The following is a 144179-nucleotide window of genomic DNA, read 5'->3' as shown; positions in this document are numbered from 1 at the left end:
CCGACGGTTCACCCCTCTGTCTCCTGGACTACAAGGTGCAATTCAAAAATTAATTTGACTGTTGATGTTCTGAATGATCCGAATATCTGTAATTAATTTATTATACAATTGCTCCAAAAGTGACATTTTAAATATATAAAAACGAAAAGATCTTTTTTTCCTCCGTTTCGTTTTATTATTCTTACCTGCGTAGCAAAATGTATAGGGTAGCTTTCAATTCGGGCCTTGGACATCCCATTTGTAGCTCAATAAACGAAGTTTCTGGTAAATGGTTGATTGGTTTTGCCAAAAATCGCTTTTTTTAAACAATTCATAGTATTGGGTCTCTTACGATACTTTATTTTCAGCGGGACATCTGTTTCGATATTGTTTACACCTTGATTTATCACGTTAGCTCGAAGAAAAAGTATTATTTTCGCGTTTACGAGACCTCTTGAGCTTTCGTAAAAATACTAAACTTTTTGTCTCGTTAAAATACCTCTGGAACGCGTTTTTGAAAAATTCTCGTTATTCTACTAGAAACGCCCCCTTTCTCGTTATTTAACGATATATTTTCGTCTCTGGAACGGGCCCTAAGTGTTTATTGTTTTTTAATTTTTAATTTTACGCTTCTAGTATTTTAAGGGTTAAATTATTTTGTTTTTTTTTTAAATTATTCTTTGTGGTCTATGGAACTTAATCCTATAGGCAAGGATTTAGTGAGATTAGATGCCATAGATGGCACTGCACAGAGTATTAGTTCTGTTTATTCCGCAGATTTTTAATTTTAGTACTGCTTTTTCTAAGTTGTGTTAATTTAAATTTCAAAGGGCCATTTGATATGGCTTTAACTATGACTAAGGTTATGCGAATGAGAGTAGAATTGTAATATAAACAGAAGCAAAGTTGGATAATCCCTAACCCCAATTTTTGGTTCCCAGTGGAAACCGAAGATGACCCGCAGTTTACTTAAGGTGACTTTAACGTTTTCAAGTGGCTGATGATTTAAAAGATGATGAGGTTTTTAGTAATTTAGGTTTTTTTTTTCGATTGCTGTCCAGGCTGAGTGGTGGTTTAACATTAATGAAAATGAATTGAATTATTTAAATGTTTTCGACAAATATTTTTATTTTTGGTTTACTCTCCGTTAATAGATAAGTGTAAAAGAGTTCAGTCAGAGGGGTAATGTTGGATTAAGCCCCATAGAATAACGGTGAGGGCAGGCAGTTGAGGTGTTTTAATTGTAGCGAGCTTGGTCATAAAATTAGTGGGTGTCAAATGCCAAGGGGACAGAGGCCAACGATGTATACCCATACAGAAACGAAGCCAAAGGAAGTTTTTTGGTCACCGATTCCTAGAGTCACCGGCATACAGTAACAGCTTGTCTCTGAGGAAAGTAAAATTTTCCCGTTAATTCAGGTAATGCTATTTATAACTTTCCCCGGCGTATGGCAAAGATTGCTGTGGTATTGCCAAATAAATATAGAATAGAGTGTTTGTTCGATACTGGCGCAGCCTTTCCATTTGTTTCGGAGGATAAACGGTTCTTTCTTTTTCCAAATTGGGTACCATGGGATGTTTGCGATACAGTTATTTTGGTTAACAGTCAGATGAGTGAAGTTTTGGATGAGAAAACATTCACTTTTTTAATTAAAAATAGACTTTTTATATTGTTTTGGCTAAAGACGTCACCTATCAAAAAAATACGGGAACAGCAGCCCCTATAGCTCAAGGACCCCATAGAGCCTCAAGGAGAAAACATATATTGATTGAGAGACTTTTAGAGGACACGCTTAGTAATAAGATCAATCAACTTTCCAAGACTCCATGGATGTCCAGTAGTCGATGCCCCTTATGAATGCGAGGGAGTTGAACTAGGAGATGCTTCTATTAGACTATGTGTGGATTTTCGACAAATGAATGCAGTAACAAGTAAAGATCCACTTCCGGTCGCTCGTATGGATGAGCTAATTGATGTGCTAGGTCAACCGAAATTTGTGTCTCATTTGGATTTACGGTCTGATTATTGGCAGGTTGCTATGCATCCGGTGAGCATTGAGAAAACTGGGTTCACTACCCACTCAGCAAAAGCGGAAAAAATATTATAATAAGAATAAGTTGCATTGATCAATAGCTTGAATTAGACTTCCCAACTTTAGTCGCACTGAAAACCAGTAAAGGTGCAAAATACTAATACTGGAATTGAAACCTACGAGGTTTGTGGCGGGAATGACGAACTAACGTGTCGACGAAAGTAGGATACCAGGATTTAAAATATATTATAACTGTATTTAATTCCCCTGAAAACAAGCGATAAATTGTCCTGTGACTATAACCATTTCATGAGGCCTTTGACATTATTTGAAAAAAAAACGTGAATAGGCATTTTAGAGAATTATTATTATCTTAAATGGTTTTCTGTTTATCTGATGGCAAAATGTCTGAGCAGCTCATTTCATTGTTAATTAAAGTACATCTCATTCAAGTTCGTGTAGTAAAAAACTATTAGTTACATAAATTTATTTTATCCCTAAATTGAAATAAATATTTCTTTGTAACTAACGTATTTGAATAATTCCAAATAAAAAAATACTCTGACGCCAACATTTTTCAAATCGAATGAACTAATTTGTATCGATATCGCGTAAGTTGTTTTATATAACAATGCTATAATTGTGTATCTTTATAAAGCTCTCAGTTACAATATAGCTAAATAGTTGTAATTTTGGTGGAAAAGAGATCAAGTTGCGAAAGTTTTTTCAGATTATACGTTTTTAATAAACAAGTTGACTTCATTTACCACAAATACAATACAACTCTACCTCAATCACTTTGTCCTTTAGGAACCTGTCCATCCATTAAGAGCTTTTTCATATCAACAAACATCGCTTAAAATAATATTGGAATAGCGAGATAATTTTGTTTCCGTTCGATTGATGTATCATTTTCTCTTTTTACGCTAAAAGTTAAAAGTGATACGGTGAGTCGGGGAACTCTCATTCCAAATACGCGACAAAACAAAGCCTTTAAGGTTAAACGAAATGGATTTACAAATAAAGGTAAACAATTTTAAGGGCCGTGTATGAAGTAGGTGCTAGTTTAAGCGCTTTTAAATGACTCAGGAGGAAAGGGCCCCTGAAAGATCTCTCGTCACGTGTCATAAGTCTAAACAGGAACCTAAATTATTAATGATTTTAAAGTACAGTAGCAACTTAAAATTACTTTTTCTCGTTTATATATAGTATAGTTTTTAAAGATAAAGCAATTAAAAAGTCATCGTTTTGAATCACAATTTTAAGTCTTATGGTGCTACTATAATTAAGGAAAATTAAAAGTAATTTCCTTTTGTTACTAGAGGGAAGATAAAAATTATTATTTATCTTTGTCTCTAAAGATAGTTTCAAAAATGGGCTTAAACCAAAATTTATCTGTCACATTGAAAATAAAACGGATTTGGTTTCCAAGTGGTCTGTATATATTACAAAAGAAATTAATGTAGTTTGTATATGTTATTCTTTATTTCTTCAAATGTGGTGTCACAAGCTAGTTAATTTTTCCAAATAGGAACATTTCTCGACAGACAAGCCATTTGCAACAGTGCTCTTGACATCAAGAATGAAGTTCTCCTTCTTCTCCGCAGTGTAAATTGGCCATTGGTAATTTGCTTCAGTACTATTCGCATCATTTCCATTCGGAGTTCTGAAAAACAAGCAATATGATATGAAATGTTCAGCTTTAATTCATTATTAATTTCTGGGTATTAACTTAGAAATCTTTGGGAAAAAAAAAATATTTTACTAGGGAAAGATAGATTTCGAATGTCAATTGGTTAAAACATTTCCCCCCAAATCCTGTCCGTCATCTTGTCCCCAAGGTGAAGATAGGAGAAAGGTCATTTTCACTTACTGGTTTTCGGATTTCATCAATTTACATATAGGTACACTATTTATTAATGTTCAACTATATATAGACGAATCTGATTTCCCTAAAAATGTTCGTGTATGATGATGGCCAAACATTAGCAAAACATAAGTTCATAAACAATTCACATTCCAGGTCATGATCAGAAGTAGGTATCGATGGTATTTTATTTATTCCGAATGATCTGAATTATGTTCTGGCAAATCACTTAAGATTTAAAATACCCAATATTATTTTTCTTTCTTTTAAATTTCGACATCTCTTTTGCTCTACTTCTCCCATTAAATCTCGAATTTACATTTTATTTTTATAATTCCCACCTTAACTAGTTCTTAATGACGCATAACTATATGCCAGTGCTCCGCAAATGCGGAATACGCCATCAACACAAATTTTTTCAGAAACTTAGAAAAACTTCATTAATATAAATTTAAAATTTACAAATTTGTTTTAAATTTTATTGAACTCGAAACAGTTTTGGAGGTTTACTTTAACGTGTGTTTCTAAGTCATGCTAAACATTATCCACATTGGTGACTAACCATAGGTCTGCAGTAACAATTACTAATAAATAATCTCGCAACTGTATAATTTCAAATTGACTGTCACCAAAAATTATCTTCCGCGTAAGATTCATTATAATAACTTTTCAATTCTCTTTAATCATTCGGGTTAGGTGATCGTAACTTTTTCATCCTCTTTGTCTTAAGGATAAATTCTCAGATTGGAATATTTCCTGAAAATGATGGAAACCCAGACATTTGAAAAACTATTTTTCGGTAACCGAAAACATAAATTTCCAAATTGAAAATAGAAAAATCTATTTATGTACTTAATAAATTGTCAAATCGGGTTTCAAACAACGACTTTTGATAGAAATAATCATCATTGAAAAATGAAACTTACCCACATTTAGCGAAGGAAGCCCAAAAACTCAGAATTTTCTTCGAAAAAAACACATCAGTGCTATTGTAGCCTTTCGCTGGATTTAACGGTAGGCCAAATACAAAATAGAGTTCGTAACTATGACCCACTTCTTGCCAAGGGTAAAGTTTACTGGTGCTGGAAGCGTGGCTGTACTCGTACTTATAAACCGCATTTCCGTTTGACGTTGCCAAGTCAGAATATTCATTGAGGACGCAAGTATAACGCACGTCCGTGATGAAATCCAAGAGCGCTGTTCGGAAATTGTGACCATCCGGTACAGAACCATTCGTGTACATATTTTATAACTTGTCCACGTCTTCTGGGGTTCCGTCAGTAATATTTGAAATATACTTATCAAAATATTCTTGGGACACGTGGAAATTGGGTTCGTTTTTAAATAGACCAGATGAAATGGTGTTGGGTTGGTACGCGTCGGCGGAGTTGTGCCCCAGCAGGAAGGCGATGGACTTGTTTAAATTGCCTTCTTTGAACAGGTCTTTGGGGGGTTTCGGGAAATATTTACCGTCTACCGTTAACGAATATTTGATTTTATTGGAATTGGACGCGTTTAAAAGTTCTTCTACGCTCTTATTTCGTAAACACAGAACTATCTCACGGTTCTGGCCAGAGGAGCTTTTACATCCTATTGCATTCGATAAACTTTTGAAATTTTTTAGCGACTTTTTTTACTATAAAATGAGCGTTTTGCGAGGATGGAAAGACTCTGGCTTATTACACCATTGAACAGACCCCTCGAAGACGGAAGCAGAGGATGAAGTGTGACGGCAGATGCCCCGGAACTTTGCCCCAAGATCGTCACTCTGTTCGGATCTCCACCGAAAGCTGCTATGTTATTCTGCACCCATTTGAAAGCCAGTGCTTGATCCATCGAAGCCATGTTACCTGAAAGCAATTGAATCAACGATAAAGGAAGCTACGCCATATTTGAATCAAAACTGAGGGGTCAACTTTAAAGACTCCTCGTAAATCACAAAAAAACGCTTTTAATCTTATCAATAAAGACGCACGGTTTTAAATTAACCAAAATTGTCATTCAACTCTGAAAATTGAAACACATTTTCCATTAATTATACTGATTGCTTAACCAAGTAAAATTAGTTCAGCACAGAGTCGAGAAAACACGGTGCGTATGGTTGTAGGTCGGTGGAAAATGGTGGAAAAGGTGGTAAAGTTATGAAATGTTTTGGAATGACAAGTTTATTAACACGTAAAACTAAATACGATCCAACTTAGGCTTTTGTGCTTCCCAATTTACCTGGTACGATATACCTCTTCAACAGTTAGTTTTTTACAGACTCTCGAATAATATAAGTTGTATTTGAAGTCATTGTTGGCATCAATCTCCGGAAATGCACATCAACTTGTTTTCAGCGAAGGTCAAAATACGAATTATTTCTTCACTTTTCTTTACTTCGTTTCAAAAAATGCCCGTCATTTCTGCTTATTAATCTCACCATTTACACTCGCTAGTAGTTATTGTAGGTGGTGCTACCTTCCCATGTTCCTTTAGGGTTCCACTCGATTTATTTCAACTTTTTTAGTATATAGGGGCAGAGGTTTGGCCAGTTTTTAAATTTGAGTGTCAAACTGTGATAGTTTATAAATCTTTAACAATTTTTGTGTACCGTTAAAAACCAATATCTCAATAGCCGCATTCACACATACCCACGTTGCGAGTGCTCCCGCAAAGTTTGTATCCCGTCGTGTGAACAGTTACCGTTGCGCGTCCCAGCGTTTCAGATCGCTTCGGCTGAACCTCTTCGTTGACCATTTTGGCAGCGATTCCTGACGTCATCGAGTCGGCTTTTGTGAATCATGAGCCTTTTTTTTTAGAAAAATCGTCAATCGTGATTTTTTTGCGCCTAATAAAAGTTTTAGGCCTTTTTTAGAAGAAAATGGATTGCAACATTTTGTCTATTTGTTTAAAAAATACAACAAATTTCTTCTGGGCACATTCATTTACAATTATAATGTTTTGAAACGTCACTCAAATGCGTGAGCAGACGAACTTCTAATTATATTTGTATACTACGCATGCCCAATTTTCTTCAAAACTCACTGGAAATCAAACGTGTGAACAAAACTATTCCAAACGACGCAAAACGTTTCCGAGGGTACGTGTGAACGTGTCTAATGTTGCGTTATTTTTCCATTTATAATATTTTGAGAAAATATTTTATTCACGTAGGTCACCTTAGCTATACACAAACCTTCTTTGTACTTTCCTCAATGTAACTAGTTGCAATGAAAATATACGGAGCGAAAATAGCAATAGAGGTTTTTATAATTAATATTATGCGTAACCGAAACTTATCGCACAAGCCGGGTTCGCATTTACCCCCAGAAAGGTCGCGAGCGCTCACGCAACGTTTGAATCGTCTCGAGTGAGCAGTTACTGTTGGTCGTTCCAACATTCCCGCTGAACCGCTTCGTCAAAGAGTTTGGTGGCGATTCGTGACGTCATCACGTCGGTTTTTAAGAGCCATAACCTTTTTTTAAAGAAAAACGAGCGATATAAATGTCATGGATTTCTTAAAAGCAATAGTCTTTAAAATTTTAGTCTATTTGTTTAAAAAATTAAAAAGATGTCTTCTGGTTGCGTGCCATTTTAAATAAACTGTTTTAAATCGTCACTCAAACGCATGGGCAATCGAACTACTAATTGTTTGATTATGATACGTATGCCCAATTTTAACGGCATTCGGACGTGTGAACAGAGAGTTATCAAACGTGAACCGAGTTTTCAAACGCTACGAACCGGCCGCTGCGAGATCGAAACTAGGCACATCGTTTCAGTGGGTACGTTTGAACTCGGCTACAGACCCGATATAGGCTGCTTTCATTTAAATTCTTCATTTCCATCGTATTCGATTTTGCTGTGCTAATCAGTAGCTTATGTGTAACCTGACTTGTGCTAAATAAATATCGACCAATAGGAAGTCGACTAGTTTATTAAAGATGTATCATCCTAAAATGAAATGATTTACAACTTTATCCCTTTTTCCACCAAAATTATAACCATTTAACTATTTCCTTAACCGAGTTTGTCGAGAATATAGTATTTTCATTTAAAAATACTACATTAAGAACTATTTAGGCGATCTTGATACTAATAAGATTGATTGTAAAAAAATGGTGGCCTCAGATTATTGTTAAGAGTAGATTTGAAGGAACGTGCATCAGGTTTCGGAGCTGTATAACAATATCGAAGTATTTTCTGTGAGTATTTCTAATATTTAAAAATGCGTTCTATATTTTTCAATATGTTAGTTACATTTTATTATTTATTTTAAATTCCGAATTAAATAATCTTACGTAACTACTAATGGTGTTTTCCTTCACGACCTTGAGTACGAAAAATGATAAATCTTCCTTAATTAACTATAAAATTATCTACTTGGTCATTTCGCCACAATGAGTACAGAAAACGATTTAGGATCATAGCAATTCTGTAAAATGTTTGTTCACCTGCTTTCCAAATAATATAAAAGGCCTCATGTATAGCTTAGTCACAGGTAACAATAATTGCTTTCCTTCAGATGAAAGTATTTTGTATGAGCCAATCGCCAAGCTTATTTTAGTTTAACACCAATTAATTAACTTCTCAAAAATACCTAAGACCATACTTGGACTGCAATGAAGGTAGGCGTTGTTGTTAGGCTAGTGTCGCCGCTACCACAACGCCACCATCGTTATTTAGAGGCAACTATCGTCCACAAGGGAATTCGGGCTGTAAAAACGCGTTCAATTCGCGCTCCTTTCGTTCATAGCGTCGCCCTCCTCTCCCGACATTTTACTCGGTCGCCCCGCGAGTCGTGACCAATTTTCGCCCGTCATTTACGGCGTCAAGGCGTGGAAACCACCTGGCAAAGTTTATTGAAATTCCACCTAAAACGTTTTGGGAACTTGTAAAAGGTATGTTTAATTATGAATTTTCTAATTTTTTAAGGAAATGTTTATAATCATTTTTATCTTGGTGTTAGATACTCGTCTACCCGCTAGAAATGAAGAGGAGCCCCGAGTCCGAGAAAAACCGCGAACCGTTCGCCTCCTAAAGAAGGGGGATAAAAAAGGGGGGGTTGCTGCATGTTTGTGGATTACTTTCGCGGATTTTCTCCACTTGGTGGTGTTTTGTAGCGGACACTCTGAAATCGGAGTTATAACGTTGGAATTGTAGTCCAGGTGTAAATGGTCTTAGAAAATACTCACTTGTAAATACAATTAATGTATGAATGTACATGTAATTACTAGGCTAACTCAACCTCACAATACCACGAATGCATTTTAAAACTAGTATTATTAATCTTTTTCCCCTTTCTTATTGAGTTTTATCTTTTGGTTGTATCTACATGCTTGTGTAAATATTGATCTTGCACGTGGTTAAATGAAACTGGAAAACCACGGTTTTCGTATTCTTGGAATTTTATTGTTCAGCGAATCGATTTTTTTTAATATGCGCCGAAGCTGCAGGACAATTTCAAGAAGAAGGTTCTAAAATAACTTTAATGACATTTTTATTTTGGACGCAAACTAGGAACTGTTTTAGTAATAGCTTTAAGGACTAAAAGATTCGTCAGATGTGGAAAAATAATGAACTCATCTCCTGGAATGGGATAATTAAGCTATATCATTACCAACTACGCAGAAAGGGAGAATTTAAACATGTAAAAAAGTTGACCTACGCCCATGTACACAGGGCCGGATTAACGCTATGGGGGGCCCTGTGCAAAGTAGAATTTGGGGCCCCTAAAAAATTCAGAAGTTACTTTTGGACTTGAAATAATAATATTAAAAAAAAAATTGAAAACACATTTATTTCAAAGATGGGGGCCTTTGAAAACGGTTTTGGAAAGGAATCGTATCAAGAAACTGTCAAGTTTATTCACATTTTCAACAATTATTTTTTTTAATAATAATAATAATAATAATAATAATAATAATAATAATAATCAGCTAGACTAATACCCAAGGCACCACCTTAGGCCTAAGTCATCAAGCGACTTTTAAAGCCTTTAATTCATGTGGCCGGGTTACAATGCGTAGGAGGGTGGTGACAAGCCCTTCAAGCCACGCGAGCCAACAGCTCCCTACACTAACTATTACCGTTAACCTCAACAAATTTTTATGACATTTGCAATGTTACAAACTGCAAAGAAGGATTTCAGATGAGGAAAACTGACAAGTTGCCTTTCAAATCAATTAATGATGAAAGATTAAAAGTATACTTATATCGCATTTTCAGTTACGTGCCCCTTCTTAAATATACAATAATGGAGCTTTTTTTAATTTTAGTGGCTAGAAAATGACTTCATTAACTATCTTGATGACTGGAAAACTTAAGTATATTACCACTCTGGAAAATTCACCGCTTCAGAAAAGGGCATAAATGCCTCTTAGTAACAAGACCATTGATGGCTTAAAAATTACCAGTAATATTATTTTTCATCATGTGCATACGTATTTTAAAAAGCAATTCTTCTTAGCTCATTCAACAGTTTGGAATCCTAAAATTCTTGCTGAATAAAGGAGTACCATATGTTCTAACACAACATCTAAATCAAGACCCTTTTATTGTGGCTTGAGTAGCTAAATTAGATAAATTTAAGGACTTAACCACATCATTAGTTACTTTTTATGTATACACTACATTAGGACAAGTCTCGATTGTGGGCTGCTTAAGTTGTTGCATCTAGCAACTTCTGGACTTTCCTCATTAGGTAATTGCGCATATGAAATACTTGGTAGTTTTGAGAGGGACATGAGAAAGGGGGTATCACAATCATGTTGGATATTTTGTGTCTAATTTTACAATATGTTTCTGGGTTGATGAACCTGCTTTGGATCTTTTGGGCGGGTTTTCTTTACTTTTAGGAGTGTTCTTAATATTTGAGAGTATCCCCTTGACTTCTTTCTTGTCAGTTTTTCTAATTTTATTTTCTTTAATTTTTGAAGCAGCAGCCTCATTTTTCTCTTGAATTGACTTTCTTAATGCCTTCTACGCCTTAATAGATTTTTTATTATCGCAGTGGCTCTGTTGTAACACATCACCCACAAGTACTTTCCCACGAGTATTTAAAAATTTGTCAATGATGTGTTTCAAAAATTTGCATATCTTTTTTTACCATTTTTTGGCTTTATCCTAAAATAAATTGATCCTTTAAAATATCATCCTATGTATTTTCCTTCCAATTTGGGTTTCTTATTCTTTAAAACGTGTTGAATAGTGCCTGTCAGCTAGGAGCAACAAACACAACGAGAACGCAGCTAGTCTTTAAACCGAGGGGCCAATATCTGGTAATCTATACACCGATTACATAAATATGAAAATGAGTACAGCCTTTGGTAGTGCTAAATCTGTACTGACTTACCTTATCATTTTAGTGCAGTCAAAGCTACAGGCTTGTACACCGATTACGGGGAGTGATCAGCCCCTCGCTTTAAAAAGACTAACACAGGCTTGTATATAAATTTCATTGGACCAACCATTACGCTGAACGTTTTACGGAAAGCCGGGAAAGGGGGAAGACAATTTCCCAATTTTCCCCTTCCGACGGCAGCAGGCGCTAAAGCGTCTAACCAATGAAAACTGTACGAGAGAAAATGTACAACTTTTGGCGGGTTGCGTTCTCCTTGTGTGGGGTGCTATTTTTGTTGCTCCGGCGCTGTCAGAAATGAACTTCATTCAATCACTAGATTAAACAACCATTCTTGAACGCGAATTAGTCCTCCTCTTTTAAGTATGGCAACTAATCGCTCCGATCTATTCTCAGGTTCCTCTACTAACTATCAATTATTTTCAATATTATACATAATTTCTCTTGGGAAATTAACCATTAAGTGGTTACAATTTTGAACTCAATTCAAATTAGTGATTGAAGACAAAACGAATTTAATGAAGGTCAATAAATTTAATTATCTCCAAAGTTATAATGGTGGACGATAGCTCTGAAGGAGATGGCCCCAACTGAAGCTAACTAGGACTCAGCTATTAGAATCTTGCACGAAAATGTTGGTAGACACGATGTTTAGAGTCACGCAAGATTTAGTTGGATGGGGGCAGTTATATACTTCGTGCGGACTTAGGAGCTTGGAAAATATGGCAGTAAACTCAAACACCTTTTCCAATTATTTGGTGCCGAATGATTCTTAAATTACTAACAAAAGAGATCTGACTGGAGTATACGAAGTTAAAAAAATGAACCAAACATTGGACCGTTAAAGCTATTTTGGAATTTATTAAAGGGGCTCTGCAGAGTAGAGAAATGTGTACCGCATTATATTGAAATTGCAGTTTGATGATTCAGCGAAGAGAGCGAGAGCCGCAAACTTGGAAAACATTTCAAGGACGTTCGAGGTAAATCACGTGGCAATGTGTCAGAATTTATAGCCCAGTGGATCTAGTAACAAAGACCATACCACCGTAGGTCGATCATCATAGTGCCCTACGCCAGCGTCCCCTTAGCCCGGACAGGCGAGAAATCCAGCATGGGTAGCAGAACCCTAGTACTGATGGTCGCACCTTTGACGCAAGCCACCCAACCCAGCAGAAGGTGCAGCAATGGGGGGACCATTTCCCACTTCGCACACAGTGGCGGCTTAAGAAGGCTGGGTCCCCGGGGCGGCGGCAGTGTTTTGTGACACCCCCCAGGACCGTGCAGAAGTTTTCACGGGTCCGTCTTCTTCAAGTTTAATCGTTCTGATTTGCACCCCCCCCCCCTCGAGCTTCTCTGATGGCACCCCCTGCTGCCCTGGTACCCGGGGCGGACCGCCCCTCTTAGGCCGCCACTGTTCGCACATAGCAGTGGGAGTAAGAGTGGATGCTGTAGCAACTCCAGCCGACACCCTACCCAGTGCCGTAACTAGCCTTTCATGGGCCCTGTGCAAGGTCTTAATTTTTGGCCCCCATTATATAGAAATCACAGGAAGTCAGTTTATGGGCCCCCATATGGGTCGTGGGCCCTGTGCGGCCGCACCTGTCGCACCTGCCTTGTTACGGCACTGACCCTACCTACGTAGGTAAGGAGTCAAACCATTTGGAGAGAGCTCCTAAAGGGGAACGACGGGCACACAGCAGGCTACCCAATCCATGGCAGACGAAAATATTTTCTTAACTTAAAGGCCGAGAAGAAAGATTCTATTTTCTCATGCACGAATTTTGACCTTGAAAAAACGGAGCGCCAAACCCAGGTTCACGAGACCCCTGTGGAGAGCCAAATGGTCCAACCTAAAGTAGCTTCTGGCATAAAGGGAAAAGTGGAGGCTTCCTTCTTCAAACGGCGAGTGGCTCTAGTAAAAGATATAGAGGTTGCAGGCCCGCTGAAATATTGTTTGACGAGGGGAGCGTAGTTAATAATCGAAAAAAAAATTGAAAAGCGAGGAAATTATTACCTGTTGATTAATTTACCTTTTTTCTTAGTGTTTGCTTAAATAGAGAGGTTAAGTCAGTGCCTTAAAACGTGAACGGGGTACTTATAAAAGTGTAGAGCGTGTACAGCCTACAAGTTCCCTCTTCTGGTGCTGGATTTAATTATCTCGAAGACCTTTTACACTTCAATAAAGTTTGAATACATCGCAATTGAGTTTCTCTCAGTAAAATTGGTTTTTGAAACTTATTTTAAATACGTAAATACTCACGAGATATTTATAACTGGTAGTAAATCATCGTCGCCGAAGAGGTATCCGAAGAGACCTAAACGATAATTGAACGTTATGACGATCACCCGCTCTTCCGAAGACAGAATGCTTCCGTCGTACAAAGGAATGGATCCCGCTCCATTACGGTTCGAGCCACCGTGAACGAAGACCATGACTGCCACGTCCAGAGGAGGTTCGTCTCCTGGCACCCAAATGTTGAGGTACAAACAATCTTTGCTCGATTCTGTTCCATCTGGGACGGAGAACGTCAAACTGAGGATAAACTCCTCCTCGATTACGACTGTTTTGTACGCATGACTTGGATTGTTGTTTGGCCGGCAGCGTTCCTTTCCACGGCTTGGCTTCTTTGGGAGTTTGAAATCGGAGCTCACCAACGGGAGGCTCGGCATACGGTACACCGAAATAAACAGTGACGTTTTTCTGATTGGGAGCTTTCTGGACGGAGCCCTCCAAATACCCACTGGCAGTAGCGGCGCTAAGGTTTTTTCACAGGTGGGCTAATTATTTTGTGGCCCCTAAGAATTTTGTGGCCCTTAGCGGGAACTATGGATTGAAATCGAAAAAACCCAAAATTTTCCAGGAAGCGAGAAGAGCAAGGTCGTTTTATTGTTGCGGCTCTCGTCGCGTTTTTTGGACCCCCTACTGACCTTGTATCTGACCTGGAGGGGACACGTGCATGCCTGGGATATTCCCGTAAATTCCCATAAGCCCTTTTCTTTTCAATTTTATCTCAATTTCCGCTACCTTCCTCCCGAATCTATATGTTTATGGTCTACTACCTTTTTGAGTAAACAAATTGATTTTGAAAGATTTTTTCCAGAAAAACGTTTCTTCGCAATAAAACAAATTTCTAGAGATAATGAAAATTCATAAATTAAAATATGTGGCCTCTTAATTATGAATATATGGCCCTTTCAATATAAATATGTGGCCCCTCTCAGAAATGCACGGGGGCTAAAGCCCACTTCAGCCCACCCTTAGCGCCGCTACTGCCCACTGGGTGTCCTAACTGTTTGGCACTCGTGTCCAAATGGAAGGTATAGAAACGAGAATAGCCACACACAACCGATCATTTTGACGGCAATACACGTTGCGTTAATAAAAGCGACAAAAACAGAGGATGATATTATAGCGATGACGCCAACAAAAGCAACCGTACCTTATAAAAATAACACGATGTACGTGTTTTTTCAGCTGCAGGATATAACGACATAGAACTGGTTCGACTCGGGGGAGTATACTTTGAGATTTGGCGGAGTTTCAGGATGCGTAGTATCGTTAAACAATTGTTATCCGGTTGTTACAACAAGTGAGAGAAAACTGCGTTCAATATCGTTCCCTAACAGTATATGTTAATTTTGAAGTATAGATTTGAATTGGGTGACTGGGTTTGTTTATCGTTATTAAGTTGATTCTTTCTCTACTGACAGTACAGCCGTTGTGAACTAGAGTTCTAAAATTATCGTTATTTTGGAAATCAGTAAAATTGTGAAATACAACAAAATTTAATTTAATAGAAAAGTTTTATGAGGAGTTTAAGTGCCTATAACTGGCGAAAATCAGTCCGTTTGGAGGGGAACAGTCGAATATCGGAAGTAAAACTAATAGAAGAAATCTCCGAGTTACGATCTCAGAGGAATCAGACGAAAATCAATAACAAGAAAGTAGAATATTTTACCCTAACGAAAACTTTTCTCGGGTACGGTGGAGTCGGGCCGAAATTTCCTGCCCGACCCGATTTCAATTGAACCCAACCCGACCCGGTCCCGATATCTTTCAAAGAAAAAAAAGCGTGGCCGAACCGGGATCATTAATATCGTATTATTTTCACGAACAATGTCAACAATGTTATGGCCTCAAATTTTATGGTTTTTGACGTGAACTTCGGATTTTATAAATGCAAAAAACCTTCACCGTCATTGCAGATGGCGCCAGTTTTATCGACAACTACAAAATATTACCTTATCATAAGTTGACGGAAGGTCGCTCGTACCATGATCCCTAATACTCCAACTAGCTCGACGGCGAGGCTTTGGGGGAGCTGCTACTCTAGGATATTTAAAACAATGTTATTGTTTTAAGGGATCGTTTGTGATTTTACTTCTAGTTTGATAAGAATATATTTATGTAACACCTTGACTTTCTGCCAACGAGATGAAAAACTAAATAACAGTCTTAGTTGGCTCGTAGGTCACGGGGGATTGTCACTTTATTTTTTTTAAATTAATTTAAATCGCGCTTAATCATTTTACAGTTTCGATTCCTGCCCGAGGTGTAATGGTTTTTAGAGACATGTGCAGTGCGGTCCTTGATTATAAAAATCATTTCAAACTCGATCTAATCATTCAGATCTCGATTTCATAATTTCAACTACGATTTAATCATTCCAATCTAGATGTAATCATTCAAAATTCAGTTTAATCATTCAAATTTCAGTTTTATCATTCAAAATTTAGTTTAATCATTAAAAATTCGGTTTAATCATTCAAAATTTGGTTTATCATTCAAAATTTAGTTTCATCTTTCAAAATTTAGTTTCATCTTTCAAAATTTAGTTTCATCTTTCAAAATTTAGTTTAATCATTCAAAATTTAGTTTAATCATTCAAAATTTAGTTTCATCATTCAAAATTTAGTTTCATCTTTCAAAATTTAGTCTCATCTTTCAAAATTCAGTTTCATCATTTAAAATTCAGATTTATCATTCCAATTTCGGTTGAATCATTCAAATACCGATGGAATCTTTAGATCATGATTAAATCGTAATCACTTAATCCAATTAGTTCTGAATCATTACGATAACGATTATATTATTTTCATCATGATTGAATCCAATTATTTCTGATTTTACCAATACGATAACGGTTTAGTCATTTCAATAACGATTTAATCCAATTAATTCTGATTTAATACAATTAGTTCTGGCTTAATACAATTAGTTCTGGCTTAATCCAATTAATTCTGATTTAATTCAATGAATTCTGATTTAATAAAATCAATTCTGATTTAATCAAAATAATTCTGATTTAATCCAATTAATTCTGATTTAATCCAATTATTTCTGATTTAATCCAATTAGTTTTGATTTAATCGAATTAATTCTGATTTAATCTAATAAATTCTGATCTAATCCAATTCATTCTGATTTAATCCAATTATTTCTGATTTAATCCAATTAGTTCTGATTTAATCTAATAAATTCTGATCTAATCCAATTAATTCTGACTTAATCTAATTAATTCTGATTTAATCCAATTAATTCTGATTTAATCCAATTAATTCTGATTTAATCCAATTAATTCTGATTACATCCGATTAATTCTGATTACATCCGATTAATTCTGATTTAATCTAATTAATTCTGATTTAATTCAATTAAATCTGATTTAATCCAATTAATTCTGATTTAATCCAATTAATTCTGATTACATCCGATTAATTCTGATTTCATCTAATTAATTCTGATTTAATCCAATTAATTCTGATCTAATCCAATTGCGTTTAATTTGTGCTTTGTTAACCGTCGCTTAAATCAGACCTGATGATGCCTCTGTAAGAGAGCGAAACTAGTAGTGTATACGTTCTAATTTTTATTAATTAAACAATTTTTACTGTGTAATTTTAAATTTGCCTTTATTTGTCCCTATATTAGTTGTTATCTTAACATAGTTTTTATACCCCCTGACTACATCGGAGAAAGAGCTGATAGGCATGATGACCTTACGGGAATGTTCAAAGGAGGTGGAGCAATAACGATTTTTAAAAAACATGTGAAAGCTGTCCGTCGCACAGACCTCTGAATTACCAGATAAACTGTATGAATAGGCAGTTGAAATGACTAACCTTGTAACCAAACTAACAATGTAGTCTTATGCAAATTCCCAAAAACGCGTACGGGATTTCGTGATTTCGTCAGAAATTTGTCGATTTCGTCAGAGATTTCGCGACCTCGCTAAAGATTTCGCGACCTTGCCAGAGATTTCGCTATTTCGTCAGAGATTTCGTGATTTCATCAGATATTTCGCGACAGCGCCAGAGATTTCGTGACTTCGTCAGAGATTTCGCGACTTCATCAGATATTTCGCGATTTCGTCAAAGATTTCGCGATATCATCAAAAGGTAAAAGTAAACATGCGAGACTTATGTTTTGTATAACTATCCAAAACAATAGTTTGTTCATTTTTTAACTATTTATGAGTCAAAACATAATTGCGGAAAAGCGTTCTGAATCTAAACTCTAAATTGACACCTCAAAACGTCGAGATACGAGACTATTGGGACACTTAATAGCTTCAACAGTAACTAGCTTGATTTATACATTAAAAAATTATTATAAAGAAAAATTCATTAATATTTATTACTATAAAAAATTAAATTGCGTATTCGTATATCTAAGAGTTTTGTATTTTATATTAAAAAAAATGGTAAATTGCAATAGCCCTGCCACTCCCTTTGTCCCCCTTTACCAACCCCCTTAAAGTACTTTTTAAGGAGATTCCAATGGTGCAAAAAATTTTCCCCGCAAAGCATTATTTAAAAAGTTAATTTAAAATTGGTAAAAGACCATACCTTGGCGCCTGGTCCGGCACCCCCAGCCCCGTTCTTATAATCATCATGGTTGCATATATAAACCCCATTAACTTTATCTCCTTAAGTATTAATTCCCGAAAAATAATGTTTCGCATTAAAAACAAAAGAAAAACAGCGAAATGTGCTGACTAGTAAGTAAAACCTCCTGCACAGCTATTTCTCGGCAATAATTATTAAACTGAGACACAGATTTTTCTGAAACACCGTGTGTTGCGGCAATTTGGCGCTGCAGACGAAAGTTGCGTACGTAAAAGTACACCATGAAAAGAATTTCCCGCCAATCAAAAATGAATTTTTCGGAATTGAAACTTCGGTTTGACAGTTAACGGACTCCTTTTGTTTCGGCACTTTTCGCCTTTTATCGCAACGCCAAACGTACTTGTCGGTGGTTCTCGTCCGTTTGTTAAGAACCATTGAGTCGTCGCACTTGGGACACGTTACATCTTTCGCAATTAAGTTGAGGCTTTGCAGCCACTCGATTAAATTTAACGGATCCTTGGCTAGATCATGGATTTCGTACTGATTAATTATTATACGTATATTGCGTTAAATAACGCTTACAATCAATCTCCAGAATTAACAGAATTATAATCTTCCGAACTTGCGGAACGTTTATTTCAAATAATTTTTATTTAATTTCAGCTTATTTAAAATTATTTTTATTTAATTTCAGCTTATTTAAAATTATTTTTATTTAATTTCAGCTTATTTCAAATTATTTTTATTTCATTTCAGCTTATTTCAAATTATTTTTATTTCATTTCAGTTTATTTAAAATTATTTTTATTTAATTTCACTTTATTTAGAATTATTTTTATTTAATTTCACTTTATTTAGAATTATTTTTATTTAATTTCAGATTATTTAAAAAAATAATTTCAGTTTATTTAGAATTATTTTTATTTAATTTCAGCTTATTTAAAAATAATTATTTCAGTTTATTTAAAATTATTTTTATTTCAGTTTATTTAAAATTATTTTTATTTAAGTTTATTTAAAATTATTTTTATTTAATTTCAGCTTATTTAAAATAATTTTTATTTAATTTCAGCTTATTTAAAATTATTTTTATTTAATTTCAGCTTATTTTAAATTATGTTTATTTAATTTCAGCTTATTTTAAATTATTTTTATTTAATTTCAGCTTATTTTAAATTATTTTTATTTCATTTCAGCTTATTTTAAATTATTTTTATTTCATTTCAGCTTATTTCTAATTATTTTTAATTAATTTAAGCTTATTTTAAATTATTTTTATTTAATTTCAGCTTATTTCAAATTATTTTTATTTAATTTCAGTTTATTTAAAATTATTTTTATTTAATTTCAGTTTATTTAAAATTATTTTTATTTAATTTCACTTTATTTAGAATTATTTTTATTTAATTTCAGCTTATTTAAAATAATTTTTAATTTTAGTTTATTTAAAATTATTTTTATTTCAGTTTATTTAAAATTTTTATTTAATTTCAGCTTATTTAAAATTATTTTTATTTAATTTCAGTTTATTTAAAATTATTTTTATTTAATTTCAGTTTATTTAAAATTATTTTTATTTAATTTCACTTTATTTAGAATTATTTTTATTTAATTTCAGCTTATTTAAAATAATTTTTAATTTTAGTTTATTTAAAATTATTTTTATTTCAGTTTATTTAAAATTTTTATTTAATTTCAGCTTATTTAAAATTATTTTTATTTAATTTCAGCTTATTTCAAATAAGTTTTATTTAATTTCAGCTTATTTAAAATTATTTTTATTTAATTTCAGCTTATTTTAAATTATTTTTATTTAATTTCTGCTTATTTTAATTAAATTGGGGCTCTATGCTAAACCTTTACTTATGATAGGCTTATGATACTACCGATGTAGTATTTTCCAGTCTAAGTTCAAAAATTTTTATTTATTAAACCATTATAAACTGTATGTATATTATACTTTGGAGTCATTGTACGATAATTTTTCCAAATAAGAACAGCTCTCGACTGATAAGCCATTGGCAACGGCGCTATTGACGTCGAGAATGAAGTTCTCCTTTTTTTGAATGGTGTAAATAGGCCACTTTTTTTTTAGTTCAGTGTTATTCTGGCCATTTCCATTCGGAGATCTAAAAATAAATTATGAATAAAAATTAAATCGATAATTTAATGGTTTTCTATTCCTAAAAATTAAATATATCTCGAAATAAAGAATATAAAAAGTCAAAATTTCAACCAGGTGTTTTCGTAAATCCGGCGCTTCACTTTTTACTGTTGGGAGTACTGACCAGCCTTGGAAATAACGGTGGTCAGGTGGTCAAAGACCAGTTAATTAATTGCTCAGACCAGTTTATATATTCAAAATTTTGGGGGTCACTGGTCACCGTGTCCAGTTTATTAATTCGAAATAATAACCAAAAAACAGAAGGTGACCAGTTTAATAATTCCAAATAATAGGAGATGACCTATTAATTTAAGGTTTATATCAATTTTCATTTCCCTATTCACTGCATTTCTATGTACAGCGACTCCGCTTACTACCGCCGCGGCCGCAAGTTGAGGTTTTATGTAGAGTACCTTCGCTCGCATCCCTCGAACGAGTCGAACTGTCTAACCCCCCTCTGGCCTCAAACCCTCAATCCTCTAGTCTCGCTTTCCCCCGAGTACGGTAGGCCACCTGGCTACGCGGTAACCGACCAGGGACTCTGGAGTTACGGGGCCTAAAGAAAGAGAGATAATACGGTAAATTACCAGGGTCTTCTAGGAAATGGTAGTAGTCTTAGGTGAGATAGTACTATATTGTACTATTCTTGTGGTACTCATAAAATAAAGTTCACTATTTTGAATATGTGTAAAGTTAATGTTACAAACATAATCTAACTTCTAAACATGTAGTATAGGTTTTTTAGGCTTATAAATGACATTAGGACATTTTATATAAGACCAGTTTAATCATTCATAAGCTAGGGGTCACTGGTCATAAGGACCAGTTTAATAATTCATATGCTAGGGGGTCACTGGTCATAAGGACCAGTTTAATAAAAAACCTTATTTCCAAGGCTGGTACTGACAACCGAGGCATTGTTTAGTTGGCCGTAATAAAAGTTTTTTTTCGGTTTCGTCTAAAGTGACGCCTGCTAAAGTTTATGTTTTTTTACTTAGACCGTTTCGATCGTTTCACCATCTTTTTAGGTTAAATTTTGATTTAATAAACTAGAAAATTATTAGTTAAACATTTGAAACTTTATTTTGAAAGTTTCAAGATAAGATAAATTGCTTTTCTTGTATATCTAAAGGTATGTATGCAAACTTTTGATAGTGCCATTATTTCCTATAGGCCTTGTCCACCGTAAAGAAAACCTCAAAACTACACGACAAAAAATATAAAATATATTAAAACATACCTAGGAATATTTATGGAGTCCATAACCCACCCAACATATAGAATAAACACTAAAATACTAAATAGGACCAAATTGTTATTTTCTCAAAGGCCGCTGCTGTTTCACTATCACCCAGTGTACCTGAAGCAGACGCCAATTCGAACAAAAAACGCATAACTCGTTTCTATGACGTTTTTGTGACGTCGACCCCAACAGTAAACAAGTTGGTCGGTGGGGAAAACAATTTGCTTATTCAGCTAATACATAGTTTGCATCCCTACGTCATCAATGACGCAGTTCCAAGTATAGATATAAGAACCAAGAATAAATATTTAATTTGAGCAAGAATGAACGGTTCTATGCCGCCATTTTGCCGGTGTAGATTTCTTAGTAAAACAGTTTCAATCGTCTGTTTACGGATTTTAATTATTTTCAAATGATTAAGAAATTATTTTCACGTTAAAAATGCTTATCTGCCTGGTTAAAAATTGTTCGAGTAGTTCAATTACCAAGGAAGAGCGAAAATTGTTTATTTTATTCGATAGCGAAGGTAATTGTAAAAAGGATGACCGCAAAGGCCTAACTCTGAAAAGCTTTGTTAACTTCTTTTCGTAGATATTTATGTCGTAATTTGATATTTTATTTAAATAACCCGGCCTTAGAATCTTATCTGGCTTTGTTTAGGGCCCATTTAAAATTTTAAAGCATAAATCTAATACGTTTTGTAGCTTTGACGATATTACCAACAAAATGGCTACCTATTTAGTAGCGAAATGGTTTGAATTTTTGATCGCCCTCCCAGTTTCCTTGGAGACCATAGGCCCCTCCCTTCGGTGCAAACTATGTATAGCTGAATAAGCTAGAGTGGTTTCACCCTTTTGGGACACATCATATCTGCGTCGACCCGTCTACTTTTGGAATCTCTGGCTGAAATTTTGACTTTTGATATAATTGTTGAGTTTATAAAATGACTTTACGCTTGCCCTACTTGTTGAAATGTTGCCCTGGAATAGTTAAGCCAATGCCTAAGAATGAGTTCATAAACTCTTTAGTGGGCGAGTAAACGGATCCACAGCTGAAGCGGGGAGGCAACATTTCAAGATGGCCAAGGTTATTTTATAAAAAGAACTATTAGCTGAAAGTTGGATTTCAACGGAAGCCCGAATTGTAAAACGACCTCCATGCACTAGTTTTGAAGAGTTTCACTATAAATTTCAATGGACCCGGACCGTTCACACAAAGGGCACCCTGATTGGATGTTGAAAAAACGAACGCATAAACCTAAGCTTGATATCATTACAATACAAACTTATCATAATTATTACTTTCATATCGTTTTCAATAACGTTGAAGAGTTTAAAAGTGGGGTGGCAGAGTGGTTAGCACTTTCGCCTCACAGCAAGATGAGCCGGGTTCGATCCCAGCTTGTTTCACTGTGTGAAAAGGCGGAACAACTCCTTCTGCGTTGAGTTTGCAAATTCTCTCCGCACTGGTTTTAGGGGTTTTCCCCCCATCTCTTCGGTTTTCCCTTTCCATAAAAACTTAGTGACGTTAACGGTAATAGTGAGTCTAGGGAGCTGTTGGCTCGCGTGGCATGAAGGGCTAGCTACCACCCTCCTACGCATTGTAACCCAGCCACCTGAATTAATGACTTAAATTAGGCCTAAGGTGGTGATTTGGGTATTAGCCTAGCTGATTATTATTATTATTAAAGTTTGAGCTTACACCCCTAAAATAGGTAAAGGTTTAATAGAAATTCTTTAGGATTATGAACTACTGACGTTGATCGTTACGTAGCTCGATTTAAATTGTAAAGGCTAATTCAATTGTAGAAAAGAAGTTTAGATTTTAATGCTAACGTGAAATCGTTATTATAAGGCCTGTGCATGCCTCCTAGCAAGGAGAGTACATTTTATCGATGCGTCGACTTTTGTTTTGCTTCTGATCCACTACAGGTGGCTCTCTAATTTGGACTCAGCGCCGGCCCTAGGGTAGAGCAAGCGGTGGGGGGTCTAGGCTCGGGTCTTTGGTCCCAGGATATGGAGAGCCCAATTTTTATCTTTATATTTAAAAAAAAGGTTAAGATGCTAGAGATTCAATGGTGCGAATTTTTTTGTCGGAAACAATTATTCGTGGAGTTAGGGAACAAAGGCTTAACTTTGAATTTCCATATGTTTTTGAGCATTGCACCGAGTATTCAAGTGTTCCCCGTATTGGCGCCGCGCACTCACTTCGCTCTAGAACTGGGGGCGCGCGGCGCCACCCCAACCCCATTCTTGCTATCACGATGAGCCTTCTATAACGCAGAGATCTTTGGTTTCCCCTTCCATAAAAATTTGTTAAGGTTAACGGTAATAGTTAGTGTAGGGAGCTGTTGGCTCGCGTGGTTTGCAGGGCTTGCCACCACCCTCCTACGCATTGTAACCCGGCCACCTGAAATAAAGGCTTTAAAAGTCGCTCGATGACTTAGGCCTAAGGTGGTGCCTTGGGTATTAGCCTAGCTGATTATTATTATTATTATTATTATTAACCTAGAGGACAGTACCAAGCCTTACGCACCAAGAATTGTCCAACCAAAACACTAACAATTTAGCTCTAAACCTCCTAAAATAAAACCCGCGTTAACAAAACATTTATAAGAAATGTTTTCGTGATTGCAGCATTAATTTCGCCTAAATCAAGGCAAATTTCCAAGCAATTGGGTAATATAAGGGGGAAAAATTGATTAGTTAAATATAAATAATTTTTAACTCGCAATCCAGCGCTCTTCCAACTGAGCTGCCAGTGGAAGGCGCTAGCGAATAAATGTTTATCTCTGCCGATCAAGGCCGACGGGTGCATGCGCACGCGACCAATTGTATATAATTTTGAATTCACTATATCTCCTTAAGTATTCATTTCCGAAAAATAATTTTAACGGCAATAGATTCCTTGCGAAAAATAGTATATCATAGCACAATCAAAACAAATATATAGGAGAGGGACCTATTCTTCAAAATATCCTTTATCACTCCCAGAAATGCCTTCGACATATCCAGCACAAAATTGATCCTTCTCATTATTTAAATTCATTTTACCATTAATAGCACCACGATTAGCGATTAGGAGATATCACAGATAATATGGCCGCCCGACGTTTTTTGAAACCGTTCCGATCCGAGATGGCGGTTTGGTCTTTACGCGGGAAATTCGAAATTGGGACTAAGCCCCGCCTCGTGAATATACACTATACGCTGCCCCAAAAACCTACTTAGAATTAAAATTAACCAACATAATTTCATTTCTAGGTTATATGGAAACCACAGCTATTCAAAAATATAACTTTCATGAAAATCGGACTTAAATTAAGGAACGTTATGCCGACTTTCAGGCGGAAATATATAGAGGTCGGTAACGGTTAATCATTATCCATGTTTAAATTGATTTTTTTCGGGAAAAAAATGTAAACAAAGAAATTTACTGGTTAATATTTCGGAAAATTATTAAAAAAACATGTATTATTCGTAAAATTTGAGCTTTTTATCGAAAAAAACGTCGTTTTTCCGAATAATTTTATAAATTTATCAAAAAATTAATCGGATAATACAGAAATATAAATTACTTGATCAAAACGTTTTACGAATAATATTGAGAGCTTTATCTATTGAATAAAAGTTAACCATCCCCGACCCCTAGAAATATAAGTGTCACACCCATTTGTTACTTCAGGTCATACGTTGCAAGCATCGCGTATTATTCCGATAATTGTCACACTTATTTGCTACTTCAGGTCATACGTTGTAATAATCGCGTATTACTCCGTACTCCGAGAAGTGTCACACTTATTTGTTACTTTGGATCATATTAGAACGGCCTTGGAACACATATTTGTTAGTTTTGGTCATATTAGAACGGCCTCCGATAAGTGTCACACTTATTTGTTACTTTAGGTCATACGTTGCAAGCATCGCGTATTATTCCGATAATTGTCACGCTTATTTGTTACTTCAGGTCATACGTTGTTATCATCGCGTATTTCTCCGTACTCCAATAAGTGTCACACTTATTTGTTACTTTGGATCACATTAAAACGGCCTTGGAAAATGCCAGAGAGAAATTCGCGTATAGCCTCTATAACCACGCGTATTTCCAATGTTGGAAGTTGAGGGGGGTACGTATACGCTGTCCAAAAAACCTTACTTAGAATTAAAATTAAGCAACGTAATTGCAATTCTAGGTTACACGGAAACCACAGCTATTCAAAAATATAACTTTCATGAAAATCGGACTTAAATTTAGGAACGTTATTATGTCGACTTTCAGGTGGAAATATAAAACCACGAAAATTGGGGTCCCAGAAATTACCCTGAAAACTATACTTAAATTTAATATTTACTGATATAACCGAAGTTGTAGGTCCGCTGAATCGGATAAATAATTTTGTCTCGTTTGGCGTGCCATACTTTATAATAATGTAGGCTATTTTATAAAGCTATATTCTTGATATTAAAAATTCCAGATGAAAATGTACATTGCTTACCCAAATTTGGCGAATGAAGCCCAAAAACGCATTATCTTCTTCGAAAACGACGCATCAGCGCGACTGTAGCCTTTTGCTGGATTTAACGGATGTCCAAATACAAAGTGAAGTTCGTAGGTGTGAGCCACTTCTTGCCAATGATAAAGTTTGCTTACGCTGGGAACGTAACTGTACTTGTACTTATAAACTGGGTTTCCGTTTAAAGTGGCCAAATCGCAGTACTCATTGGTGTTACAAGTGAAACGCACGTCGGTTAAAAAATCTCGGTAGGCATTTCTGTAATTTTCTCCTTTCGGTACAAGGTAATTCGTGTACGTATATTCGATTTTGTTGATTCCGGATTTATTTCCCGAAGTAACATTTCGAATGTGGCCTTCGAATTCTTTCTTAGAAACGTGGAAATTCGACGTGTTTTTAAACGCACCAGCTTGGAGGGTAGTCGGGATGTAGGAGTCGGCGGAGGTGTGTCCTAACAGGAAAGCGATGGATTTATTTAGATTGCCCTCCTCAATAAGAGCTCTCGGTCTTTTCGGGAAATACTTCCCGTCCACCGTTAACAAATATTTGAGACCATTGGAATTCGTAGCGTGCAATAATTCTTGCACGCTCTTATTTTGTAAACATTTGACTGTGGAACCATTAAAGTTATCGCATCCGACCACGTTGGACAAAATTTTAAATTGTTGTAATGATTTATTTTTATTAGAATATACTCGGTTTGCTAATATGGTATCGCTTTCGCTTATCACTCCATTGAACAGACCCCTCGAAGACGGAAGCAGAGGATGAAGAGTGACGTCTGCTCCTCCGGCACTTTGACCAAAGATCGTCACTCTGTTCGGATCTCCACCAAAGGCTGCGATGTTATTCTGCACCCATTTGAAAGCCAGTGCTTGATCCATAGACGCCATGTTACCTGAAATGAATTAATCCATCTAAATGTAGTTGCGTTGTTCTTTAAACTTCCCCTCAGTGTGCGTATGTATTGAGGGTTGGTTGATTTGAAGCAAAAAAAAGGTGATAGGTGATTGAAAGTAACATTTTACGGCCGTGATGAAGCTCGTAGAAACGGCGTGTTTTAAAGTGGTAAAACTCACGAGAAAAACTCTCGCGGCTCGCTACCCTATTTCAACGAAAACTCGTCATTAAACTTAGTCATGGTTATTATATTATTAGCTTACCTGATTATCTATTTTATAACCATGCAAATACCTGAAATTAGGTATCACTACACTTCTTTCGCGAAGAACATTATAATTACTTCAAAATATTAAGTACGATAACAAATTGAGGTTTTTAAATCCATTGTTTTATAAGCCTTTTTTGGGCGGGAAGATCGCGTATTTGTTACCATGACGACGCACTGTTTTCGCGTCAAACCTCGAGCCAATGAATTTGAAGTGTCGTGTTACGTCTTACACTCGACTTACGAGTTAGTTAAGCCCCGCCTTTTTCTCGACGCGCTTTCGTATCACCGTCCAAATGGAACCTTAGACATTCCAAGTGTATACATCTATAGTTTCCTGTTATCACTTATTACGTATAACCCGAAAGAGATGGTGGCGATAGTGGATCGCGGAGCAGTGGCGTGGCTGAAAACTCAGAGCCCCTCCCCCCGCAAAAATCTCTAAGAGGCCCCCCTTTTTAATTTTTTTATGGTTAGCGACCCCCCCCCCCGAAGCTCAAGGCCCACCCGAAGCTCGAGGCCCCCCCGCACCGCGGGCCCTGCGGACCATCAGCTACGCCACTGTCGCGGAGCGAACATATACTTAAACATACTTTGAATAACACCATAGAGTGGAAGGATATCAGCGAAACTTAATAATTTTCTTACGCAACGTCTTGTTTTCGAGGAGTGAAATAAACAAGTTGGCCTAAAGGTAACGTACAATACCTGGATAAAAAAGTAAGTGTATGCTCTGAAAAATGTAAAAACAACACCATCGCTCTTCGGACTATATTTATTCACGGCTCGAAAACCAGCTGGCCCGTTAGAATTAATGTTTCATGCACTTCGATAAGGCCTTCCACTATATGCGAGTGGGTTACTCTATGACTAACACCCTCCACTAAAACCTGGAACCTTGGTATTGAATCTAGCTTTAATCGCAATAAACAGTTTAACTCTTTTAAAATAGTTTAATAATCGATTTGTGGAGGTCTTGAATACGACGCTATTAAAAGGTTTTGTGGCATTTTCGTCTTCTAAGGCAGCACCCTGTTCACCTCGGGAATCTCAGAATAAAAACCACGCTACTCCGGTTTTCCTCGTGTTATCTTTCCCTCTTTCACCCAATTAAAGACACTGAGGCAAGATCGAAGGCTCTTTCTCCGTATGCGCTGATAATCTCGTCCTTGTAGACGTATCTTTCTCTTCTTCCCCCGTTCCTCTTCCCTGGTAAATTGAACGCGTCTTGTCTTACGTGGCTAAGGCAATAGGCACCTTTACCTACGATGGGTTTTACACTAGCGCTAGGTGTAACATTAAAAAGTCAAAAGCTTCCTCCATCATTGGGAGGCATTTGGATTTCATCCTTAAATATTTTCTTAAAGTAATTCTAATACACATGACTCTGAAAATTACCATTTATACTAACTTACTTATACTATTACTGGTTTTTTATAATAACTAGCACCCAGCAGGGGTCCCGTTCCAAGACTAAGTCACGTTTTTAAACAAGATAACGATAGTAAAAAGCAATTAGCATCAACACTAAAGAATACTGTGGCTGGTCCACGCGTTATTAAGTCTAGTACTGCCTTGTCAACAACTTCCTTAAAATCTGTACACCGATTACAGCGAGTACAGCCTTTGCTAGTGCTAAATCTGTAATCGATTACGTAACCACTTTAGTACAGTCAAAGCTACGGGCTTGTACACCGATTACGGATAGTAGTCAGCCCCTCGGTTAGTAATCGGAATAAAAATTTAAATCGAGAGACGCTCATGGATAATCATGACGACATTATTACCTGTTGATAAATTTTCCTATTTTCTAATGTTTGTTATAATAGAGAGGTTAAGCCGGTGCGTGAAAACCTGAACGGGGGAACTTATAAAAGTGTAAGAGTACCGTTGCGTGTACAGCCTGCACCACCTAAGTTCCCCCTACACGTTATCAGAAGCTGGCTTTAATTATTGTGTTTATCACAGTAAAACTGGTTTTTGAAAATGATTTAAAATCCGTAATTAATTATACCTGGTAAAAATTCATCGTCGCCGAAGAGATATCCGAATACACCCAATCTGAAATTGAACGTAATGACGATCACCCGCTCTTCCGAAGACAGAATGCTTCCGTCGTACAAAGGTAATGAACCCGCTCCGTAAAGGAAAGAGCCACCGTGAACGAAGACCATGACTGCCGCGTCCAGAGGAGGCTCGTCACCTGGCACCCAAATGTTGAGGTACAAACAATCCTCGCTCGTTTCAGTGCCGTCTGGGACGAAATAATCAAACTGAGGGTACAGTCCCGCCTGGTTGTCCTTTCCTTGTACACACGGCTTAGACTGCTGGTGGGCCGGCAGCGTTCCTTTCCACGGCTTGGCTTCTTTGGGGGCTTGAAATCTGAGCTCGCCGACGGGAGGCTCGGCGTACGGTACACCGAAATAAACAGTGACGTTTTTCTGATTGGGAGCCTTCAAAACGGAGCCCTCCAAATATCCATTCGTCGTATTTACTATTACCGTTAGACATTGGTGTCCAAAACAACTGTACAAAAATGACAATATCAGAGCGCGAGGTATCATTTCGATCTAGTCGAATTCACCTTTTAACTCTTTATACGAATTTCGGGATAGGAACTATCAGTTTTCACAGATTTTTACCTGACCTAGTTATTAACAATGGGACAAGGTAAAATATCAGAAACGAAAATCATCAACAGCTTATAGCACCTAGCAGCGGCAGAAAATAAAGCGAGCTGTAAACGTTTCTATGTAGAGGTTATTAACGTTAAAAGACAGATGGTAAGGGTTGCGCTAGAATGAAAAACCTGTATCCGAAATGGTGGAATACGTATTCGGTTAATTCATATTATTCTCCTGGTGAAATAGTTTTAGAAACTCACGCTATTAGAACCTTCTTTTACCGCCCTATTTCTTGCTCCTAATAAGCCTTTTAATAAATGCCGCTATCTTTTTCCACCCCAACCGCTTACGCGCACTGAGCACAATAGTCACGTGTTTATGTTAGTTTTATTCGTAAGGCTAAAGCTGTTATAGCGCGAGCATTTTTTAACGAGCCCTTCTATATTGAAATATTAGGCAGCGCGCGCTGTAAAATATAACGCTTTTACAGGTATGTCCTAGCTCTCTGTATTACTATTTCTAGGCAAATCGCTGAACAGGTTTTAATTAAGCCAATAAATTTGAAAAAAAAAACATTCCAGTAATTTTTCAAGGAAATTGGTAATGTAAGAAGAGATATTACTTTTCTCGTAAGATATATATTACTTCAAGTAATCACTTGAGTAGTGATAAGGAACAATTTTATTTTTGTTACTCGGTTTAATGTATAATATTTACAAAAATTATTTATTTTCAAAATTCTCATACTCGTACAAAAACCACATTGTGTAATGCTCGTAATGACCTCTCAACAAGTCGTCCAAGTACTTAAAATTCCATGGATGGTTATTTAAAAAAAACTTTTATAAGACCATATTTGTCGTAAGCCAATTTAATTTTCATTCTCCATTTCACATGTCCAAGAAGTGACAAAGATCAAGTCTGGACCTCGTATGATCATAACGTACATAGTTTGAAAAATCCGAAACGAATTCCATCTCGCTTCTTCCCTTCTATAGCAGATACGACCAATCAGGGGCTAAATTGGGCATGGTCTTTATGGGATGCAGCCCAGGGCCCCGTTCGCGGTCCAACATCAATAGAAATGAAAATAAAACGAAATAAAATTGTGCGACACATTTTATATATAATTAATAAGTAGTTTAAAATTACTGAACGATTTTTTCTAGGGTAAGGAAAGGTTCTACCTATATGTTTAATACCTTCCTATAATAACATTATTTTCCTACTTTCCTATATATTTGAATTGTTAAAAGGATAATTTTAGATATTTTTGGCTTGGTTATTTTCAGCAAACAATATTTTATTATAGGCCTAGATATAATCCAATTTGGTTTATTTCAATTCAAAGTAACTCTACATTGGGTCATTTCACGTAAATTGACTAGCACGTCAAAAATCGTAACAAGCTCAATCTAAGTTGGCCGTATTAAATAACCAACGCTGCGCGCCAACCGATAATTCATCCAAGAGAAAGTTCAAGTAGATAGTTGGTCAAAACTTACAAATAAAGGGAACTATTAGCAATAAATAGTTTTAATTACCTCGTAGGCTTTTTCCGGGCATGATATTGATTTTTATATCTTTTTACAAAATTAGCAATTACATTTTTAACTTACCAAAGGTCTATATCTACTCCATTGTTTGGATGGAGAGTTTCGTGGGTCGAAAAGTGACTCTGTAGTCGTTGCGTAATCAGTGTAGAAATTGGGGAGAAAATCTGCAAATATGAGGAGTGCAGAACAAGCAAACACCAATTTATATGGGCTGTCTATTTTGTATAATTCATTCATTGAATTCCATTCAACCCAAATTATGGATATTTTTTAACTCAAATAATGGATATTTTTTTTCCAAATAATGGATATTTTTTAACTCAAATAATATATATTTTTTAACATAAATAATGTATATTTTGTTTCCAAATAATGGGTTTTTTTAACTTAAATAATGGATATTTTTTAACACAAATAATGGATATTTTGTTTCCAAATAATGTATATTTTTAACTCAAATAATGGCTATTTTTTAACATAAATAATGGATATTTTGTTTCCAAATAATGGATATTTTTTAACACAAATAATGGATATTTTGTTTCCAAATAATGGATATTTTTTAACTCAAATAATGGATATTTTGTAACACAAATAGTGGATATTTTGTTTCCAAATAATGGATATTTGTTTCTTCCAAATAATGGATATTTTTAACCCAAATAATGGATATTTTTAACCTAAATAATGGATATTTTTAAACCCAAATAATGGATATTTTAAACCCAAATAATGAATGTTTGTTTTTAATCCAAATAATGGATATTTTTAACCAAAATAATGTATATTTTTTAACCTAAATAATGGATATTTTTAACCCAAATAATGGATATTTTTTAACCTAAATAATGTATATTTTTTAACCTAAATAATGGATATTTTTTCCAAATAATGGATATTTTTGTCCAAATAATGGATATTTTTGTCCAAATAATGGATATTTTTTTCCAAATAATGGATATTTTTCACCTAAATAATGGATATTTTTAACCCAAATAATGGATATTTTAAACCCAAATAATGGATATTTTTAAACCCAAATAATGGATATTTTTAAACCCAAATAATGGATATTTTAAACCCAAATAATGAATGTTTTTTAACCCAAATAATGGATATTTTAAACCCAAATAATGGATATTTTTAAACCCAAATAATGGATATTTTTGAACCCAAATAATGGATATTTTTTAACCTAAATAATGGATATTTTTTAACTTAAAAAATGGATATTTTTAACCCAAATAAAGGATATTTTTTAACCTAAATAATGGATATTTTTTTCCAAATAATGGATATTTTTAACCCAAATAATGGATATTTTTCACTTAAATAATGGATATTTTTAACTCAAATAATGTATATTTTAAACCCAAATAATGCATGTTTTTTAACCCAAATAATGCATGTTTTTTAACCCAAATAATGGATATTTTTTAACCAATGCTCGGTTATAATTTAAGTTCACCCAAATTTAGGTTCCGAAACAAATCTTTACCGGGTCATCAAAAATTGTCCTAAATTTTGGGTTTGTTAAATACTTAAAAACCACCCAGTTTGGGTCAAAAACTACCCAACATTTTTATGTGTCATATTCCCCTAAATTACCTACGCAGAACCATCTGACGCTGAAAAATCGTCCCAAACCAACGTTGATTATGCAATCGTTCATGAAAAGCATTGGGATAAAGGTCGTCCATATACGTCACGTTCAGCCGGCTTTATCAAATTTTAATGTATTCAGCTTAACAGATAATATATAGCCTCGGTTTTAATGAATTGACTGAAAAAATCTCCGCCTATAAATAACCGATTGACCAACGAAAAATAACCGATTGACACACAAAAAAAAAGAAATTAATGTACGCGAAATAGTTCCTAAATTCACGGAAACTAACCGCTAAATACACAAAAAAAATAACTCCTGAATACACGCAAAATCGCTGATTAATACGGTATAATTGATATAAAAAACACGGTTATTGTTTTCAAACTTAATGCTATTTGAACTTAAGAGGCGCTTTTTTAATCTAAATGTACGCGTAATTTAACACTAAAAAGCTACGTGGTGAATAACGTGCTAACTGGTGACATGATCATCGTTTACCAAACGTGTTTCATATACGTTTTAGAAACCTCGATAAAACACGTAATGTGTAAGTGATTGTGCTACCTGGTCATTAATAAGTCCATTATTAATTAGTTACCATTTGACTGCTCTCCAGCGCTCGAGATCACTCTAATCAACATTTTATGTTCCATTTGCGTGCTCGGATCTGCTCCGATCAAGTTTCACGTGTTCCATTTCCCACTCTCGGGTGCTCCAAGATCGCCCAAAACCGATCTACCGATTTCAACGGATCGCGATCGAGATCGTAGCAAATTTTTGCACACACGTTCTTTTTAGATTTTTTTGGAAAAATGGCAGACCAAGACGCGAAAGTTCAAATTACTGGCAGCTAGGAGCAACAAACACAACACCCCACACAAGGAGAACGCAACCCGTCAAAAGTCGTTGATTTTCTTGTGTACGTTTTTCATTGGCTAGACGCTTTAGCGCCTGCTGACGTCGGAAGGGGAAAATTCTGAAATTATCTTCCCCCTCGCCCGTAAAACGTTCAGCGTAAAGGCTCTTGACGCTCGTCCAATGAAATTCGTACACAACCCTTCGTTAGCGTGTTTAAACGCTAGCTGCGTTCTCGTTGTGTTTGTTGCTCCTAGCTGGCAGTAAAAAAACAACAAAGCGCGAGAATATGATAATGGCGTGTTCCATTTGAGGTTTATTCTAGTCGTTTGGGGCGAGATCTATGACGTCAGGGACAGATTCGGAGCGAATCTCGAGCAATCAAATGGAAAACGCTATTATTATCGCCATCTATAAAATGCAGACGACCTTTCTCTACAAGAGCTGGGATTATGGTTTCAGAATAAAAAAAATTCGAAAAAGCATTTTGAAAATGTTTTTGTTCACATATCAAACATACAAAAGGCAAAATAGTTTCCTAGAAAATGATATTTTGCATTTTGCATTTTCAAAATTTGATCAAACTAGTTCCCAACTAGTGGTGAATTAGTTTGACTGGAAGAGATTGGTTTCTTCTCGTAAAATGCTTCTCCTTTCTTGAGGTTTTCAAATAGCAAAAGATGACCAACTCCCAAAATAACGAGACCGAGGACAATGCGACTCCAATTGCCAGGATATAAAATACTTCGCGGGCAGAAAGGTAGCTGATACTTTTATCCAGGGCTGGTTCTTCGTTGTAAAACAAAGTGTGAATATTCATGTCGTCGCTGTAATACAGTCTCTGAATCTGCTTGCTTTCGAGAAATCTGATCATCCTAAAAATGATAAATTTCTTATACTCGATTCAAATTAATTTTACTTAAAATATCATACAAATGGTACCATAAAAATCCTTATAACAATAATTAAGTATGACAATTATCCAAAATTGTCATCGAACTGATTTTCAGAATTATACTGCAATCAAGGTGTAGCTCAGTCCAGAGTCCCCTAGTGTCTAAATATGCCCAAGCCGAAATAAACTACTACACAAGGACGATAATATACTACTCGGTTCGGTTGGGCGTGAGGGTCCGTGTCGAAAAAGAAAAATTAGCATGAAAGTAATATGAACTGTTATATTTATTATTCTTACGTTACTAATGATGACACCACTAACCTTAAGTTGATAGATTCGGAAGCAATTTGCGAAATATTATTTCCAATCCGACACGCTACAAACTGCTGTCCTAGTTCTTCTTTTCCAATATACAGTTTCAAAAACTGACTCCGGAGTTTCAAATTTTTAAGTCGCCTCGAATGTTGAAGCCCGTTCCAAAGGGTGAAATAGTTAGTAATGTATACATATTTCTCTTCGAAAATCTTTTCTAAGAACTGAATCGAATGAAATTTATTTACAATTCCATTGTTCCTGACAATTCTTTCCCACAACACGCGATAGCGTTCGTTGTACGTCATTTGTTGCTGAAAAATAGATTTGAATCATTGGATGTTTAACCACATAGAGTGAAGTAGCTAGGAGTAGGATATTTGCCACCCAATGCTAGACACCCCAATTTTCAGCACCCCCGTGTACGTTTGAAGTTGCAACAATAATGAATTTAATATATAATCCAACAAATCAATTTTAATACTTTGGGCACCCCCGCCCCACTCACTAGGCCACTGACCATATATCCTCAAAAAAAATAACCAATTTATTGTATTATAAATAACGACCATGCAAGGCTGGTGCAAGTTGGCGTTAAATACCAAATTTTAGTTTTTGTTGTCACTAAATTATGGCTTAATCCTTAATTTGTTTTAATTTATCGCTTAATTCCCAATTTTAGTTTATTGTTGTCCTTAAAATCTCGCTAAATCGACAATTTTAGTTCTTTATTATCATTTAATTCCCGATTTTAGTTTTAAATTATTACTTAATTCCCAATTTTAGTTTTTTGTTGTAGCTAATTCGCCAATTTTAATTCTTAATTGTCGCTAAATCCCCAGTTTTAGTTTTTCTGTGGTCGCTTAATACAAAATACGAATATGTTTCAGTTTTTAGTGAACACAAATGTTAAAGATGTGTCTTCCCGAATTTACAACAAAATATACCATTTTAAAGGCAGTGTTTATCTACCTCCATCTTTCGGTGTTAAATAGTGAATCCTCAGTGGCCCACCTTTTACCACAGCTCGATCAAATTTTAGTGGTAAATGCCACCGAAAATCTGTGGTAAATTACAACATTCCTTTTAAAACCCTGTATTTTAATCAGCTTTCACGTAATTTCCAAATTAATGACCGCTTAAATCACGGTATCAAGGATGCCATTTGTATAAAGTTGTACACTCTTAAAAAAAGGGTGTATTTTCAAACCTTTAAGGGATTTTTCCTGTCCCATATTTAACACCTTAACAGGTTTATAAAGGATGATATTCTACACCTTAAAAAGCCGTTTTCCTGCTAGGGTGTTTTTCTACACTGTTTGGGGTGCTTATGTCCTCCGTTTTGGTTCCTTTGTTATACAGTTTGTGGTATAAAACTATTGCATTCAGGGTTATTATCTACTCCCTCTAGGGTACAAGACTACTCCTTTTAGGGTACCAAACGACTCCCTTCAGGGTGTTACACTACCCCCTTAAGGGTTCTACAATAGTGCCTTAAGGGTTCTATAATACTCCCTTTACAGTTTTAAACTATTCCATTTAAGGTTCTAAACTACTGCCTTAAGGGTGCTACAATACTCCCTTTAAAGTGTTAAAATACTCCTTTTAGGGTACTAAACTACTGCCTTAAGGAAGCTACACCCTTACCAGGTGTTAAATCACTCAATTTACGGGGTAATATAACACCCTTTATACACCTTTTCAAGTTTTTAATTTGGGACAATAAAAATCCCTTTAGGGCGTTTAAATTAACATTAAAGAGTGGTTTTTTTTACCGATATTACACCCTTCCTATACCATTAAAACACCCTTTTTTAAGAGTGTACTTGGAAATAATGTAATAAAATTTTTAAATGATGTGAGTTGTTTTCGTTTACCTGAATAAACCTGACAACTGGCGAGCCGTCTCTAACTTTGGGAACTAATTTCGGAGATCGAAGGATGTCGTCGATATTATTAATGGTGTTTGAGATTTGATTCATGAAAACCAATCTCAAGTTCCCAGAGTAGCTCTTCGACAGAACCAGAAAAGTCAAACACGAAATGTACACAATCACTTTCGTTGACTTTGTCCTTAGTTTCTCTTGAGGAGCTGAAAACAACGATTGTTCATCAGTAGCGCCTTGGTTATGGTGTTAGCTGCTAATGAGCACTTACTTTGGCTTATGGCGTAACAATAAAGGTTGAAAAATTTCGAAGCTAGCATCATGGCATTAGATGCGAATGTGTTGCCGGGTTGAGTTGGGAAAGCCTTTTGAATAGTGAAATGTAAGATAGACAATATCACGAAAGTTATTATTATGTGTCCCCATAGCTGAAAGAAAATTAAATTGCTGTCACTAGCATCACGATATTATTTTCCATGGTAACCTTTTCAATAGCACAAGGCGTGGATATGATATAAAGAGGCATACTTATGATAAATTTGGTTACATATATTAATATTTGCATAACGTATGTATGGGTTCAAAAACACATCTCCCAAAATATACCTGAAATTGGAATACTATCAATTTTAGGGTTACATGGGGGTGCACAAGTGTTCTACTACGGGTCTGTCAGATATTACTTAACACTTTTTTGAGCTGAAACGACCATAAATAAAAATACTTCAAAATTAATTATTAATGTGGTAAAAAATGTAAGCATTAAATACTCTTGATCCTTTGGTTTTTATAGAGCTCGGCCAAATTTTCAATTAATCATTAAAAAATCGATTAACTGTTTATTTATTTATATTATTCCCGACTTTTTTACGATTTAATATGCAGCAGTTAAGTTTTTATTAGGATAATTTTTGGATATGGTTATAAAAGAAATGAACGGAAAATTTCTTATACCTTGGTTTTTTTATTATTTAACACCATTATTCTTCTACTAGCTCGCAATTGAAGAACTATAGCATAATAATTTCAAATATAGGCATTTAACTGAACCATTTCGTACATCCAAACTAAGGTTAATTGTTTTCCAAGTCACAATGTGCTTATCAATAATGTTAGAAGACACTTACGAGGGTAGAGTATCCTTTGAAGGTTAAAGTAAAACCAGCCTCGGAGTTTTTGCCTTCGGAAGACATAATAATATGGCTCGTGGTAAACATGGGAGCAGTAAAAGCAATATCCTTCTCGTTGGAAAACGGGGAAGTAATAGCCAGATGAAAGTCCAAGTCCTAAATTGAACATAAATCAATATACATATAAATGTTAGAATGGTGAGTACAAATGTTTTCTCAAGGTATAAGCTGTTTTATAGTAACCCTTCTACCTTAAAAATTCCAAGAAACTCTTTGCATAAAATACCACCCTATTAATTACGTAAAATATTATCACATCTTCCTTCATTTAGTTAATCTACCGGGTGTTTCAAAAGGTAATGCAATAATTTGAAGGAGTTATAGGGGGTGAGTTAAGAAGTATGCCTGTCTTTTCCCCATTTTCCTACGATAAGTTAAAAGAGTGCCAGAGAGCTTCAAAGTGTGGCCTAGTAGTCCCTGGAAGTTGACTGCAACAAGCGCAAAAGCAAGCAACAGGCAAATGCGAACATTAAGGTTTTGGTTCGTGTGATAAGTAAAAAAGGACTTTGTTAACAAATCGAGGTAACCAGCGTAAAAAAGGAAACTTAAACAGTATTTCAAGTCCCTGCTTCTTGGTTTTGCGCTTGTTTAGCCCTAAGCCCACGTTTGAAATTTATTTTGGCAAAAAAAGCGTTAGAAGCTAGCGCGGCCTAGCACCGTCTGGATTCCCGAGCTCAGGGCGGCCTGACCACCTCCGACGGTGTTCCAGTGATGCCGGAATGGAGCTCGAAAACACTAATTGGGCTATTTCATAAATAAATTGAGCGACGAAACATCGAGATCGAGCTTGATCCTTTAGTAGTAATAAAACATAGTGAGACAAAGCTCTAGGCCACCATTTTATTTGAAAGTAACTATAGTGAGCCTGAGCCCGAGATTACATGTCGAATTGTAATTGTTGCGGGCTGAGCCCGAGACCACCCGTCAATTTGTAATAATAGTGAGCGCGAGCCCGAGACTCCGCCGAGACTTCCCGTATATGTATAACTACAGTGAGTCCCAGCCCGAGACGGTTTTAAATCTACTGAGCTCGAGACCTCACATCGGAGGGGAAATTTAGATTACGAGCTCGAGCCCGAGACCCGACCAATAATTGGTGAGAACAAGGTGAGCGCGAGACCATCCGTAAGCTCATATGCGAATTCAGTGAGGTGAGCTCGATCCTAGCATTTGGCGTTGACCTATGTTTGAAGGTGTTAAAACTCGACGTTATCTTGCTTGTGCTTAGGGTGGTGCCTTAGGTATTAGCCTGGTTGATTAAACCTCTGTCTTGTGGCTTATATTGCTAATTTTTCACGTGGAACTATCAAGTTAGTGGGCTCTTTTTTCATATTCCAAAACTATTTTTGATTTCTCATGTCACTGAAAGTTTACTTATTTTATAAACATAAATAATGAACATACACCACTAAGAAGGAAATCTTCTATTTCTTCTAGTTGCATACTGTAATCTTTTTCGTAGAAGAGTGGACTAGTGTGAAAGAGAAAGAAGATATTAGCTATAAGAGAAATTTCAAAAACGTACTCTCCAGTGTCGAAAAAACCAAAAATCATTGACACAACTAAATTAATTACCCCTTACAGTTTACATAGAGCTTATTAGCGGCCAATGCGAGAGATACCCATGAGCTGCTGGATTTCCGTCTGCTTAACAGAACCTTTTTTATAAATCAAATGCTTAGCAGACGAAAATACAGCAGTTTATTAACTTCTCTCATTGACCGGTACGTGCCACTATGCAACCTGAAATGGCAATTTGGTTAACAAACCGGCTTTTTTAAATTATTTTTAGATCATACTTGCACCCCATATTAAGTACCCTAACACTAAACTTACTTCACAAAACGTTCGTCAATAATGTAGTTGAGAATGTAAATGTACAAAATCGACTGGTGAAATCCAACAAATGAATGTCGGTAATCTAAATCTTTATAGACTTCCTGCAAGTAAGGCGAAATACTTTAATTTAATCAAAATTTTACATACAAACAAAAAATTGGTTGAATCTGCTATCCCGAAGTATGGGATAAGAGGAGCTACTCTCTATTCACTCTGATTTAATATAAAAGGCAGTATGACCCTTGATCCAGTGTCAAACTTTTATCCACCATTTTCACAAGGGAACAAACCCAGCATCATTAATTCATTACTACCAAATTCAGTGTGAGAAATAAGGAACTATCAAAGGCCAATCGCCTGTTTAAAAATTAGCTGGGCCAGTTTAAAAATTAAATGCTTGGGGTGTTAGTGGCCCTGGTGACCACTTAATTAATTCAAAGTTTTTTCCCTTCAAGATTTTTAGTTCTTTATTTAACACTCCAAAATTTTGAAATACCCATAATAACTAACCTACTAAGCCTATGCCCTAGCACATATTGTCAAGAGTAGATAATTTGACCATAAATTATGAAAGCCTGATTTTAAAGGTTAAAAATGGTAAGTGGCCAGTGGCCAGTTTTTTAATTAAACTACCTAGGCTCTACTGGCCACAGGTTCAGTTTAAAAAACATTCCTTATTTCTCAGCCTGCTACCAATAAATGAATTTAATTTTACTTCCCACTGAAACTTGTTTGAGGTTCAACAAACAGAGATTCAACCGGTACAAGTAACGAAAGCCAGTGAAGCTTGCACCATAATTTCCTAAATGGTATAGTAATCTTCAGCCGTATCGGGTCGCATGCAGCCTAGAATTATTGATTTACTTAGTCTCTATTACTCAGAAATAACCTTAACGCATTCTTAATGGAAGGCCCTAACAATTTTACCAAGAATTCTCTAACTTGCGGTATAAATATCTAAGGCCATACGAGAGAAAAAAATCCCCTCTGAGCGCGCTCCCCTCTCACGTAGTTGTTTTTTAAGTTAACATAGTTACGTCAAAAAACCGTCAGCCACATCAAGACGAAAATCTACCGTGATAAGCATTCCAAGAATGGTATGGATTCCTGGCTTCAGACATAATGGATTTTAACACGTGTCCCATGAGTAAATTAAATTTAAAAATGTTAGTTCTTGACGATTTGTTTAGATTAAAGCATTTTCTATATTCTGTTAAAATATATTCTGCTTATTGAAGCGAAAATTATATGAGCATAGAGAACTGAAAATGAACTTGACAATCGAAACCGGGCCCTTCGAAAGATACAGGCCATAAGCAATTTCCTATTTTGCCCGGGGCTAAAACATGGCCCTGTGCAAGGACGATTAGCTGATACCAATCTCCATCTCGTACTAATGGATTTACGACCGTAAAATAGAGCTTGGGCTTTTCTTAAGTTGTTGGTCAATTTTTCTTGTTTTCTCGAATTTTAAAGTTATCATTCTTTATTTCTACAAGATCGGTAACAGCAAGAATATTTAGTCAGCACCTTGTTCGCATGGTGATCTGGACCGTATTAACCCAGTGGCGAGCGTAGCACTCCCTGCACGCCTGGCAGTGGTGTCGGGAAAAGGGGAAGCTCCGGGGGGGCGGTAGAGATGCCTGAAAGAAACACTGCTTGATGATTTGTTATTACACCCATAGTTCAAGATGTCTGTTAGCACCCCCCCCCCCTTTAGTTTGTTCTGTATACGCCAGCCAATGAGGGGTCAAAGGTTTGATTCCGGCGTCTAATTTATGAAAAAATAAACTAAAAGTTAGGTTCCAACGACATTTTATTCGGAAGCCATCCTCTCAGGCCTACACAGTCAAATTAACTCGAAATGCTAGGCATTTGAAATACCTCGATGTTAGATCCTTTTCGGGATGTCTTTTTACGCAGTGTCTATTAACCCCCGAATTTTGCTGGTAAATAGCCAACATCTTTTTGTATTTACTCTTTACCACAAATTGAGGGTAAATACCAATAGTCTCTTTTTAATATGGGGACAAGGGCTATCTCTTTAAATAGTCTGTCATAAAAAGATAATATTGTATGGCCTTTTTGTTTATTTAACCCAAAAATAATAACAATAAACAATAATCAGCTAGGCTAATACCCAAAGCACCACCTTAGGCCCAAGTCATCTATCGACTTTTAATGCCTTAAACAGTTGGCCAGGTTACAATGCGTAGGTGGGTGGTGACAAGCACTTCACGCCACGCGAGCCAACTGCTCAATTCACTAACTATTACCGTTAACCTCTACAAGTTTTTATGGAAAGGTGAAACCCTTTTTAACCAGTGGGGGGAGAGCTCGCAAACTCAACGCAGTGGTTCCTAGTTTTCACCCAGCACCACAAGCTGGAATCGAACCCGGCTCCTCTTGCTGCTAGGCGAACCCATATCGATTCTACAAAAGAAAATACCGAGTTTACCGGCTGTCGACCCCTTAATGAAGAAAAGGCTATTATCAAAGAGCTCATAAAATTCGATCCACAGCTTTAATTACAAAGTCATTACTTTTAGTTTAGTACGAGAGGACAAGGCTTTTTAATTAAATGCGCTGCAATATAAACAGAATATAACCAAAAGACAAAAGGGAAATATCAGAATATACAGCGGAAATGTAAGAATATCTACTTGGATTATCAGAATACATACGAAAAATATTAGTAAATAGAGTATTAGTACGGGCCACAATTCGTGTAAACGCATATACATTTTGATGTGTATAATAACTGATAATACATACCGGGTTGACAAGAATGGTAATGTTTTCTTTAAGATCTTCCATTTCAGTTTCAGATGTTTCAATAATAACCTTGTATAAACGAAATATTTTCCAATATTAATGTTACGCGACTACTCTAGCCATTAAAATTATTTATGGAACTAGAACGAAACTTAAACTTTTCATATCAATTAACTTATTATCAATGAATTTATTGATGTCTGCATTTGTAATACGGTAAAATTAAATTTCGAGACCAGACATACCAGAAAGATGAAATGGAGAGGATTCATTCAATCGTTGGTATACCCATATTTAATATTCTACAAATACAAAGAAATTAAATTTAGATATGATAATTACCAGATTTAAGGTTTTAAATCTTGAAATATCAAAATTAACGTTTCTTTATTCGAATGAGAATTCTAAAGACTGTTTCTATGAGGCGCATCACGGTAGAAATTAAAATTTTGAGAGTGCCATTTTTCAAAGATAATTAGTGCTCGGAATTGTTTATTCATTATCCACAAAATTTCCGATTTATTTCCTAATTTTTTAATCTAACTAATAATAAAAGTTTATATTTAGTTAAATATTAACCACTTCTTAAACATGTTTTAATAAAAATATTCTAATTAAAACATGTTATAGAAGTGGTTAATATTTAACTAAATATAAACTGTATTTATATGTTTGTTTGTCCGCTATAGGAATCTACAGTTTTCAACTTAGGTCGGCCAAATTTGTTATACTATCTCATGGTACCCTAACTGTGGTTTTCAACGGTTACGGTCGGCAAAACATCTTTAATTAATTGGATTAATTTAAATATTAGGTATATCCGCTATACACAAGATACTACACTTTGGTCTTAGCCAAAAGACCGAGTTTCTTCATTCTTTGGCCCTACACACGGAAAACGATTAAAGTATAGTCATGTTTTTTAAAAGCCTTCTTCCATAGACACTAGGCCTTATGATAAAAAAGGAAATTATTGTGTTATCAACGTATAATTGTTTAAATTTGGATAAATCAGTTGGTTATATGGGGTACGGTGCCATGCGTGGAGAGAGTTACGGCACCGTTGTACTTTCGTATTGATAGTAACGATGTTTCTCACTGCCGCTACTTATTAGGTAATTGCCTGCACTGTTTGATGAACGGTATATACCTAAGGGAATAAAATGCTGTTGTGTAGTATATTCCCGGGAAATATCAGGTATTATTTAATTAAAAAATTTACAAAATGATCAAAACCAACGTTTAATCGACTTTAGTCCTATAACGTTTATATTAGGTTCATTATGCATCGTTTAATAGTTATATTAACATTTCATATTTACGTTTAATAGACGTTAATCAAATAACGTTTATACTTGGGTTTCTGTTAGTATTAAAAGACTTAATATCAACCGTTTTATAAACCGTCTATTTTGGTGACATCGTCAACCATTTCATAACGTTTACCTCTCAACATAGTTTCAACGATTCACAAACGGTTTATCAACGAGATTTTGCTACCTGGGATCCACTTTCGATTATTTAAACATTTTACAATTATTATTCAAATATTGGTTATTTAAATAAATATTATTTAAATATCGCCGAACTTATTTTATTCATGGATAAAAATTAATCAAACGCCGACCTCTAAAGATAATTAAAAGTTACAGCAAATTATTTGTTTTAATGACATTTTTCTCAATTGACTTAAAACTTTTCATTTGAATACCGTTTTTGAAAGGTGTAAGTTGTCAACCGATGAAATTAACCAAAACCATATTATTTTTAATTCACCTCCGACGTACTTCCAAATAAATTATCATACAATGAGCTTTCTTCTAAAAAAGTTGTGCAAATTGAAAGTTCGGGAACGCGAGTGCTTAGGAATATTCCGTCTTCATTTTATTATGTTTCCAAGTTAGGTTTAGGAATATTTTAAATAAATCCTAAATTTAATCTCCGTTATGGCCGGGAGTAGTGACTCACTCCTGTAATCCCAGGCGTCTGGGAGGCAGAGTTTGTGGATGACCGTGTGAGGACGACCACTAATCCCCCAACGGGTGGTTGTCATACTTCCGCCACGGGTGTCCCAATCCTATCCCTAAGTATCCCCCCATTGGCGTGGCCATATCACATATCTCGCACCTGATTAATCAAATGGACGAGCGGACTGAATTGTCCCACCCGTTACAATCGCACATAACGAGCTTTAAAAAAAATCTCCGTTATGCCGAGTAAAAACTTAAAACAACCTAAACTAATACACCGAAAGTTACAATCAACACAGCATTATTTCTATCTTAAAGAGATCTCCCACAAGCAATTTCAAGTTTATATTGAGATTCCGTCTCCCTATGCAATCTGAACAACATTAAATATAATTATATTTCAGGGCATTACGATTTCTGAAGATAGATTATTAACCTGTGATTTGGTTTTGAAATATTACTGTATATTTACCTACACGAAAAATTTCCGAAGCGAGCGCGTGAAATTACATCACTTGGTAGAGAAATATCCCGTCACTTTAAACAATAACAATAAACAATAATCAGGCCTAAGTCATCAAGCTACTTTTAAAGCCATTAATTCAGGTGGCCGGGTTGCAATGCGTTGGAGGGCGGTGGCAAACCCTGCATGCCACGCGAGCCAACAGATCCCTACACTAACCTCAACAAGTTTTTATGGAAGGTGAAACCGAAGAGCTCGTGTGAAAACCCCTTAAACCAGTGGGGAGAGAACTTACAAACTCTACGCAGAAGGAGTTGAACCGAGTTTTGACCCAGTCCCGCAAGCTGGAATCGAGCTCAGCTCCTCTTGCTGCGAGACGAAAGTGCCGACCACTCCGCCACCCACTTACTAACAGTGGAGCTTTTGAAAATAAACGGCAACCTTTTGGGTCGCTTAGCTTGCTATTAAATATTTACATTTGTCGTTTGCTACGTTTTTAGACTTCCCAAAATTTTCCTGTCTTTTAATTTTCCTGTCTCTGAAGTAAATACGTGACTTTTGTAATAAAACGAATTGAGAAAATCGCGGTGCATTTACTAAAACAGTGAATTTCGAAAGAGTCAGAAACGCAAAGCAATTTCGTATTATTGTCCGCTCCTTTCATACAACGAACAAGAGCTACGAGCAAGAATTTATTCAGGTTGACAGAGAATATATTGCGGAAACTAAAGCCTTTGTTTTCGTGATTCCCGAGGGATATTCTCGGCTTACACGAAGAGAGAACCTGCCGAAGTATCGGAGTGTCTTCCCCCTCAAAGAGGGAAATGCCAGCAAGATTACACGAGGAAAAGTGTAAGGGCGTGGTATATACCAGGAATCACCAGACGAACCGGATGCTGCAACATATGGTCATAAATTCTTGTTACGCGGTGTAGTTAAGCTTTACATATTCATAGTATTGATTTTTAGCGGAAATCAACAACCCTCCGAGTCTCTAATTAACGCTATTTTCTGGATCGCTGGTCTAAGTTTCACGATTTAGTTACGCCCGATTTTATCGATGAAATCTAACTCGCAAAGTAGGGCTTAACCTCTTTATGTGGCCTTGAGGCTTTCATGTGTTGCAAGTACAGAAATGATTCGAATTTTCTTTTATCGAACGAGAATAATTATTATGTTACATTGAATTTGAATGATTAATTTTCGGACAAGGGTTTTCGAAATTATTTATAAATACTGCGAGGTAGACACATGCTATATACAGGGTGTTTTTTTTTTGCTTGACAAAGGGATTTTTTTCAAAAACTATGTTTTCTAGAAAGTTGAAATTTGTACTGCACATTATACGTGCCGGGGGACACGTTCTACCAAAATTGAATCTAAATCGAAAATATTTTCACGTTTTTTTTAAATTAAAATTTTAACCGCTAGGTGCTATAAGAAAATTGTCAATGAGAAAATTGTAGAGCCTCTCCAAAAACGTACAAATAGCGTTGGAGCGAAAAAAAATAGACGTCTTTTTCACTGACAAAATACGACTTGAAAAAGTGACAGGTTGGGCAAGCTAAAATAACTTTTTTTGAATTCCATTGTGAGAGTAGTGTAACTATATGAAAGTCAGAAATTTGTTAATCTGGTGTTTAATGCAATAAACAACGCTGAAAAATCGAGGAGACAATGGCGAAGAAGGTATTACACGATTTAATTTCGTAGGATGAAAAATGATAATTTTTTGAAAAAACAAAGAGACATTTTATCTATCTACCTACAAACAAAATTTATAAGTACGTTTCGAAAATACCACCTTCGGCTGCGATGCAGGCTTGGGCGAGAACAATCATATTGTCAAAGGCGGCTTGAATCATTTCCGAGGTTACTTCCCGGCAAGCGCTTACAATTCGTTGACGCAGCTCTTCCAGGGTCTCAACCGGAGTGGCGTACACCTTGTCCTTGACGAAGCCCCAAAGAAAGAAATCCAACGGAGTCAGATCGGGCGACCTTGCTGGCCAGTGTACGAGGCCTTTTCTCCCTATCCATCGTTGTTGAAATTCGTTGTTTAGGTAATCTCTCACGGCTCTGTGTTAATGAGGCGGGGCACCATCTTGCTGAAACCACAGTCTTGCACGTTTCGCCAACGGCAGTTCGTCTAGTGGTTGTTCTAGCTCATTTCTCAAGAAATCTAAATAACTCTGGCCATTTAGATTTTGCGGTAAGAATACTGAACCAATTAACCGGTTTCCAACAAGACCAATCCAATCATTCAAGCGCCCAAATTGAAATTGGTGACGGTGTTCATATCCCCAGTGTGGGTTTGTGTCTTCCCAAATATGATTATTTTGGTGATTGTAATTGCCGTCTCTTGCAAACGAGGATTCTTCCTAGAATAGCATGTTGCGGAGGAATTGTGAGTCGTCGTTCACGGAATTTAGCAGCCAGTTGCAAAAATACAGCCGTTATTGAGCGTCTCCATCTCGTAAACTGTGGTGAAGCGTTGCTCTGTAAGGATGGTACTTATGCCTATGTAACGTTTCCCAAATACAAGTTTTACTGCAAGCCAAATCCTTACTCGCCGCGGCACAACTACTACGTGGGTATGTGGCAAAATAGGCTAAAATGGTGTTTTCAAAGTCCAAATCCCGCTGACCAGGCCCAGGAAATCGAGGTTGTACGTTACCATACTGGTGAAAGTCATTTACAGCTCGCCTTACAGAAGTTATGGATGGTCTTCTATCTGGATGTCGTTGCTCAAAGATCTCACTCACTCGTCGTAGATTTCTTCCACCTTCCGCGTAGTAAATGGCCACTAGTTCCGTACGATCAGCTCTGGAATATTGAGGCATGATTGTTAAGATTGATTACGACAATAATGTTACACCGTTTGTATTACAGTTATTTAAATACTAAATAAATTTAATGTTTTTACTGACCTTTAAACCTGTGGTCTATTTATCTTCTCGCCTATCAGGGTTAAAATAGGTTTCGAATACGACTAGATGCAAACACAGGTTTATTGCATTAAACACCAGATTAAAAAATTTCTGACTTTCATAAAGTTACACTACTCTCCCAATGGAATTCAAAATCGTTATTTTAGTTTGCCCAATTTGTCACTTTTTGAAGTCGTATTTTGTCAGTGAAAAATACGCTATTTGTACGTTTTCGGTGACGCTCTACAATTTTCTCATTGACAATTTTCTTAAAGCGGTTTAATTTTAAATTTTCAAAAAACGTGAAAATATTTTTCGATTTAGATGCAATTTTGGTAGAAAGTGTCCCCGGCACGTATAATGTACAGTACAAATTTCAACTTTCTAGAAAACATAGTTTTTGAAAAAAATCACTTTTTCGAGCAAAAAAAAAACACCCTGTATATATTAAGAGGGCTACGCTTTTCAGATCATTAAAGATAATTTCGTATAAAATATTGGAATATATTTCGAGCAGCAGTTGTTGTTTTCCCGCAACGCCCGTACAAAAGTTAGAAATTTACCCATAACGTTGGCTAAAAAATATTACGTGTGAATAATACAGCTGTGGAAATATTCACCCAATAACCTTTACGATCTTATAAGTGCGTGTTTTTAATAACATTCTTGGTCAAACCAAATTTAAATTATCCTTTTATGTTAATTTTACTATTAATAATCAAGATACAATTTTTTGCCCTGACATTGTTAAGCTTGAAAACTTTAATGTAGATGTAGATAATAAAAGGCTTTAAGGATTTGTCTGTATTTTTTCAGTGCAACCGTTTTTATCTTTTAATTTGATATTTTTTTAAATCGCAAGTGTATTTTTTTTTTCAATATATACAGATATTATGAATAGTATAATCACTCAGCAATGACATATCGTTACTCCAGATTCATCAAGAAAATATAGTATCAAAGCAAGTAAAAGGTTAAGTGGCTTCATCGAGAAAATATACTATCAAAGCAAGTAAAAAGTTAAGAAGCTATTTAAATAATCAACCTTGTAAAACCAAGGTCAAAAATGTAACTTCACACTCCAGTACTTTGAATTCCTTGGGTTTCTCATATTAATTTATTTAATTGATTTCTAAACATCGTTATCAATATATTTATTATTAAACCAGATTTAATCACAATTCAAATGATTAAAACAAATCTTATCATGATTATAAACAATTAAACCACGACTAAAATGATTAAAACAAATCTTATCATGATTATAAACAATTAAACCACGATTAAATCTAGATTGAAATGATTAAATCTATATTGAAATGATTAAATCTAGATTGAAATAATTAAATCGAGATAGAAATAATTAAATTGAGATTGAAATGATTTAATCGAGATTAAAATGATTTGATTTAATCGAGATTGAAATCATTAAATCGTGACTAATAAACTTCAAAAAGATTATTATTTCTGGATTAAAATTATTTAATCGATATGGAAAAGATTAAATCGTGATTGAAATTATTTAATTGTGATTTAAATGATTTTTTATCACTTACAGATTATTATTAGGACAGTCTAAACTTTAGACTGTCCTAATAATAATCTGGGGGTCAGGTTCGTTGCTTTAGACTCTAAAGCAACGAACCTGACCCCCAGTCCTTTATTATTTGCGGATAGCGCAATTTTCATAGTTACAACTCGCAAACAATTGGTTATTGAAATCATATCCTTAACCTGATAAACATCAACGGCTTAAAAATACAGGTTATTAAAACTTTAATTAATTTATAAATATAAAAAATTATAAAAAGTAAATAAACAACAGATGAAGTGGGGATGTGTTGTTGGCTAAATAGTAATTAATCCTGTTTTTGGATATACAGATATTGTTCGTAGTGTCACCGGCTTAAAACAGTAGCCATGACAATATTCTACGTCACAGATCACGAGCCAAGACGCCGCACGATCCTAATAAACAATTAATCACTTGATCTTCATGTCATAGCCGACATAGACTCGTTACCATGGCCAGGAAAATAGTCCACACCCACTAGCAACCTACGGAAAGAAAATTCATACCACACACACAGTCATTCTCCACAAGAATAAATAAATATATTCTTGACCATATTTACGCAATGCAATTGATTTAATGGACACAAGTCGCCTTTGAGCTAGCACCTTATGTGAAACCCACTAATATATATAGATAAAGAGCAGGCTTTGAATTATAATAATAAAAAGCCTGTTAATTTTTTATAGCCTACCCAACTTAGTATGAGATATCTCCACTTAACATAAATTATAACTATAGTGTATTTACTGACAATTGGAGCAGGCTATAAAACCAACCTGCAAACCGGCTTTCTCACCTTAATATTATTTGAAATGCAGACAAACCAAGTGATACTTCCTGATTTTGGGAGACATAAAAGGTCGTCAACACGGAGCGGGATATCTCTGCATTACCAATATCGAAGCGCCTATAATTATTATTTACGTCAAAATAAAAACAAACTGATGATATACCGTATATTAGAATTTCAACATAAATTACGAATAAACACCTGTACGGAACTTTTAACGCGTATATAAAGAAAACCTCACAATATAAAATCCAGTAAATAATTTCCTGTTTATATCAAACCGAATGGGTTCGCGTTTCGGGAAAGTTGTAACCCAAAGTAGGCTGAACTACTCTACATTTCGAGATCAAATCAGTGACAACGTTGAAAGAGATGACAAGAAGAGCCCAAACATTTCGAAAGCGGATGAAATCGTGATATCGTACAGATCAACTTACATCTCGATGGGATCCGCCTTTTTGTCCGGGTTCTTGTTTTCAATGAGCTCGCTTTTAGTGAAAAGATTGCGTGACTATCCATCGGGAACACTCACCACGCTGTTGATCACTTTCCAAGTTCTAATAACACTGCCCTCGATCGCAAAATATCCTCATCGCATAATTACCAATTTACGAATCGTTATTACGCGCTTGTCTGCATTCTCTCTTTTTCTAATTTTGAGCACTTATTTGTGGGCCTTATCCATGGTCCAGTTAAGTCTTTTCGACGCGAATATGATTATCATCAGCTACCCCGTGTTGGCTACCATTCTGACGAGGATATTTCTGAAAGAGTCTTGTTCCACGTTGCAAGTGATAGCCATCGTGTTAACGTATGTCGGTCTGTCTCTATTGACGAAAATACCATGCTGCTTCACGGACACCAACTTTCAACGTTTCCCTAACGTTAGTAGTCTCCTAATAGCTTTCGCCTGCATGGTTTCGTACGCCTTGCTTGTAATAGCGTCTCGAAGCGCGTCCGAGCTTCATTTGTGGTTCAATATTTTCTATGTCAGTATTTTCGGAGCGCCTATCCTGATGGTCTTGATTTACTTCGTAGACAATGAGCGGAGATTTCCACTGTGCGGATCTGAATCGTTGAGTGTGGCGTCGTTGGTCGTGCTGTATGTTCTAGGAAACTACTTTTTTAATGTGTCCGTAGAGAACGGTGACGTAGCGCTTGTGTCCGTAGTTCGTACAGCGGCAGACGTGGTATTTACCTTCATATTTCAATCGGTGGTTCTCAACGACATTCCGGATACCATGGCTATTGTCGGTGGAACTTTCGTCATGTCCAGTGTCGTACTATACGGACTCAAACCACTGTTGCTACGAAAATTATAAATATTTAACCCCTATATCCAAAATCTCGAATAACTTTTGCCTGGTCATATTATTTTTGTATTCTGCTTTGAAAAATGTTCAAGTTTTCAATTGGTTATCGACCAACTAAGATTTCAACTTGTTCTTAGAGACGGATCATATATATCTTTTCAAAAATTACAATCACTTAAGAAAAATGTTACCACTTGCAGAATATTACCTTTTCCGCACTTCTTTTTAGGCATACTCTCAGTTTTAGTTGTAATAAGAAGTGTTTCATATGCAAATTAAACTTTTATATCGAAACAATATTTATTTTGGGAATGTACATTTAAACTACTTAATTAAAAGCGTCGAAAATGGTTGATCAAAGTTGCAAATTTCTATTCGATCATAATTTTATAAATTTTTATTTAATGAAATACCATTTGATCGCGATTTGGTAATCTTTTGCTTGCTAAAAAACATATCAGAATTTCATAACATTTTACTTTTACTGATATCAAAATTTCATTACAAATATATCCCTTACGAAAATGGTTGATCTAAAGAAGTGTTAGTTGTTAATAAAAAATTATAAAACAATATTGGATCAAATTTTAAGAAAACAATATTTGATCAAATTTAAATAAATATATTTGATTAAATTTAAATAAATATATTTGATTAAATTTAAATAAAAACAATTGATCAAATTTAAATAAAAATATTTGATCAAATGTTTATCACCATTTGATCGGTCCAATTTTTGATAAAATCTTTGGATCAAAATTTGATCAACCATTTTCGTACAGTCTAATATCCGCCAAGACAGTTGTCTTAAATCAAAAAATTTATTTCGGAAAACCTCATTTATTTTTATTAATTCTAAATTCAAAAGGACAAAATGAGTGTTAATTATCATCTTGATAACTAAATTTAGCGTGATAGTTTCCATTAACCTTCTTAAAATCTGGATGCAGAATAGAAAGAGTTTAGCAGAGCTCATGTTGTACCTACTTCACCACGATCCAAAACCGTAAATATCAAAGCAACTGTAAAAAGTATTATGATTAGTATAACAATCATTTTTATTGCCAGTTTCGACAAATTAAATTTAGATAAACTCGCCATGAAATCTATTTTTAGGTGATTGCGTGACAGTGGTTCACAGAGCAGCCAACGCAAGAAGTCCGCTTTTCTAAAGGATTTTCGTTTGCTTGACGTTTTAAAACATCAAAATCCAGTACTAAGTCTCGCAAAGGTCGCTAAAACTTGGTGAACTGAAAGGCTAATTTTTCAACCAATTTTGGTTCGGGGGAGGGGGAGAATTGGAAATAGAGCGAAGAAAAATGCCTACTTTAAATTTTTATTGAGGCTGAAAGATTATGATGTTATGGTTGTTGTTGTAGAGAGAGATATAATATATAATTTCATTTGAATCAATAGTTTCATCCCACTGCTTTTTTAACTAGATGTATCAAACCATTTTCTCAGGGTGTAATTTTCTTTCAATCCGAATTTATTTAAAGTTTTTCGAAAATTTTCTGAATGAAACTATAATCGCCTTGTTTGAATACAAAGTTTAAAACACCAATACGCGAGAATCGCGCTACCAGTGGCGGAGCCAGAAATCCTTCCAGGAAGGGGTTCAAACTATGTAAAATACCTGAGAGGGGTCGAGAAGGGGGATAAATTTTAGTCCAGCCAAAGTTACATCCAGCATTTGTTTGAAGACGGAAACCCTACCCTTTTCTATACGCAACTGGGCAGTCCACATTGTAGTGCCACCGCAGCGAAGTGGTTTTAAGACGCGAGGTTTTTTTTTCTGTATTGATATCATTTGAAGACTGACTTTAATTTGGCGCTGCGGCAGAATTTCAAATGAAAGAACACATTTACGTTTTGAAGCATGTGTCATAAGATGAATCCTAAACAGAGACGTGAAATAAATTTATATTTTGTTTACGTTTTCTGAATACGTTTTAAGTTGCGGGTTTCAGGCTGTACAATATTTACGTTTTATAAGTGCAGAACGAACGTTTTTACTTTTTACCCGTTAATTGACTTTAATACCTTTATTACGCCGGGAGTAGTGGGGTACTCCTGTAATCCCTAACGTCTGAGAGGCAGAGTTTGGGGATGGCCGTGTGAGGACGAACACCAATCCCCCAACGGGTGGTCGGAATACTTCCGCCACGGGTGTCCCCACCCCTGTCCCCACGTATCCCCACGTATCCCCCCGTTGGCGTGGCCGTTACACTTATCTCACCCTGATTAATTAGTTATTGTGTGCTGGTGTCTAAGCCCTTGGGTCGACACCGATGTGTGTATCTCAAAAAAAATACCTTTATTACCAGCAACTTATCAGATCATGGAATGAAACAAGTTGGTAATATCATTTTTCGGAAACTTGTCAGAACAATTTGAAGTGTATGTTTGCTCTTATACTTCAGCTTTCAACAACAACTTTATATATGAATGCAAAGGTTCAAAGAGTTAATTAAATAACAATTTTTAAATAATTTTACACGTATGGTTTGATTATTATACAGGTGCCACGCCGATAAAGCCTATTATGAAATGACCACTGTAAGATATCTCGTTAAAGCCAACCCGACTTTTCGGGTTTTGGCCAGTTCCGCTTAATGATTTTTGCACGTTCATTTCTCAAGTTTATCATAATGCAATCTGAATTTCTATAAAGAATTGAATCTCGCAGTCTCTGCTTTGCGTTGCTCATAGTTTTTCCATAATGGAGTCAGTTGACTCGCGTGGCATGAAGGGCTGGCATTAAAAGTCGTTCAATGACTTGGGCCTAAGGTGGTGCCTTGGGTATTAGCCTAGCTGATTATTATTATTCTTCTTATTATTATTGGAACTTTTATATTCGGATCTGGTCGCGTTAAGGTTAGTTGAAGGCTGACCAGGACAGACCCGTTTGCATTGTTTATAAGCCATTGTTTTGATCCAGAATTCGAACGTAGTTTTTCTTTTAGTTTCTTGGGAATAGTACGGAAATTTTCCTTTCAATGACCTGAGTTGATGTCTGTCCTTTCGGAAAATCGAAGCCTATAGTGTGAGCTAAAAATGCGTGCTAAACTGTAGTGAGCGTATTGCTCTATTCCTATTCCAATATTTTAAACTGGATTTGTAGCATGTGCCCTAAGTTAAATTTTGAAAAGAAGTTGAGGTTTACTATACGCGATGTCGCTAGTGTAAAACATTGTGTCGGCTTTCAAGACGATTATTTTATTGCTTCAAAAAGTAATTTGCATTTCTAACATTTTTAACAAATACCACGTTTATTGGCCCACGGATATTTCTTTTCTTTGTAAGCAGCTGTGTTTTGTAGTCGCCTACGTTATTATAAAAGCCCGTGCACGGAAAATGTATTCACTCAATTTCTGAAACTTATTTTGTTATTTTGACAATTATGGCTTTTATTCGCGATAAAAAACTATCGCTACGCTCCCTTTGGTTCGCCATCGGAACCTAGATAGGTAGTGGCTAAGGCAAACGCTATTCGTTTTTCGTAAATTTGTCTTTATAAATAATGATACTTTATTAAATATAATTTTTACATTGTTTGCTTATATTTTGATAAATTTAATTCAGAAAAAACATTCTTATTTGTTTTTAATTTGTCTGTAGCAGACACTAGAATTAGTGCTCCGCAGATCCGGCTCTTCGGAAGGAGCCGAGCCGGCTCTGGCTCTTGAGCCGACGTTGGCTCCTAAAAAACCCAGAGTCGGTGCCAGAGCCAAACGTCGGCTCCCAGATATTTAAGGAGCCGGAGCCGGAGCCGAAGAGCTGGCTCAGGAGCCTTTCTCTATTCTGTTAGACAAACAATTGAAACAATAAATTAAAAAATGAACGAATACTTCATAATCATTTTACTATGGATATTTTAATATAAGGAAATACAAAACTCATTTTTAAAAATGAAATTACGCAGAAACACATATTTTTTTTAATTAATCGCGTGTACTACTGTTGATTATTTGATATAATACCGTTGTGCGGCGGCTTAGACTTGTGCCAGATCCCATTGCTACTGGCTCTTTGGATTTAACAAACTCTTTAATAGTAGTTCAAACTTGAATAAATCCCACTATGTCTCTTTAAATGGCGATAAAAATTACAAGTTGAACCACTGTGACCTTTAACATGCTGACTAAATTTTAAATTCACAATTTAACACACATAATTTAAATTTAACAACGTCGCTCAATCTCATTTAACCATTAAAATGAAATTAATTAGTCAAATTTTGTATTACAATAACACAACTAAGGCTAAGGCTAACTGTGTAAGGCTTAGCTTACCTGCATTCTTTGCATTGAAATACATCCGCCGATGTCTCAGAAAAATGTATTTTCCATTAACCTCCCACCGATTTTTCTAATACATTTCCCTTAATTCTTTATCAATATCAATATTAATGAGCGACCATATTAATAAAAATAATAATAATAATAATCCGAAGTTTGTTAACTCAGTTATCAATTGGATTAAAGATAATTTCAACTCGTACCCTAGATTCGAATACTGAGAGTTTTCCCATTGGCGGTTTTGTTACGAAGCGTTTACCCTTTTCCGGCACGTAACCTCAGACAAATCGGGCTCCATCGGTTGCGGTAAGGCGCAAACCATGGAGCGAATTTTTTCAGATTTCCCGCGGGAAGTGGGTAAACGCTATCGGCAACGCGCGAGAGAGTGATTTTGAATCTAGGGTACGAGTTTAAATTATCTTTGATTGGATGCAGTCACTCAGTCACATCAATTCATAAAAAAAATCGAAACTTTAGGTTTAGTGGGACTCGTGAGTACGGATAGACTAAATGTAGTAAATATAAACTAAGTAGCAACCCACTACAGAAATTTTAGATTGAAACCGTTTACCAGTCCATTCTGAAATTTTAGACAAATGAACGTCAGTTTGATATACAATAATTGTGAAAGCATACCGCTAAAAGTAGACGACGACTACAAAACATTTCCACTATTTGATGCAAAAAGGGAAAGAGCCGGCTCTATAGAAATTGAGCCGGCTCTGGAGCCGATCTAAAGCTAAGGGAGTCGGAGCCATTTTGATCGGAGCCGGAGCCGTGCGGAGCACTAACTAGAATTTAGGTGCCACCTCAGATAAGCTAGCCCCGTTACGCTCGCGAATAGAATAGATACTACCTGTTGCCTAGGTAACCGAAAGATTAAAAATTTTCCAGAGTTAACACACAACAAAACAATATAGCTTTGCAAACTGTCACATTATAAAAAATTTGGGATCTAGCGTTGGAAGGATAAAAGCTTTCCCAATGATTCTGTGTACATTTAAATAAAGTAAAAAAATATTGTTAATTTTTACTTACTAGATAAGATATTAATTGTAAAGTTTTAAGCGTTCAATAGATAAAGCCTGTCATGCGCTAAGGATTTATGGAAATAAATTAGGCATTCTGATACCGTAAATGGACTGTAAACTACTTATTTCAAAATTGGGTTTTAGTGCTTCCTCGTTTAACGTCAGCAGAGATGCACCCGAGGCAATCGATTAATACTCGCTTTTTATATCATAAAGTACGTTTCCTCAACTAGAATAAATAACCAAGTAAACGGCAATTTATATTAAAAAGTTTAGATAAAACTGGGTCAAGATTTATTTTGTTCCACTGATATGTATTGCTACATCGTTTAAATTTAAATACTCGCTATCATAAAGACCGACCAAACTCTGACGACCCTAATGATAAATACAGCGAAAGGCAGTATCCATTTGACTAAAGTATATGGCTGATGAAAAGTGTAGGCGGACTGCGGATCCGGGGAGTAGGAAAAGGTGAGACCGATTCCCGGAGGAGACACGGGAAAGGTGGACGCCACTCAATATTTTCTATTCATATCTGTTTCCCGCTTTGATCGTCTGAAATAAGGAACCCGTTGCTATCGGCTCAACCTTATATATAGAGGTTCCACTCGTGATTCGCTGTAATTGATAAAGAATCTACGTGAAAATAGACCATCGCGAAACCATGGGACCCGTGTCTGAACCCGAGATTAAATATACTCAGGTAGGAGAAAGTCGATGCGTTTCTAGTGGTTATATGCTAGTTAGCTAGCTTCACTATAAGAAATATGTCCGGTTTTAAGTAGGCTCTGGTTTGAAGTAATAAATTAATAAGTAGGAAAAATTTAAAATAAGCAGCTAATACCCTTTCATTTCCCCTTTTTAATGCGAGAAAAACATAAATTTATCATTAATGATAATTAACTTATAATTTTGAAGTACTTTATTGTCGACAAAGAACTATTTTAAGCCATTTAAATCCTTAGAACTATCTTAAGACATATCATCTCAACTTTAATAGCTATACGTGTTAAAGGCGTCGGTAGAAGTCAGTTGTAACTTGTAGGTCTGAAGAAAATAATTGTGTTAAAAAAGATTTTTTTTCAAAACAATGAGCACTGTAATTACTTGTTGAACTAGTTAATGACAATTTGAACCCAATAATCAAAGCTGAGTGAGTTCTTTCTAACAACACATAAATGAATTGACCTGACACTTTTAGCTGACAAGGTTAAATTTAGGTCCTTTACTGGCTGACTTTGCGTCGATCTCTCAGGCTACCCAAATTTTCTTAACTAAATGAATTTTTGCATTTGTGTGTTAGTTATTCATCAATAACGAATGGGTGGACTCTCTGGATGGCAAAGAGTTTCCAACCATAAACCCAGCCACTGGAGAGAAAATATGCGATATCCAGCAAGGAGGGAAGGTAAGATGGCTTCAAATTCAATACCTTTTAGAATTCAAACAGGGATCTCCAAATGGACGATCTTTCGTAAATGGCGATTTTGATTCTGTCCTTCAAAAACGCAATCTTTTAAATTAAAACTTTTAATACTCCTGCTATACAGGGTGTTTCAGAAAAGTTTGGCACACATTTACAGGCGTGTTCTTTGGGAAACCAGGAGTAAAAAGGTCCTATGAAACGTTTTCCTAAATTGAACCGTTTCAAGAATCGGCCTCCAAAACGACGAAAAACGCGCCAATGTGCAGTTTCTATTAGTCCTTGAACCCAATTGTTTCCGTTTACTAAGCATTTTGTTTTTATCGACAAAGATAAGAAAACGATCACTAGTATCAAAAGTTCGTTACTAATGGAAAGAAGAATTCTACGTGTAGAAATTAACAATAACAAGGTGTTTCATAGTAACCACGTCAATTGAAAGAAAGTTACTTATGGCATTTGAAGAAAAAAATGCGAAATTCAATAAGTACCAATTTAACTGAATTACAAAAAGATTACAAAATGATTACCTGGGGACACGCAAACCATTCTTGAACCCGTTCAAAGATTCGAGGTGTGTTACGAATTCGCGACCGAAACTATGGTTGCACTCCCTAACGGCGGCAGGTGGAACTACTCGTCGGAGGTCAAATTTAATGCACTGTGGAATGCAAGTTTGAATCTTTAGCAGACGCTTGACTAATTAGACCCCTTTTACGGTTCGGCACCGTTGCGTCATCTAGACCCGTTTCGGTCGCGAATAGTTTCACAGCGATCAATAATGTGTTGTCATAGTTCGTCAATGTTGCGGACTTCAGTCTTGTGTACGAATTTTTCAAGATGTCCCCAGAACTAAAAGTTGGGTATGGGTAGCAATTCATGTTCTTTGAGTAACAATGAGTAAAAACGTCTTATCAGAAAAGTGTTTGCATCTAGAAACTAGAATTATGCTATCGTTACGATTAAAATTAATGACAAGGTGGTTTAAATTACCACAAGACACAGTAAAAAATTATTTTTATTGTTTTATGGATTCTCAGATGTTACATGTACTGTTACCTAACAACATAACATTGATCATTGTATTAACAAAAGTGGTTCGAAATGGCCCCCATTTGGGTGTAGGCCAGCTTGAAAGATTTCTAGCTGTACGTCTTCTAGTAGCTTTGGTAAAGTGTCTTGTAGGAAGGTTAAGTACGACTCACCAGTTAGTCTTGTTTGTAGAAAATAAGGTTCAATTAAAGGGATCCATCACTCGCAACAGGGGAAAGCATAGGGGTCACAAAAAACTGGTTTTGAAGCACACTGCAAGTCTGGATTTTACCTTACCCCTATGCCTCCCCCTGTTGTGAGTGATGGATCCCTTTAAATGGTCGCCAACAATTTTCACCATAGAATATCATAGCAGGTTTAAGATATGGAATGTGAATTTAATTATCAAGGCCAATTCGAACCTCGTACCCGTCCATAAAAACTATTAGAACGTGTTGTTGACTAAACCTGTAGACTAAAACACTTTTTGTGGGTGACTATTTAATGAGACCATTAATTACAGAAGCCAACTTCATTCAGTGTACTAGCATTCGGGGGGAAACACGGAGGGGAGCTAGATACGTTCCAAAATGCCTCCCAAGGTGTTACATTTGTACTTACTTAAGGCAATAGAATTTTAAATAACTAAATTCAATAATTCCCTTTTTTTAATAGGCGTAGTCACCTTGTTATGGTTGAAACGTATTTCTACACGTAGCTTACTTCTTTCATTTAATAACGCACTTTTGATACTAGTTTTGTTTTTGAGGCTGATTCTTAACGACTAATTACTCGGATACGGTTTAATTAAGGGAAACGTTTCTTAGAACCTTTTTCACTCCTTGTTACCCAAAGAAGACGCCTGTTAATTTGTGCCAGACTTCTCTGAAACACCTTGTATAAGGTAGACCTTTTTTTGTCATTTAATTTAAATAGGTATTGTTCGGTAAATAATTCCAATCTCAGAAATCGTTACAGTTGTTAGATTTTAAGCAGGCGTACATATTACGATTTTCTATTTTAGACTTCAACATTAGCAACAGTTACTTAATTACCAAGAGTGTGCCAATTTTAACGTTTTAATTATGAAAAAACGATTGAAAAAATATACAGGCTATAAATAATCGATAGCATCAGTTAGGTTACAACTCGAAACACCGCCATAGGACCAGATCAGCTAGCGACTTTTAATGCACAGACTGCTCACATAGTCCATACTAATGTAGTGTTCTATGCGCTCTTCTTCGATTAGGAAAATATAGGTTCCTTTTGACATACAGTTATAAAAGGAAAGCAACAAATGCATTGATATTAATATGATTTATTGCAAACATGATTTTTTTGCCATAGTTGAAAGTAGTTAAAAGTGCTAAATTGAAAATAAGAAAATCCTAAAGAAAAGCAAATTTTTGCTATCCTTAAACATACTTTAAATGTCATAGCTTGTATACCATAGTAGTAGGAATAATAGTATTTACTTATCATTCTCGTTTTATGGAAATAACATGACAGATAAATCACTCCTCTTTATCTTATCTGATCAGATTAAATCAGTTAGAATTATCCGAACAAATATTTCAGAATACTATGAACTATAGTTAACTGTTATCTGCAGATGGTAAAATAAAATTATACGATTTAGATACAGTTGGGAAACTTTAGGTGTTAACAGACCAAATAACCAATAATATATCGTGATTGGATGCACTATAGCCATAACATTTGGGATATAACTTACTTACTTAAGTAAGTGTAAGACATAGTGGCTGATCAATTCTTCTTTTGTAAGTAGGCAGAGAGCTTTCCCGGCTAGACCAACTACTTGGACGCTTGTATAATCACCGCTTCTGTGATTGTACTCAATTTTCACCACCTCCAAAATTTAACATAGACTGACCCCCCTTGACGAATTTTTAGCTACACTTCTGAAGGTAGCAGTATTTTAATTTAAGTAAAAGTAACATCTAGATGCGAATTAGGGCTTAGATGTTATTTTATTTAATTCAATGGTATCAAAATGAGATTAACCGAATTTTGAAATCATCTGGAGATAACAGCTAGCTAGTTCACAGTAATTTGAATAAAACTTAAAAATTAATATTCATCCTTTTTAAAGCGAGGTATCAGATCAGAAATTAAACGTTACGTTTACTTTACGCGAGACGTTACTTTTTAAAAAGGTCGATCCAGCCAAAAAGAAAAAACTTTATCTAAAGGTTTTTACAATTTAGTAATAAGACATCATAACATTGTTCTAAAATCTATAGCAGAGAGCTGATTTTTTAACGGATTTTTAATTTAAAAAGCAGATCAATAACCTAATTCAGATCAGCTAAAGAGGCTAAGCGCGTATCCTCTGCTTTGTTATCTGCATAAAACGAGAATTTGAATTTACCATAGGCGCACCCAGGATTTTTTTCTTTGGGGGGGGGGGGGGGCGATGAGTAAAATTTAATGAAATCCCTAAGTATATCAAAAATATTTATTTAAAGAACAAAATCTAGTTTTATTATCTTTATGGCTTCGCTCATGCTTATTTTCTTCTTCTTCCTGAGGGTGCTTGGGCCCCCTTCCCCCCATGGGTGCGCCACTGAATTTCACAGTTTGAAATGGAAACCGTTAAGTTGAATAGCATTATTCTCTCGTAACATGATGATTAAGTTATTATTTTCCCTTTATTGCACATACAAGTTTTAATAGCATAAGTTTTTCGAGAAAAGTGAATTTGAACTCTCGCAAACTCTTGTGTAATGATCTAATGCAATTATAGGAGGACATCGACTTGGCGGTGGAGGCAGCGAAGGAGGCGTTCAAAATCGGATCTCGATGGCGAACGATGGACGCGTCGGCGAGAGGTCTTCTACTTCACAAGCTGGCCAATCTCCTCGAGAGAGACATTGAATACGTTGCGGTCAGTATTTTCTCTCTGTCAAATAATTATACAAAAACAGTTTTTTGAACTGAAAAAACGGCGTTTATTTTTTTAAATATTACGGCTACGAAGGGACAGAATATTAACAATTTATATTATTTGAATATTAATTTAATACGAGTTTTTCAATTCTTGCTATCAGTATTTTTGTGAAAATTTAGTTATCAGGCTAGCTGATAAATAAATATTTTTATAAAAATATCTTTATAGAAAGAACTATTCAATACTATTTAAAATGTTACCATGGAAACCAAATCACGTCGCACGAGCTAGGCTATAGATTGTCGATGGTAGCTAGAAGCAACAAACACAAGGATAACGCAACTAGCCTTTAAACACGCTAACCAGGGCCGAGCTCAGGGGGAGGCGAGCAGGGCGGTCACCCAAGGCCGCTAAAATTTTACCATAGGGAAGAATATACCGGAGGGCCGCTACACTCAGTTTCGCCCATGCATTTCGCCCGGGGCCGCGAGACCTCTAAGCACGGCCCTGACGCTAACGCAGTGTTGTGTACAAATTTCATTGGACGAGCCTTTACGCTGAACGTTTTACGGAAAGGGGGAAGACAATTTCCAAATTTTACCCTTCCGACGGCAGCAGGTGCTAAAGCCAATAGAAAATGTACACAAGAAAATGGACGTTTTTTGACGGGTTGCGTTCTCCTTGCGAAAAGGGCCCACGAGGGACTGGTAGGGGGGCCCGTAGCTGTAGGCTATACATCGAAGAAGCTCAAGGGGGTGGTGCAAATCAAGATAACTTGAGAAACGTTTTCAGGGCAAATCGAAGGGGCCCACTAATAGGTTTAACCCCGGGCCCCAAGATATCTCTGCACGGCCCTGGGGGCCGCCACTTGATCACGTATTTTTTTAAAAATAATATGCGACTAGGCGAAATAGATCAATGCAGGACCCGGGCCGGTCAAACATTATTCAGGGCCATGGATGAGAGCCGTTATTACTTAACGTGGGGAGGCTGTTTCTGGGTTTGGGCTTCCTCACTCTCCCTTCGGGCCTCTATGCACTCTAAAGAAAGTATTTTGATTGATTTTTAAATAAGTTGGTGAGCCATAAATAAATACCCAACCTAGCCATAACTTATTCGCTTATAAAGGACCGTTAAGCTTCCACTTTTAACGGATTTAAATTATTAAGTTATTTGCTTCCTAATTTTATACTAACTATACTACACCGTAAACTATTGGTAGAGAACCAGTGTAATTGGAGCGTTTTCTCTTGCATGTTTTACTACTGCTCTGAAGTAAAAGCAGTAATTGTAACTAGGAACGGTACACGCCTGATTGGTCTGAATTATATTCTGCTACATAAATTCGTCTGCTGCTTCAAATTCCGTTGGCTAATACAATCACATAACACTTGTAGAAATTAGGTTACACTCTGAACAAATCCCAATGCGCTACACTAAATGTTCCGAAGAATTACTTTATTACACTTTTCTTTAACCGCTTAATGAAAACATACGTTAGCTCTAACTTTGATTAATTAAACACAGGGATATCCCATAAAAGCAAAACCGCGGAAACGATTACTTTGAAACCTCTATTGGTGAAAACGGAGACATAACGGAAATGACTAAAGCCCATGCGCAATAAGTGGATCATGGGGATATATGTAGGCATCGCGATTCACCATCAAAGCAATTGAAGCAAAAAATGTTTAGCGATCATACATTTGAGTTGTAGGGAATACACCATCAGAACCAAGCAATATAAGCAACCGAGTCAATGGTTAGAATTTAATTACTGAAATTTGTAGTCTGAGAGTATATTAATTATTTATATGGAAAAAAAGGGTTGTCACTAAGCCTTGGCTCAAAATATGAAGATGATATCGTTTGACACACATTTTGCGCATGCGCAATGGGGTCTTCCGATGATTCGATAATTTCCTCTGATAGAGGGTTAATAACAATCATTTCTGCTACATAATGGAGTTTTAAGCGGGAGCGGTAAATCCCTGTGTTTAATTAGTCCAAGGCTCTAATATGATTAATATGATCAAAAATGCATTCATTCGAAAATATCTTTTTTCAGAGCTTGGAGACGTTAGACAGTGGGAAGCCTTATAAAGATGCTCTTTCTGACATTCACATGACGATAAATAATTACCGATATTTCGGGGGATTGGCTGATAAAATTCACGGAAAAACTATTCCCGCAGGTACTGTAATGATTCTTTCAAAGAAATTACATTTTCCGAGTGAGGTAGATGTGCACCCCACTAGGACAGGCATGCCCAGATGGGCGATCTTTAGTAAATTATGATCTCGACCTTCAAAATAGTTATCTTGACCTTCACAATGTTTATCTCTAAAATATATTAAGAAATTATATTAAAAATAACTAGTATAACCAAGAAAGCCCAGCCTTGAGAATTAAGGCCTAAAGATTTAATTATGTAGTTTTTTTACTTTGAAATGAAACTTTAGTTTGAATTGAGTTAAATGGTTAATGGAAAATTACCTCCACCATGTTCTTTAAATAATTTTTGTATTGGCTTCACAAAAAATCACTAATAGGTCGATTCTTCTGAAGATTCACTTGCCCTTTAAGTATAAGAACGTTGTCGGTTTTCACCCACTGAGTTTCAGAATTTTTATATTAGCGTCCTCCTCGGCTCAAGTTACCGACAAATTTCTATAGTGAAATTATTATTTCGTAATCGATATTATCATTTCGTGATCGATATTATCATTTCGTGATAGAAATTATTATTTCGTGATTGAAATTAGCATTTCGTGATTGAAATTAGCATTTCGTGATTGAAATTAGCATTTCGTGATAGAAATTATCATTTCGTGATAGAAATTATCATTTCGTGATAGAAATTATCATTTCGTGATAGAAATTATCATTTCGTGATAGAAATTATCATTTCGTGATATAAATTATCATTTCGTGATATAAATTATCATTTCGTGATTTAAATTATTTCGTGATATAAATTATTTCGTGATTTAAATTAATCGTGATTTAAATTATTTCGTGATTTAAATTATTTCGTGATTTAAATTATTTCGTGATTGAAAATATCATTTCGTGATAGCATTATTATTTCGTTATTGAAATTATAATTCCGTGATAGAAATTATTATTTCGTGATTGAAAATATCATTTCGTGATAGAAATTATTATTTCGTGATAGAAATTATAATTCCGTGATAGAAATTATTATTACGTGATTGAAATTAGTATTTCGTGAATTAAATTATTATTTAGTGATATTAATTGCTATTTCGTGATTGAAATTATTATTTAGTGATTGAAATTATTATTTCGTGATTGAAATTATTATTTCGTGATTGAAATTATTAATTATTGATATAAATTATTATTTCGTGATATAAATTATTATTTCGTCTTAGAAATTATTATTTCGTCTTAGAAATTATTATGTCGTCTTAGAAATTATTATTTCGTGATTGAAATTATTATTTCGTGACTGAAATTAGTATTTCCTGATTTAAATTATTATTTCGTGATGGAAATGATTTAACCGTTATTAAATTTATTAAATCGTGATTGAAATGATTTAACCGTTATTGAATTTATTAAATCGTGATTGAATGAATAAACCGACGTTATTTAATATATTAAATCGTGATTGAAATGATTCAACCGTTATGGAATTTATTAAATCGTGATTGAAATTATTCAACCGTTATGGAATTTATTAAATCTTTGTTGAATTTTCAATAATTTATTCCTGCCTATTAGGACACCCTAGTGGTGACCGAAATATTGAAGGTTACATTCCCTTTAACCGTAAAATTACTGTACTGTACTTAATCTCTATAGTAGTATCAAAGACCGCTTTAGCTAATGCAGTTACTTCTCGATTCCATGAGGTATTATGAAGATACTTTTTCCTTTCAGATGGACCGTATTTCACGTATACCCGAGCTGAACCAGTTGGAATTTGTGGTCTTATTTTACCGGTGAGTATATTAGCGTTTAGAATTAGAGACCCGTAGTTTATAGACTTTTTCAGAAGTTTTTCTAATAGTTTTTCGAATTATTAAGAATTGGCGCTACCATTTGTAACAAACTAATAAAATTGATCAAGAGTGGGTTGCAATAAGTTACATTTCATTTTAGTTTAAGATGGGTGCAAGCGTAAGTGGTTTCTAGGTCAAAAATCCGTATGGACAACGGCGTTTGAATTTGATAAATTCCTAGAATATGATTCTTCGTATCTGCTACCACGTGCTAAGTCCGGGACGAATTTTCCCCAACGCCGGTATAGCCCTTTAAACCCTAGCCGACATGAAATCCTGTATACGCCTTTGGCTTTTACCTGAATGAAACGATGACACTTTTTACAAGATTGCTCGTTTCCCAGTTTTACTGTAATACCCTTCACAATAAGTGAGCAACAGTCAACATCTGAAAACTCAGTGTTTTTACCTAGTCATATAATTAACGTCCCTTATGTATTTATGTTTATAATTGTCGGGGTAATGTGTTTAATGTTCACAATTGTCGGGGTTATTTGGGGGGATAGTATTGTGTTATAATAAATGTTAAACTCAAGTATGGAAAACTAAGCCTAATCACTCCACCTAAACTCAAATAGAAATAACTTCCTAGTTGCACAGTTATATTAGTAGTAGCTAATGCTAACAATTGGCGTAGATAATAGGCCTACCGGACATAGTAGACGTCAGGTATCAAAAATTGTTACAAAATATCCATACATTTTTGCTTACTAAACGACGAGCTGACAGAAAACCGACGCCAGTCCACGAAAATGCTGATATTACTACCGTTAAATTTTAAATTTTAAATCCCCATCAAAGAACTGCCTAGGAGGTGATATACTTTCGGAAGGGACAAGTAACTCTCTGTAGTCTTTGGTTTTTATTGATTTTTCCTACATTCATGCGAGTCGCGGAAACGGCTTTATAGCTTGAACGTACTAAACTGAACTCCCATCAAATAAGGGAGCAATTTTGGGCGGAGGGGGAAAACAACATAGCAGGATTTTATGAAAACCCCTATTAGTAGAATTTGGTTGCTAAATAACACTTTTTGGTATTATTCATCAGAGCCTTTAAGTTGCACTCTGACGTAATTTGGTAAAATATCTTTACTTTACTTTAATTTACCATACTTTTAACGCCCTGGAGAAATGATCAATTTTCATCTGTACAAGAAACGCCAAAACTTACAATTTCTCTGTTGTTTCGTCTGCAAAGCAGATGATTTGTTGTTATAGAACACAAAGTGTCTGCTCCGCATACCAAATTCCAGCAGCTTATGAGCTTATCGCCTTGGGCGCTGTGTAAACTGAAAATGTGAATTCCTTTTGTTCCAGTGGAATTTTCCAATGGTGTTAACGTCGAATAAAGTCGCCCCTTCCCTCTCGGCCGGATGTTGCATCGTTATCAAACCGGCCGAGCAGACCCCGTTGACGACCTTGTACTTGGCCTCCTTGGCGTTAGAGGCCGGGTTTCCTCCTGGTGTGATCAGTGTGGTTCCGGGTTATGGGGATGCGGGAGCCGCCCTGTCGGAGCACATGGACGTCGATAAAGTCTCTTTCACTGGATCAACCGAAGTAGGTTGCATTTTTGATAAAATAAATTAAAAAAACTTTTAACTTGAAAGATAAGTGAAATTGCTGCAGCCGCTGAAATTAGGTAAAACGCTGAAGTTATTTAAACCGGTGACGTTCGGTAAGACGCTTAAATAACGTTAAACGCTGAAGTTAGTTAAAAGGGTAACATTTAGTAAAACGCTTAAATTACATAAAACGCCGAAATAAGTTAAAATGATGAAGTTAGGAAACATTCTGAGATTAAATAAAAATCTGAAATTAAATTAAATTTTTAAATAAGTTAAAAAGGCGAAGTAAAAACACCCCAAAAGAACCTGTTATTCTATTGGCAGAGGTTTTGAGTTACTGCTATCGTATTTTTCATTAAACGCTAAAGTCGATAGCAAGAATCAGGAATCCATACCTCTACTTGGAATGCTTATCCGGCCGTATCGCGTATGGTAAGATCACTCTGACGGATTTGACCACGACTACGAGAGAGAAAATCCCCTCAAGTAGTTGTTTGTTAAAGGGCCCCACCGGCGTTTGAAATTCATCAGTTTCCCGCGCGAATCGCGGTCACATAGGGAAAGCTACGACACGTCGTCTGCTACCTGATTTTCTAGGTGAATTTTTCAAACACCGGTGGGGCCCTTTAAGTTTACATAGTGACGTCAAAGCATTCCAAGTAGAGGTATGATTTCCTGACGTAATAAATAATATTAGACCGGTTAAGCCCGAGTTAAAATCGATAAGGGTGATCGTGTGATTGTGTACAAACTGGTTTACTCTATACGTTTTCCCTATGAATTTTATTTATTTTTACTAATAGTCAACACTTTTAATTATGACTTATTAGTAATTGGATATCATTATTTATGAACAAATTAAACAGCTAGAATTGTTTTATTGAATTCCCAGGTTGGTCAAATTATTCAAGCGGCGGCCGGAAATTCCAATTCTAAACGAGTGACTCTGGAAACTGGTGGGAAAAGCCCTGTTGTGGTTTTTGCCGATTGCGACAGTGAGTTTTTTAAGCCCCATTTTCGTTTAAGATTAAAGTAGTAAGAAATAGAAATTAGGATTCTGCCTTAAAATAATTTCAATCCATTAAAAGAATTGTTTGGCTAAAATCTTAAATCTAAATCAAACGGCGTTTTCGAACCAGTTAATAATTAAAAAATTTTATTAGTAGCGTATCAAGATCATGTATACATGTCTGCCCTACGTTTCAGAAACACATTATCTCCCAAAATGGAATAAATCGATTTTTTGTAATTCTTATGAAAAATAACAATACTACAGCAATTAGGTAATTGAAAACTGGTTGTTATTGGTTTCTATTAGTTCGAAACCTAAATATGACAACGACTATCGCCAAAATTAAGTAAATCTCAGAATAATTTAACATAATGCGTTTTGTACGTTTATATTTGGCTAAACCTCTTAGCAGAAACGCATTGTGTGGTATAGTTATACTGATTAACGCCATTGTGACTGTAACCCTGGGAAGGCGGCAGATGAAATTATACGAAATGAAGACTCTTATTGGTTAATATCGTCACAATGCGTTTCTGCAAATTTCAGACGGTCGTTAATGCGTTTCTGCGGAGCATTTTCGAAACTTTTCGATTTTAATGCGTTTATGCATTTTCACATCTCAGAAACCAGACCAGATATAAAAATACGGATTTCAAATTTAGAATCAGTGCCCTAAAATTAGTATGAGGAGCATTGAAAAGTCAAAAATGGTCGATAATGCGTTTCTGAAACGTATAGGCAAATGTACAATATGAATAGTGTATTTATTTAAACTTCGGTTACGATGTTGAGACGATTTTAAAGAAGTATGAACTAAATCAGTAAATCATCTGCTAACACACGCTACGAGTTGTTCATACAGTAAACCACTCACATAGTGTTAAAGGCTATCAGCAAATTTTGTGAACACTTTTCGAACGCAACGTCTTGTTTTCGAGGCGTGAAATAAATAATTTGGCCTAAAGGTAATGTACAATATCTGGATAAAAAATTAAGTGTATACTCTAAAAAATGTGAAAACAACACCATCGCTCTTCGGAGTATACTTATTCAAGCCTCGAAAACTATTTGGCCCGCTAGGATGAATGTTTCATGCACTTAAATAGGGCCTTCCACTCTATGCGAGTGGATTACTCTATGGACTTGTTTTTAACATAACAATAGCTTCAGTAAAACGTGGTGGCGGAAATGTGAATTTCGTTTATCCATCGTAAACATGAAAAATCATTATCCCTTTAAGAATGTTCCCAATCCACATCACAGTGTACCTCTTACAATTGTAAGTCAATTAAATTGAGCCGGTATCGCATTGGTTCCTACGCGAATGAAAGTCGCAGGACTTTGACGTGTTACCTTCCCGTTCTCGTGACGGGAAAAACTAGACCATGTTGCCCACTTGTCGTCTCCACGTAATCGTTTTTCCTAAGTATAAATAAATACATTTAAGGCTGAAACGATTTTCAATATTTTTGTATTTATTTATTGCAGTTGACTACGCCGTTTTCTTCGCGCATCTAGCCTGCTTCTTTAACCAAGGTCAAATATGTTGCGCTGGTACTCGAACCTTCGTCCAAGAGGAAATCTACGACGAATTTGTGGAAAAAAGTCAGCAACTAGCATTATCCAGAATTGTTGGGAACCCGTTTGACGATACCACTGTGCAAGGACCACAGGTTACCAAACATGAATTTAGAATATTATGATTGAAAACCGATGACACCCCTATACCTTGAATGGGAGCAAAGTGTTATACTTTTTACCTTTATTAACTCGCCACATCATTCAAAGAAGTTCGAAATACGTGAAACTCTTAAAGGCCGAGTAGAAAGTTTATATTTTCCCGTGCGCCAATTTTGACCCCGGCAAACGGAACTTGTCGATTTCTTGAGGAGTAACAGCGTGGACACCGACGGCTCAGACTGTTTTTGAATAGAATATCGATAATGAGCATCACACAATCTGTCAGAGCTGTCAAGTAAGTTATCAGAGCTGTGAAGTAAGTTGTCAAAGCTGTCAAGTAAGTTGTCATAGCTGTCAAGTAAGTTGTCAAAGCTGTCAAGTAAGTTGTCAAAGCTGTCAAGTAAGTTGTCAAAAAAGCAAGTTGTCTTTAAAGACCGAGAAGAGACAACTTGCTTGACATCTCAGACATTTTGCTTGACAGCTCTGGCATCTTACTTGACAGCTCTGAGATATTGAGTGATGCTCATTATCGATATTAAATTCAAAAACAGTCTGAGCCGTCGGTCAAGATGTCAACGTTGTCACTTTTCAAGAAATCGACAAGTTCCGTTTGCGGGTGGTCAAAATTCGCGCACAAGAAAATAGAATCTTTCTTCTCGGCCTTTAAGGTGAACTTCAATTACAGCACACCTCCTTTTCTTAAACTACGAGTAAGCAGATAAATAATAAAGAAGTCAGTTTATTTAAAAATATTTACTTTTCTTTGTCTGTTTACGCTATTTTAACGGAAGGTCGTAGCGTATTTTTGGAAGGGTGAGGCTGAGTGCTTAGAGTGTTTTCATACCATTACTAATAAAGAAAGCAAAATCTCTGACATTAAAAACATGAACAGAAAAATCGAATAAAGGCGGTTTTTAATCTTCGCGTTGGCCCTGATTTTTACGCCGCTCCGCCAAAATGGCGCATCAAATATAATTCATACATTTCAGAAAACCTTTTAGATGAATGCCATTTTTAGGTAAATACATGTAACTGGTCTTAAATGCTGTCTTCCACAGGGGCGTACCGAACGTGGTGGAATTATCGAGGGCAAAACCTTTAATTTTTCCACTCAAATTTATTTTATCCGAGTTACTGTTCGAAATGTTTCTAAGAGATTTTCTTGAAAAACCTTCTTGAAAAAAATAGGTTCCTAAAAATAGGTCGTAAAAATTTTATTTCGTTAAATAGACCTTCATTACCCCTCAAAATTAAGAATGGCACTTGTTAAAGCAGTTAGTAGCTGATTCAGTAATGATTTCAGATCGACGACATCCAGATGGAAAAAATTCTGGATATGATAAAGAGTGGAGTGGAAGAAGGCGCCAAGTTGGAATGCGGCGGCGAAAGACACGGCGAGGAGGGATACTTCATCCAGCCCACGGTCTTCTCCGATGTCGAAGACCACATGAAAATTGCCAAGGAAGAGATATTCGGACCGGTGCAACAAATTCTCAAGTTTAAAACGTTGGAGGAAGTTGTGGAAAGAGCCAACAATTCAATGTACGGACTAGCCGCTGGCGTTTTCACGGATAATATCAAAACCGCGTTGATGTTTTCTCAAGCCGTTCGAGCGGGCTCTGTCTGGTAAGTGAGAGAACGCTCTCCAATTACTTAACGGGGCTACAGGGTCGGGTTTTTTGGTTTCCCCTTTCCATAAAATCTTTTTGAGGTTAACGGTAAGTGTAGGGAGCCATTGGCTATCGTGGGATAAAGGGCTTGCCACCACCCTCCTTTGCTGATTCACCTGGCCACCAGAATTAATGGGCTTAAAAAACCCTAGTTGACTTAAGCAGGTACCTTGAGTATTAGCCTAGCTGAATAATATTATTATTTATTTTGTCGAGAACCCACTAACCAATCGTAACAAAAATAAACTTAAAAGACCACAGTCCTTAACCTTAATTACGTAACTAATAATTCTGACCTATATTATTAATTCCACCATTCATCTTAAAGTAAACCAAATTACATTTAAAAGGGTCTGTAATTATTATTTAACTAAATGATAATATTATGAAACATTTTCAAACAATTACAAAAGATAAAATTAGGTATTGACTGGCGTTAAGTAATTTATAAACGGTACCGGATTCCTACAAACAAGACTATTATACCGTTTCATTTGATAAATAATTATATGAATGTACAAGGCTTAGTTATGTCTTATAAGTAAAAAGAGATAAAAAAGCTAAACCCTAAACAAATTTGAGGAAATTTAAAAACTCACAAATAACTCTTCAAATTTGTTTATGGTTTATATTTTTATCCCTTTTAATTATGGACTAATCTACTTATTCACTAATTTTATCATCCTTTGCATTGCAGTCCATAGGTGGTTCCTTTTAACTTAACATTTCGTATATACTATAGAGTGCCAGCAGCTTGAAACCCTGCGACGTCACCAATGTTAAACGTCTATTGAGAAAAAACGCGAGTTTTCATGACAACCATTACGGAAGCTACGGCTGTGACGTCACTAACTTTTAAAAACGCATCAACTGCTAGCACTCTATTCTCCACCATTCTCCCCCTATTCGGCTTTCCGTTGCTACGCAACGCGTTTTCAAATTTTTAATTGTTAGGCTTAGTTTCTCTTTCGGTGTAACAGTCGCAAGCCAGATTTCCCGCACGGTACTGATGAGTCCCAAATAGGACGAAACCGGTCTACCATTGGAATTTCTGGCTATTTTATTTAGTTTCTCACTCGAAAATCTATTTGCTCCGAGTTTCGCGTCTTTATGTTTGCTCGAAGAACTATTAGTACGAGCTATTTGTAAGTTTTTAAATTTCTTCAAACTTGTTGAGGGTTTAGCTTTTTTATCCCTTTCCATTATGGACTTTTCTACTTATTCGCGTATTTTGTCATCCTTTGCAATGCAGTCCATAGCCGTGGTTCCTTTTAACTTATTTATGGCTTGCAAACTTTACTATCAACTACTTCCTTGTAGTAAATTGTTCCCATTACTAAATAATAAATAAATTAAAAATTATTATTAGAATAAATAAAAAATTAGTAGAATCTAATCTTGTGAATTTCCAATACTTTTTTCTCGGCTGCCTAACGTTTACTTTATAAAATACACAAATTTCATGAAATGTTGAACCAAAGCGTGATACATTTATAAGCTCTCATAACAATAATAATGAGTTAAATATTACCCTTGTTTACTGATAAACATTTTGGCATAACCCCAATCCCCTTTAAGAGCCACAGAAACATTGGAAGTAATGAGCTTATAATTATTTCAGGGTGAACTGTTACTTCGCAATGTCACCTCAAACACCATTTGGAGGATTTAAAATGTCCGGTTTTGGACGAGAACTGTGAGTGCTAATTTGCTTTTGTCTCTTCACATATTTGAAACACCATAATTTGCATTTATTCGAATATTATGATGAGGAATTGTGCGATTTATTATAAATAATTATTTTAATTTTATAGGGGACCTGACGGGGTTTTACCCTACTTGGATATGAAAACGGTAATTTTAATGGAATCTTAACATTTCCATCGTTAAGAGCATAATAAATATTAAATATCTTGTTTTAAATTTCGCAGGTGGCTATTAAACTTCCGCAGAAGAATTCATAAATCCACGAATTTATTCATGGGAATGCATAATTTAATGATATAGCTTTATTCTGAAACCTAAAGGTTAATGAAATTTCACGTAATTCGACGGTTTTAAACAATAATTTAAGAGCTAGATAGATAACAAAAATTAAATGTAACAGAATGTGAATAAATGTTCCTGAATGTAGGATTTGGTTTGGGAGTGGCTAATTAAAACTTGAAATTAATTAAGCGATTGCACGAAAAAAATTTGACACTAAAATTAATAATAATATAATAAAAGATACTCCTAACAATTAGGAGGTAAACACACAAATTCAGAATTTATTCTACATGAACCTCACCATACCCGCAACAAGGCGAGCTCTATTTTCACATTTATTACAAGATAAAAGGAACATTTGCAAATTAACATATTTTAAAATAGATAAAAAAAAATTCTCTAGGGAGGCCCTTGCAAAAAGTTGTTAAAAACGAAGGCTATTTTTTTTGTTACATATAGTTTAATTTACATAACTATTTTTGTTTTGCTGTAGGGGTCACTTGAAAACCGAAAAGAGAGCAAATTTCCACCCCTCTCATACTGTACTTATTTTTTTGACGAGTGACAACTGATTGATATCTCTGACAACTTGTTTGACATCTCGGACAACTTACTTGACAGCTCTGACAACTTACATGACATCTCTGACAACTTACTTGACATCTCTGACAACTTACTTGACAGTTCTGACAACTTACTTGACAGCTCTAAGCCTCTGACAACTTACTTGACCGCTCTGACAACTTACTTGACAGCTCTTACAACTTATATGACAGCTCTGACAACTTACTTGACAGCTCTGACAACTTACTTGACTGCTCTGACAACTTACTTGACAGCTCTGACAGCTTACTTGACCGCTCTGACAACTTACTTGACCGCTCTGACAACTTACTTGACAGCTCTGACAGCTTACTTCACCGCTCTGACAAATTACTTGACAGCTCTGACAACTTACTTGACGGGTTAGAGTGTGCAATAACTGGTGGCTTTACCGGGGAGTTGGGGTCCGGCTCTTGTAACCCATAAGGGTGGTGGCGCACTGGGAGATGTTAGCGCTGGTCTAATGGTCCTATCTCCACCTCCAACTTCGGTCAATTAGGGGCTGGTAACTGGGTTTCGGTTCAGGCTAACGGAGAGGGTCCGTGCAAACTGGCCGCTTCGGCGGATTGGGTAGCCTGCTGTGGGGCGATGGGCCTCCGTATAAGGGCACGGCGGTCCTGTTTCCCGGCCTTTTGGAGTCACACCGGGATCTCCGGTGCCAGCTGTGCCGGGTTTCCTGGACTGCTGTGTGCTCGTCGTTCCCCTTTAGGAGCTCTCTCCAAAGGGTTTGACTCTTTACGTACGTAGGTAGAGTGTCGGCTGGAGTTGCTACAGCATCCACTCTTAATCCCACTGCTGTGTGCGAAATGGGAAATGGTCCACCCATTGCTGCACCTTCTGCTGGGTTGAGTGGCTTGCGTCAAAGGTGCGACCATCGATAGTCGGGTACTACTACCCATGCTGGATTTGTCACCTGTCCGGGCTAGGTGGACGCTGGCGTAGGGTACTATGATGATAGACCTCCGGTGGTATGGTCTCTGTTACTAGGTACACCAGGCTATACATTCTGACACACTTACTTGACAGCTCTGACAACTTACTTGACAGCTCTGACAGATTGAGTGATGCTCATTATGTTTATTCTAGTCTATTTAGTCTGAGCTGTAGGTCATGCTGTCCACGCTGTCATTCCTCAAGAAATTGACAAGTTCCGTTTGCAGGGGTCAAAGTTAATGCACGAGAAAATAGAATCTCTGTTCTTGGAATTTAAGATGTAGGCTTAGGATAATCTGCATATCGGATATTCAGAGCGTAATTTTCAAGTATCTCAACCAGCAATCTGATCTCAAATTGTATCTAATTTATTCTTCCAAGTAATTGATCCGAATTAATCTCAATGGATTCAGTTAGTATATATTTAATCTTGTGGAAATGAAATTAAGGTAAACAGAAATCGATAGCTGTGAGTCTTCTGAAATCTGCTTACATGAATTCAGATTAGTTTCGCGTTTAAACTATTTGTTTTACATTTTGACCCATCAACTGATCTGATAATATCTAAGAGTTAATTCTGATTGTCTGATGTATCGTAATTATTTTATCGGTTCAGATAACTGTTATCTGAAATTGATTGGAAACACTTAATATAGAAGGCTCGAGATCGTTCAAATCGAGAAATACAGTTCTACATGTAGCTTCAACAAAATTGCTCCAAATTATGACGGCACACCCCACATTTGGTTGTTACTTAACCAGGATCTGGTGATGTTTTTATATGGTAATGTATAATTAAAAATATAGTTTTATATTGCACGGCTCAATTTTTTTTTACCAGATAAGCAGACGGTTAAATCAGTCTCTTTGCACCCGCTTTTGAGGAGTAGTAAAAGGTGTAACCCCAATACTCGTGCTTGACGGATATTTCACGGTGTAGAGTAATTATCTCTAATAGAGCCAGCTAACTTTAGAGCAAAGGGTGTACACCGTTTGTTCGAAAACAAGCGAAAAATATCCACCTTAAATTGGCACCACTGGAAATTTTGGAAATTCGAACTTTAAAGCCAAACGAACGGTTTTCCTCGCTGAATAAAGATTGATATCTTTAAACTTGAATTCCAATAGCAGACGAAGTTTACCTTAAATATTATCGTGGGTGGTTAATCCATGGACAGTAAATTAAGAGGACAGGTTTTCGATACCCTTCCACAGTGCATTTTATTTCTCCCCGCGTATCAATCAGCTCGAGAGACTCCGAGGGAGTCTTGCAAGGTCGTTTGTATCACGTGATCTTAAAATTTCAAAATGGCAATCTAATGCGGTTGATATTGTTACGTAATTTTTTGCGCTTTATATTTGGGTAGTTTTTAATTTTGGTTCTTTAATTCAATAAAAACTATCAACTGATATTTAGTAGGCCTATATCATATTTAATCTAAAACACGTGAAAAAAACCTTTTGGCCTAAAAATGTACTTCGTGTTTATCTTTTTTCTTTTTTCGAACAGTATCGTCCACTCTTAGCGATACTTGTTTTTTTCAAATAACCTTGGCTGACTCCCTTACGACGTTAGTGTGATTGGTTTACGGGGGCTAAAAACCAGGCTTTTTACCGATCCTCTAAAATCTACTATCCATGGTTAATCTCTCTTTTGAGCTAAAATTTTTGGATATACACTTCTTAACTCACTGACTAACAATTCGGTATTTTACTTACTACATGTTTTCATAGCTATCACAAAAAATGGTGTTAGTTGAATATAACTATTTCAATTCCATAGAAAATATAAATTCGCCGTCAAACTCGATTTGGTGATATGGCTTCCAACAGCTCTTTTTTAGGGAAGTGTTATTTTCCACGCGACCTGTTAATATCAGCTCATTTGATACAAGACAATAATGCAATTAGGTTAAGCCTCTGCGTTAAAGAGTGTCACGAAAAATCTAAATCGGCAGAACGTTCGCTACAAAGGTAGGGTTTAGAATTTCTGGCGTCCCATAGTTCTAAGTACCTGAAATAATTCTTTCTCATACTAAATCCATATTTGAAAATCTGAAAAGGCAACGAGTAAGCAACTGAGTAAGTGGGTTTTTCGTTTTTCGTTTTGGGATAATTCAATTTTTCTTCCAAATGCACTTTAATTTATTCTTTCAGAACGTGCTGTTGAATGAAATCAATTTTTAGCATCGCCATTTGTATGGAGGTTGAATACATACTGACCGTAAGAAGAATGTTAAAGGTGTCTCATTAATAGTAGCAAAATCGGCATGTCGGTTTTGATAGTAGGTTTAGCCTAAAAGTCATTCTTACAAGTGGTTGAGCTCATTCTATGGAAAGCGTTGATAAATTTCTATATTTTTGACGCACTCCAAAACAGATAATGCTACAATAAAACTTATAATAATAGACGAGTAAAGAAAACCGCTTTACATTTAAAACATTTTAACGAACTTCCGAGGGAATTGTGGGTAGGAAAGGAGAACCTGATTGGCTATTACGGGAGTCTGCGAAGTGGCGTTTCAGTGTTCCACATCTTAAACTAATTTATTTAATTATTAAATTTTAATGATTAAAACGGTTTTTAAATAAGAAAAACGTAGTTCCTGAAGATGAACTTAACAACTAGAGAAAAAAGGTATGAGAATATTCAATTCTAACTTAAAAATGTTTTTCGGACAAGTTTTAAAGCATCTTCCAATGTAAGTCTGCTTTGAAAGTGATTTTAAATGAAGATTTAAGTTTACAAAAAGGAAAGCTTCTACAACTTTAAACCACCCTGGACACTCATTTAACAAAATTAATGTAAACTAATTATATTTAATAATAGTAAAACGATGATATATTTTTATGTATATCGTAAACAAAAAATTATAACACAAGCAGCCGACGTTCATAGACCAATAAAAAAAGGTTGATAGTTGAAAAAATTCGCCGTAAGATGTCGCTACCATCACAAATATCACGTGACTAGGCTGTATAACCCCCTTATTAAAAAAAAATTCCACGTGAAAATTAAAACTGGCAATTAATTTCTTTACTCGTCTATTACATTCGACACGATCAGGACCGAGTTAATGACTAGGCAGTATAGGCAATTGCCTAGGGCCCGCGCTTTGGTAGGAAAAAAAAATGCTAAAACATTGGGGCCCGTGTAGAAAACTTTGCCTACGGTCTTGAAATCTGCAATCGCGTCCTTGGGCACGATAGATTTTCGTTTGAGAAAAAACGAATGAAAAACACCTGCCAGTACATGTACCTGAGGTGTTGAAATAAAATTTTCATCAAGTTTATTTTCAACTAGTCACCTTTTATTTTTTTAGAGTGTACCGGATTTTTACGAATGTCAGACCTCTCGAAAAAGATATGCTTACGGATAGATATTTTCCATTTTATTTTTTATCGTGTTCAAGGGTTTGCTTTTGATATATTATAAACGTTTTATCAAAAATGTATTTATTTACACGTCAGAAGAATGACTATATTGAGACGAGTCTAGGACATTATGCTGGAATCTTCCTCCGCACGAAAGGGGGGAGAAAACGTCATAGGCGTGCGCTTCGAGTGTGTCGGAAGTTATCAGTTTAAGGCAGGGCATGAAATAAGCACAGGACACTGGGCATTCCCCGATAAATTTTGCATATGTCCGATAACTTTTCAAAATCTTAGGGGGGTCATTGGACATTTGTCCGATAACTTTTTCAGTAAACTGGGAATGTTTTTTTCTACAAAATAAAAATATTAGCAATTATTTTACAAAAAATATGAGGAAGTACCGAGTTACTGAAGTTGATACTTGATAGTCTATTCTGTTAATGACTAGGCAGTATAGGCAATTGCCTAGGGCCCGCGCTTTGGTAGGAAAAAAAAATGCTAAAACATTGGGGCCCGTGTAGAAAACTTTGCCTACGGTCTTGAAATCTGCAATCGCGTCCTTGGGCACGATAGATTTTCGTTTGAGAAAAACGAATGAAAAACACCTGCCAGTACATGTACCTGAGGTGTTGAAATAAAATTTTCATCAAGTTTATTTTCAACTAGTCACCTTTTATTTGTAAAAACATACAATATAAGAATTCTCAAGTGTGTTTACATTAATCTGACTTGTTTTTATAACCCCCCAAAAAAACATTTTATCAAGTAGATGTTTTTTAGACTTGCTTGACAAAGAATGTATTTATTTATACTTCAGGAGAGTGACTATATGTTTAGACGATTTCAGCGTGTCTCACAATCCACTTGATTATCTTCCAGTTCCCCTTTCGACACCATTGAAACACACGTAGGTGACCTTTTTCCGTGGAATAAATACAACCATGAAGCCCGCGAATCCTCTGATCAAAGTCATTCTCCCCACGAATAAATAAATACCTTCTTGTTTATACTTTTCTTTCGAGTAACGATATTTTACTAGCGCATGTAAGAATATGTATTATATAAATAAAATCAATTAACTGGATAACTAAAAATTTTAAATATATCAGGAGAGGTTTTCTGCCAGCTTTTTAATGCCACATCCTCAACCTTTTCCGTTGGTTTCGATGGAAAGCATTTGACAATAATAATATAAAATGAGAAACATATTACGGCGCAGAATAGTGTAATGTACATAAGACACATGGGTTGTTGATCCACGAAAAATCCCACTATTAAAGGAACAACCATTTCCCCAAAGGCACCGGACACGACGAAACAAGAACCCACTCTATTGGAAACCTCCATGTACGTCTCCATCCAGGAATAGACCGCGGGGAATACGGAAGACATGGCGACGCCCAACAGAGCAGTGCCTACGCAAAGCAATGTCAGATTGCTGTCTCCAAAAATCACCAGCAGTACGGCTGCAATCATCATTACGACGAGATCGAAAAATACAATGGACACAGCGGAAAATTTGGCCGCGAGTACGATCGCGAATAATCGGAAAAATGTGAAACATCCCCAGAACAGAGACGTTAAATAGGAGCCACTTTGCGTCGATAATCTCAAAGCACTTCTTACGGAAAATGTCGTCAACAGTTGCCCGTATGCCAATTCGCACCCGACGTAAGTACTCAAGAGACTCATGGGCAATATCAAATAAAAATACGGAAGATTCTTAGTCTCCGACTTTTTCTCTGTTTTCGGTGCTGCTTTGCGATCATTTCCTTGTACCAAAAATGACACCATAACTACGAACAAGTACAAGGAAATAATAGTGTAACAACCCGTTATCTTCGGCACACCAAAATCTTCGAAAATTTTGAAGTTCTCTGTTTCCGGTTGTTCTGGAAAGGTATAGTTGGTGCTATTGTTGTTTTCCGGGGTAGAACGCGAAAGAAATGGATTTGCAATTATCGGAGCCACGAAAGCCCCAAAACCGAAAGAGAAGTGAAGAGCTTGCATGAAAGGGCCACTCTGGGCAGTCCATAGATCAAGTAACCATACGTTACACCCTATAACCATCAGTGACAATGATATCATATGGAACATACCATTACTGTAAAAGGCATGACCTGGCTTGCTTGGAAGATACTCTTTGAAGTTTTAACTTCCAAAACCACGTTTGCCAAGGGTATTAGCCTAGCTGATTACTATTATAATTTTTATTATTATATTTTACGGGCCTTTTACACAGAGCCACGTAACGGCTAACGCGAGAACATCATTAACTTGTGTATTTTCGTCTGCCAAGCAGACGCCTTGTGAAAATCCAGACGTTCATGAGTTTATCGCGTTGACCTCTAGGTCGATCTATGTAAACTGAAAAGGCTAATAAGTGGCTTGGTCTACTAGACCATCTGAATTAGAAAAATGTATTCATGCCAAGCAAGCCAAGTATGCATTAACATTATAAGCCTCCTGAATCGATACCTGCATCTACTGCTCCCATGGCGATTCCGCTGCAGGCCATAGATAACATCAAAAGTAGTTGCCGAGTACACAACGGAATGAAAAAGTTGGCAATAGTGCAAGTGACAATGCACAGCAATACTATCAACTGCCGGCTGTATCTTTCAAACAGATACCCACCTATTATACACAAATAGCGACATTACCAAACTTCGAATAAACCAAATTGTCTTAAATAGCATTTGTAAATGATTCTAAAGCGAAAAACAGTGAAAAGATCGAGGGGTGTGACATTTGCAAATTTTGCTTACGGGATTTTGAATCTCTAAGTGATTCCAGAAATCAAAATGATTTTGAAATTACGGAGCACAATTTCCATGTTGATTTTCGGCCAGATTTCGGGACTTTCAAGTTGATTTCCAGATTTATAAAACCTATTTTCTTTAGAGTGTACCGGATTTTTACGAAGGTCAGACCTCTCGAAAAAGATATGATTACGGATAGATATTTTCCATTTTATTTTTTATCGTGTTCAAGGGTTTGCTTTTGATATATTATAAACGTTTTATCAAAAATGTATTTATTTACACGTCAGAAGAATGACTATATTGAGACGAGTCTAGGACATTATGGTGGAATCTTCCTCCGCACGAAAGGGGGGAGAAAACGTCATAGGCGTGCGCTTCGAGTGTGTCGGAAGTTATCAGTTTAAGGCAGGGCATGAAATAAGCACAGGCCACTGGGCATTGCCCGATAAATTTTTCATATGTCCGATAACTTTTCAAAATCTTAAGGGGGGTCATTGGACATTTGTCCGATAACTTTTTCAGTAAACTGGGAATGTTTTTTTCTACAAAATAAAAATATTAGCAATTATTTTACAAAAAATATGAGGAAGTACCGAGTTACTGAAGTTGATACTTGATAGTCTATTCTGTAACTGTGAGTCTGTGCTGTGGCTGTGCTAACGAGAGGGATGGCCCACTGGAGCCGCCCTGTTTCAAAAGGATGTATTGAATTATACGGCAACAATAAAACCTAAAACCTAAAACCTGGCGGGCAGTGGCGGCCCGGAGGAGCTATTCCAAGAGCCAAAAATTGACCCCTTATCTCACTTTAAATAAATATTTGAAATTGTTTTTCAAGTGTTTTTACTCATTAAGGGGGGGGGGGATCATTGCACAATGTCCGATAAAATTTTTGAAGTGAGAGGGGGTCACTGGACAAATGTTCGATAACTTGAATTTATTATTTCCTGCCCTGGTTTAAGGGCACCGATGAGATACCGGGCTGCTCGGATTTTTAAGGGGGAAGTAGATTACTCTTCTAGATTGAAGGGGATTGAGAGCTAGGCAATATAAGTTTTTCGATGACTAGGGCCTAAGGTGGTGGGCCTAGCTGATTATTATAATTATTATTATTATTATTATAAATCGTCAACATAGTCATTATCCTTAAGTATAAATAAATAATTTTGTGTCTATGTTTGATGTGTTTTGGTAAATATTTTATAAAATACTCCATTTTCTTGCTTTATATCTTCTCGTCTCACCTAGTATAGATCCACATAAATAACCGAATGATCTGGCGATATAAGTGAACGTTATTTGATGAGTATCGACATGAACATTCTTTTCCAGATCCAATAATGTGGGTCCGGGAACCGCAATGCATAAACCCTAGAAAGAAAATGATCAATTCCTGTTGTTCAATATTTTTCAGAGAACCCGGGACCCCAATAATAAAGTTTAACCTCTGTTTCGAAAAAGGTAAATCAAAGATAATTATAGTCTTATATATATATAAATCTTTTTCGAGTTTATTAATCACCGAAAAATTTAAAGCGTTAGCGAAAAGTGACTGATACTTTTGCCTGCCCAGTATGAGAACATAAATATAATTTCTCCATTGAAGCTGGGGTTCTTTAAAGTGATAATCACAATCGTAGTTGTTGCAGAATGCCTGTTATAATAAATCTTGGCTTCTACATTCTCCATTGATTCTACGAAGCTCGTTGTACTATTCCCAAGAGAATACGTTTAGAGAGCTTAGAAGGGTATTCACTAGCCCTGATATAATTACTAATTTCTATCGTACGTACGCTTAATGTTACGTTAGGCCCATTAATCCGAGTTTTATATTTGCCATCTAGTAGCACGGCATAGAACTTTCAAACTAAAAGCTGGGTTGGGAAAAACCTAATTTTTTAGTGTAAATTTCTAACGGGATATTTCACCTTCATATTCCGGACTAAAATATATTTCACTTACTATTCCAAAAAATAGAAAATACAAATTCGCTGTCCGAAATATCTTGGACTTATCAACTGGCTTCGTTTCCATTGCGTTCTCTCACTGAAATGGCAATTACGACCTGAAATCTGAACAATAAAAACTGACTGTAGTAAATAAATTTTAAAAATAAACTTTACAACAAAATATTAGGTTTTGAAAAACATTTCTTCGCGACTGGCGTTTTCAAAGAGACTTGTCGAATAGCTGTACATTTTCATTTCCTTCAATTGAGCCGACAGTTTATTCCCTCGCAAACGTGCCTTCGAATATATATTTACAATCCAAGGTCGCTTTACTTTCAAATTATCACGAACTCCCTATTTTTACTTTAAGCCAATCTACCATTCTTTCAGCATACATTATACATATAGCGTTGACGTACATTTAGAATTAGTGGTATGGAACGTCGCTCAATAATTTTGGTCAGCTGGGAAAAAGTGGTCCAGTTGTCTAATTGAAGATTATTGTGACCTTTTACACCTTTTTATTCCAATAGATAGTATCAAAGTGTTTTGAAAGCATTTCATTAAAACGCAGTCAAGTAGTTTTTTTGGTCTAGGTTAAGTGGTCGTTGGGCAACTGGTCGCCGAATAAATCGTCGTCGGACTATTCGTCGCCTAGGTGAAGTCATCTAGGGGGGGGGTGTGTTAATGATAATTGTCGCCAAGAATCGGAAATATTCACAAAATATTTCCTCACATGTTATTTTCAATGGGAAAATTTAATATTTTGTGTTGTCAAACACATTTTTCGTTGCCATGGCAAAACGGTTGCCCATTGAATAAATTACCTTTAGGATTTTTCAAGTTACATGAAGGTCTACCAATCCCCCGAGTTTGAACAAAATCTGTGGGTTACACTTCGGGATGTCTCCTTGTGAGTGTCACCAGAACTTTAATCTTCATAGATTTTTACTAACTCTAACCAAAACCAACATAAACCCAAAAGTGTGTCAGCCATACCTTTGCGCATTTTTGAAATATTTACTTAAAGCTAAACTCACTATCGACTACAAAGCCAACCAGATGCTTAGTAATGAAAGCGTTATCTTTAGTCTATAGAGTAATGGCACTCCGTAGCTTTGTCCATGGTCGCTATTTTGGTCGCGATTTTTTATCTATACGAGAAAACATGGGTGACGTGCCGTGACGTCACACTGCCATTACTCTATGGCTCATAGACTAATTTGTCTCGGCACGATTTTCTCTCGTCTCTTTTAGTCACGCATAGAGATACTTGGTGGCGCTGGAGTGGCGAAAATTTTAAATTTTGATGACGTATCATTTACCCCCTTTCCTTAGTCTCCTACACAAACGGTTAGTGAAAAATATAACGATCTGGCACACGTTTGCGAATTTTTTTGAATTTGGTTAATAAAATAGTATTGACGAGCGTCGAGCAGCTAAGCCTATTTCAGCTCTAGCTCCGAATTTAAAATTGTTATAATTTCCTGATGCAAATATTATAGTTACATGTATACGTATGGAATGAATAAGGTTCCACTGCACTCGTTCTGTTAATACGCCTGAAGAAACGAATGCAAGACTTAACCCGTATTCATTAATTGGCCGTAGAAAAAGAATGAAAGTCGCTGAAAATAAACTGAAGAAACCCTGATTTGTAATCTGATTGACGTTTTTGGATAGCTCATCATGCTCCTTACTGGTTAAGTTATGCGTGTAATTTTATGTATGACCAAATGGAAGCGGACTTTCAGTGAAATTTTCGGTTGTAAACCACGCCTGTTTTTAAAGGACTCATCAGGGCTTTAGACATTCCCAGTGTACATACATATACGTATATAATTGCTAGGTTTTACTAATTTTCCATTCACAAATCGATAGAAAGAAGGTTAATTTTCCTTTCCGTTCTGTTCCTATTCATTAACGACACCATTCCCCACATGTTAAGTGTTTGAAATTTAACAACTATCGCCTAATTTGAATGGATAACATTTATTTCTTGTAACAATTAAAACATTATTCACATTAACATCCAAAAGCGTATAAATTTTGTAAAATAAAATAATTTGATCAAATTTTAGAATAATTAATTTATTTATTTATTAATTAATTTTTTCATTTAACGTAAGTCGTTTTATTCAAAATTTCCTAAAATACTTTTCAACTCTTTCGATTCCATTTTCGCTTCCAAAGCTTCCCGGAGCAATTCTCGTTGTTTTTCCGAAAGACCAGTCCGAGCACGGCCGACTTCTCCTTTAAATATCAAGTCTATCGCATTAACGGAGTTGGCCTCATTCAGAGGAACACTCTGCAATTGGTCTTCCCTCGCTTCTTTCCGCAGATCATCGTTAAAACCTTTTATTGGAGTTCTGAAAATAATGCAATGCAAATCATTGCATAAATTAAACAATAAAAACTTCCCTTACGCTACTCCTAAATTACAGTAGTGTTAGGGTTTTCAATACGCTTCAGTTTTAGGGAACCATTGAAATACCGGGCTTATTTGATTTTTTAGGGATTAGGAGCAATTTAACAACGTTACTATTCTGAATTATGATCAATGTCAGTCTTAATTTTGCTATAATATCAATAATATTGAGTGCACATTTCACGACTTTGTAGGGGATGATTAAAGTAATTAATTTTAACTTTTCTTAAGATGAAAATTTCCAAAGTTCTCAATCTTTCCAATTTTCATATTGATTTACCTAATTAGTAATTCTTTTCTCCGTTATAAATGCGCCTCACGCGATGCAGACAGAATCCAAAATATCCTAATCTAAAAGTTAAATCTGTAGGATAACAAAGTTATTATCTACCACACTAGATGGTGACCCCTTCTCTGTAAACGCTACATATATATAAACTACAGTTTTGAAACTTAATTTACGAATTTCGCTTAAAGATTTTGAATCCCCTGATCAATTTATCTGAACACATCAAATTCAAAGGGCAGATCCATGCTCCCCTCACTTAAAAAGAAAATAGTTGAAATCACGGATATTCGAGCCCAAAAAATAGAAAACTTTAAAGCTGTATTTTTCAACAACTAGGTTAGGTATCTTATTTTAACATAAACGAATAGTTTGAATTATTTTTTTATGAAATAAAGACTTATTTTATTATAATTTCACATACACAAATTTTAGCGGGGTCTCAATTACAATTGAGCAATAAAAATTAGCATTTGTAATTTTATATAAAATAGACGGGTTAAGTCAAAACTCGAAAATAATAATCCTCTAGTTTATATATCTTTATTTATCCGTTTTACAATATTCAGCAAAAAAGAAAATGACATTAAAATAGATTATCTATATAGACCGCCAACGAAGCTCCCGGAGGAAACGTGCTCAAAATGGAAACAGCGTTACCCCGTTGCACGGCTATCGCAATACGTTGGACGAGGTATTCCACGGAGCGTGGTTCGGATGTGGCATCTCGAATTTTACGCCCTATGGCGTGGATGAGAGCCAAGGCGTCGCGACCGAAGGAGCCCAGCGTTTCGATAGCCACGGCTTTAAATTGGTAGCGGTGTTCGAGGCCCGAATATTTGGCCATAATAATAATAATAATCAGCTAGGCTAATACCGAAGGCCCCCCTTAGGCCTAATTGATATTTGAAACTTGTAGGCGTGTAGGCGTAGCTTGATTCTATACAGTCTATACTGCTACAAGTTCCTCCGTTCACGTTTTGAATTAGATTCCTTCATTGAATTAAGAATAGTATTCCGAACGATATTCTCCAAGATCTCTGGACACGTGGTTAACTGTTTCGTGTCAAAAAGGTCCTGGACTTCAGGTCCCGCGTAGTACAGGAGCATTGACTTTTTTCTATGGGGATCGGCAAAAGCAAAAGCATTCAAGAAAATATCAAACCACTTAAGCTATTTTTCCGAGCGAAGGCCGACGTCATCCCGGGATCCTTGGATGGAAAATGGTGGTACGTTTGGTGTTCGAAAAGCCATAGTTTGTGGAAGTGGTCCCCAATCTCCTTCGCCAATTTAATGTTTTCTTGCGTTAGGCTTAACGAGATTTATTCCGTTGAAATAAAATGCACCCGTGTAATCTTGGAGGAATAAAACAAGTATACAGGAGTTGCGGAGAGCTGCGAAATCGGTTTCGTCAGTGACCGTGATCTCGCGCGATTCGGAGGGGTTCAAACGCGACTAGCGCCAGCTGCATTCGGGATTTTGTAACTATTCTCATTTTATAGCATTGTTTTCGCGTCGTCTGGTTTGTTTTATTTCTCCAAACAAATACGAGTCATTTTGGAAAAAGGCGCAAAGAATTTAGAAATGTTTCAAAACAAACCAGACGACGCGAAAACAATGATATAAAATGAGAATAGTTGCAAAATTCCGTATGCAGCTGGCGCTAGTCGCGTTTGAACCCCTCCGTCTCGCGCGAGTTCACAGTCACTGACGAAACCGATTTCGCAGCTCTCCGCAACTCCTGTATACTTGTTTTATTCCTCCAAGGTGTAATTCGATTATTTATTAACGACTGCCCTTTTTAATTCTCCATGCGCGCGCTCGTGATCTTTCACGTTTTTATTAGCTCGCGTATTTCGAATCTTTACAAAGTTTAAAACACGGAATACCAAAGATAGTATATGTATACATATATATATATAAAGAGGACACTACACGTACCTATGACAATTAGATTCCTTCATTGAATTAAGACTAGTATTCCGAACGATATACTCCAAGATCTCTGGACACGTGGTTAGCTGATCGTAAAAATTTGATCCCAGGAATTGAGCGATTTTCAAAATTCCACTCTTGGTATCTTTCCTCTGCTTTTCGTAGGTGAGGAAGAGCACGTTGGGCTCGTCTTTTCGGTCGAACCAAGATTGGCATGTTTTGAAATAGTCTCCCATGGGCAAGATTCCCTCAATGAAACATTCAACGTGGCGGTCCAACGATGGGTAAACGTCTCCTCCCAATGTTTTGACATTTTTGTTAAATAAATCGAACGCGCTCAGGCAACAATCGTAGATGTTTCGAACTATGCATATGTACTTCGCTGAACTGCTTATTGGAAGGGAGCTGTGGATTCATTTATTAAAAAGGAAAAGTAAATTCAAAGTGTAATCGGGTCGGGTTCCGGTTGCGGTCAACCCTAACCGGTCGGGTTAGAAGGCCAATTCGACAGGACCCGACCAACTGACATGAATGTGATGTGGTTCAATGTATTTTTTTGGAATTAAAAAGCTATGATTATCTCTTTTTCTTTGTGAATTTTATTTAGTTTTTGTATTACATCTATTTATGATTGTTCAGACGATTTTTACAAACCGTAAATTAAAATTAATCAATAATAATTATAAAAAGTGATCACCTATGGTCACAATCTAGCATTAGCTTAATTAGTGCCGTTGGCTTTGCTATAGCAAGTTCCGGGGTCCTGGGCTAAAACTCCATTGTTGCCCTGGGCCAACACTCCATAAGGGCGCCTAGCCTTCAGATTCTTAACGACCACGGACTTTACTATAGTCCCTTCTCGGTCCTCTACCGTATTGCACGTTCTGAGGCCCTGGACTAACACTCCATTTGGGCGCCTAGGCTTCAGCCTCATAAGGGACCCTGACTTCACTATAGCCTCTTCTCGGTCCCCTTCCTTTTAGCAAATTCCGAGGCCATGGGTTACTGCTCCATTAGGCAGCCTAGGGTTCTGCTTCATAAGAGCCACTGACTTTGCTATAGCCTCTTCGCGGTATTCTACCTTAAACCAAGTTTCGAAGCCCTAAGCTACAGCCCCATTAGGGCGCCTGCCTTTGCTCTAACCTCTTCTCGGTCCCCTACCTTGTAACAAATTCCGGGGCTACAGCTCTATTGGGGCGCTTAGGTTTCTGCTTCAAATGGGCCCATGACTTTGCAATAGCCTCATATCGGTTCCCTTCCTTTAAGAAAATTCCGCGAGCTTGAGCTACAGCACCATTAGGGAGTCTAGACTTCAGCTATATTATAAGTTCTGGCCCTCTTTCTACCCAATGGCTTAAGCTTAAAGGGGCTCCAAAGTTCGGTGGCAAAATGTGTGTAAAGTCAGTAAAGTGCGAATTTTATGGTTGACTCTGCCCGCCTCTGCCAAGGCCGAGTGAGGGGTTGGGGGGGAATGAAAAGCATGCTCAAGTTTCTTTTTTTTTTGCCACCGAACTTTGGAGCCCCTTTAAGCCTACTAAAAATTTTGCTAAATTGGCCACTATTGCCAAACGTTATCTATGACCAATGCAATGGCCCCAAGAACCTGTTTGTGTGCAGTGATGCCAGATCATGAAAATGGAATTTCCCTTTCCAACCCTTGAAATTTTCCTTTTTCGACTAAAATTTCCCTAGTTTTTTAAAACTCTAAAATCAATGATATTTGCGTAAAACAATTATATTTATATTTTTCTTTACTATATTTTTCAATAATTGATGAAAAAACTTCATATACGTAGAAAATTCTGACATTATCTCTTTAAAACGTCGGGTCACGCGCGCCGCGTAGCGCGCGCTTAAAAAAATATTTTATTTCGATAATAAGCCTAATATTATGATTAAAAACCTCTGGTTTGAAAACTTCTACAAGTAAACAGAATCCCTCCACTTCAGTTCCTTCTATTTTAGCAATAAAACTACTGCTTTGATTTGCCCCAAATTGCTCGTGCTACGGAGGAGGGAAATTCTCCGAAAATTTCAGGTCAGTTTCGGACTCAAAGTTAATAAACTTAGGCCTGGAAATTTTTTTCGACACTGACATTTTTTAAAGAGAACATCCTGGGCTTCAAAACAAGCCCGCATTCATTCGTTTTTATTACTATCGATTTTTCGTGCAACCAACACTTTAAGATATCTCCTTAAGAGGTCAGATAATGCTGGATTTTGTAAAAATTCAAAATTCAGTACTGCAATACTTCATAAATACGAAGTCAAAATACGTAGTTTGATAAAAAAAAAATGAGCTCCCTAAAGAGGAACTATCAATCGAAGGACGAGTAAACGTCTTTTCACTGAAAATAGAAAACTGAAATTTGAAATTGTACCTGCTTGGCAAATGGACTTTGAATATTCTTGGGCTAGGCATATTGTCCAATAAGCTACAATCGACTAATTCCAATTGAGGAAATTCCACTTGCAAACGTTCGGGCAAAGGCTTCATGGGGTTCAAAATACTCCAGATGATGGCCTGTGTCCACATACTTCCGGATCTCACAAACGATGAAAGAAAAATGTCTGCTTCTTTGGGCTTCATTTCACCAATTGCCAACAAATTTTCAATTTTTATTAATACGCTCGGGTAATACGCTCCATTAAACTCAAACATCGGCATGGGCAAATTCAATTCTTTTTCGTAAATATTCATTGCGTTTTATCTGAAAAACGAAATTGGAATTTACTGTAAACACCTTAGAAGCATTACAATTGAACCTCTTAAATAATTTTTGTATCGGTCAAATCCGCGGTTTAGATCATTTGAAAGATTGTTTTTTACGGTAAAATAAATTCCAACGGCTTCCCGGCCTCAGAAGGTTTTGTTGAAGTTAGGGGTAGGGAATAAGGGGGAACATTTCATGACAGCGTGGTTGCCAGATTTGAAACCCTTCGAACCTATCGATGAAACTAATTCTTATCTTAAAATGGTTGTTCGTACTCCGCAACTTATGCGGTCCCACCTGGTGCGACTTCGTTATACACTTTGAAAAGGGTTTAGTAATGGAGCGGATCAGATTCGATAAACACAAGTGGTTTTTAAGCTTGAGAAGTTCTACTACATGCTCGCAGCTTTTGCAGAATCTCAAGAAAACAAATTACATTTTTTAAGGGTTTTCATAATGGACATTTGGTTGTTAATACTATAATTGTGGTTCCTTAACCTTAACGTGATATCGATTATTAGTTTTTATTAATGAAATTTAAGTCATTTAAGTAACTGCGATATGTTTGTTAATAAAAAGATAGGGTAAGACGTCATATGGTACAATAAAATCCTATTAAAACCTCATTTGTTTAATAACCTTTAATTAGCCTTTCCAGTTTACTAAGAGCCTCGTAGTGGCCAATGTGAAAAGCTCCTAAATTGCTGGTATTTCGTCTGCCAAGCAGGCACTTTGTTTTTTAATAGCAAATAATCTATTTAGAAAACGAAATCCAGCAGTTTATGGGCTTATAAAGTTGATCGCTATGTGGCTCTTTGTAAACAATAAAGGCTGATTGAAGAAAATATTTTAATAAACAATTAACATTATCCATTTTTTCTCATTTCCATCCTCATCTAATTACCAACAAATTATTGAACTCATCCAAATTACTCAGTGACTCAGTTGCTTAATTATCTTCACATTTAATAGAACCACTACTGCCCATATTTAATTAATTATAGGTGATAATGTGATGGGGATTGGCTGGCCAAAAATGTGAAACCACTTGATTTAATTAATACGCCGCTCTACGTGAATCCGATCTTTTGCAATTTTTCGACAATCAATGATCTCTTTTGAAAATTGGGTTTCTTCTCTCAATAACGCGGGAATATTTAAACGAACTTTTATTAGAAATTTTTTCAGCAAATCTTCCAGTGGCGTCGCTAGGCTGTTTTAGTTAGCGCTTGAGCCACGTGAAAATTTTCTGAAGCACCTCCTAAAATTCCCGAAATTGATTTCATTGTTTTGATGAAACTCATAAAAGGGTTTCTATTACAATTTTGGAAATAAAAGGGTTTCTATTACAATTTTGGAAATAAAAGGGTTTCTATTACAATTTTGGAAATAAAAGGGTTTCTATTAAAATTTTGGAAATAAAAGGGTTTCTATTACAATTTTGGAAATAAAAGGGTTTCTATTACAATTTTGGAAATAAAAGGGTTCTATTACAATTTCGGAAATAAAAGGGTTTCTATTACAATTTTGGAAATAAAAGGGTTTCTATTACAATTTTGGAAATAAAAGGGTTTCTATTACAATTTTGGAAATAAAAGGGTTTCTATTACAATTTTGGAAATAAAAGGGTTTCTATTACAATTTTGGAAATAAAAGGGTTTCTATTACAATTTTGGAAATAAAAGGGTTCTATTACAATTTCGGAAATAAAAGGGTTTCTATTACAATTTTGGAAATAAAAGGGTTTCTATTACAATTTTGGAAATAAAAGGGTTTCTATTAAAATTTCGGAAATAAAAGGGTTTCTATTACAATTTTGGAAATAAAAGGGTTTCTATTACAATTTTGGAAATAAAAGGGTTCTATTACAATTTCGGAAATAAAAGGGTTTCTATTACAATTTTGGAAATAAAAGGGTTTCTATTACAATTTTGGAAATAAAAGGGTTTCTATTACAATTTTGGAAATAAAAGGGTTTCTATTACAATTTTGGAAATAAAAGGGTTCTATTACAATTTCGGAAATAAAAGGGTTTCTATTACAATTTTGGAAATAAAAGGGTTTCTATTACAATTTTGGAAATAAAAGGGTTCTATTACAATTTCGGAAATAAAAGGGTTTCTATTACAATTTTGGAAATAAAAGGGTTTCTATTACAATTTTGGAAATAAAAGGGTTTCTATTACAATTTTGGAAATAAAAGGGTTCTATTACAATTTCGGAAATAAAAGGGTTTCTATTACAATTTTGGAAATAAAAGGGTTTCTATTACAATTTTGGAAATAAAAGGGTTTCTATTACAATTTTGGAAATAAAAGGGTTTCTATTACAATTTTGGAAATAAAAGGGTTCTATTACAATTTCGGAAATAAAAGGGTTTCTATTACAATTTTGGAAATAAAAGGGTTTCTATTACAATTTTGGAAATAAAAGGGTTCTATTACAATTTCGGAAATAAAAGGGTTTCTATTACAATTTTGGAAATAAAAGGGTTTCTATTAAAATTTCGGAAATAAAAGGGTTTCTATTACAATTTTGGAAATAAAAGGGTTTCTATTACAATTTTGGAAATAAAAGGGTTCTATTACAATTTCGGAAATAAAAGGGTTTCTATTACAATTTTGGAAATAAAAGGGTTTCTATTACAATTTTGGAAATAAAAGGGTTGCTATTACAATTTTGGAAATAAAAGGGTTTCTATTACAATTTTGGAAATAAAAGGGTTCTATTACAATTTCGGAAATAAAAGGGTTTCTATTACAATTTTGGAAATAAAAGGGTTCTATTACAATTTCGGAAATAAAAGGGTTTCTATTACAATTTTGGAAATAAAAGGGTTTCTATTAAAATTTCGGAAATAAAAGGGTTTCTATTACAATTTCGGAAATAAAAGAGTTTCTATTACAATTTTGGAAATAAAAGGGTTTCTATTACAATTTTGGAAATAAAAGGGTTTCTATTACAATTTTGGAAATAAAAGGGTTTCTATTACAATTTTGGAAATAAAAGGGTTTCTATTACAATTTTGGAAATAAAAGGGTTTCTATTACAATTTTGGAAATAAAAGGGTTTCTATTACAATTTTGGAAATAAAAGGGTTTCTATTACAATTTTGGAAATAAAAGGGTTTCTATTACAATTTTGGAAATAAAAGGGTTTCTATTACAATTTTGGAAATAAAAGGGTTTCTATTACAATTTTGGAAATAAAAGGGTTTCTATTACAATTTTGGAAATAAAAGGGTTTCTATTACAATTTTGGAAATAAAAGGGTTTCTATTACAATTTTGGAAATAAAAGGGTTTCTATTACAATTTTGGAAATAAAAGGGTTTCTATTACAATTTTGGAAATAAAAGGGTTTCTATTACAATTTTGGAAATAAAAGGGTTTCTATTACAATTTTGGAAATAAAAGGGTTTCTATTACAATTTTGGAAATAAAAGGGTTTCTATTACAATTTTGGAAATAAAAGGGTTTCTATTACAATTTTGGAAATAAAAGGGTTTCTATTACAATTTTGGAAATAAAAGGGTTTCTATTACAATTTTGGAAATAAAAGGGTTTCTATTACAATTTTGGAAATAAAAGGGTTTCTATTACAATTTTGGAAATAAAAGGGTTCTATTACAATTTTGGAAATAAAAGGGTTTGTATTACAATTTTGGAAATAAAATCGTTTATTTCTTAAAACGTTTCGTTATATACCTTTAATTTAGGTGGTTGGTTTCGGGAGAGTGAAAGAGGAGAGGACAGAGAAGCTTTTACTTTTCCAACGTTATCTGAATTTGACCGAAGTTTTCTATATAAAAATTATTTCTAAAAAAGTCTTCGGTTTGCTAAGTTGACCTGTATGGGAGCCCTTGAGCAGGTGCTTAAGCGCCCCCAAAACGGAAATTCTGGCGACGCCACTGAAATCTTCTATAAGAAACCCTTGTCGTTGGCGAAGTTTTTGGCAAAGTCTTCTGCTTTGAAATTTAGTGAACAAACATAAATGCCAGATACGGAATTGTATGAACAATCTCTTCTCCGGATCAACTGTATGCATTTCTTTCTATCAGGCTGATTTCAAGATTTAAGATTTTAAAAGTAATAAAAAAGTCAATTTTATACAGCTAAGTAATGTTTTAAAATCCAAATGGATTTCTTCAATAAATATGACCTTAATAAAGACGAAGTTTATGATTTGCGCTAGAATAATCACCACTTATAGAAACACTGTTAGGTTGTAAAACATCACCAACTAAATTTTAGCCAAATATCAACATTAATATAAAACTTCTTGAGATTAACGGTGATAGTTAATGTAGGGGGCTGTTGGCTCGCGTGGCATGCAGGGCTTGCCACCACCCTCCTACGCATTGTAACCCAGCCACCTGAATTTATGGCCTTAAAAGTCGATAGCTGACTTGTATTAGACTTCTCTGTATGTAAAAATTTTTATCTGTATGGTATTTGAAGATAGGTGTATTGTGCAGAGCGAGCGTACCTCTCACAGGGGTGACTTTAAAGGGGCTCGAAAGTTCGGTGGCAAAAAAAAAAGAAAATTGAGCGTGCTTTTCCTTCCCCCCAACCCCTCACTCGGCCTTACCAGAGGCGGGCAGAGTTAACCGTAAATTTCGCACTTCACTGACTTTACACACATTTTGCCACCGAACTTTGGAGCCCATTTAATTGTAAAGTTGTCTGTCGGCCCGCGGTCTGTGGGCATTAAAAAAAGGGGAACCATCCGAGTAAAGCAACCTTAAGTTGGCTCCCAGAAACACGTAACTCAATCACAGACCTATAAACGAATTGCACCAACCTTACACCACCAAAATTAAAGTTTACACCAGAAGGGGGCGGAGGGATCCTGCAAAATTAAATGGGTGGCCAACTTGAAGGCAGCCCTAAAGATTTCCAGAAACGTTCGTTTTCAACTTATATTAAATGCACTAAGCTTGCACCACCTTGCACCACTGAAATTAGAGCTTGCACCGCTCAGTTAAAAAGCTATAGCCAAGACCACGTTGGTGGCTAACTTAAGAGCCAGTCCCCAGGCACCCGATGTGCAAACTAATACTATTTTCTGTACACACTGAGCTTGCACCACCTTGCACCACCGAAATTAGAGCTTGCACCGCTTCAGTTACAAAGTTATAGCCAAAACCACACGGGAGGGTAAGCTACCAGCCTTCCAGGTACCCAAGAAAATAAACTAATACCCGAATCTATTTGAACCAATTAATGTAATTCTTAATTTGTAGTTCCTTATCAGATTAATTAAAAGTTTCATAAAAGACTGGTACTTCATGGAATTAAAAACATTTTATTTACAATTTGAAGCTTTCGGACCGCGGTCCTTCCTTTTTTTATTGACATCCACACATTGGTGTCGACCCAAGGCACACAATAACTGATTAATCAAGGTGAGATATGTGTAACGGCCACGCCAACGGGGGGATACGTGGGGACAAGGGTGGGGACACCAGCGGCGGAAGTATGACAACCACCCGTTGGGGGATTAGTGGTCGTCCTCACACGGCCATCCACAAACTCTGCCTCCCAGACGCTTGGGATTACAGGAGTACGCCACTACTCCCGGCCCGCGGTCCTTCCTCAGCTAGTCAATAATACATTTTGAAGTATAATTACATTTTTAAGGTTAAAATGTTTAATTTGAAACCTCCCCACCCTTAAATATTTACCGACCCTTTATCTAAATTTAAACCCCCTCTATCCCGAATGTATACCGCCTCTTTAAAACATCTTTTATACCAACCCACCTCTTGACACAAAATCCTTGTTGAGTCCCAATCTATTTCATGCGTTTTTTGTTGGTTACATGTACAGTCTGTTACAAAAGTCTTCGACAAAGGGAGTCTTTGCATATTTCTTAAATTTTCTCGAAACGTGTAAACGATAGAAAAATTAAACCATAAGCAATTTTTAATATTTTATTTCAAAGCGACAATAGTTTCGGCGGTAACGCCAGATGTAGTTTTTGATAGATTTTTTAATAATGGAGTTACGCCCCTGAAACCGGAATTTTCGGATTCAGGGTGGTCGATTCATATTTAGAAAGTGTCACTGTCATCGCTCTACGACCAACGGTTGAGGAGCTATAGCCGGTTGCAATTTTGGTTTTGATTTGGGAAAAACTAAAAGACGTCAAATATCACTTGTGGCATTCCCCCGATCATACAAAGCGTTTCAACAACATTTAATATTGTATTGGAAAAGAGACGAGAATGGAAGCAATGAAATTAGTCCATTTTCGGCTTATGTTATTAATTCTTTTTTAACGTACTTACATTCTTGTTTACTTATGTCACTTTCAATTTTTTACATTGTCTCGCCGATTTTTCTGATATTCCTTTCAAATCAGATTGTTTAGATTGAAGTTAATCTCTGTTTTCATGCCGTCTGCTTTTAATAGAGCTGTCTGTGGTAAGCGTCATTGTTATTAAAAATGAAATTAACGTTTTTCCTCAGCTAGGAACAATGATAAAATAATCTAATAGCATTGTTTAATATGAAGGGATGGCTACTTACGTATTTGATAATAAAAAAAATCGAAACTACTTTAGTTACGCAATAAAACTTTATGGTTTTATTACGTTACTAAAGTAGCTTCTATTTTATTTATTAGCATTGTTTAATTACCAAATTTATTTTATTATGAAGAACCTTTTTTGAAAAGCTTATCACATTTGGGCAGCAAATCAAACGGACTTATTTCAGCTCCGATACAGGGTTTTAGTAAATTAATTTAAAAAAAATTTACTTTAAAAATTGGCGGTAATGAAATTAAATCCTATTTTATGATATTTCGTAGATCATTTTCAAACGCGACGATTAAATGGCAGTTACATTTGTATGATATGACACCTTTGGTCACGAATTATAGATTTTGATTTTAAAGGTTTCAGAAAATTTCATCCCACAGTATCGAATAAGGATTCAAACATCTTTTTGCGTTACCCTTTGTTATCCCCCTATTGATTGCGACGGTCACCTCGTAATTCGGACTTCGCGGTTCTCAAGGGCATTGTAGCTGCTGACAATTTTGACAGCGCTTACAATGCCGAATTTAATACACATTGATTAATTGAACAAAATATGTACCTTCACAATCCAGCCTCTCTTCGAAATTTGTCAATTCTATTAAAACATAAAACTGTAAATTTCTAGTAAACTCAATTCTGATTGCTCGCACTTACGGCAATGTAAAAAATAAGTTCGAACAAAAAAACACCTTGTTTTATGACGGCTTCAATGTTAAATGGGAAGATATGATGACTAGTCCCAAAAAACTGACTGCTCTAGTGAAAAAACAGTCTATGTGCAATTTGTGCATGCTATTTACTATTCAATTTATATTATTACCAATACTTAAAATAAAAACACTATAATTCGTGACAAAAGATGTCATATCACACAAATTTTAGACTATAATTACAAAAGTAATTGGCATGTTAGAAATATCATAATATAGGATTTAATTTCAGCACCAACAACTTTAAAAGTAAATATATTTTAAATTAATTTACTTAAAGACTGTATCGGCACTGAAATATGTCAGTTTAATTTCGCTATCCAAGTGTAATCAGCTTTTTAAAAAAGATGGTAAGAAATAAAATAAATTTAGACAAGTTGGCAAGCCAAAATATACCTCTCCTCGGAAGAGTTTTTAATTTTCAGTGAAGCATAACTGTATTCGTGGTTCTGCGGTAGAACGCTCACCTGTCGTTCAAGAGGGCTCGGGTTCGTAACCCAGCCGATTAAAATATTATACTACACCCAATGACAAAAAGAGGGCGCTTTTGGAAAAACCTTTTCCCTGATTCGAAAATGCGAACGCGTTCGCAGGTCGGACAATCAGACACGGTGATTGTAATACCCCTCCAGGGTCCAAAGTACCCTCGGAGAGGTAAAAATAAACAATGATATTTGATTGGTTTATTATTGTTCCTACCTGAAGGGTGAAGGAAAAGGTGAATTTCATTATTTATAACAATAACGCTGACCTGCGACATCTTATTTGAGGGGTAAATTTTTTTCGCTTTGGTGATGCCTCCCCCCCTCGCCACTTATCAGGAACATTAAGTGTATCGATGTACTCCGCTGCGGCACTTTCGCTACCGATAATTAGATAATTTATTTTCCAAAATAAAGTACATAAAGTAGATATATGATTGAACCTAAAATACGTCATTTTAAAAACAATAATACGACTTTTTAAAATAGATACACATGTCACTTAAATCAGTGCTTTTAGTAAGCCTAACATGAAGTGATATCGCGCTAGCCAAAAATTTATGTCATGTGGAGTATATTACAAGAAAACAAATATTTAAACGGATTTAAAACTTAAAAAGGTAAGAATTTTAAATGACATTAAAATTAGACTTTTTCGTGGTTTTTAATTAGTTGACATTCAATTCTATAGCCAGAAAAGGAACATACTAATTGATTTCATAAAAAATGACTAGCCAAGGGTTAAGAATTGAAGCATTGTTGAAGAATTATGAAGATGATTTTTTCCAACTGGATGTAACCTATAAAGCTATTTGCGAGTCGTTGTTGATGGATGGAAGTCTTTAGCAAATACTAGATAAACTATGCTTAAAATACAACAGAGGATGGAAACATAACACCTAAAATTTCGGTTTGGGTTTGTTTACTGAGTCCTTTGCTCTCATTTCAAATTCATCCCTCAAATAAAAATTACACTGTGTAGATTGAACTTTCGGGGCGTTTAAAACTGCAATCGGCGGCAAAGGTTGCTTACGTGGCATTTTTATTAACTGCATTAAACTTATCACTTAATTAAAATCTTTAAACGAGGTCCAAACAAAACCGAGCGCGAAGTAAAATACTAGGCTAGCGTTTCTGTAACAGAAGCGGACGATTCGAGACGTCGAAAGCGAGGACCGAAACAATGTAATTGAATGTATACCAAAATTCCCCGGAATGCACTACCACGGAGGAAGCACGTGACTGATACTGCATTCAGTCATTAGGAGCGGACATCTCCATAGAAAAGGAGGGGTTCAAAAATCAAGTGGCTCTGCCGAACGGCGGAGACACGAACTGAGTCTCAGCGGATGAATTATCGTATATATTGGTTTTTCTCCCTAATGCTTTTCCTACGGGAATTGTTTTCCTAACTGTGTTGCAATTCGGAGACTTTTTAATAATTTTAGTGTTTGTACTCAACTTTGAATTTTTCATATGATTTTTAGTAAGTTTCCAGGTTTTATTGAAGACTACATTCATAATTTCCCCTTAATTATTTCGCTCGTAATCTACTTTTAAAATCGACAAAAATTTTAAGGCGAGGAAATGAATTCCCCGCCTTTGGCACCTGTATTTGTGCTAGGCCTCAGTTTTAAGGTTTGGAATTTAAAAATCATTGAGCTGCCGATGCCGCCGATGGCGCCGTGCCACTCATATCTCTTCAACGGTTAGGGCTAGAAGAGTCAATGATATCTCGTTCGAATGTACAGACATCGCCATTGATAGCCTTTTATAAAATTTTCAAATCGGAGCCCAAGAAGTTGGGCATTTGCCCAAGTTACTATTTTCGGTGATTTCCTTTATGTGGTAGATATTTTCTTTAAAATTAAGACCGATAACGTTAAAAAAATATTATTGGATAGGTTAGGATTCAGTTGAACTACAACTTCGGTTATATCAGTAAATATTAAATTTAAGTATAGTTTTCGGGGTTATTTACCGGACCCCAATGTTCGTGGTTTTATATTTCCGCCTGAAAGTCGACATAACGTTCCTTAATTTAAGTCCGATTTTCATGAAAGTTATATTTTTGAATAGCTGTGGTTTACATTTAACCTAGAATTGCAAATACGTTCCTTAAATTTAATTCTAAGTAAGGTTTTTTGGGCAGCGTATACGGACCCCCGCAATTTCCAACATTGTAAATCCGCGTGTTTATAGAGGTCTACGTGCCCGTTTCCCTCTGGCGTTTTTCAAGGCCGTTCAGAGTGGGCCGCGCTTTCAACGTATGAGCAGAAGTAACAATTAAGTATGACACTGATCGGCCTAGTCTTCGGCGTATGACCAGAAGTAACAAATAAGTGTGATCAGAAGTAACTAATAAGTGTGATCAGAAGTAACTAATAAGTGTGATCAGAAGTAACTAATAAGTTACTAGAAGAAATAAGTGTGACACTCAACGGCTGACTAGTAGTAACAAATAAGTGTGATCAGAAGTAAAAATAAAAAGTGACACTGATCGAAGGAATCTTCGATGCTTTCAAAGTATGACTGGAAGTAACAAATAAGTGTAAATACAATTATGTGTGACCGTGGATATATATTGGTTGTGATACCGGCGTTGCAGGTAATTGCTGTGAATAGCTCAAACCGACTTAACACATTAGAAGGATTGTGTGTATTCTGACCGTCGTACGTCTTGTTTTAAACAGAGCAAAGAAAAAATTGAAAATTAGATTACACTTTGATTATCAGCTCATTTAGTCTTCCATTTCACAGTTAAAACCCCAGCCTTTTTCAATTAATGCGCAATGATTTTTAAATTCGAAACATTAAAACCGAGGCCTAGCACAAATACAGGTCCCAAAGCCTTTGGGACAAAGGCGGGGAATTCATTTCCTCGCCTTAAACTTTTCGTCGATTTTAATAGTAGATTACGAGCGAAATAATTAAGGGAAAATTATGAAAATAGTCTTAAATAAAACCTGGAAACTTACTAAAAACCATATGAAAAATTCAAAGTTGAGTACAAACACTAAAATTATTAAAAAGTCTCCGAATTGCAACACAGTTAGGAAAACAAATTCCCGTAGGAAAAGCATTAGGGAGGAAAACCAATTTTCACGAAAATTCGTCCGCTTAGACTCAGTTCCGTGTCTCCGCCGTTCGGCAGAGCCACTTGATTTTTGAACCCCTCCTCTTCTATGAAGATGTCCGCTCCTATTGACTGAACGCAGTATCAGTCACGTGCTTCCTCCATGGCACTACTTTTCGCTCGAAAATATGTCGAATAAAGTGCTTTTCTATTGGTAGAAAAAAACACGTGATTGATAGCTCTTTAAAAAGGATGTCAAGCATGGTGGAAGGTAAAATCTGAAGGCACTATTAGATTTAATCTCAATATTTACTTTTGGTAGTAGCCAGAACTTTCTGCTTACCTAAGTGTAGGGATACTGTGCACTAGTCTGTCTTACACAGTTACGTGGGTTTGCATGTTTGCTGAAAAATGTAAAGAAGGAATTCTAAATGCCGGTCCTTAGCTCCTAACCGCATTTTTGAAAGTGTCGGAAAAAAATTTACGTTATATCATACGTTTAGTTTCTTAAGCTTTTCATTGGCTAAAAAAACTTCAACAAAAAAAGCCACAATGAGAAATGCACAAAGTCCGAGGAACTACGCAAATAAAATGTAAAGCGATAAACGCGAGTCTTAGATCGACAGACAGTCATATAATAATTTGAAATAACTAGTAAACATTGGTGAAAATGGATTTCAAACCTTAAAGTCTTATTTAATTTCAAATATTTAAATAAAAGAAAAAAACATCTTCAAGGAAATCGCCAAGAAGCACTACATAAACAGCTAGGAGCAACAAACACAAGGAGAACGCAGCTAGCCTTTAAACACGCTAACGAAGGGTTGTGTACGAATTTCATTGGACGAGCGTCACGAGCCTTTACGCTGAACGTTTTACGGGCGGGGGGAAGACAATTTCCGAATTTTCCCCTTCCGACGGCAGCAGGCACTAAAGCGTCTAGCCAATGAAAAACGTACACAAGAAAATACACGACTCTTGACGGGTTGCGTTCTACTTGTGTGGGGTGTTGTGTTTGTTGCTCCTAGATAAACAGTACCTTGCAGGTCCTGGCTCTCGGATATTTTACTTCTTGGCGATTTCCTTCAATAAGTTGTATTGAAAACGTAAAAGTTGCAGTTTTAAGCGATTTTCTTCCAAATAATAATTATCGTGCGTCTAGCAACACTGCGTTACTGATACACAATGTTCCTAAAACGCCACGCTACACTTACCGAGACGAGGCAGGCCGCAGACATAACGGTAGGACTCGCTGCCGACGTGGAGACAGACCGTAAGGTTTTATTTAATTTTATTTTTAGTGGTATTTGTATTTTGTAACCAAATTAGATATTATTTTACCAGGAGCGGCTCAAGAGGTGGGCCCGAATAGTTGATATTTACCAAGCGTTTGTAATTTATTATTTACCGCGTAAGAAATCATTAAATTAAATTTTACAGCTTTCACACATCGTCACAGTCGCCTACATGCTAGTGAAAATGCAGCTGCAAGCAGAGCTGCTGCTAATATAGCGTCTGCCGAGATAATTTTTACTGAATAAAAGTAAATTAATATTATTAAAAACCCACGACGATGGCTCCTCCCAAAATGTTTGCCTGGAGCCGCATATGATTTTTACCATCACCCAAAAGCAACATGGTTTGCGTGGCAGAAATTTTCTTTTCGTTTTACACTTTAAAGGGATCCTTCACTCGCAACAGGGGAGGGCATAGGGGTCACAAAAAAACTGGTTTTGAAGCACACTGCAAGTCTGGATTTTATGTTACCCCTCTGCCTCCCCCTGTTGTGAGTGATGGATCCCTTTAAGCCACAACGACGGTTAAACTTTGTGAGTAACGAAACCCGAGTTTTTGGACAAAGTGAAAACACCAATAGCATTATCGTGAAGAGTCGCAGTTGAGATGGAAAACCAAAACTGTCAGCTTAATACAATTTCTAACCATGCTGTGTAATACTGAAAACGAAACAGCATTTCCCGCTCAAGCTAATAATAGGCCGCCATCTGCCAGCATACTATACATTACAATTTCGGTTGAAATCCTTTCTTAAATTAATTTAAAAAACATGAAATTAAAATTGTTTTATAAAATTAACATTATTAAAACTAAATGTAATAGAAATAATAAACAACGTTAAAGGTAACAATTGAGGCGTGGGGAAAGCTGCCAGGCTGGTACTGTAGCTTACAAACTAGGTTGTCAATAAATATAGCTCACCGCTTTGAAATAGGCTTCTGATGACTTTCCAAAAATTTTTTACTACCAAATTCTATAAACAGTAATGCCAAGCAAACGTAATACTTTGTCACGATTTTCTCAACTAAATCTCTTGAAAAGAGATAAGGAAAAATCAGAGAGTTTTGAGAGAGTCGATTGTGTCGGAACAACACGTGAATCATAGATATAGGTAATATATAATACTCTAGACACCCGGCGAGGCGATGGGGTGAGCCAATCGGAAAAGCGCCACAGCAAGAACTAGCAGTCGACCCATTTTTAGCCTAGGTTTTTTCAATCGTGGCGCCATCTATTTACAGTCAAAAGCACGGTAGCTAGTTTTTGGGCTGTATCGCCATCTGTCTGCTGCCAGGAACGCGACAAATTTGAACTAGGCCTAATAATAATAATAATAAAGGCATATTTATTGAGGATATCAACAATTAGCCCAAGCCTAGTTTACATATTGGTCCTCTATAATTAAGTTAAAAATAGAATAAAGAAAAAATAGCGGTTCTGACAATTTAAAATTTCACTAAAAATTTCTACAGTTTTTAGATTATCTAGACACTTCATTTTAAACAATTTTAAGTCTGTGATATTTATACTTTTTAGTTCCAGTGGATAAGATATTTTGAAAAAGTAAGTAGCGACATTTTTTAGCGTTTCGCGTTTAAAGAGATAAAATGGTTACACATTGCGTGGTATATTATTGCAAGGACACAACATTAAATTGCAAAAAGGCTTCATTTCATAAGTAGTATAATATGTCGTAGCAGCTAAACTTATCAACATTAGTTGTATGGTTAATAATGATAACAAATATACAACATGTTCCTTTTTTTTAAACATTATGGTAAAATAATACAAAAGTAAACAAGATAAAGTTAACCGAATGCGGAACGAGCTGTGGCACAGGTTGAGGTGCGCTTGCCGGCGTCGGTGGAGGTGATAATGGCAACCCGGGACCACATTGTGGAGATGGCGGGGGTGCATGGTGAAGAAATGGTGCCACACCGACCGGGGGGAGCGATGGTACCGTCACGCGAACAAGCTTTAGATGTTTCCTGGGACGGCGATAAGTTTTGCCCGCGGGTGTTTCGATCATGTAGGAATCGGGCGCGTTTGCGCGTCCAATTACCCGTGCATTAAGCCATTTGCGAGGCCCCGCAAAGAAGCGGACGTCAGTTCCGGTTGGAATTGGGACATATGGTTGGAGACGTGCGTGGTGATCATGGTATAATTTCATTGTCGCTTGCTTGTCAAGGAGGCGATGGCGAGTGTCCGTGACAGAGTACTGGGGTTGAAGCGCCGCGGTGTGGGTAGTGAGAGGCGTGCGGAGGGGACGTCCCATTAACATCTCAGCGGGAGACGGAAGTCCTGGAAGCGGGATCGCGCGGTATTCAAGTAGCACCAACTGCGGGTCAGTACCGGAAGGGCTGCCTTGGCCATGAGATTCTTGATAGTTTGTATATGGCGTTCGGTCATGCCGTTGGATTGTGGGTAGTAAGTGCTTGAAGTAGCGTGTTGCACACCCCACTGGATTAAGAAATAAGAAAATTCGGCGGAATTAAAGGGAGGCCCGTTATCGGTCACTATACGCTGGGGAATGCCGTAACGTGCAAAATGAGGCTTCATCGCTTGTATCACCGAGCGCTCTGTAGTGCTTTTGAGATCATTAATTTCTACGAACTTAGAGTGGTAATCCAAGATAAGCAAAGTTGAAGAGGGGGGAGAGTGGTAAAGATCGACCCCAATAGTTTCCCTGGGAAGTTTGGGTACGGGATGGGGCTGCAATGGAGCAGGTTGATTGGCTTTGTCACGAGAGCGACATATCCAGCACTGCTGAATGAATTGCTCTATCGCTGACGTTATACCTGGCCAGTAAACGTTTATCTTCGCTTTGCGAACGCAGGCATTTATACCCTGGTGCGCACTGTGAAGTAGTTTCATGACTTGTAGTCGGTGCGTTTCCAGGACGATTAGGCGTTCGCCGCGATACAATAAGTTTTCCATTACATGAAGTTCGTCTTTGATCGACCAGTACCGAACAGCACACAAGGGCACTTGGGTTTTGTATTTAGGCCATCCATAAATCGTGTATTGACAAGCCGTCTTCAACGCAGCGTCATTAGCCGTCGCGAGTTCAAAGTCAGCGTGTTTTTGCGGAGTAAGTGTAGTCAAACTAAGCAGCGCGGCGCAAGGACCTTCCATTAAATCAGTCTTGATAGCGCATGTTGGCAGAGCAGCTCTAAACAGCGTGTCTGCGATATATAATTGCGTGCCGGGTACATAAACCAAAGTCGGGTCGTACCTGCTAAGCCGAAGGACCATCCGTTGCAAGCGAGGAGACAGCAGATGCAACGGTTTCTTTATTATTGACAACAATGGCTTGTGATCAGTTTGTACGGTCACAGAATTGCCTACTATGTAATAACGAAAATGTTCAAGACCGTAGACTACGGCCAACAATTCCCTCTCGATCTGTGCGTAACGTTGTTGAGCGTCGGTGAGAGTTGTCGACGCGTATTCGATGGGATGGTCACCCTGAAGTAACACAGCACCAATCCCCGTTTGGCTTGAGTCGACGGAAATAACCGGCAAGATTTGGGAATCAAAAAAAGACAATACCGGAGCTTGTATGATAGACGCTATGAGTTCGTCGAAGACTGCCTGTGAGTTAGCGTCCCACAGGAAACTGGCGTCCTTATTGAGTAAGGCACGGAGTGGCGCCGTTTTGGTTGAATGGTGAGGAATAAACTTGCTTACATAATTGATCAAACCCAGAAATCGCTGAAGAGCTTGTTTATCCGTCGGAGGAGTCATCGCAGTGATAGCCTGCACCTTCTTGTTATCGACACGTTTGCCATCTCCGGTAATAGTGTGACCCAAATATGTGATTTTAGGGACGGCCATCTCCGGTAATAGTGTGACCCAAATATGTGATTTTAGGGACGGCCAACTGTAGCTTTTTTGTGCTGAAACGCAGTTTAACCTCCCGAGCCCGTAATAAGATTTGGCGTAGCAGGGACAAGTGATGCGGAACTCCCGGTGTAGCAAGTAGTAGATCGTCCATAGATGAGAAATTATGCGGAATGTCCTTAAAAATCTCGGGCATCGTACGCTGGAAAGTCTCCGGAGCCGAACCGATGCCGTATGGCAAACGAAGAAAACGGAAGCGACCGTATGGGGTAGCGAAGGTACATAACTTGGAGCTCTCTTCAGTTAATCGAATGTGCCAGAAGGCAGATGTTGCGTCGAGGACGGTGAACACCGTGCAGCCATGTAAGTGACTGAATATTTCTTGTGTTGTTGGCATTTTATAATGCTCCCGTTTCAGAGCGGCATTTAAATTGCGCGGATCCAAGCACACCCGAAGAGTGCCATCGGGTTTCGGGACCAATACCATGGGGTGGACCCAGTCCGTAGGTTCGGTGACTGGTTTGATAATGCCTAAGTCGACCATGCGCATGAATTCGTCCTTTAACGGAACTTCAAGAGCGAGCGGGACCGTGCGAGGTGAAGTAATAACCGGTTGAGCGCTGGGTTTTAACGTAATGGAGTGCTCACCCGGGAGACAGCCCACAGAATCAAAACAATCTCGGAACTCCTCCAAGATGGCCCGTGGATCGGGATCGGGAACTGGCAGTGGGGGCTCGGGTGTGTTAGTGGCATGCAGTCGTTGAATAATACCAAGAGCCGCGGAGGCATGAGCACCCAAAATAGGCACGGTGTCTTGGCGCGTTATGTAAAAAGGCAACGTCTGCGAGGTAGTAGGCACGGTTCAGACAGCGTCGATAACGCCGAGCATAGGAATAGAATGGCCGGAATATGACATGACATGGGCTGGAGTTGGGTGCAAGAGGGGGCGGTCATGCAGACGGTTGTATGTCGTGTTAGTGAGGACGTTCACCTGGGATCCCGTGTCAAGTTTGAAGGTGACAGGTAGGCCATTGACGTGAAGAGTAGCGACCCTCTCATTTGATGAGTGTACAGCATTTAATGCGAGCGACGCAATTTGCAATCCAGAAAAGTCATCGAAGAGTGTATTTGATTGTTCCGGATGGGCATTGTGGGCAGACGAACTCTGCGGCGGGAGGGGAGTAGCCCGGCCCAGTGTGGTGGGTGTGGTATAACCCGTATAATGTAGAGGAAACGAGAGCGAATTGGTTGCTAGACCGTCGATACGCAAGACTCGTGGGTTGAGAGCGGCAGTGGAATAGACTGGCGGATGCGGTGAGGCAGAAGAATAGTCCGGTTGGACATATTGTCCTGGCGTGGAATGGAAGTATGGCTGAGGATGTACCTCCGTCATTGCAAAAGTTTGGCGGCAGGCCTTGTCCCAGTGATTAAGTCGGTGACAGTTGTTGCATTTGGCGCCCCACGCAGGGCACGGTTTATTAAAGTGTCGTCCCGCGCAATAATCGCAGAGCACCGAGGAATAAGAAGCGGAGGTATAACCCGAGGTACGCCCGTGAGAACGCGTATTCGAACGACCGCGATCATTTGAGACACGGCGACGTTGAAAGGGACGAGACCGAGGCGGGCGATTCGCATTCACAGCGTAGAGAGAATTGGAGGGATCCGCCGAAACAGACGGAAGCCGAGCAGACAGGGCTAAAGCCGTTGCTTTTGAACTTTCATCCGCGCGACAATGGGCGATTACGTCATTCAAATTGAGAACCGGTATTTTTAATAATTATCTACGCACGGCATCGTCGCGTACACCAAGAACAATGAGAGAACATAATAGCGAATCATGGATGGCACCAAAATCGCAAGAAATAGCATTAATTTTAAGACCCGTGACGAAATCGTCGAAATTTTGATGCGGGAGCTGGCGCGTAGACAAAAAAATATGGCGGGCGTTCGTTAAATTTTTATAAGGCTGATAATATGCTGTATAACCTTTTTAAGGAAAATTTAAGGACTTTGTCATGTGATGGTTAACTGACAGAAGTATTCCTAGCCCTTACTCAAAGATATTAATTCACCAAGGCGGGGGGAAGATGGCGACAAAATGCGAGTCGTGGCCTTTCGTGGCGTGAATTAAATCTGAGAGAGGGGGTTACATACGGGGAAAAGAAATAAAAGAAAAATGGGGGAGATTCGAATTCAGAATGGAAACCTTTTATCATTAATCAATCACAAAATCTTTATTTGACACTGAATTTTATAAAACACTAAATACAGAAATGAACAAATTGCGGGGAGAACTGGCGGGGTAATTTTACTTTGCTTCTAGTGATGGTTAGGCCATCTCTACTATGGTTCTTTTAGCTTTTTCCAATATACGAGGGGAATTTAAACACTAAAATATACACTCTTTGACCTTAAATTTGATAATGAAACTATCTCTTACTATTTTCTATGGGATCAGTTCCGGTATCCCTACTCTCAGGCATCTTGGTTTCAAAGGTCGGAGGGAGCAGAAAGAAATATACACTTACACTAAATAATAAACACTACAATTAAACTACTATAATTAGAGATTCGACATTTAAACAATGGCAATGTTAACTCAAAATAAAAATAAACATAAATGGATACAACGAGGGTACAATGCGAACGGAAATATATAGTCCGAACTGTATAAATACACGAAGCGAAATGAACTCTCAACCTCCAGGGGGCTTGCTTTAAACCTTTTTCTCGAACAATAGCGTGGGGTTAAACTTTCTTTCTAAAACTTTTTCTCTACTCTACAATGGGGGGGGGGGGGGTGTTATGATGGAAATTCTACTCATCATTCTATTTCGGTGTCCTCCGCTACGTTGTCGTCTCTTCGTTTACGGGTTTTCTCGTTCTTCGGTTTACATAAGATGCCCAACACACGCACTTCACAGAACGGGACGTCTTTGGGGCTGCTTGTTTACACGTTTTCTTTATTCACACTTTCTCTTTATTTCTCTTTATTCACTCGTCTTCGGTTTGGCGGCCGGATTGCGGGTTTCTTCCTATATTCTTTTACTTCACAAGCTGACGGGGGCGTAGGTACTTCGGGTTTCAGTGTGAAATGTCCGGCTAGGCTAGGGAATCGGTCTCGGTCATCTGGTTTTCTTCCCTCGGAAAGTCTAGATTTTGGGTGATCAACAGGTGATTCGAGGGTGTTGAGGGCATTACGTTTCCCGGATTCATTACTGCTCGGCTTATACTCTTCCGGTCGGAATGTCCTGGATGTAGGTCATCTAGGCAGTTGGTGAGAATTGTTTCGGTCATGAGGGCTGCATTGAGGGTTAATTAATATCTAAGCGCGACTTCATCGCGCATTATTCTATCTTTATCTCGACATGGTCTTTTTCTCGAGTTCTGTCCAGTTCTCCTCAGTTCTTTCCAGAGTCAGAATTCTCTTCTTTTGGGGCTCTGTCTCTTGGTTTTGTTCCAGGGATTCCAGGGCGGAGTTAAAAATAAAAAGCGATTGGTGACCTCCCATTTTATTTGGGTCATTGGTGCACCCAAGACTCGTGTCCTGTCATGGGATGTATGACGTTGTCCGACCAGCGAAAGGTCCCTTGGGGTTGGTTCCGCTTGATTGCGGGGGTCTCAGTGTTTGAGGGGGGGGGGAAGATGCCAGGAAATCACGAGGTTATATTTATTTTGTTGTCAAGCGAAAAATGTCCAGGCACACTTGGACCTATGACCTGGCCTTGGAAAATGTGCGCTTTTTGTTAGATTCGGGTTACCTGATAGTGGGTTAAACGCCCGTTAACATGACAAAGGTTCCATGGGATCGCTGTGAGTTGAGGGAATATTACTGGTTTAGTTCGGCAAAGTTTCTGAGAAAAATGCGGTTGGGGTCGGTTCCGAGAGTATTGTAACACGGTAATAAACGAAGAAAAAGACACCAATTATCTCCAGATGCCAAGGGCTCTTAATTTAAACATTGCTGAAGGCAGGGATTTAGTTTATAATATATATTAAGTACCATGTTTTAATTAATTCTCTCAATTTTATATTTTATAGTGGGGGTTCATTGAGTTCTATCAGATTTATAAACTATATTTAATTTGCATGTATTTTTCAAAAGTTATTTAAGTTTTTAATTTATCATTAATTTTAATTTATATTTAACACTGTGATTAGTTATATTAAATAGAGCTCGGAATTCTAAGAAATTTGACGTTTGGGGCTTTACGAATACTTAACAATTACTATAGATGGCCGAGAGTGGAGGGAATAATGTAATAGCAAAAGTAAATAAACACAAAAAATAATAAAAATAAGTATACAAGGGGAGAAATGAACCTGAAGGGTTACAGCTGTAAAGGCTTGTAGAATATCGTCCAACAGAATGGGAGGGTGAGGTGTTGTCGTGGTTGGCGGTGTACTAGGCGTAATTGTCAAAGTTTTATAAATTTTGCGGGCTTCCGGTCCAACGTGGTACAAAAAGGAGTCAATTTGCGAAGATTGCGGCTTCTGGGTAGACTCGGTAGCGGACATGTAAAGGCGAAAAGTCTCGAGCCAGTCGTCCCACGCGGCGGGTGGATCAGCGTTGCCAACCGTACTATAATTATAGTACATTGCGATAATTTATCCTTTCAATTTTTTACGTACTATAATTTCAATCGCGTACTATATAGTACGCTTTTTGCGATAATTTAACTATATTTCCGATATTTGTGCGATAATTTCAGAAATTTAAAGTTGAAATGTACAAATTGCAAAAATATTGGCGAAAATGTTGACAATTGCGAAGTTATGCTAGGTGATGTGTAAAAAAAGCTTCAATCTTTAAAGTGATAAAATAATCAAATGTGATATTTACAAAAATATGTAATGTACCTGAAAATATGAGTAAATAAATATTCCAAAAGATAAAAACTTATTTTACTAACTAGTAACTTGGTAATAGTTCTAAAAAACAAAAAAACATGAATGTGGCCTTTAATATGGCAATATATAAATATAAAATTTGCGCCAAAATAACGGCCAACTATGAACAATTGCTACCACGCTAAAACCTGTAATCGAAGTTGGCCGTACTTATGTACTATAATGTTCTAGAAAGTACGATAATTTTTGGGCTTCGATACTATAATTACAATTTTGGGAGTTGGCAACGCTGGGGTGGATTATCACCCGGCACAAATTCGTCGGGAGTACGGTAACGCGCCGCTATTGCGAAAATGCGAAGAGACAAAGAAACGTAGCGTAGAGAATAATGTACTTATCTTTGTTGAAATTGGTTCGTAATAGGGTACTTCTGACACCATATAATATGTCGTAGCAGCTAAACTTATCAACATTAGTTGTATGGTTAATAATTAAGCAAACTTGGGGCGAACGAACTACCTGTTTATTAGGCCCAACTTTTTATACAGAAACTGACTCTTGATTCTTGCATAGAGTATAGAAGAAGAGGAGTCGAAGGCTATAGCTTTGGCAAGGCATTTCGGAAGTTCTCGCCGTTTTTTTACGATTTTTGCCTCCTAACATCCGGTTTGATTTTCAAAATGTTCTCAACCAATAGGAGCTCTGATATATTTCGTATTGCGTTAAGAAAAAGAGAGGCGATCGCTTATCATTTTGTTGGTTTATTAATAATTTAATTTAATTTCCAAGAGAATAAGGCAGGATTTTTTTGTTTATACAACACCTCTAAACGTAAATGGAAAAACGTTCGTTTCCGGTTCGTGTTATATTTTATGTTAAATAACTTTCAAAATCAAATACCTCTTAGGCCTTGGTTTTGTTATTATTACCATAACGTTATTTAGGCACGATTTTACTTTGGATTAATCCAAGATATTACGATCCTTGAACGTTATTGAGCCATAGAGTAGAGAAAGAATCTATATTTCTAAATTCTATAAAATGTCAAGTCCAAGGTATCGGTGTTGTTACGGTCCATGTATGAAAAATACCAGACCAAAGCCCAAAACTCAACCGGACGCTTCTCTCATTCACTTTCCTTCACCCAAAATGGAACGAGACAAATGTGAAAGATGGGTTTTAGCTTGTGGGCGCCCAAATTTTTCAATAAAAGATGTAACCAAATCAAGTCGATTATGCTCCCGTCACTTTGAAGGTTTTCAAGGACCAACTCCGTTAAACCCGGATCCAGTTCCATTAAGCAAGGTCATGCCTCTAAATGTCATTGAAAATGTAACTAATGTGGGAGACCATGACTATGCTAACGCCAACAACCCAAACGGAATTTCTGATACACCAAGGAGACACCAAAATTACTCGGCAAGTAATTTCTATCTTGTAATTTTCTAATTTAAAGAATTTTTAGCTAAATCGATGTTCTTTCCGTAGGTGGAAACGACAGGGTCTTTTTCTTCGGTGTTTATAAAACAACAATTAAAAGCTATGCAGAGGTCCAAATATGGAATGCGGTGGGATAAAATATTTTTGAAATGGTGCTGTTATCTGAAAAACAAATCCAAAGCATCTTATGAAGCCTTGAGAAAATCAGGTTGCATTTACTTGCCAACCTCAAGAACACTGTATAACGAGCGCCAAGTTGTGACAACTAAAAGTGGCTTTCATCAGGCTACGTTTGATGACATGATTAAGAAGACAAACATTTTGCACCGTAAAAATTGGGATCGCTATTTTGTTATCCTATTGGATGAGATGAAAGTAAAGGAGGACTTAATGTGTCACAAGAACACTGGCTTTTTAACTGGGTTCAAAGACATAAATGACGACATTAACAACTTAGACGATAAGAAAAGAGAGGTCAATGAGATAGAAACTCCTCCATTGGCTACCCATATTCTTCAATTGATGTTACGGGGTGTAACGAACAGAATAAAAATTCCTTTTGCACATTTCCCTACGACTGGGGCAAGTAGTACAGAAATATATTGCATAGTGCAAGAAGCTATCGAAAGACTGGAAAACAGCGGATTTCGAATAATTGGAATTATAGGAGACGGTGCCTCTTCTAATAGAAAATATTTTAAGATGTGCGCTGAATCAGCCGGACAATTTAAAGGTGACAATACTCCAATGAAGTTTTGCGCTCCCAACCTATTTGCTAACGATGAAGAGAGAAATATTTACTTTATTTCTGATCCGCCCCATCTAATCAAGACAACCAGAAACTGCTTTCATAATAGTTCTAAAAACTCTAAGATTAGACATTTGTGGAAAAATAATGAGAATATTTCCTGGGATGTTATCATAAAACTATATTACTTTCAACTTCGCCGCAGAGGTGAATTTAAACATTTAACAAAGCTGACTTACAGTCATGTTTTTTTAAACTCGTATGGAAAAATGAGGGTAAATTATGCTGCTCAAGTACTCAGCGAATCTGTGGCCTGTGCTATTGAAACTTGCTTAGAGAAAGAGAAGTATCCTGAGACCACAAAATTTATACGCACATTCAATAAATTTTTTGACATCTGCAACGTCAAGAACTGTAAAGAAGCCTTTGAACAAAGAAAACCTGATAAAGCTCATTTTCGATCAGCTAATGATGAAAGACTAAAAGTATAACTTAACGCTTGATATTTTAGTAGAAATAAATCTCATCCAATTTTTATATTTATTTAGTGGTTGGAATCCGATTTCATTGAATATCTTGATGAATGGGAAGCAGAAGTATTTAGTCGTGAAGGAAAATACTCTGCCAGTGAACGAGCTAAGATGTTGCTTAGTAAAGAAACCATCGAAGGGTTGAAAATGACTGGTATTTATTAAGATAAGAGGAAAAATTGTGATTATAAATTTATAAGAATGTTTTGTTATAGCTCACTCAGTTGCAAATGTGGTAAAATTTTTGCTCAATAAAGGAGCTCCTTTCATTTTAACGCAGCACCTTAACCAGGATCCTCTCGAACAGTATTTTGGGCGTATGAGATCAGCTGGTGGAAGGAGTAACAATCCATCAGTTTGGCACTACCAGTCCAACATTGATAAATTGGAGTCATTGAAAGGATTTGTTTTAGAAGCAATTGGAGGAAACACCAAACTATCTAATTAAATTTGTTCCATATTTAAACCATTTTTTAATACTTCCAAGGTATTACAAATATTGCAAAAATAAATCTTTATCAGGTTCATCATTTAAAAAACTATAGTCATTATCATTTTTTATCACAGTATTTGGTGTTATGTCAGGTACTATTAAGAGATTAGGTTTGACTATTGTACAGGGTTTCACTTGCGCCTGTACTACAGTGTTAAGTTTGACTATTGTACAGGGTTTCACTTGCGCCTGTACTACAGTGTTAGGTTTTACTATAGTGCAGGGTTTCACTTGCGCCCGTACTACAGTTTTAGGTAACTTAGGTTTAATCACAGCAGGATTAGAAATCTTTGGTGAGGAATTACTTGGGACAGTTATTGGTAAACATAGCTCTGGAAATTTTCCCGTTGATGCTGCAGAGCAGCTTATTCCATGTTTCGAGGCCATAGAATATGGCTTCAGTTTCGTATTTGGCGAATTTTCTTTATTTTTTTGGCCTTTAATTTTTGTGGGTGTCGAGATTTTTACTTTAGCAGGAGAGCTCGGTAGATTTTGGACAACCTCTTTAATTTTTGATGCAGCGGCTTCACTTTTTTCTTTAATAGCTTTCCTTAAAGCTTTTTTTGCTTTTAAAGATTCTTTCGTATCATGTTGGTAATGTTCCAAAACATCTTTGATTAAAACTTTACCCCTAGTGTTAAGAAAGGTTTCTACGATGTGTTTTAACCATTTAAATTTATCATCTTCATAAATTCCAGTTATTTTCTCCCATTCTTTTAAAATAATTTCGTCTTTCAATATTGCCTCTGCTGTGTTTTCTTTTAGGTTTTTGTTCCTAATATTACCGACTGATTCGGCATCTAAATACATATAGTATTTGTCAGAAATAATCTTCATGCGAATGGTTAGGTTGAAGAAGCCCTCTTGCACTTTTATCAATCCACCCCGATTGAGCGAATTCACCCAACGTTCTGATCTGTCTGGAGATTCTTCAAACACCGTCTGCGCTGGTTTTTCAATGTTTTTCATTATTTCTTTCGGGCAGTTCTTCCATTTTAAGGAACGTCCTAAGAATCCAGAAATGTAACGTAATACATCCTCGTTTACTTGACGATTATGCTTGTCTACCTTTTGAGTCTTCTTCTCATCATTGTCTGGGGTTGTTAATATTGATTTGGCTTTCTTTTCTGCCACTTTTTGTTCAAGTTCTTTTATGCCAATTTTCGCACAAGTCATAAAGCCAGAAAAAAAAATCCGATAAATCATCTGCACAAATGTGTTTTGAAAACATTCAGATAATGACTGGAATTGGGGAAAATCTTCTCTAAGGACAGACCTTAAATGCCCGTCTTTTCGTTCTTGAAAACTTATCTTCAGGACTGTTTCAATATAGTTAGATTCTGAGGTAGAGACTAGTAGATCATTTTTCATAATAACTTCTCTCAAATGTTTCAAAACTACATGTGATATCTTCCCAGATATATTTAGTTCATTAAAAAATAAATTAATAGTGTCCTGGTTTTCGGTTATGTACTCTTTTTTTCGCCTTTCAAGTTGGGCTAATGTTTCACATATCAACATTGGAAGATTATCTACGGTGTAAATATTATATTTAGTTAAATTAAACTCATCTATTTAGTACTTAAAAATTAATCTTACTTTCGACATCAGCGCTTCCAAATCCACCTCCGCCACACATTTTAACGCACTCTATGGCTCTATGATGGTGCTTTTAGGCCTACTCAACTATGATGAGAGCGCACGTGAAAAAATGACGCGCGCAATACCGGAAGTTTAGAGACAAAACTGGAAAGCGAGATCTTCAGAACGTAGCCTTCGACTCCTCTTCTTCTATACTCTATGATTCTTGAGGCGTGGTACCTCTACATTAAAACAGGACTCTCCCGCTAGGAGTGTGGCGCCCTCTCGTGATAACAAATATACAACAAGTAGGAAAAATTATTTGTAATTAGATAAAAACTTATTATTGATTTAAGCGGCAACATAATCATAAGTTTAATCTATCATAACCTGAACTACTTGAGGAATGGATACAATCTATAAACCGCGAAAATTGGTATCCGCATTTGAAAATGTTTTCATTTGTAGCTATCACTTTAAAGAAAGTGAAAAGGAAGTTATAAATGGCAAACGGTGCCTTAAAAACCGCTATACCTGCTGAGGTTTTTACTAAACATTAAACAATTAATGTTTATTAAAAGTATCAATGTTGTATTTTACATAAAGAAACTACAAGTTCAAAAAACACTGTTAGAAATGGCCTTAAATGTCTAAGAATGGTGTTATTATTATGAAGAGGAATATTATCTGCTAATGTTTTTAAAGAATTCCCAATAGGGGTAGAGAAAGGTTATTCCCTATTATCGTTCTCTAAAGAATAGCAATTTCGCCATAATATTTAGACCTTTATTGCAGAAATGTTATGGTACTAATGATAATTTTAAAAAATGACAATCAAAATGTTATCGAGGACATGGTTATCAAACAACAAAAAACACAGCTTTTCGCGGTACTGATGACGGATTTCGTGATACACAAAAATCTACAGCTAGTTCGAGTGGCCAATCGGTTGAGGAAATCTCTTCCACAGTAAACGTTCCTTTGTCAGTCACCCCTTGGTTTAGTAGCAATTTTTTGGACTCTGATGTCAAACAGAATTCGATTTCGGTAAATTCATTGTAAATTTTTATCATAAACAAAAACTGGAACAAAAACTGTTATTTCTATTAGCATATGTAACATAATTACTCATAAGTATGCCACTAGCTCTATTTCTTCACTAACGGTTTGTTTCACAGATATTGCGTCATCCGTACCCTACGTAATATTTGACGTCATATTTGATGTAATATTTGACGTCATCGAATCTCAAATGCCGATCATGCCGTCGCCCAATTAGCTCTACGTCTGATAAATCGACGGCCATTATTTTAGTAAACAAACCGGTTTGTACAACCAAGGCTTAGGAGCTAAAATGTACTACAATATAGTGTCAAGTTCTGTCAATGTAAATAATTTGCAAATTAATGAAGTTATCAGAGACTCACGTTCTAAAATAAATTTGATTTGTCAAATAAAAGAAGCAGGTTTATTGGAAAAAATAGTTGAAATTCAGGTTGAGCTTTTCTGGCGCATCTACAAGGTTGGAGTCTTTGCAGATTCTTTTGAGCCTAGGCCTAACTCTTCTAGGCTTGATATGGGTTTTTATAACGCTGGTGGAATATCCCACTTCGACGACTTGTTCCATTTCCGGAAAGCGATCACTTATTGGTCATTTTCCCCAACCTTTTATTATTCCAAATTACTCATTATTTAACAAACCGAGCTAGTTTATAAATTTCAATAAAGCTACCTTGGGCGGACAAAAATTCCGACGCAAAAAATTCCTTCTCAATTTAGAGGTTTTCCATTGGCTTAAATAAATATGTTAGTAGCCAATAGTGTGACTCCCAAAATTACTAGGGAGTTAGTTAGGAGTTAGTTAGTGAAGATTTTTGAATGGAATAATGGTACAGTGGCACACTTATGAGTAATTATGTTACATATGCTATTAGGTCGGTGATCAAAATTATGAAATTTTAGATTTACCTGATGAATTTATTAACATTTCTTTCGAAATATCACAATAACAAAATGTCTGAGAAGACTTGCTTGTGCTAAATCAAAACCATCGCTACGGTGAACGTTAACAAAACAAGATGTCACGGACATTTGAGTACACACAATCCCACTGATGTATTAACTTAATAAACCCAAGAGGAATGTTATCGGAAAAGAATTATTCGAGTTACCTGGTTTTGGAAATAAGGTGGCGGAACGCGAACACGTTCATTTAAATTAATTTGTATAAAAACCAAGCGTTTCGAGTTAACTGGTTTTGGAAATAAGGTGGCGAAACGCGAACACGTTCATTTAAATTAATTTGTATAAAAACCAAGCGTTTCGAGTTAACTGGTTTTGGAAATAAGGTGGCGAAACGCGAACACGTTCATTTAAATTAATTTTTATAAAAACCAAGTTTTTGGAGTTACCTGGTTTTGGAAATAAGGTCCAAGTTTTTCGAGTTACCTGGTTTTGGAAATAAGGTGGCGAAACGCGAACACGTTCATTTAAATTTATCTTTATAAAAACTAAGTTTTTCGAGTTACCTGGTTTTGGAAATAAGGTGGCGAAACGCGAACACGTTCATTTAAATTAATTTGTATAAAAACCAAGTTTTTCGAGTTACCTGGTTTTGGAAATAAGGTAGCGAAACGCGAACACATTAATTTAAATTAATTTTTATAAAAACCAAGTTTTCCGAGTTACCTGGTTTTGGAAATAAGGTGGCGAAACGCGAACACGTTCATTTAAATTAATTTGTATAAAAAACAAGTTTTCCGAGTTACCTGGTTTTGGAAATAAGGTGGCGAAACGCGAACACGTTCATTTAAATTAATTTGTATAAAAACCAAGCGTTTCGAGTTAACTGGTTTTGGAAATAAGGTGGCGAAACGCGAACACGTTCATTTAAATTAATTTGTATAAAAAACAAGTTTTCCGAGTTACCTGGTTTTGGAAATAAGGTGGCGAAACGCGAACACGTTCATTTAAATTAATTTGTATAAAAACCAAGCGTTTCGAGTTAACTGGTTTTGGAAATAAGGTGGCGAAACGCGAACACGTTCATTTAAATTAATTTTTATACAAACCAAGTTTTCCGAGTTACCTGGTTTTGGAAATAAGGTGGCGAAACGCGAACACGTTCATTTAAATTAATTTGTATAAAAACCAAGCGTTTCGAGTTAACTGGTTTTGGAAATAAGGTGGCGAAACGCGAACACGTTCATTTAAATTAATTTTTATAAAAACCAAGTTTTTGGAGTTACCTGGTTTTGGAAATAAGGTCCAAGTTTTTCGAGTTACCTGGTTTTGGAAATAAGGTGGCGAAACTCGAACACGTTCATTTAAATTAATTTTTATAAAAACCAAGTTTTTCGAGTTACCTGGTTTTGGAAATAAGGTAGCGAAACGCGAACGAGTTAGATGGCACCTGTATCAATTGGCACGAAATTCAAATATGACAATCGACCAAATATCAATCGCCTTTGTACCACTAACGTACCGCGAGCAATCGTGTGTACGGCAGCTGGTCAAAAAAATATTTAGTGGCACACTTATGCTTAACTTCTGGGCATAACAAATATTTAGGGTCACACTTATTTTTTACGCGCCTGTTCATACGTTATTGTTATTGCAGACAGGCTTTCAATGGAATGCGAATATAGCTTCAGCGCGTAAAGAATTCAGGTATAACGCGAAATGGCTAATTAACTCACTTAAAATTAACTTTTTCCAACGCGGCTGCAACCTAAGCTGGAATAGGCCTAGAAGTAACAAAACTGGTGATTTTTGATCAAATCTTACTTACCTACTTCCTGTCGTACGACGTGCGTAAAAAGGGCGTTAAACGTGCGTAAAACGTTGGGGGTCACACTTATTGTTACTTCTGGGAACACGTTGAAAGCTCGGCGCGAACGGCCTTGAAAAATGCGAGAGGGAAACTGGCGTTTAGAACTCTATAGACACGCGGATTTACCATGTCGGAATTTGCGGGGGTCCGCATACGCTGTCGAAAAAACCTCACTTAGAATTAAAATTAAGCAACGTAATTGCAAATCTAGGGTTAAGGGAAACCACAGCTATTCAAAAATATAACTATCATGAAAATCGGACTTAAATTAAAGAACGTTATGTAGACTTTTAGGCGAAAATATAAAACCGCGAAAATTGGGGTCCCGTAAATTAACCAGGAAACTATACTTAAATTTAATATTTACTGATATAACTGAAGTTGTATATCCGCTGAATCCTATCCTTACCAAAAATATTTTTTTTAACGTTATCGGACTTAATTTTAAATAAAATATCAACCACACAAAGCGAAACCATAAAAAATAGTAAATTGGGCATTTGCCCAACTTCTCGGGCTCCGATCCCAAAATTACGAAAATCCCGTCGAGGCTATAATAGCGCCTATCGATTGAGATATCAATCGCCTTTGTACCACTAACGTACCGCGAGCAATCGTGTGTACGGCAGCGGCGGCTACACAGTACGTGATCGTAATACACACAAATCCCTAAGGATTGTGTGTAAAAAACACCCCGACGCAAAGCCGAGTTTATCCGTCGACACTCACCGTAAAGGCGGTTTTACCCTAGTGACCTCTTTTCAAAATTCAAGAAACTGCGGCATAATGGGCAGTCGGCCAAATGGACAGTGCATTTGACCGACTGCTCATTTGACGGACTGCTCGTTTGGCCGACTGCTCGTTTGGCCTTGGATGAATAATAAAAGCTAACGCTTACTGGATATTTCACGCGTACCTTCGTCAACGCATTCGCGGGCGTCTCTCAAACTTTGGAGAAGACGGTGGGGTAGCGAGGGGGGGAGGCAATTTAGTGGGACAAGCTTCGCGGTGCGTGCGAGAGTTTTCAAAAATAAGTTATATAACGGCAGTTTGAAATTTGACATATTTGAGTCCTGTTTTCGGCTTCGTGTGGAATCATTGTAAGCTATTAATATTTAAATCGCTATTACTTATTAATTCAACGGTATAATACGGTACAAAAATGTTAAGAGTCAAACATATTGTTTATACCCAAAGTTGATTCCGGCCACTGAAACTCATATCTAAAACAATAAATAATTAATACTTACGTAAATAATAATAACCATAATATGCGGTCCGGCCCCCCAGCGCTCGAGCGAAGTGAGTGCGTGGCACCGTTAGGCGCCAATACTTAGAATAAATTGCCAGTTCTATAAGTCAACCTAACACTAAAGACATAGATAAGGACAGGCTATAGTATAAGAGTCGGTGAAATGAGCAGTCGGTCTAATGAGCAGTCGGTCTAATGAGCAGTCGGTCTAGTGAGCAGTCGGTGATATGAGTAGTCGGCCAAACGAGCAGTCGGCCAAACGAGTAGTCGGTCAAACAAGCAGTCGGCCAAACGAGTAGTCGGTCGAACGAGCAGTCGGTCAAATGAGTAGTCGGGCAAATGAGCAGTCGGTCAAATGGGCTGCTCATTTGGCCAACCAGAATTTCGGCAAAAAGAGTAGTCGGCCAAATGAGTGAGCGGCCTAATGAGTAGTCGGCCATATGGGCAGTCGGCCATATGAGCAGAAAACAATTAATCATATTATACTACGATTCTCACATTATTAATTTTTCTATTTTGTATATTTCTTTATCAAAATTGTTATTTTATTTGAACACTTGTAACATTTGTTTTTTACCAACTATAATTCTTCATCGAAATTTTAAAGTGTGTAAATATGTTTTATTCTCATTCATGATGTATATTTCTTTAGCAAAGTGTATTTAACCATTGTATATATATTTCAACCTCTGTGTGTAACCTTGTTGGTGTACTTTGCACTGTTGTTATGCACGTGAAAATAAATATTTCATTTCATTTCATTATTATAAATCTTCAACATAGTCATTATCCTTAAATATAAATAAATAATTTTGTGTCTATATTTGATGTGTTTTGGTAAATATTTTATAAAATACTCCATTTTCTTGCTTTATATCTTCTCGTCTCACCTAGTATAGATCCACATAAATAACCGAATGATCTGGTGATATAAGTGAACGTTATTTGATGAGTATCGACATGAACGTTTTTTTCCAGATCCAATAATGCATAAACCCTAGAAAGAAAATGATATTGAAGTTTAACCACTGTTTTGAAAAAGGTATATCAAAGATAATTATAGTCTTATATCATGGACAGTAAATTAAGAGGACAGGTTTTCGATACCCTTCCACAGTGCATTTTATTACTCCCCGCGTATCAATCAGCTCGAAAGACTCCGTGGGAGTCTTGAAAGGTCGTTTGTACCACGTGATCTTAAAATTTCAAAATGGCAATCTAATGCAGTTGATATTGTTACGTAATTTTTTGCGCTTTATATTTAAGTAATTTTTAATTTTGGTTTTTTAATTCAATAAAAACTATCAACTGATATTTAGTATATCATTTTTAAATTATAAAAACGTGAAATAGCTTTTGGGGTAAAAATGTACTTCGTGTTTATCTTTTTTCTTTTTTCGAACAGTATCGTCCACTCTTAGCGATACTTGGTTTTTTTTTCAAATAACCTTGGACGACTCCCTTAGTGTGATTGGTTTACGGGGGCTAAAAACCAGGCTTTCTACCGATCCTCTAAAATCTACTATCCATGCTTATATACAGGGTGTCTCAATTTGCTCGATCGGGCCATTTTTCTCAAAATGTATTTATGCTAGGGTTCTGAAATTTTCAGGGTTTATTTGTTAGGTATGGAAGGCTTTAGTTACTAAATTTCAGAAAAATCGAACGATTTTGTGCCGTAGGTGTCACGCAAAATGTTTCAATAGAAAAGTTGTAGGGCATAGTCGAAAGTGTAAAATTAATTTTGGTTCGGTTGAAAAAGATCTATTTTTCACTGAGTTTGGAGGTCGGGGGAAAAAACAAGTTGTACTAGCAGGCAATAGCCTTTAACGTAAACAATCGTAAATAATCACAACACACATGTACATTTATTATAGGGAACTTATGCTTTCAGCTATGTAGTTAATAATCAGATCTGCAAAAAGTTATTGTTAAAGAAAATTATTACGTTCAACACCTAATTAGACAAAGTAGACAAAGACCGCGTCTTCCATTTCGACGTGGTTACGAGTAAGATCATCAAACAAAGATTTGTAGACCAAAAATTACGCTTATTTTTCTTTTGTTGTTTTTTAACATGAAATATCAATTGTCCGAGTAGTATTTAAAGCGTTTACATTTCAAAGTTATAACATTATCTCAGCTTGGCCGATTGTTGTCCAGTATGCCTCTTTACACTCGAGATCATTGCGCTCATATGCTAGAATTATTTTACGGAGAAGGTCGTCGTAATGCTACTCTAGTAAGTCAGTTATTTAGACGAAGATTTCCCAATTGCAGACCAAGTCATACGACGGTTCTTAGAGTGGTCCGCGACATCGACAACTGGGGTAATATCAATCCGAGGTTTCGTGGTCGTGGTCTCCAGGACATCGACATGGAAAACACCATACTTGCCTACTTCGAGCGTTGAATATTTACGACAAAGAATCATCGAAGCATGTCGCCGGGTGACTCCAGAAATGGTTCGGGGAGCATTTCGCAATATGCAACATCGTGCATATTTGTGCATTGCATCAGAAGGTGGCATTTTTGAAAACATTTTGTAGAAGTCATTAAAAAACATTTGTCACTTGGGCTAATTATTATTTGTTAATTTTTCGAAATCTTATAACTGAAATGCGTGTTACCTACAATTCGTTAAAGGCTATTGCCTGCTAGTACGACTTGTTTTTCCCCCGACCTCCAAACTCAGTGAAAAATAGGTCTTTTTCAACCGAACTAAAATTATTTTTACACTTTCGACTATGCCCTACAACTTTTCTATTGAAACATTTTGCATGATACCTACCGGTGAAAAAATAAATTTTCCAAAACGGCACACAATCGTTCGATTTGTCAGAAATTTAGTAACCAAAGCCTTCCATACCTAACACATAAACCCTGAAAATTTCAGAACCCTAGCATAAATACATTTTGAGAAAAAAGGCCTGATCGAGCGAATTGAGACGCCCTGTATATCTTTTTCGAGTTTATTAGTCACCGAAAAATTTAAAAGCGTTAGCAAAAAGTGACTGATACTTTTGCCTGCCCAGTAGGAGAACCAGAGATACATATCATTTCTCTATTGAAGCAAAGGTTCTTTAAAGTGTTAATCACAATCGTCAAGAAAACATAGAAAGACACACTTGGAATGCCCATCGCTCCATAGAACCTAGCCGCAAACGATAGACACACACCGTAGGCGTGGCTAAAACTCGCGAGTTTATTACAACATGTCATTTAAGCGCCTGATTGGTTGTTGTAATTCTATTGAAATTTGAAAAAAAAATCCGGAAATTGGCGTCTGCTATTTCTAGGGAAAAGTTAGCGAGGGGATAATGGATTTGATGGTAGAAATTTAACCAATTTTAAAGCATAAATTACTTCTTCGTTGTAGACAATCACGAAGTCTGACGTTCTTTTGTAAAGTTTAAAAAGTTTCCTACATTTTTCCCACAAAAGCCTAACTAATAATTTAAAATCCGTTCCTCCATGACTTTTAAACCTACCAATAAAAACGTCTTCGTTATCTTTAAGTATATGTTTATCATATTTTTCTAAAAATTGTTTAGCTTTCAAACTAATTTCACTAATTTTAAAATTACATAGTTTTTCATCGAAAAGATATATATCAATTGGTTTTAAATATTGTTACACTGACTTCCTTTTCTCTGCCATTTTCCACGTCTACCTTAAGCCTTGTTTTCTTAAGCGGACGACTTTTAGAACTTCCGTAAGTGACGGTAAAGACAGCGACGTCAATGGAGCTAGGCCCCGCCCGCGTGTGTGACTATCGTTTGAACAGCTTAGGCTGCGATGGGCATTCCAAGTGTGTCTTTCTATGTTTTCTTGCAATCGTAGTTGTTGCAGAATGCCTGTTATAATAAATCTTGGCTTCTACATTCTCCATTGATTCTACGAAGCTCGTTGTACTTAGAGGGGTATTCACTAGCCCTGATATAATTAAGTACTAATTTCTATCGTACCTACGCTTAAAGTTCAGTTAGGCCCATTAGTCCGAGTTTTATATTTGTCATTCAATAGCACCGCATAAAACTTTCAAACTAAAAGCTGGGTAGAGACAAACCTAATTTTTTAGTGTACATTTCTAATGGGATATTCCGGACTAAAATATATTTCACTTACTATTCCAAAAAATAGAAAATACAAATTCGCTGTCCGAAATATCTTGGACTTATCAATTGGCTTCGTTTCCATTTCACTCTCTCACTTAAATGGCGATTACGACCTGAAATCTAAACAAAAAAAACTGAACTGTAGTAAATAAATTTTAAAAAGAAACTTTACAACAAAATATTAGGTTTTGAAAAACATTTCTTCGCGACTGGCGTTTTCAAAGAGACTTGTCGAATAGCTGTACATTTTCATTTCCTTCAATTGAGCCGACAGTTTATTCCCTCGCAAACGTGCCATTGAATATATATTTACAATCCAAGGTCGCTTTACTTTCACATTATAACGAACTCCTTATTTTTACCAAGAATGTATTTATTTATACTCAGGGAGAATGAATATGTCGAGATTATTTTTAGCGTTTCTCCAATTCCACCTGTTGGGCCCCCCGGTACGTTCTTCCTATTTAATAAAATCAAATAATACTGCAATCTCATTGGTTCTTAAAAATTACGTTTTTCGACGCGATTAACACTGCAGCGAGGACGCAAAAAATAAGACCGCCTCCTTTTTTCCTCCCCCCCCCCCTTAGCGTGACGGGGATAGGGGCTCAACGTGTCCGCCGATAGTCTCGACATATTCATTCTCCCTGAGTATAAATAAATACATTCTTGTTTTTACTCTAAGCCAATCTACCATTCTTTCAGCATACATTATACATATACCGTTGACGTACATTTAGAACTAGTGGTATGGAAAATCGCCCAATAATTTCGGTCAGCTGGAAAATAGTGGTCCAGTTGTCTAATTGAAGATTATTGTGACCTTTTACACCTTTTTATTCCAATAGATAGTATCAAAGTGTTTTGAAAGCATTTCATTAAAACGCGGTCAAGTAGTTTTTTTTTGGTCTAGGTTAAGTGGTGGCTGAGCAACTGGTCGCCGGATAAATTCGTCGCCTAGGTGAAGTCGTCATCGGAAAACTCGTCGTTGGTCATTTAGTCTCTTATAAGAAGGTTATTTCGTCGCACTTTAAAAATGTTAATAAGTATATTATATTTTTTTCAACGGCCTAAACTACAATTTATTTTTTACAGTGGAAGGCCGCCACCCGGGTGGTGAACGTACAAAGGCAGGGTGGCGCTGGTGGTGAACAGCCAAAGGTAGGGTGGTGCTGGTGGTGAACGTACAACGGCAGGGTGGTGCTGGGTGGTGAACTAGCAACGCTAGACCACCATGGTGGTGAATTGTAGAAGGTAGCCGCCTTTCTGTGTATTAATGGTTGACCGTCAACTCATTACCCACCTCCGGAAATGAAGGGCTATAATCCTGATTGACAGTCCCCGCTTTCCATTGGGTGGAGAACTAGTAAAGCTAGGACATCACTGGTGGTGAACGTGTAAAGCTATAGAGAGTGGTGAACATGAAAAGGTACAGACTGTACCTCGATAAAATGAAAGCGTTATAGAAGGTAGCAGCGTTTCTCTGTATTATTGATAGAAGGTCCCCACCTGCAGAAAGAAGAGTTGTAATCCTGATTGACAGCCCCGCTTTTTCACCGTCTGTATGAAGCGCGTACGTTTCTCCGATACTATTGTACACGTTCTACCGTACGAAGACCGTGTAAACTACGAATTGAGAAATAAACACCATTTTAATATGCAAATTAGATTAAAATTTGAACCGCTAATTTCCCCGGTATTATTTAAGTTGCGAATGAGTGGTGGTAAATGTTACAACGGTGGTGCCCAAAACCCTGCCGTACGAAGACCGTGTAAACTACGAATTGAGAAATAAACAAAATTGTATTATGCAACTTAGACTTAAATTTGAACCACTGATCTCCCCGGTATTATTAAAGAGGTGAATGAGTGGTGGTGAATCTTTCAGCGGTGATACCCAAAACCCTGCGTTTTCTCACAGTGGTGACGTAAAATACCATGACGCAATATATTAATATACATATAAAGTCGAACGTCTAGAGTGGATGACCATTCAAACACGAAAACTCAAGTCAAGAAGAATAACCCGACAAGAACTATGTAAGTATAATCCAGTATTTTAGTCCTCTTTTTATGGGGACAATATATTTACTTATCAATTACAGGTATAAGAAATCAATAGTCGTTGATTTTGAATTCTTTGACGGGCGGACCAAAGATGAGAAGCCGGAGAAAATAGTAAAAGAAGCGTCAGCATTTTTGGCCGAAACTACACCCCGGGTCGCATCGTGGACTTTCCTCCCGCCGTACCCCCGAGCTGACCTCCCTTCCCGCACTCAACGACAGAACACTTGGGTAGAAAAGAACATACACGGCCTCGCTTGGGACTATGGTTTCACCCCGTACAACAAATTGGAAGAATGCATGCGAATGGCTACTCACGGCTATGACCGCGTATTTTGTAAAGGCGAGGAGAAATGCGTATTTTTATTAGAACTAGTACACCGCGAAGTGATAGACTTAAATGGTGTAGGGTGTCCGAAGGTTACTGAATTAGACGAAGACGGACCCATGTTTGCGTGTCTTACTCGTCACAAAACGAACTTTTTAAGTAGGAAAGCAATTTTATTTAGCTCAAAAGTTTTATTTTTATCTTAAAAATATTTTAAAAAAGAATAAAAAAGTACATTTTAAAGAATTAAACAACATTTTAAAGAATTAAAAAACATTTTAAAGAATTAAAAAACATTTTAAAGGATTAAACAACATTTTAAAGAATTAAAAAATATTTTAAAGAATTTTAAAAAACATTTTCAAATTCTAATTGCGTTTGGAAAGTTTTCCAAGGTGGACCTTGTAATGAATGCACCTAGATGTTGCAATACGGATGCATCTAAAGTGACCAGCATGTTCCTCCGCCCTTCCGTCATAAGATGGCGTACATCCCGCCTCCGGATGAGGAACGCCGTTATAGATGTTTGGACGCTAGTTAAGGGAAGTTAAGTTAAGTTAAGTATATATATAAACATTATTAGAATAAATACATACGCAAAACCATCGGCGTTTAGCTCTAAATACCCCTCTGGAGGAGGGATATAGAGGCCATCCGCGTTTCGGGAAGGGCTAATATATGAAAGTAATATATATTAAAGAAAATGTATAAATATATGTATATATTAATTATACGTACACAGGAAACATGTGAACGGCGATAATTTCCTCAACTAAATCAAGGATCGCTCTAACATAACATTCGGTTCCTTGGAGACTTGGGGTTAATAGGGATCAGATTAGCAGCATGATTCTAATTAGATATAATTATTGATAATTAAAAACAATGTATATATATATATATACTAAATATAGGAAGAAACTTATATACCCTAGAGTAAAACTACTGTTGCGGAAAAACCATCAGGTATTCGCTAGTTTTCGATGGACAATGAAAGGTTTTCTTAATATATTTGCGGTAATCCGTAGTAGAAACCACTCTACTCGCACTTCCCCAATCTTTTCTCCTTTATGTCAATCATTGACGCGCGTGAAAATTGGAGAAAATTACAAAATGTCCTGAAGAAACCCAGTAACCCAACTAGGCCTCTTAACTTTGGATACGTTACTTTCAACGTATAGTTAAAGAGAGGGAGAGAGAGAGAGAGCGAGAGAGAGCGAGAGAGAGAGAGAGAGAGCGAGAGAGAGCGAGAGAGAGAGAGAGAGAGAGAGAGAGAGAGAGAGAGAGAGAGAGAGAGAGAGAGAGAGAGAGAGAGAGAGAGAGAGAGAGAGAGAGAGAGAGAGAGAGAGAGAGAGAGAGAGAGAGAGAGAGAGAGAGAGAGAGAGAGAGAGAGAGAGAGAGAGAGAGAGAGAGAGAGAGAGAGAGAGAGAGAGAGAGAGAGAGAGAGAGAGAGAGAGAGAGAGAGAGAGAGAGAGAGAGAGAGAGAGAGAGAGAGAGAGAGAGAGAGAGAGAGAGAGAGAGAGAGAGAGAGAGAGAGAGAGAGAGAGAGAGAGAGAGAGAGAGAGAGAGAGAGAGAGAGAGAGAGAGAGAGAGAGAGAGAGAGAGAGAGAGAGAGAGAGAGAGAGAGAGAGAGAGAGAGAGAGAGAGAGAGAGAGAGAGAGAGAGAGAGAGAGAGAGAGAGAGAGAGAGAGAGAGAGAGAGAGAGAGAGAGAGAGAGAGAGAGAGAGAGAGAGAGAGAGAGAGAGAGAGAGAGAGAGAGAGAGAGAGAGAGAGAGAGAGAGAGAGAGAGAGAGAGAGAGAGAGAGAGAGAGAGAGAGAGAGAGAGAGAGAGAGAGAGAGAGAGAGAGAGAGAGAGAGAGAGAGAGAGAGAGAGAGAGAGAGAGAGAGAGAGAGAGAGAGAGAGAGAGAGAGAGAGAGAGAGAGAGAGAGAGAGAGAGAGAGAGAGAGAGAGAGAGAGAGAGAGAGAGAGAGAGAGAGAGAGAGAGAGAGAGAGAGAGAGAGAGAGAGAGAGAGAGAGAGAGAGAGAGAGAGAGAGAGAGAGAGAGAGAGAGAGAGAGAGAGAGAGAGAGAGAGAGAGAGAGAGAGAGAGAGAGAGAGAGAGAGAGAGAGAGAGAGAGAGAGAGAGAGAGAGAGAGAGAGAGAGAGAGAGAGAGAGAGAGAGAGAGAGAGAGAGAGAGAGAGAGAGAGAGAGAGAGAGAGAGAGAGAGAGAGAGAGAGAGAGAGAGAGAGAGAGAGAGAGAGAGAGAGAGAGAGAGAGAGAGAGAGAGAGAGAGAGAGAGAGAGAGAGAGAGAGAGAGAGAGAGAGAGAGAGAGAGAGAGAGAGAGAGAGAGAGAGAGAGAGAGAGAGAGAGAGAGAGAGAGAGAGAGAGAGAGAGAGAGAGAGAGAGAGAGAGAGAGAGAGAGAGAGAGAGAGAGAGAGAGAGAGAGAGAGAGAGAGAGAGAGAGAGAGAGAGAGAGAGAGAGAGAGAGAGAGAGAGAGAGAGAGAGAGAGAGAGAGAGAGAGAGAGAGAGAGAGAGAGAGAGAGAGAGAGAGAGAGAGAGAGAGAGAGAGAGAGAGAGAGAGAGAGAGAGAGAGAGAGAGAGAGAGAGAGAGAGAGAGAGAGAGAGAGAGAGAGAGAGAGAGAGAGAGAGAGAGAGAGAGAGAGAGAGAGAGAGAGAGAGAGAGAGAGAGAGAGAGAGAGAGAGAGAGAGAGAGAGAGAGAGAGAGAGAGAGAGAGAGAGAGAGAGAGAGAGAGAGAGAGAGAGAGAGAGAGAGAGAGAGAGAGAGAGAGAGAGAGAGAGAGAGAGAGAGAGAGAGAGAGAGAGAGAGAGAGAGAGAGAGAGAGAGAGAGAGAGAGAGAGAGAGAGAGAGAGAGAGAGAGAGAGAGAGAGAGAGAGAGAGAGAGAGAGAGAGAGAGAGAGAGAGAGAGAGAGAGAGAGAGAGAGAGAGAGAGAGAGAGAGAGAGAGAGAGAGAGAGAGAGAGAGAGAGAGAGAGAGAGAGAGAGAGAGAGAGAGAGAGAGAGAGAGAGAGAGAGAGAGAGAGAGAGAGAGAGAGAGAGAGAGAGAGAGAGAGAGAGAGAGAGAGAGAGAGAGAGAGAGAGAGAGAGAGAGAGAGAGAGAGAGAGAGAGAGAGAGAGAGAGAGAGAGAGAGAGAGAGAGAGAGAGAGAGAGAGACATACATCGCAAAATTGCACAATATTGTGTTTGGACGACAAAGTTTATTTTAATTTTATTTATTCATAAATATTTTTTGAGGTACAAACAAGAATAGTACCCTAAGCCTACACACAAGAAACATCTTTACTCTAATTTAAATCCAATCAAATCTATTTCCGATATGTAAATATATGGAAACATATTGCAAAAAAAACTCTTTTTCTACTTTTAATTGGTAAAATACAATGCCAATATGTAAATATAAGTATAAAAATACGACAAAAACAACTTGCCTATATTTTAAATATGGTAAAATACAATTCTTATACACAAATATAGTCAGAAAGATACTATAAAAACAAAAAATAAAATAAAATTAGTGTGGATAAGATTTGCAAATATCATTTTGTAACTAATAATTTTCACGCTTTATTTAAGTCAAGCAATTACATTAATAAAAATGAAAGACGTTAAACAAAATAATAATTTGTAAATATTGTAAATATTTTAAGACAATAAAGAAATTAAGATATGTTTTAATTAAAACCTCTTTTATTTTCTACAATAGTTACTTTTTATTACTATAAATATTCCAATATTAAATGGGAACCGCTGCCCTAGAAAAAGTGCTGTCGGAAAAATTTTAAATATTGTAAATTTGTACAGACATTATCTCCAATTGGCTATAGACAGAATATTTCACCCGGTGGGGAATTGTACACTAACTCACATACAAACTAAGACGTTAAACAAAATAATATTTTAAGCCAATAAAGAAATTAAGAAATGTTTTAAATAAGATCTCTTTTTTCTACAATAGTCACCTTTTATTTCTATAAATTTTTCAATATTGATATATTATTATTATTATTATGTTAATATTAAATCGCACAATTATCCGGAGTTAAGCCACTCAATGGTAAACAACATTACAAAAAGTTCTAATGGTACTGATTCACGATGTCAATTATTCTACATTTCGTTTCGAACTGAGAGACTGTTTAAACTAGTTCGCGTGTTTCACTTTTTCTTTTTAGTTTTCTGCTCTCTTCCAACTATCTTGCATTGTTTTTATATCTTTAACTTCATTTCTCAGTACCATTTCTCTTTGACAAGCTTCATCTAGCTTAAATCTCCACTCTTCAATATGCTTTTCCATTTCTTCCAAATGCTTTCTTATTTCTAGCTCATCTAGAAACGTCACATTATACTCTTCCACTATTTTCCTCGCTTCTTCAAAAGTATTGAAATCCATATGGTTATAACTAACAAAACATAATTAATATAAAAAGTTCAGAAATGCTAAATTTAGGTCGTCTGAAAGACCCTTCTCTCTACTACGTCACAAATGTTTTGTTAAAAATAATGAAATTAATTATGAACTCCATTTAATATCATTAAGTGTCTATATACCAAAGTGGCTCTTTAGCCAACATCACAAGCATTTTGATAAAATAAATATATCAAGTTTTAGTATGAGAAACTTATATTTCTCAAGTATTGCAATTGTACATGTGATTCCGTATGAGGACCTGGTAAATTTATATATACGTAACGCTACTCATTTCAAATGGGTATACGAATACGTTAAATTACATTCCGATATACAAATATATATATACTTGACGTTCAATACGTTTAAATAGACTTCCAAAATACAAATATAGATAAAATACTAAAAAAAACCCTCTTTCTCTACGTTAAAATAGATTTCAATACGCAAATATAGGTAGAAAAATACTACAAAATCCCCTTAACTTGGCGTTCAATATGTTAAAATACTTTTCCGATACGTAAATATAGGTAAAACATCTAAACTTTACTTTTAATACAACAAAATACAATTCTGATATTCAAATATTTAAAAATACTTAATGTACTGAGTTACGTTTAAAAGAACCTTTTGTAAACACGAATTCATCCAATTGTTAATCATAAATTCCATATTAGATGGTGTATGTATGATTGGTAAGACTCTTGTCAGTAAAATACATTTCCAATGTGAAAATATAGATAGAAAAATACTAAAATCCCATTTTAAATTTGATAAAATACATTTCAGATATGTAAATAGGTAGAATAATACTATAAAATTCCTTTTTCTACTTTTAATACGGCAAAACACAACTTCGATACGCAAATATATACAGAAAATACTAAAAAACCTCTATACTCTACGTTCAGTACGTTAAAATAGATTTCATTACGCAAATATAGTTAGAAAAATACTAAAAATCCCCTTAACTTGGCGTTCAATATGTTAAAATACTTTTCCGATACGTAAATATAGGTGGAAAGATACTATTAAAACATCTAAACTCTTCTTTTAATACAACAAAATACAATTCTGATATTCAAATATTTAAAAATACTTAATGTACTGAGTTACGTTTAAAAGAACCTTTTGTAAACACGAATTCATCCAATTGTTAATCATAAATTCCATATTAGATGGTGTATGTATGATTGGTAAGACTCTTGTCAGTAAAATACATTTCCAATGTGAAAATATAGATAGAAAAATACTACTAAAATCCCATTTTAAATTTGATAAAATACATTTCAGATATGTAAATAGGTAGAATAATACTATAAAATTCCTTTTTCTACTTTTAATACGGCAAAACACAACTTCGATACGCAAATATATACAGAAAATACTAAAAAACCTCTATACTCTACGTTCAGTACGTTAAAATACATTTCCGATACACAAATATAGATAAAGAAATACTACAAAATTTTAAAAGGTAGAAAAATACTACACATTAACCATTATTAATTTAAGCTTACAACATCCTTCCCGTAGAGTAAAACATATAAGTTCAGAGTCAACTTATTTCCTCGTTATCTTTATCTCATGTGTTTTAAATAGCGTATGGAATAAGTTAAGAATGTATTGAAATGGTGAATGCTAAAACGTCGTAGAATAAAGAGTAAAACATATGTTCAGAGTCAGGTTGATTAATAAAGAGAATAACACAGACGTTTCCGGTGTAGTCACGTAGGAAGAAAAATACTACAACAATATCTATACTCTACATTCAATACGTTAAAATATATTTACAAAATGCTAATATAGGTAGAAAAATACTACAAAATCTCTATATTTTACCTTTAATAAGTTAAATGACACGAATCAGCGGAAAGAGCACTGATTACAAAAGGTTCTTTTAAACGTAACTCAGTACATTAAGTATTTTTAAATATTTGAATATCAGAATTGTATTTTGTTGTATTAAAAGTAAAGTTTAGATGTTTTACCTATATTTACGTATCGGAAAAGTATTTTAACATATTGAACGCCAAGTTAAGGGGATTTTGTAGTATTTTTCTACCTATATTTGCGTATTGAAATCTATTTTAACGTAGAGAAAGAGGGTTTTTTTTAGTATTTTATCTATATTTGTATTTTGGAAGTCTATTTAAACGTATTGAACGTCAAGTATATATATATTTGTATATCGGAATGTAATTTAACGTATTCGTATACCCATTTGAAATGAGTAGCGTTACGTATATATAAATTTACCAGTCCTCATACGGAATCACATGTACAATTGCAATACTTGAGAAATATAAGTTTCTCATACTAAAACTTGATATATTTATTTTATCAAAATGCTTGTGATGTTGGCTAAAGAGCCACTTTGGTATATAGACACTTAATGATATTAAATGGAGTTCATAATTAATTTCATTATTTTTAACAAAACATTTGTGACGTAGTAGAGAGAAGGGTCTTTCAGACGACCTAAATTTAGCATTTCTGAACTTTTTATATTAATTATGTTTTGTTAGTTATAACCATATGGATTTCAATACATTTGAAGAAGCGAGTAAAATAGTGGAGGAGTATAATGTGACGTTTCTAGATGAGCTAGAAATAAGAAAGCATTTGGAAGAAATGGAAAAGCATATTGAAAAGTGGAGATTTAAGCTAGATGAAGCATGTCAAAGAGAAATGGTACTGAGAAATGAAGTTTAAGATATAAAAACAATGCAAGATAGTTGGAAGAGAGCAGAAAACTAAAAAGAAAAAGTGAAACACGCGAACTAGTTTAAACAGTCTCTCAGTTCGAAACGATATCTAGAATAATTGACATCGTGAATCAGTACCATTAGAACTTTTTGTAATGTTGTTTACCATTGAGTGGCTTAACTCCGGATAATTGTGCGATTTAATATTAACATAATAATAATAATAATATATCAATATTGAAAAATTTATAGAAATAAAAGGTGACTATTGTAGAAAATAAAAGAGGTTTTAATTAAAACATATCTTAATTTCTTTATTGTCTTAAAATATTTACAATATTTACAAATTATTATTTTGTTTAACGTCTTTCATTTTTATTAATGTAATTGCTTGACTTAAATAAAGCGTGAAAATTATTAGTTTCAAAATGATATTTGCAAATCTTATCCACACTAATTTTATTTTATTTTTTGTTTTTATAGTATCTTTCTGACTATATTTGTGTATAAGAATTGTATTGTACCATATTTAAAATATAGGCAAGTTGTTTTTGTCGTATTTTTATACTTATATTTACATATTGGCATTGTATTTTACCAATTAAAAGTAGAAAAAGAGTTTTTTTTGCAATATGTTTCCATATATTTACATATCGGAAATAGATTTGATTGGATTTAAATTAGAGTAAAGATGTTTCTTGTGTGTAGGCTTAGGTTACTATTCTTGTTTGTACTTCAAAAAATATTTATGAATAAATAATATTAAAATAAACTTTGTCGTCCAAACACAATATTGTGCAATTTTGCGATGTATCTCTCTCTCTCTCTCTCTCTCTCTCTCTCTCTCTCTCTCTCTCTCTCTCTCTCTCTCTCTCTCTCTCTCTCTCTCTCTCTCTCTCTCTCTCTCTCTCTCTCTCTCTCTCTCTCTAATCATGCTGCTAATCAGATCCCTATTAACCCCAAGTCTCCAAGGAACCGAATGTTATGTTAGAGCGATCCTTGATTTAGTTGAGGAAATTATCGCCGTTAACATGTTCCCTGTGTACGTATAATTAATATATACATATATTTATACATTTTCTTTAATATATATTACTTTCATATATTAGCCCTTCCCGAAACGCGGATGGCCTCTATATCCCTCCTCCAGAGGGGTATTTAGAGCTAAACGCCGATGGTTTTGCGTATGTATTTATTCTAATAATGTTTATATACATACTTAACTTAACTTAACTTCCCTTAACTAGCGTCCAAACATCTATAACGGCGTTCCTCATCCGGAGGCGGGATGTACGCCATCTTATGACGGAAGGGCGGAGGAACATGCTGGTCACTTTAGATGCATCCGTATTGCAACATCTAGGTTCATTCATTACAAGGTCCACCTTGGAAAACTTTCCAAACGCAATTAGAATTTGAAAATGTTTTTTAAAATTCTTTAAAATATTTTTTAATTCTTTAAAATGTTGTTTAATTCTTTAAAATGTTTTTTAATTCTTTAAAATGTTTTTTAATTCTTTAAAATGTTGTTTAATTCTTTAAAATGTACTTTTTTATTCTTTTTTAAAATATTTTTAAGATAAAAATAAAACTTTTGAGCTAAATAAAATTGCTTTCCTACTTAAAAAGTTCGTTTTGTGACGAGTAAGACACGCAAACATGGGTCCGTCTTCGTCTAATTCAGTAACCTTCGGACACCCTACACCATTTAAGTCTATCACTTCGCGGTGTATTAGTTCTAATAAAAATACGCATTTCTCCTCGCCTTTACAAAATACGCGGTCATAGCCGTGAGTAGCCATTCGCATGCATTCTTCCAATTTGTTTCTTTTCTACCCAAGTGTTCTGTCGTTGAGTGCGGGAAGGGAGGTCAGCTCGGGGGTACGGCGGGAGGAAAGTCCACGATGCGACCCGGGGTGTAGTTTCGGCCGAACATGCTGACGCTTCTTTTACTATTTTCTCCGGCTTCTCATCTTTGGTCCGCCCGTCAAAGAATTCAAAATCAACGACTATTGATTTCTTATACCTGTAATTGATAAGTAAATATATTGTCCCCATAAAAAGAGGACTAAAATACTGGATTATACTTACATAGTTCTTGTCGGGTTATTCTTCTTGACTTGAGTTTTCGTGTTTGAATGGTCATCCACTCTAGACGTTCGACTTTATATGTATATTAATATATTGCGTCATGGTATTTTACGTCACCACTGTGAGAAAACGCAGGGTTTTGGGTATCACCGCTGAAAGATTCACCACCACTCATTCACCTCTTTAATAATACCGGGGAGATCAATGGTTCAAATTTAAGTCTAAGTTGCATAATACAATATTGTTTATTTCTCAATTCGTAGTTTACACGGTCTTCGTACGGCAGGGTTTTGGGCACCACCGTTGTAACATTTACCACCACTCATTCGCAACTTAAATAATACCGGGGAAATTAGCGGTTCAAATTTTAATCTAATTTGCATATTAAAATGGTGTTTATTTCTCAATTCGTAGTTTACACGGTCTTCGTACGGTAGAACGTGTACAATAGTATCGGAGAAACGTACGCGCTTCATACAGACGGTGAAAAAGCGGTGCTGTCAATCCGGATTACATATCTTCTTTCTGCAGGTGGGGACCTTCTATCAATAATACAGAGAAACGCTGCTACCTTCTATAACGCTTTCATTTTATCGAGGTACAGTCTGTACCTTTTCATGTTCACCACTCTCTATAGCTTTACACGTTCACCACCAGTGATGTCCTAGCTTTACTAGTTCTCCACCCAACGGAAAGCGGGGACTGTCAATCAGGATTATAGCCCTTCTTTTCCGGAGGTGGGTAATGAGTTGACGGTCAACCATTAATACACAGAAAGGCGGCTACCTTCTACAATTCACCACCATGGTGGTCTAGCGTTGCTAGTTCACCACCCAGCACCACCCTGCCGTTGTACGTTCACCACCAGCACCACCCTACCTTTGGCTGTTCACCACCAGCGCCACCCTGCCTTTGTACGTTCACCACCCGGGTGGCGGCGTTCCACTGTATACTCCCTGGGACCCGCTCGAAGACCCTACTGTCTTCATTTTCTTGAAAAATATTATTAATATACTGGCGATATTTCTATGACTATTTTAGATTTTATAAACAAAATTACCCAGTCCAGAAATTAAATTATGCAAACGAATTAATCTTACCTTACAGCCTTGAAATTTGAAACTAATACAAAGACAACTTAGTTATTAATTTACCGCGATTAACGAATAACGATCTGCTATAAAACACATGTCTCGATTCTTTTCAAAAACCAGTGAAGTAGGACTCTTTACTCTATGTTACTTTTACTATGCACGTTGTTTGGATATTAATGCGACGATTTCACGGTTATTGTTGTTGTATTTAAAATATTTTGGGCTCGCCGTCTCTTACTATGTCTATTGATTAAGAAAACTGAAAGGAAATTTGAAGCAAGCAACTGAGATTCAAAGCCTATTTTCGAATGTTACCGGTACATGATGAGATAAAAGGATTAAATATTCTCAACAAATTGACTCTAAAGTTTCTTATTTGACTACTAATATAACCTAAGGAAAATATTGTAACTACTTTTTATATAGTACGTCGTTAGTCAATGGGGATCCGCGCCTGAGGCCAAGCCTAGATGCAGGGCCGGCTCAAGAAATTTTATACACCCGGGCAAGGGGGATTTTTGGCGCCCCTATTATTTTGAGACAAAATTAAGCTAGCCCCCCCCCCCGTAAAAAACATAACCATATCCATGTTATAAATTTACCGTTTTCATAACAATAAATAATCCCTGTAAATACTTTGTGTAAACATATTTAAGACCTTCATTATGGTACATGGTCATTTTACATGGAGCTTGATACACTAGGTAAGGTGACCAGACTAGTATACCTTAAACACATTAATTATAGTGTCCATAGTATCACGGTTAATATACGTGAAATAAAAGAATTAAGTTTACGAAGAACCCGTGAGTTAAAGATAAAAATAATGATTATTTTAACTCACGGGTTTTTCTTAGTAAACTTAATTCTTTTATTCCTTACATTAATTGCTTTAACAACCGAGGAGCTAACTACTCTTAGAAAGTATGTACATCGATTACGTCGGATTACGCTTCGATAAGCGCTGCCAAAAAGGCAGGGACTTCAAAGATTACGCGTAATCCCATTAGTACAGTCAAAGGTACGGCTCTGTACACAGATTACGCGGAGTGATCAGCCCCTCGTTTAAAACACTTTTTTTTTATATGCCCAAACTTTTTTAAAGCTGTCGCTTGCTTTTCTGCTTCAACGGCTTCTCTTCATTTCCCTTTTTTATAAAAAGAACCAGAATGCTTCTTTTTCTCGGACATCTTAATTCAATTCAACGTGACTCTAATTAATATCTATCTAACTAAAGCTATTTATCTGAAACTAATAAATGGCTTTCTGCGCGTGCGCGTAAAAAAAAGAGACATAACTCTGTAACCACGGACACACGACAGAATAAATCGAACCGATAGACTGCTTTGGAACTAGCGATCGAAAACGATTTAAATGCATTTTAGAATATTAAATGCAGGTTCATAATAGCCTAAGAAACAAATAGAATTCTTGAAGATGGCCTGCTAGTTTATTTATCATAAAGCTGGATAAACGACAACGAAATAGCAAGCGAGTACATTGAAGTACTGTATTTCTTTGGGCGTCCTTCTATTCTTGTGGCCCTCAATGGGTTAGAGTGTGCAATAACTGGTGGCTTTACCGGGGAATCGGGGTCCGGCTCTTGTAACCCATAAGGGCGGTGGCGCATTGGGAGATGTTAGCTCTGATCAAATGGTCCTATCTCCACCTCCGACTTCGGTCAGGTTTGGCGGATTGGGTAGCCTGCTGTGGGGCGGTGGGCCTCCGTATGAGGGCACGGTGGTCCTGTTTCCCGGCCATTTGGAGTCACACCGGGATCTTCGGTGCCAGCTGTGCCGGGTTAAGTGGACCGCTGTGTTCCCTTCGTTCCCCTTGAGGAGCTCTCTCCAAAGGGTTTGACTCTTTACCTCCGTAGGTAGGGTGTCGGCTGGAGTTGCTTTAGCATCCACTCTTAATCCCTCGGCTGTTTACGAAGTGAGAATTGGTCCACCCATTGCTGCACCTTCTGCTGGGTTGAGTGGTTTGCGTCAAAAGTGCGACCATCAGTAGTAGGGTACTACTACCCGAGGGGCTAACCACTTCCCGTAATCGGTGTACACCCTAACTGTAAAGATTACGTATTATTCTGTAATCTTTTGTACTCATTTCAAATTCAAATTGAAATATTTTTAATGATATTTTCCGGTTTTTTTTAACATTGTTTTTTCGGGCTAAGTCACTATTGACTTAAGCCCGTTTTGTTTGTTAAATTTCATTAATGGAAACAATTTGAAATACATAATACATATAACAAAGAAAAATAAAATAAAATAAAAAATTACAATATTAAAATTAGATAAACATAAAGTAAAGTTTTATAACATTTTAAAAAATTTAAAAGGGATAGAACAGAAAAAAGTCCCGTAATAATTTGTAATCTTCGTACTCATCTGTAATAACCCGTAATCATTATGAAATCACGCGCACTCATCTGTAATCACGTGTAATCATTTCTAATAGCGAGTAATCATCTGTAATCACGCGTATTCATTGGAATTATCCCGTACTCAATTACGCATCGTTAACAATTTTAAAGATTTGGGTTGCCTGTGTACTCATCGTTATCATTATGTTATCATCATAATCATTCTGTACTCATCGTAATCATGTGTACTCATTAATGATTACGTAATTGGTGTACAGGCAAATTCTTACTGGCTAGCCCATCGCTACTACCCATGCTGGATTTGTCACCTGTCCGGGCTTGGGGACGCGGCGTAGGGCGCTATGATGATAGGCCTCCGGTGGTATGGCCCCTGTTGCTAGGTACACCCGGCTAAAAATTCTGACACACATATTCTTGTAGTATCGCCCAACCACTTTTTCTTCTTCATATTAAATACCCTGGTTTATAATGAAAATACCAGGAAAATGCTTCATCCGTCAGAACTATCCACTGCAATTTTATGGATTATTTACTATTGTAAAGTAAATAGTAGAGAAAAATCGTTCATCGACGATGGTGGACATAAAACCGCCCCAGGCTAGATGGAAACCGCAGGATATTATCGTCGCTGAGTGTCACCAGAACTTTAATATTCATAGATTTTTATTTACTCTAAACAAAACCAACATAAACCCAAAAGTGTGTCAGCCTTTTTGAGATATTTACTGAAAGCTAAACTCACTATCGACTACAAAGCCAACCAGATGCTTAGTAATGAAAGCGTTATCTTTAGTCTATAGAGTAATGGCACTCCGTAGCTTTGTCCATGGTCGCCATTTTGGTCGCGATTTTTTTATCTATACGAGAAAACATGGGTAGCGTGCCGTGACGTCACACTGCCATTACTCTATGGCTCATAGACTAATTTGTCTCGGCACGATTTTCTCTCGCCTCTTTTAGTCACGCATAGATAATAAAGATTTGAGATACGTTGAGTGGCGAAAATGTAAAATGTTGATGACGTATCATTTACCCCCTTTCCTTAGTCTCCTACACAAGCGGTCAGTGGAAAATATAACGATCTGGCACACGTTTGCGACATTTTTTCATTTCGGAAAATAAAATAGTATTGACGAGCGTCGAGCAGCTAAGCCTATTTCAGCTCTAGTTTCGAATTTAAAATTGGTATAATTTCCTGATGCAAATATTATAGTGACATGTATACCTATGGAATGAATAAGGTTCCACTGCACTCGTTCTGTTAATACGCCTGAAGAAACGAATGCAAGACTTAACCCGTATTCATTAATTGGCCGTAGAAAAAGAATGAAAGTCGCTGAAAATAAACTGAAGAAACCCTGATTTGTAATCTGATTGACATTTTTGGATAGTTCATCATGCTCCTTACTGGTTATGTTATGCATAATTTTATGTATTCATGTGGTTAAAAAGAGCAAAATGAGCAAAGGGATCTTCTACGTCGAATCGGAAGCGAACTTTCAGTAAAATTCTAAGTTGTAAACCATGCCCGTTTTTAAAGGAATCATCAGGGCCTTAAGACATTCCCAGTGTACATATATATACGTATACAATTTCCAGGTTTTACTAATTTTCCTTTCACAAATCGATAGAAAGAAGGTTATTTTTCCTTTCCATGATACGTTTAACTACTGGAGTTCTGTTCCTATTAATTCATTAAACAGATAATGAAATCCCTATTATACCTATATTTTTCTTTTTCTAATTCTTAAATAAGTACGAAAATGGTACTTACAAATTTTTATTGATTAAATTCAATTTTTAATTAAATAAAAACTTCAGTGAAAATTGGCTGTAGCAGACGCCGGCCGATTTCCACTGTATTCATATAGGGGAACCAATCGCCGCTCTTTTCGCCCCTCGAGCCTAGCCGCCAATAAGAGATCTCAATTCAGAATTTTCGCCAAATTGTATTTATAAACATAATAAGTGCTTTTAAAAAGCTTATTAAGGTTGTTGAATAGTAATTAAAGCTGTTTCAGTTCAATTTCATCGGTAAGAGATTGATTTTATGAGCATTATTTAACAGTTGCCGAACAAATCAGTCTAACAGTAACTTTCTACAAATGCAGATGTCTGCTGGAGTTTTTGACTGTAATAATTCTCGCCAGAACACAAAAGGACATAATGTAATGTTCCATAGATTTCCCAATGATCCTACTATTAAATGTCAGTGGATTCAAATATTAGGGAGATCTGACGATTGGGTTCCTCCAGTAAATTTAACAGTATGTTCCAATCACTTCCATGATCACTGTTATAACTTCAATGCTGCTGGTGAAAAACAACGTCTTAAACGTGGATCAGTACCACATTTAAATAATGATCTTAACCAGCCTAAAAGATTGAGACTTAGTGACCCTGATGCTGGACCAAGCTTTGTAGAGGCTCCAGTCCCCAAACCAATGGAAAATCCAAAAGCATTAAATGTAGAAGAAAGTATAGAGAATGTTCCACTGCCTTGCTTTCACACGGATTGGACTTGAGTTTTCAAGATGCTGAAAGTTCAGTGCAGGCTTTAGAGTTTCATTCCTATGCCTCTAGGGTAAGAAAAAATTTTCTTCTTTATTGTAAAATTTATTTAAGATATAAATGGAATTGATTTTAGAAAACTAATAAATCGATGGCTGTCCAAACCTCAGAACCAAAGAGAAGAGACATAGGAACCATGGTCCTTTGAATTGGTAAAAATAAAGTTAACTTTGAATGTACAATTCATAACAACTTAGTTTGTTTAGATTTAGGTTTTACAGAACCATTTCCCTCCCCTATATGTTTTTCTACTCCAATTGTGGATCAACCTGATACCTACGAGTAAGAACCAGAAGAAGATTTTCCCGAAGAACCTTTCCCAGAGCCTATTACTTTTTCCCAAGGAA

General features: G+C 36.4%; 6 protein-coding genes across 8 annotated transcripts; 2 read left to right on the top strand and 4 right to left on the bottom strand.

Annotated features, from left to right (window-relative positions):
- Window positions 1–3415: 3415 nt before the first annotated feature.
- LOC149955588 (acetylcholinesterase-like) lies at window positions 3416–5486 on the bottom strand. 2 transcript variants are annotated; one of them, XM_090164563.1, is made up of 3 exons: window positions 5230–5486; window positions 4806–5145; window positions 3416–3678 (listed from the first exon to the last, which is right to left on the bottom strand). In XM_090164563.1, the coding sequence occupies exons 2-3, from the start codon at window positions 5120–5122 to the stop codon at window positions 3516–3518; spliced, it is 480 nt and encodes a 159-aa protein (XP_090020689.1). In that variant the 5' UTR covers window positions 5123–5145; window positions 5230–5486; the 3' UTR covers window positions 3416–3515. The 2 variants fall into 2 exon arrangements, with proteins under 2 accessions (XP_090020689.1, XP_090020688.1); XM_090164562.1 differs by having other exon boundaries at window positions 4806–5486.
- On the bottom strand, window positions 5126–6618 carry LOC149955587 (carboxylesterase 3-like). The gene is made up of 3 exons (XM_090166698.1): window positions 6513–6618; window positions 5577–5729; window positions 5126–5469 (listed from the first exon to the last, which is right to left on the bottom strand). The coding sequence occupies exons 1-3, from the start codon at window positions 6616–6618 to the stop codon at window positions 5126–5128; spliced, it is 603 nt and encodes a 200-aa protein (XP_090022824.1).
- A 6859-nt stretch (window positions 6619–13477) lies between these two features.
- LOC149955586 (cholinesterase-like) lies at window positions 13478–29722 on the bottom strand. The gene is made up of 6 exons (XM_090166697.1): window positions 29173–29722; window positions 25973–26888; window positions 20031–20199; window positions 18471–18610; window positions 13781–13977; window positions 13478–13734 (listed from the first exon to the last, which is right to left on the bottom strand). Exons 1-6 carry the CDS (start codon window positions 29720–29722, stop codon window positions 13478–13480), a joined length of 2229 nt encoding a protein of 742 aa, XP_090022823.1.
- Window positions 29723–50712: 20990 nt separating this feature from the next.
- LOC149955585 (solute carrier family 35 member G1-like) lies at window positions 50713–51750 on the top strand. Its single transcript, XM_090166696.1, has one exon. The coding sequence runs from the start codon at window positions 50713–50715 to the stop codon at window positions 51748–51750; it is 1038 nt and encodes a 345-aa protein (XP_090022822.1).
- Window positions 51751–57740: 5990 nt separating this feature from the next.
- LOC149955584 (aldehyde dehydrogenase, mitochondrial-like) lies at window positions 57741–74459 on the top strand. Its single transcript, XM_090164561.1, has 12 exons — window positions 57741–57779; window positions 58380–58484; window positions 62302–62442; window positions 64514–64640; window positions 66356–66417; window positions 67797–68036; window positions 68937–69039; window positions 70545–70729; window positions 72040–72362; window positions 74028–74102; window positions 74221–74260; window positions 74338–74459. Exons 1-12 carry the CDS (start codon window positions 57741–57743, stop codon window positions 74368–74370), a joined length of 1473 nt encoding a protein of 490 aa, XP_090020687.1. The 3' UTR covers window positions 74371–74459.
- Window positions 74460–86154: 11695 nt separating this feature from the next.
- Window positions 86155–104545, bottom strand: LOC149955583 (sulfotransferase ssu-1-like). Of its 2 annotated transcripts, none has more exons than XM_090164558.1 (4): window positions 104415–104545; window positions 91051–91380; window positions 88676–89074; window positions 86155–86389 (listed from the first exon to the last, which is right to left on the bottom strand). In XM_090164558.1, exons 2-4 carry the CDS (start codon window positions 91368–91370, stop codon window positions 86155–86157), a joined length of 954 nt encoding a protein of 317 aa, XP_090020684.1. In that variant the 5' UTR covers window positions 91371–91380; window positions 104415–104545. The 2 variants fall into 2 exon arrangements, with proteins under 2 accessions (XP_090020684.1, XP_090020686.1); XM_090164560.1 differs by lacking the exon at window positions 104415–104545 and adding an exon at window positions 102511–102529.
- Between the last annotated feature and the right edge of the window lie 39634 nt (window positions 104546–144179).

This window comes from Leiobunum rupestre, chromosome 2, assembly GCF_980474605.1.
Source record: "Leiobunum rupestre chromosome 2, qqLeiRupe1.1.hap1, whole genome shotgun sequence".
In the NCBI taxonomy this organism is placed as follows: domain Eukaryota; kingdom Metazoa; phylum Arthropoda; class Arachnida; order Opiliones; family Sclerosomatidae; genus Leiobunum; species Leiobunum rupestre.
Note: the sequence above shows the minus strand (reverse complement) of the source record. Positions and strands in the feature narration are given on the sequence as shown.

Coding starts and splice junctions, on each gene's coding strand:
- LOC149955584 (XM_090164561.1), top strand. CDS start 57,741: ATGGGACCCGTGTCTGAACCCGAGATTAAATATACTCAG. Junction 62,443..64,513: donor GAGACATTGAATACGTTGCG/GTCAGTATTTTC, acceptor ATCTTTTTTCAG/AGCTTGGAGACGTTAGACAG. Junction 72,363..74,027: donor GTTCGAGCGGGCTCTGTCTG/GTAAGTGAGAGA, acceptor TAATTATTTCAG/GGTGAACTGTTACTTCGCAA.
- LOC149955586 (XM_090166697.1), bottom strand. CDS start 29,722: ATGATACCTCGCGCTCTGATATTGTCATTTTTGTACAGTTGTTTTGGA. Junction 26,889..29,172: donor CGACGATGAATTTTTACCAG/GTATAATTAATT, acceptor AATTCATTTCAG/GTAACATGGCGTCTATGGAT. Junction 13,978..18,470: donor CGGACGAGAACCACCGACAA/GTACGTTTGGCG, acceptor AAAAAACCTTAG/CGCCGCTACTGCCAGTGGGT.
- LOC149955585 (XM_090166696.1), top strand. CDS start 50,713: ATGGGTTCGCGTTTCGGGAAAGTTGTAACCCAAAGTAGGCTGAACTAC.
- LOC149955583 (XM_090164558.1), bottom strand. CDS start 91,370: ATGAATATTTACGAAAAAGAATTGAATTTGCCCATGCCGATGTTTGAG. Junction 89,075..91,050: donor AAAGTCCATTTGCCAAGCAG/GTACAATTTCAA, acceptor ATGAATCCACAG/CTCCCTTCCAATAAGCAGTT. Junction 86,390..88,675: donor AAGGAATCTAATTGTCATAG/GTACGTGTAGTG, acceptor CATTATTTTCAG/AACTCCAATAAAAGGTTTTA.
- LOC149955588 (XM_090164562.1), bottom strand. CDS start 5,122: ATGTACACGAATGGTTCTGTACCGGATGGTCACAATTTCCGAACAGCG. Junction 3,679..4,805: donor GCTTCCTTCGCTAAATGTGG/GTAAGTTTCATT, acceptor CTTGTTTTTCAG/AACTCCGAATGGAAATGATG.
- LOC149955587 (XM_090166698.1), bottom strand. CDS start 6,618: ATGGTCAACGAAGAGGTTCAGCCGAAGCGATCTGAAACGCTGGGACGC. Junction 5,730..6,512: donor CGGGAGCACTCGCAACGTGG/GTATGTGTGAAT, acceptor AATTGCTTTCAG/GTAACATGGCTTCGATGGAT. Junction 5,470..5,576: donor TCTGCTTCCGTCTTCGAGGG/GTCTGTTCAATG, acceptor CGAATGCAATAG/GATGTAAAAGCTCCTCTGGC.